The sequence below is a fragment of the Chelon labrosus genome (genome assembly GCF_963514085.1).
Source record: "Chelon labrosus genome assembly, chromosome: 9".
Taxonomy (NCBI): Eukaryota; Metazoa; Chordata; class Actinopteri; order Mugiliformes; family Mugilidae; genus Chelon; species Chelon labrosus.
The window spans coordinates 17,289,604-17,391,173 of NC_140359.1; the positions used below are offsets into that span (position 1 = coordinate 17,289,604).

The window sequence follows — 101,570 nt, forward strand, 5'->3', positions numbered from 1 at the left end:
CAGTGTGTTTGGAACATTTAGTTTTCTGTAAGAGAGACAAAAATGCCATGCCAAGGATTGCACTTTTTAATACATGTAGTGATTGAAGGGTCGGGTCCTACACATTCCCACCTGTAGAATTGGAAAATTAAACTCAAATAAAAAAATCCTTGTACAAACATGACACTCTGGGCGGGTCTGTTTCTTCATCTGTACAAAAACACAGCCTCAAAAAAAAGCCCCCCCAAAAAACTGTAACTCGCGCTAGATTCATTTCACACTGCATTTCTTTTTATTGCCACCCTATAAACCACTCCAGCATGTATGAGAGAGGGCGTGTTTGTAGAGCGTGTCTCTATTTTTGTGTCTGTCTGTGGTCTTTCTGCGTACGTTATCCCCCCATAGTCAGAGCGAACATTTAACAAAGAGTTCAATTCACATTAAGTGTTAAAAAGGCCACATTGTACATAAATCAAAGTTTCTACAAACTTAAATAGATCGCTCAAACCGCAACCCGTGGAAAAAAGCGTTAAACGTGTCACAGCTACTCAAATAAAAGTGCAATTCAGTTAATGACAAAGAAAATGACATTGGTCATGGCTGCGGGTCAAAAAAGACCAGAATAATGTTCCTTTTAGCTCGCACTGGACCAAAGCTTCCCATACTTTAACTCTCACGAAATGGCTTACAAAGACTGTAATGTACGTCTTGTGATTTTTTTGTGTTTTTTAAAAAAATTAACACAGTTTTAGAAGTGTTTTCACAGAGAGGCAGAAGATAATAAATGACAATGATCATTGCGTCTAGAAGCGTAATATAACCCAGGCTTGACTTCAAGAGCAAAGGAAGATTTATGGAGCAGGAGTAATTACACAGACTCATCTATTTGGCAACTGCTCTCCTCCGAAGACAGAGAGCATTTGTTTAAAGAAGAGTGAACGAGGACTGGCTATCAGGCGATTATCAGCTTGAAGATGTTCGGAAATATGGATAAGGTCTGGATAAGTAAGACTGAGGCTCCTGTCTGATGGAGAAGTTAGCCACTTCATGTTGGTTTATACCCTATGTTCCCAAAATAAAATTATCTGCTCTGTTACCATCAGTTTGACCTGACCCGAACAGCGAAGACAAATAACGACAAGTATGAGCATTTTTGTGAAACCCAAGCACAAATCTCAGCGCTAATATTAAAAAACCCGATGCAGACCGTGCAGATTAACCCAAGGCTGCACACACTGGCTCACTTGTAAGTCAACAACCAGTTAGTTTACAAATTGAGGGAAATCGGGCTTCGGTAGACAGTGTGTGTGTTCTGAGGTATGTGCAAAACAGAAAATGCCACTCTGGGTGTCAGTTTACAGCTCAGCCTTGAGGTATCAAAAGCAGGCGTGTCGTGGCGAGGGCCAGGCTGTGTGCCAGACAGTTGGTTGTTTCTAAAAAGGATCAGTGAGGCGGATTACTGCCTAAATCCCTTCTTTCAACGAGTTCCTACAAACTGTCATTTCACTCTCTGCTTTACAATAGGCAACGAAAACACTGACAGGTAGGGTGACTCCAGAAAAAAGATACAGCTTTCAGTGGAAGAAGCACATACGAATGTGGACGGACTCATCGTTTATCTTAAGAGCTCTGGACGTGTCGTTTTAGTTTTATTTTGTAATGGGTGAATTTACATTGCCTTCAGTATTCCAGTTTTGTGTTTTTGAAATCTTTTTTTGTACATGTGAATTTCATTTTGTTTCCTTATTCTGTTTTTGAGAAATCAAAACTCTCGCATGTACACTTCTCATCCCATTTTCTAACCGTTGCTCTCTACCTGCACAGGTACAATTTCAGCCAACTGAAGTAACAAAAACACAAAAAAAAGGGTCAATGATGAGGTTTTATCTTTCTAATAATGAAAAAATGAAATACACTGATCGGCCACAACATTAAAACCACCGACAGGAGAAGTAAATAACATTGACTATCTTGTGACAGTTCAATGTTCTGCTGGGAAACCTTTGGACCTGGCATTCATGTGGATGTTACCTAGACATGTACCACCCACCTAGACCAGACCAGGGAACCCCACCCCATAGCAATGACACTCCTTGATGTCAGCAGCCATCCCCAGCAGGATGCAGCCTGACACAGGCATACACACAAAAACGCTTTAGGAACAACTCAAAAAAACATGAAGAACACCACAAGGTGTTGACCTGGCCTCCAAATTCACTAGATCCCAAATTGTATCCGTGGTATGCACTGGGACAAGCCTGAACCACAGAGGCTCCTCCCCTCAACCCATAGGACCCAAAGGCCCCCACTAACAACATTTTGTTGCCAGACAGCACAGGACACCCTCAGAAGGCTCATGTCCATTCTCTGATGAGTCACAGCTGTTTTGGAGGCACAAGGGAGACCTACACTATATTAGGAAGGTGGTCATAATGTTATGCCTGATCGGTGAATGCTGGAAAACACGAAAGAAGCATTACTTCAAAGCACACAAGAAGTTGCTCTGATCCAGCAAATTTTCGAAGACATGCTTGGAAACTTTTCATTGGCTTTTACAGAAAACCGACATCGTCTTCAACAAATGCTGAGCCTCCACAGGGTGAAAACCTAGTTCATCTATAGGAGAGTAAACTCTTCAGCAGCAGCTCTACTCTGCTTGTTTTAGGTGGGGGTTAATCTAATTGTCTTGCTCACATAAATTCAATATATGGAGGGGAAAAAAAACACATGATACCACATTCACTCCCACTGACAAGTCACTGCGTTTAAAGTGTAGCAGTCAGTGACCGTCCAATACTAGAACTGGCCTGTACACATGCCTTATATCTCATACCATTCAGTAAGCCGACATACCACCCACCCTCCGGCATCTGAAGTGCTATCCAGCAAAACAGTGCCGCCATAGAGGTTTTAGTAAATCCTAGAAAACCATTAAAAGAAAACACATGATCAAATTCATGTGAGTCCGTATATAGCCACATGTCTGAACAGAAGATTGATTCATACTTATGGCTAATTTGGCAATCACTCAGCAAGACTGGCCTTTACTGCTCTGAGGCACTTCTGTTAGCCGGTCGCTCTCTCTGACACACACACACACACACGCACACGCTGGAACACACACACGCACACGCTGGAACACACACATGGACCCCCACCCACATTGTAGACATACACACCGCCAATCAAAAACGTATAAAGTCACCTGGCAGTGTGCACAGCAATCCAAAATTAAACCAAATTAAAACGAAGCCAGAATGAAGGGAAGGCTGTGTAGCACACCATGCAAAACAAGTTACTTTAAATTGCCTAATATGTAGCACAAGTTTTAGGTGGGGGGGATTTTATCTTTACACTCTATTAGATGCATATTTCTGGGAACATTATATTTCATATCTTGCAGCTCTTTCCTTATATTTATAGTGCCTGAATTTAATTACAGTGAAAACCAGCAACTCATTTACAAGCCAGAGAGGTATCAGAACTGAAGCTGATGCATTCAACAACTAGACATTCATATACGTAGTGTGTGGAGACAGCTCAGGGTGTAAAATGGTAAAGTTAAGTGACAGAGCAGAAGGAAGACTCGAACTTCATCGAAAGAATGTTTTTGTACTCATTTACAGAAAAGTAGAACGTGAAGAATACTGAGAAAGACAGAATGAGACTACTGAACTGAAACTAGAAAACAGATCTCACACACTCAGACAGGCTCCATTTAACTTGCATGTCAAATAAAAACTGCAAAGGGTACGCGTGCACATCCACGCTGGCAGTTCAAAGAGTGATGCAAATTGGAACACAGTGTCAAGGATGTTTTTTTTTTTTTTTTTTTAAATGAAAAATGTTCCCAGATCCATTTATGAGACAATGGTAATATCAACGGCAGCAGTACAGAACAGGGGGCTTTCATTCTCTGAGGCAAATGCATGCCAGCTCCAATAAAATCAAGGCAAACATATTTTGCATGCAGCCTGACCTCGGCTGAACCGCTCCCTTTCAAATGGTAGATGTAACTTTTTCAGTTTTAACTTTTGTTCTGGGCGGCACAGTGGCATGGTGGTTAGCACTGATGCCTCACAGCAAGAAGGTTTTGGGTTTGAGTCCGTCGGCTGACTGGCGCCTTTCTGTGTGAATGAACTTTTGTTTTCCATTGAAAGTCCTCATTTACATTTGGTCAGGTTCAACCCATACAAATACAAACCATATATTTCTTTTAGTTCTCTATTAGATGTTGTAACTCTACTTAATCGTCTACCTAATGACAGTGTCACCAAACCTGTATCCTGTCAGTCAGTGTCAAAGCGTCTGAAGACCACCCCTGCCGGCTACACCTGCCAAAAAACGTTGACTGTGTTTGGATAAGTTTGACTGACATGCTCAGGCAGGCGACTGACGTGATTTGTTTCCCCAGAAAACAACCCCAGAGGCGTGAAGTACAGTACAGAGTCGTGAACAGGTTAGAGCAGCGAGCGCGTATACGCATGTACACGCGTGAGACGGTTATTGCAGGGCGAGTTTTAGGAGGTGTCCGAGATATACAACAGCAGTTTGAAGGATATGACTCATTACAGCCTCTAAAGACCCCTCAGTGTGCGCCTTAAACATTTAAAACAAGGAACAAATCTATTTACCTGCCAGGTTACAGAATCTTTTCCGCTTGTTCTGCTCTGGAACCTTTTTTCACCTCAACGCCGCGATGATGAACTGTGCTGTTGTATGTGTAGTTTAACAGATTAAATGTGATGCAGGGCGCAAAAACAGATTTATCCAGTTCTTAAAGTATATAATGGACTCAGACAAGGTCAGTAAATGATGTTTTTGAATATTTAAAGTGTGTTTTGTTCAAGTTTAACACTCAAAGGCAGACATGTTAAATACGAAGTATCGCGTAAAAGGCTTAAAAATGTTTGATGTTTAGATTCTTACCTATGAATAAATACCATCAGAAAGCCACCTGATCATTCAGAGTCCGATTAGTAGTGAAAAAGGGCAGCACTTCCACGCAAGTTCCGCCAGGATGCTCGGAACGAGGGACACTAAAAAGGAAAACGTCCCAGTTAAAGTCTTAACCCGGTTCAAATCCCACTTTCAAATTCATGAAACCTTTTGTGAGCAGGGACTTTGGTCTAGACTGGGCCTACTGTTGACTTGATTAGTGATTTATTTATTTTTTAATAAATTAAATATAGGTTTCAGATTTGAAAGTGGGTTTTAGCACAGTAATTAGATCAAAACCAAATAAACTACTGAATCAGATGTTAATGTTTGTGACATTTTTATGGCGATTTTATCAGACCTTCAGGAACAGCACACTGCCTTCACCAATTTGACTTGATTCAGGGTGCATTCAAAAGCGCACAACTTTGTGGGTCATTTAGAGCTCTGCGGCCCACACACACACACACACACAGGTGGACAAAATTATTTTTAAGGACATCAAAAGTTTTCTTCAGTGTTTTAGGACGACTGGTCATTGATCTACACAGAGAGTAGTAGCTGTTTTGTGCACAACTAAAAAGCCGTGGGCTGTTACTCTCATAAAGAATTGGCTGATGGATGGACTTCAAGACAGTTGAAACTTGAGGCACACCATCAGTCAATTAATCAAACCTCTTTTTGTCTTCTCTCTTCTTCTTTTACCGCACTAAAACAAACACAGATACACAACACCGCAGGAAGCATACCCACCGTGAATTCACGTGCCTGCACGCGCTCTGCTTGAGTTAATACAGGGAATTCAGCTCTTTTCTCTCATACTGGTGAGGAAGTTAAATGCTTTCAAACCAAAGATTACGGTCACTGCTGGACACTGAGGAATTCAGTTGAACTCTTAAAGTCTAAGCGTGTTTTTAGGTGAGCATTATTAGATTCAAACTGTGCGAAAAAAAACGTAACCTCTTTTGATACAGGTGTGAATTCAAAACTTTAGCTTTAAATTCAAGGCTGACATTTGAATTTTAAGATGTTTTTCTGCTGATTTTAACCCACCCACTTAGCCCATCCATTTGTACGCATACATAAGGTAGCATGCAGCGCACATGGAGATTGGGCGATTGGATGCACAACTGAGGAGCACTTCAGAGATCAATGCTGAACAGAAGGCGTTGATCGTTCACTCCACACTTGCACATTTCTTCCCATCAGTCCCTCTAGTCCCAGACCCTCTTCTGACACCACTAGGCCACAGCTGACCAACAATATCAAAGCCATTTTTTTAGGATGTCTTTTTACTGGAAAACCATCTAAACATGCTGAGGACTCATCCTGCCCTCAGAGGCGTGAACTAATTTTGCAACTAATGAAATGCTCTCTTGGGGCGCTGGCTTCACTCTCCAGCCAAAATGCGTATACACTGTTCCTGCTCAGACCATTGGAGTTCACAGAAGACCGGACCGGGTCTTCAACTACTGTGCAGAAGCCCTGTACTAGCTCTTTTGTGGGAACTTCAAATTGTAAGTAGCGCACTGCTGCTGCACAGCCCCTGATTACTACCATGCAGTAGACGGACCCACCGCTGTTTTGTAACAGTTCTCTTTGCACATTAGGCTAATATGCATCTCAGTACATGCCCAAGAATGTGAAGGAGCAGAAATGGAAATTTACCTTCTAAATTGGTGTTAGATAACCGTGAATAAATATGAGGAATAAAGGGTTTTGTAAGCAACGTCCTTGCTGTAATGTCTTTGCTGCACATTCTAGATATCTTAAGGAGTAGATAATAATGTGATAATGGCCAGGGTTGCGAGTAGATGAACAAATAAAAACCAGACACACAAGCAGACAGAAAACAACACTGAGAGGTAAGGAGAGGGGCACAGTAAGCAGAAACACGCAAAACTAATTCATACGGGATGAAAACCAATCTTGAAGGAGAGCCACTTCACCTTGAGAATGCCTTGTGGCAACAAAGAGCGTCCACAGCCTCTAGATTATCCTTAATTTCCTGCAGCAGAAGGCCTGGCCATGGCACAGCTCAAACAAGTTTTCATTGCTTAATTACATACATTTGCACGGGGTCACAAAAAGGTTTGGAAGCGGCTCTTGACATCTGCATGGCACAGTAGCGTCCCTGCCAGCTGAGATATGAGGGAGGCTAACAGAGCTGACTGGGAGAAATACAGACCGTGTTTGTTCTTTTACCTACTATACAAGATGTGCAAAGTCAGATGTTAGCAAATGTCTTAATAAATCATGTGACTTTTGTCAATTAAAGTAGATTATTACAGAACGATGGAAAGTTTCCAGAAGAGAAAAAGCTGCGCAACGCAAATACACAGAATCCAACCATGACTCTTCAAACCTCTTGGAAGTTTCACAAAAACTCACAACAGTGTGGGTATATTACCACAGTCAGTCTTTTACAGTATTCATTGTTTTACCAGCTGCATGTTTAATATTCCATTTATATTTTATTTGACATCCTTCACCTACCTCTGTTGACTTTAGGTTCACAGCATTAGTCTGTGCCAGTCTGGGCTTGTTAAATCCTCAAACAGAATATGAAGGTTGGTCAAATGGATTGTTTGACTATTTATGAGTGCGTTTCTAATTTCTAAACCATTTTTGTCAAGATGTCAAACAGCATATGTGGCCGAGTTCCCAAACATGTACAGTTTTAGAGAAGAAAAACATTCCCATTGCACGAGCCGCATATAAAAAAATACTATGAATGAAATATTGTACACAAGTAAATGTTGAACTTGAAAATATATCATTAATTGAAAGTTAAGCCATATTTCCTTGTAATCTTAAACACCAACATGCAACCCACATCTGACACAGCTTAAAAGTAGATCTTAAAGGCAAATAACATTCTCTGGGCAACAGTACAACAACAAGTGCACCAACAAAACATTCATTTGTCACATAAAAATCACCCCGGCTGACCACTAATTCTTGCGCTTCCTATTTTCCATCTCACACGTTCTCAGACAACAAAGGACGGCCTCGCCGGTTGGATGCGGTGCCCCCCGCTCCCCCCTCCAGGTGGCTGCAGGCCTCGTAAACGGCTCCAGACGCAAGGACTCTGTCCGCCATCTGACAATGATTAGGACATAGCCTCGCCGAATACGAGCGGAGCCTGCACACTCAATTGCTGCAACACATCTTTATATGCGGCAAAACTAAACATGCCACCCACAGGTTTCTGGGATCAGGCTGGCGACGCCAATCAGCAGCGATGGAAGGGGAAGAGGGTGTGCATCAAAGAAAACTGAAAAAGATAAATATGCTGCAGAACAAAGGGCTGTTAGAAAGTGGAAACAATTAAAACTCATTTTTGCACACCACTGACACTACAAATTAGCAAACTACTGAATCAAAATATTATATGATGTGGAAGGTTGGATAAAAAGATTAAGCTAACTTTAAATTTCAAACTGTATAAAATTCACACTGTATAAAACCCAGAAGTGATGTGTGAGTGCATTGATTTTTATGTGTGTGACATAACTTTAATAGCAACTTTTGCCATTTCTTTCTTTGTCGGTCTCTTTTCCCTCATTTCTTTTTTTAAATCCGTCTTTCATTCTTCCTTTCTTTTCCACTTACACTCATAGTTTCTTGCTCTTTCCCCCGTCCCTCTCCTCCACCCTGACATCTGATAGTGATTATAGACCGGCCTGAAAAACACAACTCACTTAACTCTCCATTATTAAGTGACTTGGTACTACTGACATAATTTGTTCATCTACACGTAGAATTAATCGACACAAGCGCACGGATGGGCCCCTGGAGGACAAAAAGTCGGCGAGGCGCACGAACACGCACGCACGCGCACACCCACAATCACGCAATCACGCGCACTCTCTGCCTCCTTCCAACCTAATGCGCTCATTTCAAACAGGACCCTCATCCTGTCTACCCCCTCGCTCCCTCCCTCCATCTCCAGTCCCCTGGAACAGAACAGTCACGGCTGTGTGCACTGTTGATTAGCTAGAACCTGAACCCACGGGAAGCACTGCGAAGCTCAGTTTTCTTTATTGTGTTTCCCTTTTAGACAAAGAGAGTCTCTGACAACTTGGCTCTCGCTGTCCTATTACCTTATCTTTAACTAATGTAACCCCAAATTTAAGACGACTTCCACTGCTACTAAGTTACATCTTCGCAGCATCTTCTTTAACTGCCAGCAAGCTTTAATAGAGAAAGGGAGGAATGAAGAGAGGTGAAAACGGAAAACAAGCATTTAGCCGAGGCTTACGAGATTTTAAGCACCGAAGGGAACATGTGTGGATGTGTGCGGCGGTCTGTCTGGAGTTGTAATTTCGGAGTGGTTATGTGGTGACTTGTGGGCATGCAGGCAAGGGCGTGTGCATGAGGTTATTTGTTATGGCTAATTCTTTAATCCCACAACATGTGCCTGAAACCTGCAACAGATGCCTCCAAGGAGAACTTGCGCACACACAGAGGAAAACGCGGCGCACTGCTATCATTCCTATTAATCCCTGCGCGGCACGCCTGCAGCAGTTGGTCATGTAGAAACAGAAGATCTGTAGGTTTAGAGAGAGAAAGGGAGAACTATTTAGCCTCCAGGGGGTTCAGCATAGGCTTTCAAATCTAAACTGTGGAGTGTTTTATAATGTTAGTCACAAATGTTGTTTTGGTTAGGCTTAATGGAATCATAAAAAAAAAAAAAAAAAAAAGTCAACTCACACTGCTGAATAAAACCTGCTGATGTCTGTCCACCTCCTGATAAAACTAAACTAAGCTGGCAGCTGCTCAGTGATTCACACAGGAGATATGGTATCTACTTATAGCACCCATTACCCTCACCCTGAGAAGTCAAGGTAGGTGTGGCCTTTCATTTTCCAATGTTGTAAGGCCAAAATAAAATAAATAAATAAAATAAAAAATTAACTTGTCTTCTTCCCACTGTCCACAGACATACTTGTTAGGTTAACTGGTGATCCTAAATTGGCGTCCTGTCCAGGGTGTACCCTGCCTCTCTCCCGATGACAGCTGCTAAAAAATTAGCACAAGGCTAACACCTATCGAACAGTTTATCCACTTATATTGCTAGGTTAGCTAAGACTCGCTGAGACAACCAAGTACATTAGAATGTGGCTTAAGGGGGACATAGGCGGCGGAACCTACGCATGTAGCCTACGCCGGTGCGAGCCATTTATACTCGTGCGTCCATCAATCTGACTTGCTCTGCAAAAACGCCGCCCAAACGCTAGTCGCCGCTGCGTCTTTTTTGCCAGTTGGAACCTCCTCACTCAGTTAACCTTTCCTCGATGTGTTCCATCTTTAATGATCCAAAACAATCAATACGCGGAAATACTACCAAGAGACCCAATCACAGCTCTTGCGGTCTGTGACTCCACAATGCGTAGCAACATTTCTGGCTAGGTGCACATCAGGCTACGCCGTTAGGGTCTGCGTGGGATCTGGGCTGTTGCCGTAGCTACAAGCATAAACCGCGCATTAACAAGATAAAGCTAATGTATCACCCCTAAACTTTAACTGACTTTCTCAATTTTTAACAGAAAACAAATAAATCAGCTTGTAAAGAGATTATTCCTTAATAACAGACAAGATGGCAACATGAATGCTGACCTGGCTAATTGTCAAAACATCTTAAACTGCCCTGGAGAGGTGAAGGGTTGTCCTGGAGGTAGAAACCAGTACCTCACCTGGTACCTTCACGGGATGTTTCCTGAATTTGTCTTTTAAACTTCATGTCAGTCATGTCTTCTGTCATCTGTTACTAGATATAATGTGAGGGGGAAAAACATAATAACTTATAATAACAAATACGAGCAATGTGCAGTAAAACATAACAAATTTCAGCCAGGTAGGGATTTTTTTTTTCTCCAGCAGGAAGCTTAGTGGACATGGTTCAGGGGGTTCGGCTTGTAAAAACACTGCCCCCAGCATATTGCTCTGAATATAAAACTGGCAAGCATGTGAAGCAGGCTAGTGCACTAGTGCATAGTACATATGCATGGACCTCCGTTTAAAAGTGCTGACATGGTTGTGCATTATACTGTTTGAGAATATACCGTACGTGAGCAGAAATAACGTCTTGACCGAGATTCTAAAGACACAGTAAAGGTAGTTCAATGATCAGGTAGAATAAAAGGACCATATTTTCAGGGTACACACAGTTTCCAGTCACAGCGTGTGCTAGTGACCTAATATGTTGTTATCTGCTTAATGGTGTTTTGGCATAGAACCTACAGAGGCCTGTTAGGGACATCTGGTCTCTCTTGGACCCTCTTACTCTAAATTTCGTCCTCAATTTGGATCTGGCTGTCGGCCATCTGACATCTCAAGCAATCTATAAGATATACAATAGATAGTTGTACCTCATTGTTACATTTAATGTATGTCCTGCTACTAGTCTCCAGTTTAACCCCAGATAATATCTAAAGAACCTACGCATAACACGAATAGATCATAAATCTCTTGTTTAGGTTCATCTCACCAGCCGATGTCAATGAACAACAGATTCCCCCCAGCAGCTGTTATCAATAAGCCTATTCAATAAGCATTACACAGGACACAACACAAGGACCCCCGGAGGAGGCCTGCTTCGCGCTGTAATTGCCTTTTGACGTGGACATGTATAAATCCACCGGACATGTAAGTGAAGAAACAGGCCCCCGCGAGATTTGATTTCACATGCATCAGGGTCAATATCTAAGAAGTTTAATTCAGTTTGGCATCAATCAGATTTAATTTCCCCGGGAATAATGACTTTGGAAAACATATTGATGAGCCCATCATGAATTTATGTCCCATGGGAAGGTGGTGTCTGCACAGGCAACGTGGATGCAATTTCAGACAGGAGGGTATCAATGATGTGACACAGAACAGCACATCTGCGGCAGCACATTTGCTACTTATCTGCGGGGGCCAGAAATAGACGGAGAAAGACAGGAAAAGAGGCTGAAAGCAAGAGAGTAGTGAGAACCAGCGGCTTCAGAGTTTGATCACACACATTAAGCTCCGTCCTTTTGCCTAAGACACATCTGCACAAATCAAAGAAAGCCATTTATCATTCCAAACCTAAACGCATGAGTGGAGGACGAGTCAGTAAAGACGACCTGGGTTAAAGAGAGGGAGCCAGACAGAGTAAATAACACAAAGATACAGCTACATACCACAGAGAAGCACAGATAATATCTTAGACTTATAGTTTTTTTTTTTTTTTCACTTAATAATGTTCTTTCTTGGCCTTCTGCCTCTGTCAGTTTAGAAACAACTGGACGTGCGTCAACTTCTCTGCAAGCCTGTTTACATTTTAATACCGTCGCGTGGGATGCATATAAATACAAAACTAAGCGTGGCGGGATAATATATTTTGTCTATTTCGTTGTGTCTGGACATGTCGAAATATACCCAGAAGACAGAAATACTCCCGTGTTTTACACATCCTGTCTTTAAAATAGGAAGTCGGGAGTTTTCCATCGCTCAGTCTGACCTTTGACCTCTCAGACATTCTTAGAAAATTAATAACAAAGCAGCAGCTTGAAGTAATTTCTATCTTTTTTTTCCTACACATAATGAAGAACCTCCCTTCCCAGAAGACTGATACCTGATGCCACCGTCTGTCAAGAATGACTCGGCCTGAACCATTCAGTTTTCTCTATATTTTAGATGTGCAGATCCCTAATCTAGCAAGTATTGGTCCTTCATTGGTGAGGGGGTTGTCTAAACCAAGAAGTTAAGGCGCTTTCTGAAACTTTACAATGACACTTGCTTTTAGGCAAACATTTCTCCCATCACCGACAGAATGGCACCTCAAAGGAGGAACCGTGGAAATTGGAGGTCTCGGGTTTGGAGGGCAGGAGGGATGAAATTGTCCCAAAGTGGATCCAGATGGTTATCATTCTCTCCTCAGACCTCTTTTTCCCCCTCAGTCCCCCACTCATCACTCCATCATTTCTCTCTCTCTCTCTCTCTCGTTTTTCATCTAAGGCAACTACAGGGCCGGTGATTACTTCGGTTAGAATTGAGCCAAACCAAACAACAGAAGACAGAGTTGTGGTCGACAAAATAAAGAACAGCCTCGCAGTTCAAAGCCGAACTGTATGAGTTAAAACATCCTCGGGGCTGAGTCTGTTCATGTTTGGGATCGCAGCTGTTTGTACAAACAACATACTGATTTCAATTAGTCAATAAATGCCCAAGGCCATGTTTGAGAAAATCTTAAAGTCACCAAAAGTTAGTGAGGGGCTAGAGAAAATGACAGGGGTGAACAATTTAAGCAAAATGCTCATGAAATTGTGTTGATGCCAAAAAAATTGAGAAAAGAAACTAAAGGAGTGGCTGAGCCGTGAGACCTGTGTGAATTAGAGAGCAGTAAGAGCGAATAGCCAAATCATGAGATCAGAAGCTGGCTGGTAGTATGTTTTCACATCCACCCTTTGGGACACAAGCCTAAACTGATTCTGTGGGCTATTAATCAGGTTAATAAATCATAATCTAAACCCGTTTTATAGCATCAACCTATGCTGCTCTGCTATTACGGCCGGCAGCTTCATTTTAGCCACAAAGTTTGTCACAGTGACTTGCTGATTACTATGATCTCCCTTTGGATCCTGTGGCTTTCTTTAATAAACACAGGGCTGGAACATTTCAAGCAGGGCTACTAAAGGTGAAGATGCCAACTCTTCGTGAAATCATTCAAAGGGAGGCGGGAAAAAAACGGGGGGGAACGCCGGGGAGGAGTGTCTGAACTGTGGTGTCCTTTGTGAATTACAGAGCGCGGGGACAGAATAACTCCATCATCAGAGGTTGCGCGTTTAAATGTTCACCTCGAGGGAGAGAAGGGGAATAATGGAGCTGGAGGTTAGGATAATGAGACAGTGTGGGTGAATCATCAGGTTCTGAAGAGATAGCACAGACAGACGTAAATATAAAGTCACCTATACTACAGTACATACAAGCTCCATTGTTCTTACTCTTAATCCATCTCTCCTACCAGGAAGTGACATTTCACACTTGCCTATAAGTGCACACTAAATTTGTCTGCACATGCAAACAATAGTTAACACAAGCCTTATTTTGTACACCTCTCTCTCTCACACACACACACACTGACTGGCTGTGCCTATCAGCGTCCTCCTCATCATTCATCTTATAGTACAACCGGCCACATTTAACCCAGTAGGCAAATTTCCTGTCAGATCATATCTTGACTCTCATTAGCTCATTATCTGCACCAACTATTTAGGCAAATGTGAGATACACTGGTCAGAACTAATTTGAGTTTGCAATGGTGACCTACAAAGACATAACCTAGGTGGTGATCATTGGTGACAAGGGTTGAATCTGGTCATATGTGAGTGTGGAGGACCGAATCAGAAGATTTCAGTTTCACTGTCATCACATCAAATACTAAATCACAAAAAGAGGTCAAAAGCTACCTGGTATATTTCTTGGTAACAACAGACTGACAGACTGGTTCAACATATTAGAAGAAGAAATCCCGCACACCGTTCACAGATACTGCTTACTTTAATTTGATGTTTCACCCAAAGGATCAAGAACTGCATTAAGGTTGAATTGTGTTTTCACAGTACGTGAAACTTCGTGGCTTTTTAAGACACGTCTTTCTAAAAAAACTGATTTATTTGATTTTCTTTAAAGAAAATTTAAAATTCCAGACTTTCTCTTTCGTAATATTAATATAACACTTAAGAATACACTCTAACTGTATTGTTGAATTATGCCTTATGTCAGTAAGGAACACAAATGCTGTTGCCCGAAAGCCGATCGTGTGCGTTTACAAGTAGCCATTTTGTCAGGTTATAACATGCATTTTTTTCTCAAATGAAACACATGCAGCGTGAGTACTGTGTGTCACATGTAGTAAAGAGTGCCCGTCTGCCTGCGCCCATGTGTCGGCGCATACTTGTCTGAACATATCAAAGAAGCGCAGGCAATAGATCAGAGTTTCCATCTAAAAAGCGGAGCATCAAATTTTTAACTCATCCCAGCCTCACAGGACAACAGAGGAAAACCTGATGGGATCCATGTGTGTGAAGACAAAGATCACAAACACATACGCACACACTGATCTTGCTTACTCACTCCCCTACTTTTTAAATCTGACTTTAGGTCACATACTGGAATCCTTTTTATATGGGAAGAACAGGAGCAGGACATATGTTTTTAGAGTTAGAATATTTAAAATATAAATACATATATGAGGGAAATGAAACTTTAGTTTGGGTCTTTGTCAGTTTGATCATATTTCGTAACACAACTTGATTGCCGTGTTGCATATTTGTTGCATCCTGCAAGACTGGGATCTATCGTCATTGAATCTGAATAGGATCTGCTTCTGGCAGAGTTGTTGTACTGGCGGTCACCTCGAGTGCTGCTTAACAGGTAAGCATGCAGAACATAAAACAGATTAGGCTTTTTGTTCCCCTCCTAGTAAAGTATTAGCAAAGCAAACAACGCTGACAGTTATTTAAAGCTCAGCATAACTTCCGTGTATTGCATTTTCGTTAAAGTGTCCTTTCCCTTGCAAATCTACCATATAAAATACCACACAACCAACAACAAGCCACATCCAACAATAGCTGATCTAAATAACTAATAAATTCAAATTTATCTGCTTTCCTACAATTGTTTAAAAACTTTAAGATGTATTTCTTGCATCATGTATATTAGGCAGCAGCCATTATAAGCTCGGACAGCTTTTGACCAAAAAGTCAAGGTTGGACTAAAAAGCCACACTGATTAAGAAAATAACCCCAAGCCCAACCAAAATGGCCTTTAAACTGCACAGCAGAGTAAACCATTACAAGAGGGCACACGCTGTTAGCAGACGTTCAGCACTGAAAATGTCTTCTAGCAAATGCACATTTTATTGTGAAGTAGCTGCAGGGAGTCTTAAAGGGAAAGTAATTGGCCATAGTTTGGCATAGATTAGTCGGGTTTTAACTGAGGTTAAAATGTGGTCTAGATCGACATTTGGACATATTTAGCCGCATTTTTTTTTTATAGCTGGATAATTCTTATAAAGAGGTAATGGTTAGTTGAAGAGCTGCTGGAGATTAGCAGCTTGGGTGAACCTAAAACCTGGAACGTAGATAGTTAAGGTAAGCAATATTTCCCCCCCCCTCCGTGCTTGCCGTTCCATTTCTTCAGGAGGACAGAGCCAGAGATCTGAGGCACGCTGATGGATGTGACACATAATGACGATGGGCCATTTAAGGCAAGTAGGGAAACACCCGTTCATCATCTAAGCTCTGCAGGCTTTGAGGAATTTTCAAGGTCTGTGAAAAATCCAGAATTCTGAATATCTGTTTCGGAGTAGGTGCTGGAACGTTTCTATCAATCACGCTGACACCGTAATTAAAAAGAGAGTAAGATCTTCAAGAGGAAGGCCTCAGGCAAAAAAGACTCTTATCTGTTTTTGATTGTTATCAACCCTATCTCCAAGTTGAGGAAATTGGACATTAGAGAAGCTTAACACTGGCAAACTGTCCTCAGGTTCACATGGACAATCGTTTATCCTCTCCCTACCGTGTCTTATTTATTATCATTTAATGCATTTCGCTAAGTACATTTACCGCCACAAAATATTGTAGTGACTATAATCTGATTTGGGCGCGTAAGGCTTTTACATTCTTTTTTTCTCTACAGCGTGATAAATGAAGAGGCATGAAAGGCAGTGGGATCTGGCATGCAGCCATCAAGGAATCAGATGAAAAGAAAACATTAAAAACATGACATATTTCTAAAAAATCTTCTGACCTTATGACACCTGAACAAGTCCGTGTTATGAGCTGCCAGCACTGGTCATCGTTTTATCCTACTTTTCAACAACCTTCCCTATTATTACAACCGGTTTCGCTCACGGACTGTACTGTTTATGTGGTTGGAGGAACTCTCTATAACGCCACCTTTAATGCAGTTTAAACAGGTGAATTACAGAAATATTCATCCCTGTGCAGTCATGAGCGGTCAAATTAGCAATAGACACCATAACTGTCTTTTACTGTTATTTTCTCAGACGGTGAACAGGTGCCTGTTTGAGGAAGTCTTTGACCCTTCCACACTGGCTTAATTTTCAGACTCAGAGATTGCAGCTTGATTTAACTTTCTGTTCTAATGGCTATACTTAAAAATATACACCGATCAGGCATAACATTCGAAAATTTGCTGGATCAGAGCAACGTCTTGTGTTTTGTAGCAATGTTTCTTTCGTGTTTTCCAGCATGGCCTGACTTAATCCATTGTAGTTGGGCAACCAGTGTCCTGTTCTCCAATTAAGACAGAGTTGAAGAGATTGACATTTCATTGCCCCCCGCCCCTGGACATGGGCCTTCTGAGGGTGTCCTGAAGTGTCTGGCAACAGAATGTTGTTAGTGGGGGCCTCTGGGTACTATGGGTTGAGGGGAGGGACCTCTGTGGATCAGGCTTGTTCCAGTGCATCCCACATATACTTGATCAGTTTGGGATCTAGTGAATTTGGAGGACAGGTCAACACCTTGTGCTGCTTTGAGTTGTTCTAAACCATTTTTGTGTGTGTGCCTGTGTCAGCTGCATCCCGCTGCCATCGAGGAGTGTCATTGCTATGGGGTGGGAGAGCCTGGTCTGGTCTAGGTGGGTGGTACATGTCTAAGTAACATCCACATGAATGCCAGGTCCAAAAGTTGTCACAAGATGGTCAATGTTATTTACTTCTCCTGTCAGTGGTTTTAATGTTGTGGCTGATCAGGGTGTATTTCAAACAAAACTGCACACAAATCCCCTACACTGGACAAACGTGTATATTTACTTCTTGTCTTCTGATTTCGACCTCTTTAAATCAATCAGTCTTCATGTGACACTTGATCCAGTTTAGACACGTCTCAACCTCCCCATGCAAATGTACCTTTTGACTGACTTACTATATTTTTCCTCTTTGTGTGTCGCTCATATTTTCTCCAGACAGGCACAAATTCAGTTTGTTTCTGGCAAATTTGCTATTCTTGGCACACTGCTTAAGCTTCAGCAATGTGATCTGAATTTCCAGCAGTGGTTTTCAGAAAAGCTCGCCTCACATCACGAGGTGACTGAAACTGTTAAGTGTCTAAATTGCTCTCTCTCTCTCCCTATCGCCCTCCCTGCCTGTCTCTCTCACACACATGCCGCATAGGCGCACACAGGAAAAGAAAATGAGGGACACGTTCTGTTTACAGCTGCTATGTGAAACTCAATTACACAGCCAATTGAGAATGCGGCTGCTCCTCAGATTTGGGAGATGTGTTCCCGACCTAAAAACGACTGCACTTCCCAGCGAAGTCTCAACAACTGCAAACACTTAGTAGATTGACAGACAAGGAAAACAGCACACACACATACTGATACACACACACACACACACATATCAACATCTGGACCTCTGCTTCTCTCATTCATATTTGCTGAGTGTTTTCCTGCGTGGTCCCCTTTGCGTTACTGCCCCTGGACCCCTCAGATGAGGTGAGGTAAGATTTGGAGCCACAGCGTTATGCCATCTGGATAGACATTCACACATTCTTGCTCATGTGCACACATACACACACACACATACAGATATACTCTTGTCATAACCCACACTGACAAACACCTGGACCTGGTTACTGGACTCAGAGGGAGAGTTGAATACTGTGTGCATGCCTGTGTCTATAAGTGGGGTGCATGGGGAATACTGGGCTGTAGGTTATTCAGTGCTGGAGGCTGTGTTGAGGTTCATTTTAATTTTCTTTTCCCCCCCCTGCTTTTTGAACCCTTGACGACGGAGGCCCACTCTACCAAAGTCCCAAAAATTAAATTTGCGTCAGTGCCACTTCAATATGTAGACTTATTCTAGTAAATCGGTTGTGATGGTGTCACAAAATATACAAACTGCAGAGGCAAAAGCAAATTCCATCACTTTAAAAATTATGACATTTTAAGGACATCTATGTATCTACGAAAATAAATATGCACATGGATCTGTCATAGGAAAACGTCCACACACATACACACACACACACACACAAGAAGACCAGTAGACTCCTTGGCCCCAATAATTTCATATGAAAACAAATCTACACATTTTAATATACAGCACAGGGCATGCGACGTTCAATGAAAATGGGAAAATGACAAATGATGGACTCCTACAGTAGGCTGCACAATAAATTCCTATACTATTATAGATTGTTGCCAACCTTATATTACTACTGGCTGAAATATGCCTAAATGTTATAATTTACTGGACTTTTCTTTTGAAAATACAGGTAATACCTAAAAGCAAAAACCATACTGCAGGGAGAATAAACACCCCAAACCTAAATACCTGTCTTCAGCTTCAACTTTACTCTCTTCTGTTATATCCCAAGTGCCGCAAAATCTCGTGAGATCAAACCCCGGTGATAAACAAGACAATCGCACGTGCAGCACAATGTCAACAAGCTCAAACAAAAAAATAAAAAAAGAGCAGCAGCAGTGTCTGTCAAACTTTCTAAGCGAAACGCATGCAATTGCACTATATAACGGACAACGAAAATGCAAAGCTACCCGAAAAACAATAAGTGAAAAAGTCCCGTTTGTTAGTGTCACTCGATTTAACCTCAAGTTGACTCACCGTAGGACGTTTTCTTGCCTTCTTATTTCGATGGCGAGAGGAAAAGTCGCAGCACACACCGTACTCCGGCCACAGATGCAAGTCGGTCTGTTTTTCTCCCTCCCTCTTTCTTCGTACTCTCTCTCTCTCTCTCTCTCTCTCTCTCTCTCTCTCTCTCTCTCTCACACACACACACACACACACACATACACACACGCACCCACACACAAGACCTCCTCTGCTCCTCCAAAAGTCACTCAGCTGTATGGAGGGTGATTAATGCCACACAAGAAGGAGCGCATTAGCCAGAGGAAAGTGTTTTAAAGTGAAGCCCTGCTCTGAGTGAATTTCCTCAAACACTCGACTGCTTGGTGTCTAATGAATAATGAAAATGTAAAACAACTGCACCACATCTTCTCTAAGTGAAATTTAGAAGAAGAAGAAAAAAAACAAAAAACAAGAGAGGCAAAGTGAACTTGCTTGAATGTCAGAGAACAGAGGGTTCTTGCCTCTTTTTACATTAAACGTTTAATTGGATAACCCTCCATCGACCATGCAATTTCATTGTACGTTGTATAATGACAAAATAAAGCACTTTACACTTTTCTTTACACTTTTTCATTTCATTATCACTCAACTAGCCTGGAAGCCAATCTGGTCTTCCACAGCCCACATTTGTGTTTTATTTGGAGGATTGTCGGTGTGGATTTGCTCCATTGGAGTTGCCTGGCCCATTCGACTGTTTGAGTGGGCTTTCTGCGGTGATGAACAGATGAGTCACAGTGACGTCATCTGAGCACTGTTTAGTTGATTTCCTTAACAACAAAGAAATCTATATTCTGGAATTACTATGAAGTATTATTATTGAATACATATGCTGAAAACAGACAGCTCATGCGCTACATACTGTGCGTTGCAGATGTGTACAGCCTGTATAAAAACAGGCTGCAACTCAGCACCACCTATAGCATTTAACAGTACTCCACAGCATGTTGTTAGATGGGATAGTGTAGCTGGGGTCTCTCTGTTTCTGCAGGTAGTTTGGTTATGTCTTGAATTGACTGCTGTTGGTAGGATTTGTACCGTTCCTCTGCTAGCATCAGCGGATGCTTTTTCAGATGAGTGTACGTTGCAGTAGTACTTTTGTTGTATTTCAGGGCTGACTTACTGTGCATATTTTGCATGTCACGGTAGTATGGCCTTAATCTGAACCGCTGCTAGTTTGCTGCAACGACCCACTGGGCTCCTCACCTGTCTTCTCGCACGCTTCAATGTTGTTATTGTCCGTGATCGGCAACTAGTCGACATGACGCTTAAAGCGTAATGGCACAGGAGTGAAGTTGAAAAATTGACTAGTCAACTAGTCTGCACAGCCCCATACGTTGCTCTGTTTGGTATTACGATTATCCAATTATCCAATTCCAAACTATTGCACAATACATGCAGAGCAGAATGAGATCATGTTGCATCTGTAACACAAAAAAAGAAAAACACAACAAACAAAACAATGGTAGAAAATTTAAAGAGGACTACATGAATATATAAATGTACAATAACTCCATCTGGCTTTCTGCCATCTGGCTATCAATTACAGGAACTATCTGCAAAAAGCACCACAGGTAAACAAGTTTTAAGTTTCAGAAAAGTGATTATATGTTGCTGCTTTTAATATCTTACAACAAGTAGCCTTTGAAAGTAGCCTTTAATCTTGTAATTTATGCTGACAGTTTGAAATTTCCTGATGTTGCACTGTAATTTGATGACTGATAATGTAATGCAAGATAAATGTTGAGCATAATGCATCATGATACAAGTTAACCATCAACTCCAAAGATATGTAAAGTAATTGCTGTCTCAGATAGAATATGGGATATGAGCTAAACTGGTAGTGATTCAGCCTGACCTGTGCCTTAGCCCCATCTATTGGGACAAATCACTATTGTGTGTAATGGTTTGGTGTTTGTGTGTGTGTGTGTGTGTGTCTGTGAAAGTATTTTATTCGTTGATTTGTCTTCCGGGCACAAAAAAGAAAAAAAAACAATAATCAGATTTATTTTCTTGTTTTTCTTTTGCATTATGCCATTATGTTCCTCTCTGCATTAAGTAGTTTGCGTAATGCAGCCAACCAAAGTTGTGTGAAGGATGCGGGAATGAGGAGATGTGTTGTACCCTAAGAACCTCTTTATGGCTTTCAGAGATTCTACTTGCCCAAGCATCAATTACACCCTTTTATCACATCCTATACTAATGGGTTCTTTTGACCTTTCTCCGCAGCGTGGACATGTTAAAATCTGCATTTTACTCTGCTTATGTCAGAATCTTATGCAAAACCACGTGGTGTCTGAAGCAATAATGTAAGAGGTTTAGTATGGTAAGAACACTGAGAGAAAATGAAACAGACATAAAGGGTGATGCAAGATGTTTCTCTTCAGAATTTATTAAACAACTCAGTTCAATTTTAAAAGTTCCAACTGTTTTTTGAGTGAAAATTAAGCCTTCTTTTAACTCTATACCCGCGCTCTTTTGCCCCATACAATAAAAACGCACATTTTTTTAGTGTTTGGGAAACAAAACTGAACCCTTCACCACAACGATTATAAAAAGTCAGTGTCACCAAATGAGCATGATGGGATGGTTTGGGGGAAAGTAACGTACAGACCGTGCACCAGTCCTTGAAAATCACAAACCTAGTTACCCAAATAGTTAAATACGTACTAAAGGATAAGCAATTGCTAGAAAAAAATTATATATAGTACATATTTTTCCTACAGGTCAGAAATAGGAATTACTTTAATGAGAAGACATAATCAACCTGAAATGAATGCAAATACTTTTCTAAATCATGTTTAAAGTAAAATAAATAAAAATACTAAAATGATTATTAAAATATATATAGCACTGACTACGGAAACACTATTTCTGCTGGTGCTATGCAGTTGTCAAAAGTTGCCAGTCCACACAGAAAAGTGAAATATAGAAATATACAAAGATATATTGTGTTGTGCATTTTATCTAATATTGTGATATATATATTTGTGTATTATTTAAGGAGAATTCTTTCCTCCATAAAATCCAGACCGTTATCTCTTTGTCCGTCTTTCTCAAGTGCCTGATGTTATATTAGCAAATGTGTGTTTTGTTAAAAAGTTTCACTTCAGTTTCACTCAACAAATAGAAAATAAAACATAGAATTTACTTAAATTACAAAGTTCAAATAATCAATAAATTCAAAGGCAGCAGCTTTAACCATCATCCCAGGCATCCAGCCCAACTTGTATTAAAATGACTATAAGCAAATTTATAATGGAAACATTAACATTTTAATGGCTATGTGTGAAACGGGTTTACAATAAATGGACAGAAAAGAACGCAAAAACAAAACATAAACTAAGTCTGACACAGATAATTCTACGATTATCTTATTTGTAACTGTGAATTCCTGCTACTATCCAATGATAATGAGTGATCTGTAATTTAACAGGATAGAACAAAAAGTGATGATGAGGAATCAGAATTAAGAAAGAAAGACTGGGCACCTAGGCCTCCTGTGTCTACCTTTGGTGATGCCTTAAGTTTGCATATGTTCACTGCATCATTTGTTGATGAAACTGTACGTACAAAATCTGGATGAAAGTGAATCTAAACAGAAGTGTTGACAAGCACCCATAGCTCACCACAATTATCATTAACTGCAACCCTTATTGCTTCTTCTGGTAGGAGACCGTGTAGAAATGAGTACTAGTTGGAGTTCTTTTGTCACATGAGCTATTATTTCAGTAAGACGGCTTGCCATCCCACTGAAAGAGAATGTAGAGCTAAAAAAAATAGTGTGAGAAGAGTCCAAGCTTTATATCTTCAGTGAGTGAGCATGCTTCTTGCAAAGAGGTTTGTCTTTCTTGGAGAAGAAGGTCTGGCCCTCAAGTGTGGTACAGCAAACCTGGAAAAAGCCCAACACATAAACACACAAAGGTTATATAACTGAAGATGATCACAAAACTTGTTCAAAGCCTCAGGCTATTCATTTGGATAGATTGCTTGGCAGTCCAAAGATGTCCAAATGTAAAGAACTCTTTTCCAAAAGTGGACATGGATTGTGAGAAACTTCACTTACAGCACAAACGAAGCAGGTATCATGCCAGGTGTACCCAAGGGCTTCCAGAAATTTGTCTCCAGCCTCGACGGGGAACTCACAGCCATGGCAGCCAGTCCCAAACAAACTGTAGAAGTCTTTTCAGAGGCAAAGAGAGATGACATGCATCCATCAAACCAGTTAGGGTCAAAGTCATGAAGGCAAATCATAGGCATATCTTAAAGGGAAATCTGATCTGGAACGGAGGATGCAGACAATGCACCCGATAATTTCACTGGTAAAGCTTTCCACGCTGTCAGCATAGTCCGCGTGTCCACTCAGCAAAGTGCACAGCCATCTGGTGCCCACACAATGCCCACACTTGCAGCCTTGAAGTGTGCATTCACAAGTCTGCAGGTAGTGGGCAAGTGCGTCAGAAAAATGTTGACACACAGTGGAGTTAACCCACACTAATACTGTTTCCAAGTGGACTTCAATCCATTCCTCCACACCACTCCGGATGTCCTTAGATGGAGTCTGGTTGTAGGGCTTAATTAGTTATAATGAATGAAATTATCAGTCAGCCAAACCAGATGAGGCTGGGCGAGAAGACGGTCATGTCCTTCACAGGTTTCAGTCAATCACGTCATTCTCATTAACACCTGGATTGACCAAGTGGTGTGCAAACTGGTGCACCACCATGCTGCCATAACTATTAACATCTTATTAATAAAGAACTCTGCCTTTGGCTCACACTGTCAAGGTACATATTAAATATAATATCCACTTAAACATGTTAGCAAACATATCACTCAGTATATATTATTTTTATATAAAACACCTACATTAGATAACCTTGTTGGTTTATTAATTGTATTACATTATTTATTTCTGTGACCTGAGCTTGATTGTGCCGTATATAATATTTGTGTTCACGAGCGTTAAGGATCTCAAACTCTGACGTACTTGTGTACTGTGACAATTAACAGAAAAATCTCACATGTGTTATCTGGTATCATGGCAGAGGTATCATCTCTCACCTTGTTCACAGTATGGCTCTCCTTCCTCCAGGTGGAAGGTGTTGTTTCTGATTGGCTGCTGACAGGAAGCACACAGGAAGCAGTAGACGTGCCACGTCTGTTTGAGGGCGTTTATCACCTCCTACACACAAATGCAGAAAATGTGGTTTGTTAAAAAGATTATACAATTTCCCCGATCTCTAAACTCTGAAACTAAATCTGCCTTACCTGCAGGTGGAGGATATACAGTAGCTTTTGAAAGGATGTTACCATGCTACGTTTCTCGTGCGGCATTATTTGTATTTGTATTATTTGACAATGAAATTATGAGTCTATCTCAGATCAGAATGGAAAAATGCATCTGTTCTTCGTGTATGAGGAATGCATAGTCTTTCGCACACTGCCCTTTTCTCATGTCACACTTAAAAAGAAACTTCCGCGGTTGCATGACCCAGCTTAAAATAGCCACGCCGATTTCTTTCCCACCCTGTGAGAACATGGCGGCGGGACAAGGAATCAGTGGAAAGTTGGTGGGCTGGAGTGGCAATGAAGGATTCGGAGAGAAGGGAGTGAGAAAATCGGTTGATAAGAAGCTGTAAGCTGGTTGAAGAAGTGTGAGAAATAGAGGGTTGAAAGGGATTGAGGCTAAAGAGGTTAGAGCACGTGAGGGATGAATGTCACAGCGGCTAGAGAGCAGAGATTTCAGCTCCCTGACGATTCGGGTTCAGGCTACATCTGCAGGCTCGAGGCCTCTAAGCCTAATTCTACTAACACCCAAAACATATACTGCATTCCTGAGTTTCAGTGGTGGTCACAATCAATATTCTTCAACACCTACAGCTTGCTCTCACTGGTTTCTTGTGTAATTTGCCATGCATCTTTGAAGATGGAGCTATACTGCAGCCTAAACCTAAAGCTGATCCGTTGTAAAAAAAATGTACAGGACAGTGCAGATGGGAAATTTACATGTGCTTTAAACTGCTTATTCTTTCCTGAGCACAAATTAGGATGACATGGAAAAATGAGAAAAACTTTTAATTCAACTTGGCCATATACCACATGAGGAGCACTATCACCCTCGGCCTCAAAACAACTTCCTTCTCCGCATCCATCGACTCACCCCCAGTATCTTGGTCTGGCAGCGGCTGCATGTTGGAGCGAAGAACTCTTCGTAGCAGTGCTCACAGTGGACAGATCCCTGTTCTTCCACAAAGCCTGTGTCTGCCAGCGACGCATGACAGTGGGCACAGTTAAATTCCTCCTTGTGCCAAGATTTTCCCATCGCTACCAAAAATGGCCCTCTGAAAAAAAACAGAGAGAAACAGAAGGAGACTTAGAAACGCTCCAGTTAACTCAGTATTGGGAAAGAATGAACCCAAGAGACACAGACACTTAGTTGTTTCATTAAATGTCATCATAAAGTACTACACAGTCATACTGCCGCAGTAAACCAACAGTTAATGACTGAACAAACCTGAGTGCAACACTCGTTCATTCTTACAGTAATTCTGTCTAACTTCACACATTGTCTCCTGGTAACTCCACCTTTTCTTTCTACTCTAATACAGATTATATTAAAGAAATCGAGCTCATTCTGACACCCTTCTGTTTAATTAAACAGTAAACTGATATTGACTGTATACTCTTAATGACCATGTGTGCTAATGAATGTGTGAGTTGGTTTAAAGCCTAAAACTAAAAAGTAAGAGCCAATAGATTCAATTGATTATCTTTGCAACTGATTAATTCATCTCCATTTAATCTTTTGTAGTCAATTTATCATCACAAACGTTCAAATAATTACCCGACCGTCTAAATGGCTCTGTCTGTCAACTAACTGTTTCATTGTTTCCGTCTTCTACTCAAGTCACTAAAAGTTGCTTCGGATCCCACACGCCATCCTCTGCTTCCACTCAGGCAGCACATTGTCTCTGGCCACTTTGATGATTAGCTAGAGTGGGAAAACAACGGAGACTAATTTACTCCACACAATAGCTTTCCTTATCTGAGCTTACTCTGATGGTGACCCAAGCTGGCCGATGTTAGCCTGCGACGAGCCACCCTATCCTTGGTGATATGTAATGCTGGGTGACACAGGCTGGGAGATAAAGCTCAGACCAGAGCAGTCAGCTACTGATAGTCCATAGTATATCGTACATACACCGATCAGCCACAACATTAAAACCACTGACAGGAGAAGTGAATTGACCATCTTGTGACAATATACGGTGTTGACCTGACCTCCAAATTCACTACATCCCAAACTGATCAAGTATCTTTGGGATGCACTGGAACAAGTCTGATCCACAGAGGCCCCTCCCCTCAGCCCATAGGACCCAAAGGCCCCCACTAACAACATTCTGTTGCCAGACACCAAAGGACAGCCTCAGAAGGCCCATGTCCATTCTCTGATGACTCACAACTGTTTTGGAGGCACAAGGGAGACCTACACAATATTAGGAAGGTGGTCATAATGTTATGTCTAATTGGTGTATACTACATATAGTATAAAGTATATAATACAATATGTATCTTTGCAAAAAGATACATAACGTAAAAAGGCTTAAACACACTTCTGTGTGGAGCTCCCTGTGCTTTCACACTAACAGTTATTAATCTTAAACAGTACCTTTAAGTTGGACACTGAAAATCAAGAAGTGGAGTCATCTTGTGTGTTTGCATTGAGCCGATCTGTGTGTAACATCATTCTACAGTTTGATCAACAGCAGGGGAAACTTAATTCCCCTTATCCATACTACAGTCAGATCTGTTTCATTTACAGGTTGTTTACTCGAGAGGGTTTCAAGTTAATTATTTTAAGTGCCTAACTGGGTCACTGAATAATTGAGGAATAGACGGGCTTAATTTGTTTGGGTATACGTTGATGCGCGTGCAGCCAAGTTGAAGAGATCACATCTCTTGTGATTATTCTTTCTTTCACGGTAACTATGAATGATCATGACAGCCTCCTTCATTTCCCATAACAGCCCACTGATTCTCCACTCATCATATCTCTAGATTATTTAGCATTTCGTATTTTTTTTATAGATGTGAGCTTTTTCAGTCCAGGTTTATATACTCCATGTTTATACTGTGTTATCTTTTGACTAAGGTGATCTTTTAAAAGACCTGTACCAAACAAAAAATTAGTCAGTAATTACTAATCACACTCATATGCACACTATTCACAATATTTAATAGCAGAGAGCAGATGGAAAAAAATGGCATGTTTGTTGTTGAAGCAGTTCTGTTTCTGGACAACCTATAGATTTTCAGAGCACCTATCGACTTTTAAAGGTCCCGGTACCTGTCTCCCAGCTGTGGCTGAAAAAGCGGAATACCAATATTTGGATGGAGTGTGCACAACTGGGAGATCGTCTGGTCTCACAAACTGGAAACTTGGCCTGGAAAATATTACATTCAAAGGAGCAGGGTTGAGGCAGATCAGGTAACACTGTATGAATCCCTCATCAGTCCTTACTTCTCTTAGGCAGTGCTACTTGTTCATACACCGATCAGGCATAACATTATGACCACCTTCCTTATATTGTGTAGGTCTCTCTTGTTGCCTCCAAAACAGTTGTGACTCATCAGAGAATGGACATGGGCCTTCTGAGGGTGTCCTGTGGTGTCTGGTAACAGGATGTTGTTAGTGGGGGACTTTGGGTCCTATGGGTTGAGGGGAGGGGCCTCTGTGGATCATCCCAAAGATACTTGATCAGCTTGGGTCAGGCTGCATCCTGCTGGGATGGCTGCTGTCATCAAAGAGTGTCATTGCTATGGGGTGGGGGTGCCTGGTCTGGTCTAGGTGGGTGGTACATGTCTAAGTAACATCCACATGAATGCCAGGTCCAAAAGTTTCCCAGCAGAACATTGTATTGTCACAAGATCGTCAATGTTATTCACTTCTCCTGTCAGTGGTCATAATGTTGTGGCCTTTTGTGCAAAAAGTGAAGCTGTTAATTATATTCGTCCGGCATACTGTTATCAATTGTCCCCTGGCTGTTTTCGTATCCCACCTGATAACCATGTTGCAGTGGGCACACATTGGTGTTCGAGTCCCAGCAGGGATATGTTCTGCCATCTGGACCAGGGTGTCCTCATCTTTAGGGTGGGGCTGAGGAACAGGTCGGGCTGGAACAGGACCCCTCGGGACATTACCATTGCCCTTCATACCAAAAGATGGGGTGATCAAACCAGTCTGTGGACGGGGACCTGCAGGAGACAGAAGACTGTGATGATCAAACGAAAAACTAAGAAAAGGAAACAGGAATAGATGTAAGATTTTGTGTGTAGGTGTGTGTCTGTATTATCCTCCCAGGTTTGAAAGTTATTTGACCTCTACCCTCTTTGACTATACACCCAGCAGGTGTCATGGTGGTTCATGCAGCTGCCTGACTACTGTTGTCACAGCCATGGATTCACCACATCAATCTTCGGCAACACACTGAATATTTTGACTTTTAACACATTCCTACGGCGTATGTGCATGCATACACATGACCAAACGGACAACCACACATAGACCACCAAGACATTCGCCCAGCTAAAGCTCAGACACCTGGCTAAACATGTAGCGTGGCCTTTGATCCACACACTACAGATGGACACGCTGCCATTTTTAACATGTGTATTTGGATGGTGAGGGAAGGCGTGGCTTTGCCACTACATGTCACATTTAAGTGTTTTTGTTGGGCGAGGGACAGGGCTGGGTTTACATTTGATCTTGGGCTAGAAGGTATTCACTTAAGCCTTTATCAAAACAAGTTTAATCTGTGTTTGACAGTCACAGATGAAGTTAAAACACAGCTTTAAGATGTGATAGATAAGAATGGTTTTTTTTTTCCACTAGTAGATCGCATAGCCAGATTTTCATGCAGAACGTGGCAGTCATTTGCTAAAACTAGGGAAAATTTTTTAGGTCGGGCAGTTTTACAGAGTTTGAAGTTAGAGCCTGTTAGCAAAGCTGCCAGTAATCATGCTTGCATGCCTTTCATAAGGTTGCATGCTGAAGGTGAAGCTGCAGAAAGAATGAGGGCAGCAGGTCGGTGAAGGGTGCAGGTGGCTGCATCGGTGCAGTCTGTATCTGCGCTTTTAAAATTTCAACAGTGACAGTATTGTTTCACATTAGCAAAAAAGCCAGTTGTGGAAAGTTTGGCTTCTTTAACTGCAGCTCAAGATTCAAAATGGGCCAGTGGCTCATTGCTGTTGGAGCACTATATGGCCAGCAGTATATTTTCATGAGCCCAGGTCCCCTGGTAAGTGACTACATTTACGATTTTTTGCCGAGCGGCAGTTACATTAGGTCGAGAAGTTGAGGACAGGAGTAGACTTGTATTTGAAGAATGGATGGTGTGAAAGCTGAAGCTTTGGCTAGTTATGTTCAAAGACAGCACACCTGCATGCAAGTACACAGATGTGCGTAAATGTGAGCTTTACGTATGTACTTTACATGACAAACAGAGCAGACATTCACTGTCAGAATCTGTGAGCCGAGCGCTGATGTGATATTGGCATTAACCCACAGCTTTGTGCCCTCCCTTTAAAAATGTATTCATAACTCCTGACAGGTCCCTTCAATAAATATTATCTTTCTGACAGAGTAGATGTGTGACTGAGCTAGGCGCCACAGGCAGCGCTGGGCCTTCTTGGCTGCTTAATGGCCTTCCGCAGAGGAAAAACACGAGAAAGGGAAAAGAAAGTCTGCAATGACCTATTTCATAACACATGTCACGCTTCAGCCATGGAAAATAAGTCTCTTTCCTCTCGCTAACTGGCTGTAACAACATTCAGCCCAACAGCCGTAAATCAGTTTCACACTACGCCACAATTTAGAGCCCAACTTTTTTGTTTTGTTTTGTGAGAGAAGAAATAACACCTTTTTAACTGCAGGTAGGGATATATTAATCAATCAAAAAGGCACACTTAAAGGAAGATTTATCTCCATTCCTAGAAGAGATTATTTTTAGGATTTCTATTTGGGGAAGTCTGCCTTTTGGGCATGGATGCGCTCCCCATGACTTACGCTAAGAAAACAGCTCAGTCTATACTTTTCTAGTTAATTTAGTGAAGAAATACCACAAACTGCTTACAGTAAAAACAACCAGCACACAGCTACACAGCTGTAAGTTTGCTAGATTTGGCAGCCTGTTTAAATAAATGTACCGGAGATTTCATGCAGCCTAGACGAGACGAGAAAAGCGCTCATTAGCAACTGAAATTCATCTCTTATGGATTGTGTACTCTACTCTCTGAGATGTCTTCAGAATTTCAGGCAGTCGGCAGGAGAGGCGCCAACTGCGCCTCGGTCCCGGATCCATAAATCATATTTTACACCGGGGTGCAGAAATGACAGATGGCAATATTTGTAACCGCTGCTCAGTGTCAACGCGCGATTGATAGCTATCACAAGTGGACAAGAGAGAACAGACACAGATATTTACCCTGAATTGTAGCAGGTCCTTTCGTCATTGTCTTGACTACCGCAGACTCGTGGGTGTTGAGCTCAGGTTCCTCATACTCCTCGCTGCACAGTGAGAAAAAAGGGAAAGGAAAATTACACCTAAATCACTTAATGTAATTTGCAATCAAGTTCACATAATTAAACTCACTCTCCCCGCGCATATAGTGTTGCACAAAATTATTTGGCTCATACAACAGTAATGTGGCTGATTTTGTTTGTGTAGATACTGTATTCATTCATTCATTCATTCATTTTCATAAACACTTGTCCTCTGGAAGGTCAGCAAGGGCTGGAGCCTATCCCAGCTATCATTGGGCGAGAGGCGAGGTACACCCTGGACAGGTCGCCCGTCAATAACTTGCTGTGAGGCATCAGTGCTAACCACCACACCACTGTACCACACCTATATACCGTTTTGTTATTTATTATCTTATTATGTCTCACAAAATACCCTTGGTAGCTCACTGTACTTACAGCCCACAAAGAGTGAGAATTTAATTTTTTTTTTTAAATAAGACTCCACAGTCGGTTTTCTTAAGTTCCTGTCAAAATACAGTAAGACACGCTCCAGACCACCTACCTGCTGACAGAGCAGAGATGGTACGGTACCAACCAAAACACAGCGCACAGTTACAGCAAAAACAGTGCAATACCCAGCTTCATGGTGCACTTCCTCCTTATGATTACAGTACACGCAAAAATGTTGCCCGCGTGCCACATTCATAGCAGAACAGAGTCCAGGCCACGGGGCCCGATGATGGATAGGCGGCGAGGAGGTTTGCACAGCACTAATAATACAGCACACCCATTCAAACGTGATGCCAGACCGTTCATTTAAATGACTCAACCAGGAGTAACCGACTACAGAGCAGTGAAATATAGCAATGGTGTAATGCGAAACAGTGCCCCTTCCAGATGCACTGTGGACAGATGTAAGACAACCAATGTTAATGATGGAGGGGAGACAAAGATCTCATCATACAGCGCAGGATCTGACCAAATGCAGTGAATCATTTCTGCGCTTTCAACGAATGTACAGTATATACAGATAAACATGGTTTGTGTTTTAATAGACTTTCTACACAACGTATGGGTCTGGACGCTTCATTGAGGTCATGGAGAGACAAAATGAATGGGTCTCCAGGGCAACGTTGCCACTCAATTCTCAAGGGCCTCCTAGGAAATTACACTAAATTTCACATTTAAGTCAAAGGATAAGTCATTTTAAGAGACTCTGTTATAAAATTTCGTAGTGAGCTCATCAACAGTGCCAGAACGCTAATTCAAATGACGAAAAAGAGAAAATGAACCTTTCATTACACAAGTTAGTGAATCATTTGAGTTGCTGTGTCACAAGAACATTTTGTTTTCCTCTAAAGAAATGTAAACATGTCATATCTGTTACATTATTGGTGCTTGCCCAAGGTTTCAGAAGCCAAGACCTAAATTTTCTGAGGGCAACACGTTCCTCTTGAGGGTCAAACTGTCTCTCTCATCAAGTCAAAATGTTTTCTTGTGAGGCAAACATGTATCTCAGAGGAAAGACTCCCTCCTGATAAAACATTTTCTGTACTCGCTGAAGACACGGAACATTCTTGTGAGGACAAACATTGCATTGGATTTACATCTTTAGGCAACAACCTTCTGCCTTTGCATAACAAAAAGGTTTAAATTACATATTTCAGTTGGGGAAACTTTAGTTCTCTATTGATGAATTGTCCATTATTTACGATAAGGTGCCTTGAGCAATCATCTTAAACCCTCCAAACTCGAAGCAGTGGGCAGCCATGGAAGGTAGCCACTGATCCCACTTGGAAAGGTTTGCAGAGGTATGCAGAGAACAAATTCCTTGTATACACGGCAAAAAGGAGTTGATCACCAATGTTACATAAAGCACAAAGAGAAATTAAGGAATCACATATAGCATTTTAAGAAATCTTGGCTGACCATGACATATTTGGCAGGTTTAGTTGGAGCTATTTTTTTTTTTAGCTAGCTTCCTGTCTTACAGAGGGTTAGGGTTAGGGTCAAATGTGACCCCAATGCCCCAAACGATGCCAAATGAATAACCACTTAATATCAGTATAACAAGTTTTGTTGGTGTGTGTGTGAGCACCAGAGTGGCTTGGGTGGGCCAACAATCTCTCCACACATATTACAAACATAATGCATAGCTGTATCGGCAGCCAACAGTTGGATCACTGCTGTCTTCCCCTTGTGCCTGGCTGTTAGGGGACTCGCGGGAAAACAAGTGTTATGGCAACTGCAGCCATAGTTACGTCGAGTTGTGTCTGTGTGTTTGGCGCGAGTGACAGCGAAAGAGTGGACTGACGGAGAGATGCAGCTAGAGTGACAGAGATTGTAAGAGGTGCGTAGAAAGTTGGAAAGGGACAAAGAGAAAGCCAGGGGAAGAATTCACCTCAGTCGATGCCCCGTGTTGGAGCTGCCGCTGCTGTGACATTTCATTTGAACTGACGGGACACCCATTACGTTAAATGGTCCCTCCAGAGTAGGGGTCAGCTTGGTTTGCTGCACAGGGCTACTTCTAAAATCACCGACTCAAACCAGCTGAATGAGGAATGAGTACATGTGAAATATACAGTAGGTATGGGATATGTTAGATTAGAGGAGAAGAGAAGGGGAGAGGAGAGTTACCTAAAGACATAGACAGCATTGACAGGAGAGGATAAGAGAAGGCCGCCCTCTTCCGTGGCAGACTGATGCCAAGACACTCTTTGGTGTGAGAGGAAAAATATCAGCAACAATTAAGATAACGAACAAGCCAAAAGTTATACATAAACACAAAGTAACAGTTACATGGTTGTCAAAAATGCCATTTCCACCCCTGATACATTTCCATGCACAAAAAAATGCAAAAAAATGCAAAAAAAAAATGTACATCCATTTACACGAATCTAGATCTCAACTGCACAAATAAATTATTAAAAGTGTTTGTGATTAATATACACAACGGTAAGCGCTAGACACAAAGTTAGAGCGTGGTGACAGGGATTGTGATAAATGCCCCCGGTGGATGGCTGTGTTCGCATTGATTCCAGCTAATCAGTCTGTAGCTGGTACAGTCCTAATCTAAGTATTCTCTATAGGAAAGAGACTGTCAGGCTGCAGACCATCTCTCTTCATTCTCCTTATCAGCTTATCACTTTGTATATATCAGGAGCCAATGGGTATGTTCCATGATAACTTCTAGTGTCTACCCCCTGAGACAAAACTGAAGGTACTCCTGCAGAGGCGGTGGGCCGACAGCGCCAACTACTGTAGTTACATTTTTATTGCACCAATCAATTTTTTGAATATTGAGAACAATTTGCATAGATCAGCAGTGCCTTCCATCATGCGTGTAGTTTTGAATATTATTACAATATTTATTGTGTATTGATTTGCTCCAAATTAGCATAAATTGAATATTTTATAAGTGGGATTAACTTGACAAGTCTCTGTTTGATGCTCTGTGAATTTCCTCACCGACAAAACCCCCAAAGTGTTTTTTTTTCCCATTACATTTTACAGCTTTACTGTGGACACTGGCTACACAAGGTGTGCAGCACCATGGACTCTGCAACTGGATGGTAAGCCTGTCACCATGACACAGACTGTTATATATTGTAATTTCTTTTAGATTCAATCAGGTCATAACTTCCTGCATGTTTATCTTTGAGGTTTATTAAGCAAGTACATACCTTAGTTTTATGCTAATTATATCTCTAGATGGAAATAAAAACAAGACCATCAGCAGGCATCAACTAATTATCAAGCAAAATGGTCATGAAAAGAACAGGAAAGAACTCATCCTCATCATGCTATAGGGCTATTAAACTCGGTAAGATTAAAGGCTATAGTGCCATCCATCCTCATTATCTCGGCCAACGAGCTAACATCATCCACTCACATTAGCCGCGGTTGTAATTGGCTAACAACAGGTGACAAATAGAGCAGGAAATAAGATGCTCCCCAGTCCACCCTCCATTAGAACCAATTACAGTGCAGCTCGTTAATATTCTCCACCAATCAGGCCAATTACACGTGAGCTTGATTGTATTCTGGAAGACCGTGATTAGTCTCATGGAGAGATCTGCGGTTGGTTTCTGATTCAATAGTGGCCAGTTAGATTACTGACCATCTGGACGTACTGGGCTGCACATGAACCTTGTCAACTGTAAGGGATAATTAAAGAGGGATTGGAGGAAGCAGGGAGAGGAGTAGATTAGTTGTCTTTATCCGTTTTTTTTTTTTCTTTCTCGTGTTCTGTTGTGTATTCTACATTACTGTGTGTACTGTCTCGCTATCAGGGGCCTTCAATTTCTGATTAAGACTATTTTCAAAACCACACTTGGTATTTGTTGGTATCAAGCACTAATGAGGACAAATAGCGTAGATTTCTGTCCGTGTTAACATATGCAAAGTAACCCCTGGTGGACCGTAGCTCCTACAAGAACTTTCATTATGAATCGCACAAATGTGTTGGTTTCGTTAGAGCACTGAACAAATGGTCCGTTAGCATAGCTGACTGCTGTCCAGCAGCTCTCTCCGCCACACAACAGATGGTCTATAATTTAGCACTGCTGATATTCTCTGGATCAAATTCAGTTGTCACACACCATACCATTCATGCGTGTGCATTCACATGCATGGCGTGACAAAGACACCCACCCATACAGGCACCCACTCAAACTCTCACGCACACGCATACACACACACTATTCATACTTCACGGTTTAACTGTGTACAGTTGCGTCCGCTAACCAATGACTGATCTCTGTGAGATGCTGCCAAGTTGTTTCACAGTGACCACAGAATGTCATAGTTGGTATGAACTGCTGCCACAGAGACATATGGACCACTTCTTTTGGCGCTGGTACGGTCAGAATAAACATAGATTTTTTTCACTGCTATGTTGAGTGGATACAAATGCCTGGTCTACGCTGTGGGTTAAAAATACGTACACTTCTAACTACCATTAGAAAATATTCAGTATGCTGGTTATTAGTGTAAAACTAGTCGGTGAAGCAGCATGCAACACAAAATGATGAAAAAGTCTCCACTTGTTATATGTCATTATTTTTTAAAATAGAATTATTGCATCACTCTTGTGGGTTTGCAGACCTGGACAAAACTGCTTTAATTGATACTTAACAATACATGGTAACATTGTTTTTCACAATTTTCACAGAGTCACTGACATTTTACCTGCAGCCTACATTAAATGCAAGTTTTGTCTAGGTCCACTCTATCTACCTCTTGTTTTTTGGAAGGTGCAGCTCACTGACGCTACGCTGCTTCTTCTTCTTCTTCTTCAAGCGCAGCAGTGGCGCTTGAATGACAGGAGAGATGAGCAGGGCGTCCAGTAAGGACTGAGACACCGCTTTCTCAGCAGGCCAAGGATGGCTACGGTAAGATGTTTTGACAAGGTCAGGATACCAAGAAGAGAAAAGGAAGAGGGTGAGAAATCATCATGGCGGGATTAATCTCTTAAGGGCCCCAGATCAATAATTAGCTTTTGAGCCCCAACAGACTATTGGCATTGTCTTTATTTTCCCAGACATCAATAAATCTCTAGAATTGAAATCACTATTTTCTCTTCAGTACTCTTCACTTACTTTGTTTCCCAGTTTTCATGATAGTAAATGTATTTGGGGTTTTGACGGCTTTTCTTACAAAATATTCCATTTTAATATAATAAAGTTGGGCTTTGGATAATAACAATGGATTTTTTTTTTTTTTTTTTACTATTTTCTGGCATTTTGCTCATCAAACCTTTTCAGATCTCAAAACAACTGTTGGTCATAGTCTTTAATGTCTAAACGCTAGATTTAGACACTGATTATTGCCACTTACTGGGGCCAACAGATGGAAGCAGACATAGTTGACATTTGTTTTTAATTTTCTGACTAATTCATGAGTAATCAAGTAACTGTATGCATACCCAGGCCAGCAGAGGCTTTTGGGCCCCTTAGGTATTCCTGATCTACTTTAGAAATCATGCTGGAGCCAAGATGCCAAATGCCAGATATTATTGAAAAGGACAAGAAGAAAAAAAAACATTTAAGAATTCCTCAGTTGATACCATAAAGGAGGAGGTTGTTGAGAAGGAATACATTAAATTAAGTGAACCACACAAAAACTTGCACTCTCCATTTACCTTGCACGTACTGGACTACAGCACACAGTGCTTGAGTGTTGCGTGGTTGGTCTGGGGGCACTGGGGGTGAGTGAAGGTGGGCAGGGGGCTGCTCTGGGCAGGAAGTCCAGAGGACTTGAGAGCAGCGCTCTACTGTTTACAGTTACACACACACACATTCAATATGCACCCATGTAAAGTAGGACAACTGCAGAAAACTGGATATTTAACATCTTCACACTAAATATTAAAGAAGAAACCAACATTTCTCAGCAAGTGTGGCAGCTTAGAGGTACGTCCCTATTAACAAAGGACAACAGTGATTAATTTAAGCATCCTGCAACAGTCATCACATCATTGTACCTGACTGGTTTGGTAGATAGTACATGACGACGCTGTGATATATGATATGGGTCAGTACTCAGAGGGGAGCTGGGAGGACAGAAAGAGGAAAGCATCACAGATTGGAAAAAAATAAAGACATTTTTACTTAATGTGAATTATGTATCAGAACTGTTGTACAACACCTGAGTTGAGATGAAAGCTCTAACTGAGTCTGTGTTGTTGTTATACACTCTGTAGCAGGGCTATTGAATTTATGGTTGTCATTATCATGCCCAGTAATACAGCCACTGGACTGAACATTTTCTGAGTCTGTGCTGTCCTCTAGTGGTGCCAAGGGGGAACTGCAAGACGACCAGGGGGAAAAAAAATATATATATATATATATATGTATATAAAAGGAGGAAATAATCAGTTGGATTTTACCCAAAGGTTTCTTGACCTTCCTGCAGACTTTAATAAAACATTCAAGCTCAGCGTACCTTTGAGCAGTGAGCAGTTGAACGCTGGCTGGATCACCTGAAACATCTGGTCTATGAACTGGGACTGGATCAGGAGAGGCCTCCAGTGGCTGGAGGTAAGCTGGTAAAGAATCGCTACCACATGAGGAGCATACAAACACACAGGAAGCTGGAGCCCGGCCGCTGAAAGGGTTCAGCCCGACCAAAGAATGTGGCACGTTGGCCGGCACGAACAGCGCACCGGGAAAAGTGTCGTTTGGCCTTTGGGCGTTTAAAAAGCTATACTGATTGGTGTGAGATGACGGCATTTGGTTTATGGTTGAACCATTGTATGCTAAAGGTACAAGCATCTGAGTAAATGGATAGTTCACACTAGACGCCGGGTGAATTTGAGAAAACACGTCAATGGGATTTGAATAAGACTCCGGGACGGCAGCTAGGCTCAGGTGTGTTGCGAGTAATGGGTTGTTCTCTTGATTGGGTTTGTTTGAAAGGATGTCAGGATTGGAAAAGAGGACATGATTTTGGATTGTAGCATTGTTCTCTGGCCAGTGATGATTGCCAGACGAGCATGCTGGCGGCGACTGGCCAGAGAGAGCAGATGTGGAGTTTGCATCGTTCAGGCCACTGAACGTTGTGATTGAAACACCTACTTGGTCAGGAGATTGCTGTGCTGGAGATCTGTCACAAGCAGATAATAACGTCAGAGAATAGTGTTACTGTGTTCACAGTTGTGAGTTCTTGGTGTGCTCTGAATGAATTCAAACCAATGCAGGGGTTTATTTTAGTGGAGTCAGGTTTAAAATGAAATTAAGTAAACACGTGTAAAATCACACCTTGGCAAAGAAAGTGTCTTAGACTGGACTTCAGGAATTATTCAGTGTTTTACATATCAAATAAATTTATTGAGCCTTTTCTATACAACAAACTAGAAACTGCCAGTTAGTCTTGTTATTAAGTGAAACAACTATATGTGAATGTGATTGAATCAAGGGACAATTCAAGGTGAAGAAGTGATAACAGTGTCAGAGGTTTATGTGATGATCTATACCTGACCTCCCCACTGTTTGTCTCAGAGTCAGCGAGACAGCTAGAAGAGGAAATTGTGCAGGAAGCAGGAGAGAAAGAAAGGGGACACCAGAAAGAAGGACAGAAATCATAAATTTATTTGCTACAATATAATGGTTTCAAACTTAAAACACATTAAATAATATTCAGACGCTAAATTCTGGCTTTTTTTCTTCTGAAAAATGCTGGCTAAAATCTTCAAAGTAAAACTGGTCAAGCGTAGAATAATCTGCAGAAAGTAAACGCAAAACTTTACATGGCAAGGGCCTCAAAATAGTATTTATATAGTCACTTTGGGCACCATCTGCCCTGAACCACCTGCTCACTGGAAAGAGCCTTTCTTACTTTCTCATACCTTACAGCACACCAATGTCTGAAATACAACTGCGTTGTTTCATCCCCGCAGTGTGGCATATGACAAATATCATTATGTTTACTGTACATACATGCACATCCTTTCCCATTTTCCAAAGGGTGCCTTATATCGTGATACTGCATAAATTAAAATGGTTCAAATGCTATCAGATATAAGAGATGTAAACAAGCCATTACCACTGTTAGAAGTCTCTTCCCTAACATATAGTTATACAACAGTCCAAATGGCATAAAGGAACAGATATATTAGGTACAGACTCATGCAGTGGACTCCATCCTTCAAACCTCACACTATCCACATCCTAAACTACATTATAGTGATGCAGAAGGCAACAGCAGTGAAATAATGGTGTAGTGCATTTGGTACTAGTAGTTTTATCCATTGTTTATGAGGTTCTCTGTCATTAACTTTAATGCATGACTTTTAAGAATATGAAGCTGAAATTAATGCTTCATGTCTTTACTGCATTTCAATACATGTCCCGTATATTGTGTCCGTCGCAGCTAACATTGTTGCACACGCACTAGCTGTGGCTGATGCATATTTGACTGAACTGCAGCTCAGATGACTTAGGATTTTACACTTTTTAAAAGTTCTTGTCCTTATCTCTCAACTCTGTAATGTTGATACATCACCACACCAGGACTCAGCTGATCATACACCGATCAGACATCAGGCCTTTGGGTCCTATGGGTTGAGGGGAGGGGCCTCTGTGGATCAGGCTTGTTCCAGTGCATCCCACAGATACTTGATCAGTTGGGATCTAGGGAATTTGGAGGCCAGGTCAACACCTTGTGCTGTTCAGCACCTTGTGCTTTTTTGTTGTTGTTGTTGTTCCTAAACTGTTTTTGTGTGTGTGCCTGTGTCAGGCTGCATCCTGCTGGGGATATCTGCTGCTATCAAGGAGTGTCATTGCTATGAGGTGGGGGTGCCTGTGCTGGTCTAGGTGGGTGGTACATGTCTCAGTAACATCCACACAAATACCAGGTCCAAAGGTTTCCCAGCAGAACATTGAATTGTGAAAAGATGGTCAGTGTGATTTACTTCTTCTGTCAGTAGTTTTAATGTTGTGGCTGATCAGTGTTGTGGCTGATCAGTGTACACTATATTTTCCAGCAGGTTTTAATACACAGATTAAACTGCTGATCAATCAAAAAGTAGCAGTATGCAGACACACTTGAATAAAACAGTGATTTGTTTATACTGAGGTGAAAGTGGACACACTGATAATTTCTACATTTCTACATTTAGATTTGGAATCGGTGGAGTGCACAAAGCACATAAGCAACAACTGATAAAAGGACTGAAAGGGTCCAATGCAAACGGTGAAGGACAACATACACACACTCCAGTGTTCTTTCTTTTACTTCCTTTACTCCCTTTAATCTACAAGCTTTTATTCCTCCAACAGCCCATTTCATAGTCAAACACCTAACTGGTATATGTGTACACACAGGCAGTCATACCCACACACACACACCCATACAGACGCAGTCTACTGGACATTAAGGGTGCGAGCGGACACTCCGTGGTGCCAGTCCCTCAGCTCGTTGTACTTGGGGCCAATCACCAATCGAGTGGTGGTCTTGTTCACTCTGCTGCCACGAGCAAGAGGAGAGAAAGGGAAGAGAAAATGACACCAGAAAAGACAGAAAAAAAGATTTAGGAAAAGTGGAATAGTTGCCCTGCAATTCTTATTGAGATACACCATAAGCCATGCCACAAGGAACGCAAGACGGAAAGACTGGGATGATGCACGGTAAACATTTAGAGACGGTGGAGACGGACAGTTTACTGTAGTTGTCATCATCATATTGAGAAGGAAAGAGATGTAATGAACAGTCAGAGGAGTTCATAATTATCATATCCGAATGCAGCCCATAAATCAGTACAGACTGAATGTTCTGAATTAATTTAACCACGAAGCCACACACCAGCACCCACAGTCAACAGGAATGTCTGCACGTTAACATGAGTGATCACAGACGCACAGCGATCACATGTATCGCCGCAAACCACAAAGAGCGATGGGCAGCCGATGGATCGCGTCACATGAGTGTGAGACCACAGCACAGCGATGACTGACCACGCAATCACAGCAGCACAACATGCAGCACATCAAGCCGATCACTTCCACAAGCCACCACGAGGAACACCACAACTATCTCATTAACACTTTAGTAAAGATTAGTAAAGACCCATTCGACTACTGGCACGTTAAAATCAACCTCTAGCAATCTCAGAAGACACTTTAATCAAAATGAATTTCTGAGCTTCTGGAGCTATTGAGAATTGACAGACTGTTCGGCACATACACTGTCTGGCTTTTGACTTAATGGGTCAAATATGATCCTTCCTCTGCTGTCTAGACAGGATCCGCCCCCGCGCAGCATCAGTATGATTGCCAGAGTTGTGCCACAAAGAAGTAGATTCATGGTTTGCTTCATAAATGTAGATTTGTGTCGGACACATCCAACCGAGGAGGTTAAATGAAATAACAGTAGCAAAATCAACCGAAAAGGTTACATGGCCATGCACTTACTTCGCCTTCTTGGCTTCTTCAGACGCGTCATTTGGAACTGCAATGTAAAGATTGGAAATGTTAATGGATGCACGGCAAAAAGAAAAACAGTGTGCCAATTTCAGGTTTGGTTAATAGTTCATGTGCACTGTCATTACAAGATCTTATCAAAAATTGGTCATTGTGTGCACTTCTTTTAGTAACATACCATTCTCTGTGCCAGTTATCTGAGCCAGAATCCTAAAGGACCTGGACTGGGTGGTGCCCGTGCGTGGGCGCCAGTCCTCCGTGTCCTCCATTATGCGCTTTCTGCTAGCGTCACCGTGAGTGGGCACGTGGTAAAAGTGAATGTCTGTGTCCACAATGTGTTTCCTGGGAGATCTGAAGAAGCACATTGAAGAAAAGAATGGATGGCATCAGGAAATATGATATATTTCAAACTACTTAAATCAAAGTAGCGGAGATAAAATCAGATCACATCATGCCGTTAAAAGCATGTTTAGTATTTTTTTCTTTTTTATATGCTTACTTTCAATTAAAGAAGTTTAAATCAAAACACAGTACAAGCACTGACATTTCTTCACACTCATTAACTCAATGAAACGTTACATGGTTACTGGTTACAAGAGACGACAACGTAACACGCTGTATAAAATCATTAGCCTCAAGGATCACACCACACTTCGTTAAATATATTTGGTGTTATTATCTGAACCAGTCTGATACCTTGGTGCCTGGGGATTTCTTGAAAACCAGTAAAAAAAAAAACAAAAAAAAAAAAACGGAACAGACAAGAAAAGACAAATAAACAAACTGGGGAACAGTCATAACAGTCATAAAGAGAGAGAAAAAGGAGTTGTGGAAAGACTTACTTCAAAATACTGTGAGGTCCACTAAAGTGAAGGTAAAGAAAGAAAGGGAAAATAGAAATATGAAGAATAAATATTTCCTTGTAAGGAGTGAATTACATAAATGGTAGCAGTTAGAAAGTAGTGGACAGAAAATGAAAATTACAGTTGCTAGTGCATGCATAACACAGATCTAAAATATCCCCAAACATGAAGAAAACGAAATCAAAATAGGTCAATTCTATTTCCAAACACACGGTGGTGCTGTTGAGCTGCCTGAAATCCTGTAGTATTAGTATAATAGCATAGCAGCACAATTTTGGACAAGTTAGAAAAAAATCCACATTTAGATATTTGTAAATGATGTCGAGAAACGTTCACCTTTACTTTGATAAGTGTTTAGTATGATTACGATTCAACATGAATAGTTTGTATTTGCTTGAACAGTAAATGTGCACACAACTGCAGTCGTCCTTGGCAACAGGGCTCTGAAAGGCTCACTACTAATTGGTTGCCAGTAAATCAACACTAAGGACAAATACACACACACACACACACACACACACACACACACACACACACACACACACACACACACACGGAGGCATTGAAGACTTTTTAGGCACTGCTGTCAGTGAATCACTCCCCCACCTACCACCTCACCTAGCACACTGAATGGATTGATTTATTAGTGTCTATCAACACATTCTTGTTATGGCAGTAGCTACGTGGGTGTGGTGGTGTTGACAGCTCTATGTGAGTCTGGTCACACACTTACAGTTACACTGGAAGTACGTGACAGCATCGTCTGTGTATGTGAGAGAGTGTGTGTGTGCATGTGCATGTAATCAATATCTGAGATTTATAGCTGTCTTAAACATATACGGTTGCCTTGGGATACTGTATCACATTCCAATATCGGGATTGATATTAATTAACTAAAACATGTGCTGCAGTTCTTGCAGGAGCCGGCATTAAATAAATCACACTGATGAATAAGCTCATTGTTTTTAGTGATCTTGTTAAATTGTCTTACTATAGATGACTGTTTAAAACAAAGTGTAAGCTGCCAAAACACACACTGTAAACAATGAAGTATGCAACTGCATGCACAGAGAAAGGTGGACAGGTAACGGAAAACGGGCAGCCAAACAGTCGACATGCTGCAGAGACTAACTTTGTGACTGGAGGAGCGGCTCCACTCTGAAAAGCAGAAAAGAAGGGATTGAAAGAAGGGGAGATTGACAGACAGCCCTGACACATGGCACACATGTAGGAAGTCTTGAAGTGAGAACACTGAAAGATATAATTCATAACGCCCCTCTGAAACAAACCACACAGCACATTTACAGCATGCAAACAGGCAAACAAAACACAATGTTGGACACACATGCCGCCCAGTGTAGGCACCTCAGCAGCACACTAAAACAAATGGATTCATAAAGTACTTCCTGCAGACCATAACTCTTGGCAATGCCTTTGTTACATCACACGTATCTATGTATATTTGTATGTCACTATGCGCTGTGAATGATATCTGCATGGTCAATTACTGGATATATAAGCAAAGGAGTTAAAAGAAAAGCTTAAAAAACAGTCCTGTAATGGTTAAGAGAATAAAGCAAGTCATAAAACCAAATGGGAAGGTTTAAATACCAGCTATAATAAAGTAGTTAGTGTTATCTGTTATGAAATGTCATCCGCGATACTTGGGGAAGGTTATGTACCCAGCTGAAATGAAGCTTGAGTGTGTGTGTGTGTGTGTGAGTGATGGTGTAAGATAATACTGTACACAGATCACCGGTGTCTGCTGAGTCTCACAGAAAGAAAAAACCACAGGCCCTTTCCAAAAGTGCAAGGAGAGAGAGGGTATAATTGAAATGTACTGAGACGTAATGAGTCAGACGAGGAATATATTCAGTCCGTTTGGTATGTTAAGTACAATAAATCAAAAACCATCCATGCATAACCAGTTGTTTTAAAACTAATCTCGGAAAACCAAAAAGTGGAATGAAATGGGTTGATGAAGGTGTGTTAGTTTGTAAGGAGGCCACAGAGTGAGAGTCTACATGGATTTGAGTTTGAAACCCTTCCTGGCTGACTGATTTGCTGCAAGAGCACAGAGAATGCAGCACAGTTCAAGTTTCCAGTGTGGGCTATATATACACAGCTTAGTCATGTCTCCATAGCATAGTTATACTCATGCCGCCTCTGGAGGGATGAGAGTTAGCACAGAAAAAGAGAGGGGCTAGATGACGGTGGAAGTCATGTTGACAAAGACGGGAACATGCAGCATGGGTGTGAATGATCGGAGGGGAAAATTAAAAATGTATAAAATATTGGAAGAAGAAAAGGGGGTAGAACGAGAGAAGATGAATGGTTTTCACTCAGTAATTGTTTCCTTCAAGGGACCACTAACAGGACCGTCCATTATCTATTACCACTTGTCCTGCAGAGGGTCACAAATGGCTGGAGTCTATTGCAGCTGACACTGGGCGAAAGGCAGAGTACACCCTGGACAGGTCACTAGTCTATCACAGAGCTAACACAAAGGGACAAACAACCACTCACACTCTAATGTGGACAATTTAGAATAACCAGGTAACCTGACAAGCAAACCTAATATAGTGTAAATGAGGGGCTGTTAGTTGTTCCTGAAGCGTTTTTGTGTGTGTGCCTGTGGCTGCTGCCGTCAAGGAGTGTCATTGCTACGGGGTGGGGGTGCCTGGTCTGGTCCAGGTGGGTGGTACATGTCTAAGAATGCCAGGTCCAAAAGTTTCCCAGCAGAACACTGAATTGTCACAAGATGGTCAATGTTATTTACATCACCTGTGAGTGGTTTTAATGTTGTGGCTGATCGGGGTGTATTTTAAACAAAACTTTACACAAACCCCGTACACTGGACAAAAGTGTGTATTTACTTTTTGTCTTCTCATTTCAACCTCTTTAAATCAATCAGTCTTCATGTGACACTTGATCTAGTTTAGACACGTCTCAACCTCCCCATGCAAACGTACCTTTTGACTGACTTACTATATTTTTCCTCTTTGTGTGCCGCTCATATTTTCTCCAGACAGGCACAAATTGAGTTTGTTTTTGGCAAATTTGCTGTTCTTGGCATTAAGCTTCAGCAATGTGATTTGAATTTCCAGCAGTGGTTTTCAGAAAAGCTCGCCTCACATCACGAGGCGTCTGAAACTGTTAAGTGTCTAAATTGTAACAAGATGGTCAATGTTATTTTACTTCTCCTCTCAGTGGCCATAATGTTTTGCCTGATCGGTGTATGTTCTGTTTTCAGAGAACTCCAAAGCTCCTTCACAGAAACACAGTTAATATTCCTCCTTAATACCAATGGTAACCACATGGTACAATAACACACTTTGGTTTACTTGTATTATATTACTTATATATATATCAGGTAGCACATATTCAAGAGTATTTCTATTTGACAAGATTTATTTTTTCTAAAAATCCAAACCAGATTCACAGCTGAGGCTTGTGTAATAGATATAGTGATGACAGTTATAGTTTCAACTTAGTTTCTTCAACCTAATTTTTCATCACCTCCTACACCGACGCCAGCAACAGTCAAACTGGTAGACTAATATGCTCATGTGTTCAGTTGTGGACATGTACAATAATATCTGCAAAGGGGAAAAGGGCAAAAGATCTTCTCTCCTATTTGTAAGAGCCACACTGGTGAAAAATGGGGAACATGAAATAGCTGAGAGGTGGTTAATTGGTTTGATTGGTTAGCAAGGCCACCACTCACCCATTAAACTGCAGTGGAACGGCTCCGCCCTGACTCTCGATTAGGCCCCGCCTCTGCCCCATGGCCACCTCACACGCATTCTCAGTGGAGTAGAGGTTGATTGGCGTGTTATACACCGACGGCTGAGGCGGAACGAGGACAGGGGGGGAGGAGGAGGCAGAGGATGGGTAAGAGGCGGGAGGTGGAGAACGAGGCGGGGGAGGGCTGGTGTGGGAGGATGCAGGCGTAAAGGCGGAGGACGGGGAGGGGATGAAAGTGGCGAAAGGGTACTGAGAAGGGGAGCCTTCGGCCTCCGATCCGCAGCCCCCGTACGGTCTGGGGGCCTTGTTGTAGGGGACAGCGGAGTGGCCGGAGGAGTGAGGGTGAGGATGGGGTGGAGGAGGGGGATGGGTGATGGCGACTGGTTTTATGATGTCAGATCTGTCGCCCTACGAGAGCATGCAAAAATAAATCACATCAAAGCACACACTATACTGATGTTTTCCAGGCTATTATCAATAAATATGTTTTATTCATACAAGAATTGGACCAAATGATAGCGTTTGAATGAAATGTGAATTTGTAATGGGATAGGAAAGCATCAGTATATCTGACTAATTCACAATAAAAAACGTGTAGCAAATAAACCAAGACAAATACTGATATCATGCAACACAGTGGCATTGCTTCAGAAGGGTGTGATAACTAAAAAGAAGTCTTTAAAACACACAAGGCACACCAGGTGAATTTCATTTGTGTTTCATGACAAACTAAGTCACATTTATTGACATTTTAATTGAACATTTTAAGCATATATCGTGTGTAAAATACCTTAAACAGTAGCTGTCTTGAATGTTACACCTGGCACGCCTTACCTCACAGTAATTAATCAATAATATTCTGGAATTTACACTTTGGACTGAATCGTATTTAATTTTTACAGTACCTTTGGTGCCACAGGAGGGGGTTTAGGAACACTGGAGGCCCTGGAAAGGAAAGCAGAGATGGGAAAGTGCATGAGTTATGATTGCACAACAGAATCATTTTTCATTTCAGTATTCCCTTTGAAAAATGGTGTCTGTTAGCCGACATCATCAGGGTACAATTACACTAGCTCTTCCAAAGTGCTTGCTGATATTTATAGAGCAATTCAAACCGCTAAGACCATATGTCAAATTTTTAGATCTCGCAGAGGATTTTCAGAAAAAATGTGGTCACAGTGAATTACAAATGAACCTGAGCTTCAAGCGTGGAAAGCGACGAGGATGGGCGTCTGTCATCAGCTATGACAGGGTCCAAAAGAGTCTCAGTGTGTGTGTCTAACAAAGAAACTTGAGTTGCTGGAGATGAAATTTGTGGTCCATTTCAATGTACTTTAAAAGGCAGCTGTTTTTAAGTCTATAAAGGTCTGTATCAATCTGATACTCTTGGTGTTTGATACTCTTGATTCCTCTTTGAGCCACAACCTCCCATTAATGCCATTTGAGGAACGTGTCTGTATCTCCCCACACTCAGAAGTGCCATCGGATTAGCACATATTCATTTTACTGAGGATCAGTTTTCATCTGTTGACAGCGCTCTTCCTTGGCCTGCTTGGTTTAAAACAATATTGAGGCAATCGGACACCATTTATAGAAAAATGAACTGAAACAGCAGCAGTTGAGACTCAAACTGTAAAAATAATTGAATTTACTCAATATCAATGGGAAACAGTTACACACATGGAACAAATGAATGTGACTCAAATGGTTTCTCTTTATGATATCAAGGCAGAAAACACATGAGTTAACATAAATTAAAGGTTAAGTAAACTTTGCGGTAACTGAAGACATGTAAATGTCAGCAGCCACGCATTCCTTTCAGTGCAGCCCTTCTAGAAACTTCCTCAGGGAGGTTCATGTCCTTCACCTCCGTAAATTTGAACCGGGACCCCTGCAGTAGCTAGAATCACATCAGTCTCCAGATACAGATACTCGTTTGGCCTTTTAGGACTGCCTCTTGTTTCACACTCGTTTTGGTTTCCGCGTCCTGGCACCGCCACCAAGTTCCATCGACATGAGATGAGATGATCTTAAAGGGGAATTGACGTTTTTTACAACCTGGACCTTATTTCTGGCATAAAATATGATCATTTCCTCACCCATATAACTTTTGGAGAACATTTGGAGTCGTTCGGAAGATATTTAGATCCAGCGGAGCGCCGCGTATGTCCATGTAGTGGGAGTGACCGGGGCACCGAAACGCCTCTAAATAACGCATTATCTGCCGCGAAACTCGTTCATTTCAACAATATTTTGTTATGATACGCGAGTGCTATTCCCCGTTGAGTCCGGAGTTACCCGTTATCATCATCCGGGGTCTGTAGATTGACCTACTAACCTCCACCTGGATGATGTCATCCTGTTTACCTGTAATTTGCTACTGCTAGTTTTTTGCAGCATGGATGAATACTTCTCCGATTCTGAGGTTGTGGACAACGACTTTGTTTATGATGGACGTCCTTACCGTTTTGAGCCAGAGTATACGGATGAGGAGCTCGTTGAAGAGAGGATGTGGAGGCAAAGAGAGGAACAGCTCTCCAAAGAACAACAAACCGCTGCACGTCTGCGAATAGATAACAGGTAACTCTGGACTCAACGGAGAATAGCATTAGCGTATCATAACAAAATATTGGTGAAATGAACGAGTTTCGCGGCAGATGCGTTATTTAGAGGCTGTGTAATACTAAACCAAGTATTACTGATAAATGCTCTTGGATATGGATAGTTAAAGAGCCTTGATTGTGGCAATGGCTTGACTATTGCAATATGAAGCCAGCTTGAATTCAAAGGCTTAATACCGAAGAGTACAATACATTCCCGATTGCGACAATACACCTCATCTGTCTTGTTGTCTCTGTAAGACTATGTCACCTGTACCGCTGCCCTGTTGGTTTCCATGTACACACAATACTGTAAATAGTCCAAGAGCTACCCAAAGCTAATCCGAGGGCAGCAGTGATCTCACTCACACAACCAAAGGCGTGGAAATATGTCTGGCACATAGAGCAGGAAGAGGAACATCGGGGTATTGAGTAGGTATTCCAAACATGACACCGTCATCTGTGTGCTGTTGCCTCGATTACTCTGCTGCTATAACTGGAAAAGAGCGTTACTGTCATATGTTGAAAAAAGATACGCCTGCAAGAGAGTGAGTATAAACGGGACCCTAATTTAACTCACAGGCTTTCAAGCCTTTTCTCAGAGGACTTGAAAAGTCAAGTGTAATATTAGGCAGACTTATTAAAATGTGTATATGTCACAGCTTTTTAAAAATGCAGCTCTAGTGGGACTTGAACCCACAACCTTTAAATAATTTCTTCTTTGCCTCCACGTCAAACGCTCAACCCACTGCACCTAGAAGCCTCAGACTTTGCATCACCATGGAAAAACCTACCAGAGCTGTAACCATCAAGGTTGATCTTGAAACATTAGCAGCTGTCAGTGACAACACAAACTATGAATAATAAAAATTATCCGAAAATGCACCACACTGGTGCATTTTCGGATAATTTTATTTACATTTTGACTGTTGCCTTAACTAAACATATACCACCACCAAAATATTTTTATCTCTCATACCAGAGGAGCTAGAAGGCAGTATGTGAGACACAGGAATGTTTCTTCATCATAACTGAAATGTGTGAGGGTCAGAGATTAAGTTGACACAATGAACACACTGACAGTGCGACAGTGACAACCATGACAGTTGGTTTATCCACCCCCCTTCGCACTCATTGAATACATTTGCCCGCCTGCACTGTACTGTGTACTGTACGTGTGTGTTCTCATTGTTTAATTTCAGATTACAACAGCAGCTGCTATAAAACGTGTTTCTGCTCCCTGCCCTTGCATCTGCAACTCTGCATGTTCTATGTGAGCTGTCAGGTCCCATGCGCCTGCGTTTCTTTTACTCTGTTTCATGTTCATGGAAGTTTTTATATTATATGACAGAACGATCCGTCTTGTTCGAGTCTCCATTTTCCCAGGGATTCTTAGTGGTGGCAGCTGTTTTCATACCTTGCCCTATCAGAGTGAACATTCTGGTTAAAGCGGTAATGCTTCGACAAATTTCCACATTACGTAAAAACAACATTTGTAGTTATATTTAGCTTAATTCGCTTTGAACGCCTGTTCCCCTCAGTCTAATTTTGGATGGATTTTGGATCTAATTTGGATGTTTTCCTAATTAAATAGCTTGTACAAAACATCACCACTATGTTTTCATGGGCTCTTCTGTGTTTTCTTTCCACCCGCTTCGGAATTTCTTCTTTCTCTGAATTAATAGGCAGCTATGTAAAAAAGCAACAACAGTACAACAGCTGTAAGTACTTGAACTGCATGTGACTGAACTATATATTAATATCTGAGCCCATGTTCTGTGGATTTGTGTTGACCTGTATTTTACTGTTTTACTTTGTTTGTTCTTGTTTCCATTCATTGAACATCTGAACAATACTTCTTATTGTATTTTATAGTAAAAGGACATCTTACCAAAGATTTATGGACATGAGTACACATAAAAGGAACTAAACAGTCTTACATGTATGCAATAATTTACAACCGCATAAAGATGAGGATTAAGTCTTTCTTTTTCTTTGCCTCTGCAATAACGCATGTCATCATCAAGGCTGCTCTGTGTCCTCCGTCGTGCATTTGTGTTTAATCTCTTCGGCCTATTCTCATTCAAATGACATCATTGACCGATGTTTCCAGGGCCGTGACCTGACATGCCGTCAGCTTTACCAGCAACCGAGCGGCCACACTGAATCAATAAGAGGTCGTTTTACTGCGTGTGTGTGTGTATTCATATTCAAGACTGAACGAGAAGAAGTGGAAGTGACACTCACTGGGATCTGTTCGAACAAGCCAAACACAGGAAACACACTACACTGCACAAACAAAATTATGATGTACATACAAGAGGCACAGATCCACAAACAGGCACGATCTGGTGCATGAAGGAGTTTTACAAGAAGAAGGGAGTCGGTGACGTAATATTTGTGGCCTCTAAAAAGTGTTTTTACATGTTCTGCCGGCTTTTATTACTTACTTACCCAAGCACAAAACTACCCACATAAATAAAAGCGTACACAGAAACACTTACCTGTACATATATCTTCTTGCTAACATGTCTGTGTTTTTTCATGCGGCAACACATACAGCTCACTGTGATAGTATTTCAGCATAGGGCAGGTCTTTAACGGAGTGCGCTGCCATTTGGATGACAGAATCGTCGGAGGTAGTGAATGGACAAAGGCCAGTTGACGTCCATACAAATGCAAACTCATACGCACACAGTGATGTAGTGTGTAGGGTGCGGTGACAGCGATTTCAGGCATGACAGGTTGGCCCAGGAAATGTAACTGGGGTAGTGTAATAACACCGAATACAAGGACCAGTTTATTCCACAGCATCTGCACCTCATGAACGCAAACAGACACGCAAGTATGCCTGTCCAAGTTTAGTTTTTTTAGATATAATGCACCTTGGACATTTCATTTATTTATTTTTTAATTGTACTTCAGTTCCCTTTAATACAGTTAAAAACCACGATTTTAGATTCATGCATAAATGGTCTCGGTGAGGCATTTTTTTTTGTCTGCACTCCTGTGAAGGAGAACAGAAAGGAATTATCTTATCCAACGGAAGTCACATTGAACCAAAGACTGTATATAAATACGGACAATGCGTCAGCACTTCCTTACATAGGCCAAACTGGCGCTGTTTTCGAGGGAGATTCGCCATCTTGCTAGTTTGGAGCCAGAGTCTGCGCAGTATGATCCGAGAGTGGAGTCGTAGAGTCATTTAATTTATACTGTGCTCTGTTCTACCTCCACCACTTACAAGGAAATGTTGGATTATACACTGCACATGTTTATTTTTTATTGTTTTTTTACAACCCTCACAGTCCTACGGGACCACTTTACGGATCGACCCAAGTCCCATCCACTAACATGGAGGGGGTGGAGCTTATACTGTAGGGGCTGGAGCCTATACTGCAGCCAGACACCAGGGGGAGCTCTTCTTGCTTTGGCTTCACTTTTGAGGAGCAGTTCCGCCGTCCATCTTTATACTGCCTATCGTTTGAACACTTTGACTGCACATACAAATTTTTAATGCATTTCTTGAACAATTTGTATTTTCCGTTTCTTTAATCATCTTCAAGTAGTGCACAAAACAGCAGAACAATGAACAAGAGGGGATAGAAGGTATAATTTCCTACCTCACTGTGTAAATCAAGAACTTAAGCAGCTTGATAATTTATGTACAGACACAACAGAGCCCATGAGCTTTAACTTAGCGTGGTTCTTTCTTTCACAGCCAAAAAAACCCTTACCCTTATCTGCCCCCATTCTTTTCCCGTTTCTTACCTCTCTCTCTGCCTTATCCTTTCTGTGCACCTTTGCATACTTCTCTTTTCTTATTACCTCGCTTTTCCCGCACTGACTGGTCTTCCATGAGTCTTTCTCGTTCCCTGAAATGAGGTCACTCTTTCTTTTCTTTTTTTTTTGAAGGAAATTGATCATGATTAAAACAAAACACAAAGCCGTATAAAATGTATGCCGCCGTCATTGCTTTAAGTTTGGACGGGCGCTCTGAGTGCTCTTTATTTATTTTTCTGTGCCTTAATAGGTGAAAGAGGAAAGAGTAGGCTGGTTTGGTTTCACACCATTTCCCAGTTTTACCCTAAACTGAAGCAGACAGACCAACGTGACCAAGGGGAGAAAATGCCATGGCACGTATAAGAGCGCGGTGACTCAGCACTTGGCTACCTGATTAGTGAATTTATGTGTGCAGTGATTGTGAAGTAATAGAGGTAGAAGGAATCAGTCAGTAATGTAGAGTATATACTCAAAGAGAGAAAGGATGAAGGATGGTGAGTGAACATTAAACCATTTACTTGCAGAATGTGAATAAATGCAAAAGATAACTGCATTATATTATATTTCAAGACAGATGTGTTATCTAGAAACAGTCTTTAAATAGATCTGCAAGCTGATCCTCCCTGTCATTATCAGTCCTCACATTAGCAAGGCCATAGGAGAAAAGAGTCAGATCTAGTGCTGTAGTATCGCATGTACGCTTGAGGGTTTTGTGTGTGTGTGTCTGTGTGTGTTTCTGTGCGATCATCCACATTCCTTATCCACTACCGCCCACCGATATCTCCACAGAGGCCTCGACGGGCCTTTCAACCGTGCCTGACGTCATACGAGGTCGTAAAAGAAGCTCTGACACTGACCAGACCAAATGAACAAACAAAAGAAATGTCAAAAGTGCAGCAATTTGTTGATAAAGAGTTGAATGAACTAAGGTAAGAACAAACAAACCATAAACTTGAGCATGTTTTAACAGTCACATTGTTTCCATGGTTGATTTTAAGAGGGTGTTTTATGGCGTTGTTTCCATCAGTTTTTCTCGTTTAAAAAGCAAAAAACAAAAAAACAGGCATTATAATGAAAATTAGGTGTTTCATGTTTGTTATATTGTGGTTTGTCTTCTTGGACCACTGCCACAGATCAATATGGCTAGACTAAAAGCCTGGGGGTGTGTATCCAGACTGGTCATCATGAATTGTCTGTATGTCTGAATACAATGGTTTGCACCCAACAAAGACCTGACCCACTGCTAATCCAGCTACCTCACATTTAGGTCAGTATCTCTTGTGTATTTCACTATGGTAGATGAAGGTAGTCTTACTTTACTTAAAATCTTAACTCTCTTAACTGCACATTTAAGACTTTAAGGATTAATTCTAGGACGGTAATGAACTGGTGCAAACAAGCTCCAGCCTATTGTGTTAACTGTGTTTCTCGTAGTAACGCAGCAAACAATAAGAACGTTTTCTAGTAACTCTCTTTCTAACAAAGCACACAGCAGTGGACCGTTACCCCAAGGAGTCTTAAAAACAGATCATGAGAGGAAACAGACACGTTGAGTTAAACCCCGACAGTTCAAGAGAAAGGAGGCAATGTTTCCAAGAGCCGTCAGGTCAGCAGTGCTGCATCCAAACCCCTACAGAGCACAGGAGCCGGGGTGAGGAGGAGGACGAAAGGGATACGTCTATAACTAATACTTTAGCTTAAGGGGAGAATATGGGTGTGAATTACAGTGTGGATTAAAAGTAAAACACGAGAGCTGGGAGCTAGAATATACTGGTCCTACACATTTTTTAATAAGTTTGGTCAATAAAGGAGACAGTGTCCATTAAACAGTGAACATAAAGATGTAAGGAGATATATTTGAGACGAAAGGCTGTAAAATATCATGTAATGTTATACCAGGTTACTGCCGTAACATCCATCCAGTGACACATTAAACTTCATATAATTTCTGGTAATAAAGCAGATGAACAGTCTAGCTAGTTTTACTGCATGTAATTCTTTTTAGATGTTTTCCAAAGACTATAAAAGTAATTTAAAGAAACATTAGATTCTTGCAAATATACGTCCTTTAAAGGCAGCGGACAGATGTTTTCTTTTTGCGTGAAACTATAACGCAACTGTTTGGTTTAATGGCAGCGTCTATAGTGGTAAGTTAGTCTGACCACTCGCGCTGTCTATGGAGTAACGGGGCAGTAAAAACTGTCAGATGACAGGCCCGGAGTCCAGTGTTGTCTTCTCAAATCTAATTTAAACTTTTATAGCTTCGTTTCACAGCAGACTGACCGAAAAGTAAAACTGTACATGGTCACGTGGAGGTGTTAAGAAAGACACACAGGCGCAAGGACAGGAGTGTTGGTATGTGGTCACATACAAACAGTGGAACTCAAGTGTCCAATCTTTTCCACTATATTTTTTTTGCAAACACATCTAAGTATAAGTATAAGTATAAGATCTAAAGTATAACTGAATAATGAGTCATTTTACTACATTTGTAGGCAATCTGAATGTAGAGGACATTTCTGCACTTGGACCATTCAGCAGAGAGACACCAGGCCATCAAACCTAGTTAAAGCGCTCCCAGAATTTATAATAGTTTGCAAACTTAACCAAAAGCCCTCTTGTGATTTCATGAGAGACGGATAAAGATTGCGTTGTTTCAAGTGTGGGTCTTGGAATCTCTGCCTCGAAGGCAAACTCAAAAGGCTGGGGTACAAGGGGCCCAAATTGGATGAGGGCATCCACGTGATCCTAGCCCATCCACATGGATTTAGTTGAAGATTTATTGACGCAGTTTTGTAAGATCTATCCAGTACTGAACTATGGTATGCACCAACAATCCAATAATGTGTGCTTAACATGCATATTTAAAGTGAGCAAGAGAGAGAGGGTAGTTAATTTAATTTTCCTATTTCTGACCTCTCAGCTTTACATTATTTTTTCTGTCTGGCAGCTCAGTCTTATTTTTAAGGGCGACAAAAACAACACGATACGTCAAAGAGAGAAAAAAAACGACAAGCTAAAGAGACAGGACTCCAGCTCTGGTCCACTACTCAGCAACCGAGACAGTCTGCTCATCAAAATGATCCACAGCTGGACCAGGAAGTGTTTTCCATACTCAACATCTGGCCCTCAGGTCTGTTGAAAGGGTTATGGATACCGATGTGCGTCAGTATCACTCAGAGAAATTCACTCACGGAAATGTAAGACCTGCGAGATTATTTTTCTGTTCTCGTCTTGTTATGGACACGGCGATGTGTATCCAACTTTCTGCTTCTGTTTACCTGCTCCATTTGCAATTTGTCTCTCTGTTGGGCTCTTTTACTAGCACACGCACACACATAGCTTTGAGCTATTCTCTGAGTGACACTAAGTCGAATGCCTTAAAAACGCATAAACTTTTGTGACACAGAGATGACACTGATTGTAAAATGACCCTGGCTCTGACACTGAACAAATACCAGAGCTTCTTTCTTCTTTCCACTATAAAAAAAAACATAACAATTTCAGCATGAAGAAGGACTGTGGAAAATATAAGTGAGGCCTGAGACTGCATAACTTCTATGCATATTTATCCATACACTAGTATGTTGTCTAACACAGATATATACAGCATTTAACCCTGCACCTCTGGATTACACCCTGAGTCAAACAAACAGGTGTCATCTGACTGTGTAATGAAATCAGTGCAAAAATAAATACATAGTGAGAATCTCGGCTGAATTTGAATTTACCGTAGCCGGCGCGAGCCGATGACACATGCACGCCACTTAATGCGAGAGCTGCACGAGAAGAGAAGATGGTAAAGTCGTATCTGTGACACTGCGTTTCAAAACATGTTGATTGCGGTTTATTACACAGTCATCTGTTTCAACGTAAAGTTTATTTTGCCTGGAAACGAAACTGCTGAGTGTGCAGTTTACGTGCTGATTGTACCTCGCACCCCGAAATTCACTTAATTACTCAGCACTTATGAAATCTGGCTTTGTGTTTTTCTCTTTTAATCAGTCCAGATCACTCCTCACATAATTCCAGCTAGGGTATGATTAAACAATACCTTCTGGACTAAAGATGAGAGCGTTTGGCTTACAGTAAGATATATTTGGCAAAAAACAGACAGAAAAAAAAGCAGAGACAGATGAGATTAACACAATGTTCTTGGCCTAAGAATATCTGTGGGCTACCTTCCTGGACCCCTAATGTTCTTGGGATTTGTATTTTCTTTGGCGAAAACAACAGACCAGAAAAAGACAGGCAGAGACAGGTGAGTGAAGCTGTGGCCGCATTCTCTTGGTATTAGGATATTACTGGTGAACATGGCAGGCCGAGCCAAAGATGACAGCCATCGGTTTGAGATGATCTTTGGCAAATACAGCGGACCACAGACGGACAGAGACAGGTGACCCCGGTTTAGCACTCTTGGCCTCGGAACATCTTTGGCAAATATCAGAGGCGGGTAAGTGACAAAGGCAACTGCACAGAGAGAATCTATTAGTACAGAGGATTTGCATAGAGCTGAAAGCCTTTCAACTTGTAACTGATCAAGCAGTTACTATAAGTTTTATACTGGTGTGTGCTATATTGTGTATACTACAAATACTGCATATACACAGTCTGGTATAGCTATATTAAATTCTTATCAGAATATAAGTGTGGTAATGGACCATTTGGACTTCATTATGAGGCGTATGTCAACCGATACACAGAAAACAAAAATCCCTCTGCGTGCAACTGGCTAGTCCTACAACCAATCAGAGCCATGTTGTTGTAAACAAGCGTAACTCTATGGTGCTCAGATGAAGTGTCTACGTTGGTGGTACAGTCTGTACGATTTTATTGGCCTGGCAGACCTGTGCCGAAGCATAATCAGTTCCCAATAGAGCAATCCCAGACCATTTTTCCACAAAAAAAAAAATCAAAAAAAATGTGCATGAGGGGAAATTCGGGTTGGCTTTCAGGATTTTATGAACGTATTCTCATCCTCTAATTTAACAGTGGCTTTTTTTCATTATCTGCAGTATAAACTCTAATATTGCTAAAGCCATAATGACCAGCCATATCACGACCGGGATATGGCTGCAGAGTATCACTTTCGGAATATTAAATAAGCTTGTTACATACTCTGTGAGTAGCGAGAAATTTGTTCTCGCTCCTAGGGCTGCGAGAACAAGAAAAAGGTTTGTTTTGGCTAGTAATTTATACTTGATGAGAAACTCAAGTGCTGAACTCCGAAAATCCTCATGGGGTCCTCCCACTGCAGCATACGTCACACGCGCTAAGCGTATGCCAACCGCTACCCTCGAGAGATTAGCGGTCACACTGCGAATATTAGCATCTGGGAGCTCACAGAGTGGCTGCTGTGGCCGCTAGCATTTACGCTTTTCCACATTAACCACACCCTCTCCAATGTCTGACCAATCACAGAATAGTTGCAGGACATGACACGGGAAAAAAGTTCTGCCCAGTTGGTATGTCGAGACCAAGCTGCGAGAACAAAATGATTTTGTTCTTGCAGTCCACATATGAACCACAATGTTACACAATATACGACTTTGCTAAAACCCAGGACCAAACCAGGGGCCTTTAGATCTTCAGTCTAACGCTCTCCCAACTGAGCTATTTCGGCCTCCATCTTATCTGTTTTTATTCATCTGACCCGGATCTGATTCTTTCCTGTCATGTCTCCACTAAGTTTTTCTTCAAGTTAAAATCATAAAGTATTCCATGAATGTTTGTTTGTCTGTTTTCATTGGTCTGTTTTTCTTACACTTTCTGCTCCTAGGTGCCCCTTTATGGACAAAATTATGCTCTGTCTAATCTAATTACCTCTTTCAATCAAAGCCAAACTAATTCAGACTTGTTATTCTTGTTCCATGTGTTTCAGCTCCAAGTAAGCATGTCATGCATACTGGGTTTCCATTTCAGAATGAAAGCTACAAACAGGCAATGCATCATTTGATTAAAGTGACAGTGTTTCCTGCAACACATACATCCGACAAATCAAGCGAACAATTACATAACTCATGCTTCAACTCATATTTATGATTTGATAAGGGGCTCGCAGTTTGGCATGCTCGCACGCACACACACATGCAGTATATTTTTTGTCTTATTACATCAAATAGAGCAGATATGCCAGTTGTCTGTTTGTCAATTCACGTCCAAACATTTTACAGAAGAAATTACATCTAACCTAATGCTAGAAATAGCCTGTGACTTGGTACAATGCTGTGCAGCACCGGGCTATGGAAACTGACGTCACCAGCGCCCGTGCACATGTCTGTGCTTGTGTTTGCTGGACATGTGGCCGCGCGCAAGCATCACCATATCCATTGCTACCCAGGGATTGCGTTGTTTCCTTTTAGAGAACACAACATAAACAAAAATGAAAACGTATACTGTACCCCAACCCCGCGTAAAAGTCGCACCCGACCCCTTCGTCTGCACGGCGGGCCAGCTTCCACACCCAAAAATAACTCGGGCAGCTGCCGGAGTTCGATTTTATGTGAGGTCTGTGCATGTGCCTGCCAGTGTGTGCCTCTGTCTGTGGCTCTAAATGTGGCTAAAGGTGAAGCATAACTCCTGCAACAAGCGTTCATTATGTCACTGTTCTCTAGGAACAGAGTCTAAATTTATGTTTGTGACAGATCCAGAGCTGAAGTGCTAAACTTCCTTTCTAACTGATGAATGTGTTTGTGCAGGTGGAGAGGGGTCGGGGTCTGTAAATCAGTGGCACAACACTGGGCTCCAGCGCTACCGCACATGCACAAGTAAAAAAAAAATCTGATTGTGTTTATCATAGGTTTATTACGGCCTACGTGTGTGGCTTTCTACATGAATGAATGTGATTCCACTCTTCCAAATGCAAGTCAGGACTCTCTCACCATTGAGAGAAAAGATTTTGTCACACACTGTAATCACACTGTTTGAAGCCCGTTCAACAGCTGGAGATCACCATTATGATAAAAAAACAGTGGAATCAACTAAATCAGAACAACACAAACCCTTTCTTCTACTCGATCCCTTGTTTATTCAATAATCCCATAATTTACTGTGCACTGTGACGTGCCTGCGTACACGTTGGTGAGTACACCGGGTCAGCTGTGTTTCACTTTGTCCCATTTAAGACCCTCAAACACATCAGGACCTAGAGGCTGTGCCACTATTAGTGAAAACAGTTCTTCACACACACACATGCACACAGACCCATTAAAAAGTCAAATGGGCTTCAAAAAGACTTTACTGTGGGGAATAAATAATTTAGCCAGAGACTGGCAATTGAATGGCGTAACAGTGAAATACAAAGGTGGTTTTGTTGAGGTAGAGGATAATTGGTTGAAGTGAACAGTTTTATGCTTCGGTGTACCTCTACAGAGCGTAATTAGATCGCTAAAGAGGCTAATTTAAGTGTTGAAACTTTTTGATTACACTCCACTAGAGGGACCGCCTCTGGACAAAGCCATCAGCAAGGGGGAAAATGTTTCCTGAAACCTCGAACTTCATTCTCTTGGCTTTCGTATTTACTGCTTTCAAACTTAATTTCCATTTCTCTTTATCAAATTCATCATCAATGTCTGTTTCTCGGCCTCCATCACCATCTTTGTTCATTTCTTCTTTACAGACGTCTCTCCTTCCCCTACTTTCTTCTTTCCAAACACCTTCCTTCTGCCATCTTTTCTCGTTTTATCAACAACATTTCCATCAGTCAACACAGGAAAATCACTTCTGCTCAACGTCTGCGTTTTTCTGCACTCTGGCTCATTTAACCATTCAAATCATTCACACACCTTGAAGTCTTACATGCTTATTTCAAGTCCCCGTTAAATGCCTGGAGGAGTGCTATTATTTTAACATATACCGATCAGCCACAACATTAAAACCACAGGAGAAGTGCATAACATTGACCATCTCATGACAGTACAATGTTCGTGTGGATGTCACTTAGACATGTAGCGCCCACCTAGACCAGACCAGACCAGACCAGACCAGACCAGGCGCCCCCCCCCCCCCCCCCCCCCATAGCAATGACACTCCTTGATGGCAGCAGCCATCCCCAGCAGGACGCAGCCTGACACAGGCACACACACAAAAATGGTTTAGGAACAACTCAAATAACATGAAGAACAGCACAAGGTGTCGACCTGGCCTTCAACTTCCCTAGATGCCAAACTGACCAAGTATCTGTGGGATGCACTGGAACAAGTCTGATCCACAGAGGCCCCTCCCCTGAACCCACAGGGCCAAAGGCCCCCCACTAACATCATTCTGTTGGCCCATGTCCATTCTCTGATTAGTCACAACTGTTTTGGAGGGACAAGGGAGACCTACACAATATTAGGAAGGTGGTCATAATGTTACGCCTGATCGGTGCATTTTCCTGGCCACGTTTTCCTTTAATACAGAGCTACGAGAGCAAGCATTGTTGATGGTAAATGAGAGTTGCAGGGTGAGTAATGAGCAAGAAAATTCCAGACAGTATCCGACTGGATGCAAATTTAGTACATGCCTCCAAGTGGTATCAATATACAGGATTTAAATAGTTTTCCAGGAAAAAACAGACCCTAAAATACCATTAAGAACTTGCACAATATCATTGTTGAGCCATATACACAGTATTTGTACAAAACAAACATCAAATCTGATTCCATGGGGTCTTTAACGCCTCACTTTTTCCACCAGCATTCATTCTTGTTTAGAACGATTGTCCGTTTGGAAGAAAATTACATTCTGACTGACTGTAGCTCTGATGTATATGAGAACATGTAGCTTCTATCAGTTATATATAAAAGTATATGCTTTTAAATTTGAGTAAAAGTTTTAGGACTTACAGTCAAACACAGCTCAGGAAGGTTATTACAAACTTTTCACTGCATTTCTTTTCCCACAGTTCACAAAATAAACGATTAATCAAGAATACAATCACAATCACAACAGCTGCAGTCGTATAAAATCAAAGCAATGTGCCACAACCCAACCAACCATCTTTATGAAAGCCTGTCTGTGTGTGTTCATGTGTGTTCATGTGTGTCCATGCGTGCGCGCATGCGTGCGTGCGAGTATGTTACGGACACATGTGCTCCACATGTGTCTGCTATCGCTCTCATAGTAAAACAGTCCGCTTAGCAAACAAGATATTGGTTGCTTTCATAGTTTTCATCACAGGGAATTCAGTTTGACACTGAAGATAAGAATGGAAAAATGATTTACTGAAAAAAAGAAAAAAAAAAGAAATTCCCAGAAACTCAACTGCATTTTTTTTTTTTTTTTTTTTTGTCACAGCTGTGAGCAAGTACTCGTAGTAAAACTTTATGGAGATGTATGAATCTAAACACGGAGCTGTGATGTTTTAACATTCTCGCCTTGTGCCATTACTCCGTCTTCATATGTGTCTTTCTTTCACCTTTTTGCAACGCCGTCACTTTCATTTCCTTCCATTTTTCTATCCTTCCTTCTTTCCTGTTCATCCTTCTTTCAGTGTTGCTTCCTCATTTTCTTAGCAGGAGAGCTAGGGTTTAGTCTCCAAAAGGTCATTAACCAAAAGTTTGTGTTTTGACAGCTATTATTAACGTAAAAATACAAAGTGCATTCCCAGCCAGAAGAACAACTTAGCCAAAGACTGAAATATCCAGTACAGCAACAAACTCTTCAAGTCTGTAACCACTTATTGCTTCTCTCTTTTTTTTTTTTTTTTTTTTTTTTAAACTGCTTATTTTGAATGAAACTTAATTAATTCAATCTGAGAAACAGTTAAAATATTATTTTTGAGTGGAGAGCATTTGACCGAATCATTGTACGCGATACCAGTGGTACTGCTCTTTGAAATCCTACACAGCCTCTTATCCACTCCCTTGGTGATGCCGCGATAAATCAGCCGACTTACAACCATGTAATTCAATTTACACGCCACACTGGCAGACACTCGCGGCAAAATTTAAATACAGTTCAGCCCAGTACGCAGACATGCATGAGAAGTAAACTGCCAAGAGTTTCTTGCATCTTGAGAAAAAATACAACCTCAGACTACGGTTCGTCTGCAATAAAATAATTGACCGTGGATCAAAGAAACTGATAAACTTGTCTTTGATGTGTTTGACGTCTGCTCATGAAGCATAGAGCCTGTTGGCTGTGCATATTTTGTAAAAAAAGCTGCTTTTAAACTAGCAGATAGGGCGACGGCCAGTGCTCATGAGAGCAATCTTAGAGTCTGTAAAAAGACCATCCAAGACAACTTTAATCTGCTGCTCATTAAAGGAAAATCTTTCTTCTTTCACATAATTCAGATTTCTCTCTCATTTGTACTGTCACAGCTGGCTTAACTTTCTCTTTCTGTGACCTGTTAAAAGCGACTGATCTTGGATACAGTGAATGCAACGGCTACAAACCTCCACCGATAATGCCTTGGCACCTGTTGCCTGCGATTTCAGCACCGCTTGCTTTACTGTACCTGTCTTTTTCTTTTTTTTCTCCGCTGTGCAAATAAAGAAAGTCTCACAGACAGCTAAATGAACGCTGCTGTGTGATGATTACCCTGGTAACCATGGTATTTGCATTCGTGCATTTACAGTTAATAAATCCCAGTTCTGTTCCTGCTTTTTACTGGATGGAGAAGCGGGTCAGTGCCAGGATAATTTGGCGCTCCTCGCGTTATCCGTCCTTAAAAGCAACTGCAGCCAGGGCAACACTGACTTATGTCAGTTTAAAATCTTCTTATACGGACAAACTTGACTTTACAGCTTTTCCTTTCTTGTCCTTCACACATCTGCTGCCCATCTCTTCTCCGCATCGCCCCTTTATTTGGAAATGGAATAACAACCTGTCTCCTTTTAAAATACACACGTACAGGCGCCACGTGCATTGTTAACATTTCTCTGTATCTGCTCACTCGTCTCACTCCATTTTGCTATCTGACCCACTGATAAACCCAATCAAAATGTGCAGGCAAAAAGGAAAAGAGAAGTGAACGATACCCATAAAAACAGAAACACGACTAGATTGTTTTTTTCCATTGTGCATGTAAAACCATTAAATCCCAGATGCTGACCTTGGCATGACACTCTTAGAATATACAACATGTCAGTCAGAGTGCCAGTGAATGCCAAGCAACAAACAGAGACTGATTTTATTCCTCAGTGTAAATGGAGTCTAGAGAATGCATGGGGATTACTGTCAATCCTTCTGGCTCTAGAGAATCCTAGTAAACCAGAAGCCGTGGCAAGCTGCATTTGAAGCAGATGCCTGGTCACAGTCTTAATAATGTAATACTTAAACTTAATGAAGCAAGCTGCTCCGTGTGTTTTTAATGGGACGTGAAACAAAACGCGGGACAGATACTCCTCGTTACTGTTCCCCAAATAATGAACGTCCCGGCCCAAGCGTGAGGTTTGCTCAGTTGCACCGACGTGTTGTGAAAAAGACGTATCACTGCAGCAACAGTAACACAGAAAAGCAGCAAAACAACTCTCGAAGGCCAAGTCCTCATACATAAGTGACAGACTAGGCCGATAGTTAATGACTCCCAAAAATAATATTTGTGATAGTTTGCAGGAACAACCAACGGTATATAGGCGATTAATATGTGCGGTAGAGACAGTAAAAAAAAAAGTCTGTGCAGCAGTGGCGTAAATAAGGTAGATCACTTTCATCGAGGACTTTCATCAACTGAGATTCAAGGGGTTCATGTCTCGTGTCCAACCATTGTTTTTTCACATTGTTTGGTTTTTATTCTCGTTTTTTTTTTCTTTTTAAATTGTATTAGTTTTATTTTGGGCTGCTGTTTGGCTGGGTTTAGGCACCAAACTACTTGGTTTAGATTATGATTTGGGTTGCAATACACCCTTTCGCAATGTTAACCACATGTCACATAGCGTACTTGTCCAACTGGGGCCAAGTTTGAGTCCTAGCCCAGCTGGGAGATTTACAGCCGCAAGAGGGGACCCACACGAACTCTGCTTGTTCAAATCTCCTTACACAACTGACCACTGTTGTTGTTGTTTTTGTGAAATCGGGATCATTGAAGAGTAGTTAAGACAATTTGGGAAATATACGTATTTACTTTTGAGTTAAATTATTGTAAAAATTGGTGGACTACTTATTGGCTACAGGTGCAATAACTTCCTGGATTGCTAGAAATCTTTGGGCAGAAGCCGGGTAGTTGTTTCACCAGTCTCCACTGTTGTAACGACTAAGTGTGCCCAAGCTAATCGTTATAAAATAAATGAGCCAGTAAATCAAAACTAAGATCTCATTTTATCAACGCTACAACAAGATGAATTACATATATTATACATAAAGTTTTGAAGGTTTTAATAGAATGAGTTTCCTTCGGTTCTTTGCAAAAACAATTCCAGTTTCAGTGTCTGCATATCTTCCATATGGTCAGCAAAACTTGGCAAACTTCCTCAATATAAAAGCTTGGTCATACATCAGAATATGAACCTCCCTTTTGACAAATATCTCATCCATCATTGGCTTTCAGCCCAGCGTTATTCTAATGTTACCCTCACGATAAAAAAAAAAAAAAAAAAAAAAAAAAAAGAACCTGAGCATGGAGGTCTTTGACTCACAGTAGCACACAAACCCACAATAACCTTGAGCTACGAAATGCCCTGTGATTTTTCTGTACGTGTTCTCTTCCACTGGACCAAAAAGAAACATCTTCGGTCTGTCATCATTTGGACTCAAATTAGAAGACACGCTCAGTTAGATCCAAACAAGGGGGGTGGAGAACGAAAGAGATGAAAAGTCGCCGGGGGAGGACAGAATGCGAAATCCAGACAAAGAGACAGACAGAGCTGCGTCACAACCAAACAGAGAGAAAAGCAAACGGCGCATTTCATTCCTTCAACCTATTCAGATTTTGCGCATAGCAAAAATAAATTAATTAAATGTTTACCTCCCTATGTGCTGATTACTGCGATTCAGCTATTTCTTTCACAAGCTTCAACCTATAAGTACAAGAGCAGGAGCCTTGAACGTCTCACAGTGTTTAAATAAAAACACACACATGCGTACAAGTGCTGCCAAAGAACCAGACAATTCAAACCACATGAGAGCCAATATGAAGCCATACACACACAGTCTCACAGAAATGCTTCAGATAAATCAGCTCCACTGTACAGGATTCCACCAAAACGTGAGGAGTAGGCCTCGGGGAGGAGGTGGTGGTCCACGTGTGGACTCACTGTGAGTTTAGCTATTCCTCTTTCGTTCAGGGAATGGGAGTTCAGGCACAACTAATGGTGTTGATGTGTGTTAGAGCAAAGATTAACTCCTAAAACAACAGAGAACATCTGCCTGGATGCAGGATGTCCGGGGTTGAAAGGGGGGGAAGCATGAACTTTAAATCTGATGCAGAGAGGTGTTGTTTAGGAGGGTCTGAAAGTGGATCCTAGTTGTCATGGAGATAAATGACTACCCGTTCATGTTCACACACTAAATCACCGTGAAGCGATGTGGCTCGGTTTCGGTTGAACAACTACAGACGCACAGAGTGTGAGGTCATTGCTTACTTCTGCAGAGTGAGGCTGAGGTTGCCGGTGCAGTTCTTGATTTTGTTCTGGGCCTCCAGGTGGTTCATGCCCTCCGTGGCGATGCCATCAATGGAAAGAACCATGTCTCCAATGGCAATACCGCCTTTAGCCGCCTTCCCGCCATCTGTCAGCTGGGGAAACACAAAAACCACAAAGGGCTTAAATTATTACAGGCGACTTCACAGTCGGGATTACCGAGCAGGAGGGTGGGTCAAGGTGATGTGGAAAGCACACATTCATCCCTGTATTTATCGGAGGATTTATGAATCCATTCTATCACAGGAGTATTTGTGGAAAGTTAATGAAAGACCTGGTGGTCTACCACATGAAGCCGAGTCTACTGTACGTCCAGTGATGTGTGTCTAATAGCAGAAACCTTCATGTCTGAGTTACCTGGGTTTCATGATCTATAGGGGCACAGCTTGTTAGACAAAAAATGCTTAAATGATTAGAAGCGCAGAGTGCAAAAACACTTTTTCTATTACTGTCATGTTTATCATATAAGAGATAGCAAACTTGTCCAATTGGGGCCTAGTTTTGCCTTATTTTCTTGGGTTGGCTAATGAGTCCAAGCCCAGCTGGTAGATTTACAGCCACAAAGGGGATAATTATTTTTCTTTTCTTTCTTTCTTTCTTTTTTTTTTTTTTTTAATGCATGCACCAAAAATGATTTTGTTGAGTTACTATTTTGTATTAAAGAATACAGCTTGTTTTTTAATCCCAATTTTACCTTTTTGTATGTCATTAGTGGTGCATACAGGAGACAAGCAGGAAATTAATAATGCAGGTTGCTAAGTAGAGCCAAGTTTTGTATGCCTCTGAGCAAAAGCAAAAAACAAAAAAAGAAGAAGCCAATTTTGACACCTTTTTAACTGTCCAATTAAGTTCAAGTAAAGCGAATTCAGTCCCAGTAAAAAGCAATTACGCCATTATTCTCCGTAGAAAATGTTGTTTAAAAGGTGACAAACAGATAATGGTACGCTACATGCTGTAGACACATACCATTCTTTATGGGCTGTGACAAAATGGCTATTACAAGCCTGACACCTCTCACTTCAGATGCATCATTAAACGTACCTACACTACTGAGACGTTATATCTGGTTTTCAGCGTCTTCCATGGTTTTTGAGGTGCGCCTTACATATACATATAAACAGAGATTAATTAACTGTTGTTCTGCTCTGGAGGAAGTGGGCTAATCTGAAACAGATCCAAGCCACGTTGTGTAGAGCAACAGGGTTGGTATTAAATACCAGCCCTGTTGCTCAACACGGATCGCTTGAACATATACAAACACGGTTGGTTATGTCGAATTTTGATTCATAGCTGCGGTGGGGCGGAACAGTTGTAACATTTTCCACACAAATAAACAGTCACACATTTATTTGTGAGCAGTGCTGAGCAGATTTTGTAAACAAGTGTTGCGAGGAGAGTTGGGAGGTAGCTGAGCCTTTAACAGGCACGTAAATGAGAGCTCGACTCCACGCGGAAATAAAATCAAATTAGATTAAATGCCTAATTATGCTTTTAACACTTTTTGTGCTCTGTGCACAATTAAAGTATGTGTTATCTAAGTGGATGTGTACTTAGATAACACATACTACACATACAATCTCATATGGTGAGTTGATGTCCAAAAATAAAAGCTTTTCTGGCCTTAAATACCGTATTAGTAGCCTTTGCAAGTGACTATCGCCATCACAAACAAGGCACTACATGTACATTGTGTCAGCATGTGTCATATAAGCCAGAGCCCCTCTTATCAGCATGGCTGAGGGAGCGCAGTGACTGATTGGAGTTGTGCGTAGGATGAATCCCTTGTCCTTTTCCCATGACGCCAAAGCCTTTCATCCAGGCCAAGTGGGAAAGTATCATTACAACATTACAGACTAGTTTTTGTGTGTTTGCTATGTTGGTAATAAGGGCCTTGAAGAACAGAAACACCTGGCGGCTGTATAGTTCTGACCATTCTTGGTCACACAGAGGGTCCAAGTGTGTCCAAAGCGGGGGTGAGGTCATCCGTTTCTCCTGACACTATGAAAAAGGAGCACACAGACCACTTCACTGAACACACACAGACACACACACACACACACACGAACCACTTTTGTGGCGGTTCTCGCTGTGATGTGGCTCTTTCGCCTGACAATATATCACTTGAGGTGTTAGTGCTTCAACGAGAGAATGCGTTTCTGCTGAAAGAAGAATGACAGTCAAGGATGAGAGGGTGTTATGTGGGTTTAGACGTCTTTAGGTACGTTTCCTTTGCCTCTATCTTTGTCTCTCGCTCTCTCACACACACACGCAGACAGACACAAGCAGGGCTAATAAAAGAGGCTCTGCACCCGGATTAGTGTTAAGGCTCTGCGGCCCCAACCTTTTATAGTCATATTAGCCCAACACACGCAACATCACTCACCGCGGCCCTCAAGCACACAGGGCAGGAAGAAGGAAGTGTAGAAACAACAGCATAACACTGATTAGAATTGAATGGATGGAGAGGAAGGGGGAAAGAGAGGGGAGGGGGGAAAAAAATGTTTCTGGGTAGCTTGAATCTGTGGGGTTTTTACTCACTTTGACCCATTTCCAGGGGTGTGTTCATGCTAACCACGCTGGCACTGTTGAGGACTAAATGCTAACCACAAAATGTTCAATTATATGTTTTCCCCAATTAGTGCTCGGTTCCTGCTTCCTACCCACACAAATGTTACCTCTCATCTACACATGCGAACACCCTAACAAAGAACGGCTCTGTTTCCCGTTGGCGTTAAAGGAACCTGCAGCCATACAACCATACAAGAGGGTTCAAATGGTTTTGAACAGGTCATAAATAGAGTTAGGGAAAACATTTTTAATTTGTGCTGCGAGTACTTAATTAGTATGCCTTAACTCCATGTCTGAAGCATTTTTTTTTATTATTATTTTTTTGTGCTAATAAGAAATCAGGTTCCAAAAGCAAACATTTGTTTTAAATCATGATTATTAGAAAAAAAACTGTTCAGAGTCAAAGCAGTTTCATATCAAAGAGAAAATCAGAAACAGAAATTCAAATAATCTCTCCACGCAACGAGCCAAACACTTCAAGCGTCCCAGGGTATTTGATTTATGGCCCTGTTGCTTTGGCAATGACAGGAGACAGCAGCTTTAACACTACGCACACATAACACAGAAGAAACATACACATGCAATTTGTATGGAGATATTTTGCTTTTCCGAATCCGGGACATGGTACAGACAACAAAAAAGCTGGTGCGCGGCGTCAAAGAGTATTTTAAACAAATAGAGGAAACACCTCAAACATGTCAAGAACCTCAAAGACAGTCGGGAGTTTCAATTGTTGACCTCATGTTGATAACACATCATCAAAATGTTCATATCCTGAAATGCTATCTGCATTATACCAAGGCTCCAAAAACAACACTGGCGAACGCTGACATGATCTTTCTTCGCCAGATGTAGCGATAACTCATGACGCGAGTTAGGCGCACGGACTGTATATAAAGACAGACAAACCACTACATAACACATGGGATTCCTAAAGAGTGCTTTTGAAGCTCAGTCAGGTGGCCACAGCTGTTGCCATCTTGGCAGTGCCTGCCTAATTCAAAGGGGTCCAAGAGTTGGGCCATGAGTGGAGATAAAGGCGGGTGATGCTGCCGAGTTAAATGTTGATCTTGAGGGTAGTAGGTTAACGTCATTCCCTAATCTAATGACCCAATTGGTTTGACACACCAAATATGATGTCAAGTATTGATTCATTTTGATAGTAAAATGTTAAAGTTCTTTTTACGGTCCCCTTTGGTCTTAGGTGGCAAAAAGTGCTTAACTAAAGAACACACAAAGCTGCATGCTTTTTTACAACACTGGTGTTTTATTTTTTCATCATACACTTTTCACACAAATTCCGCCGCCTTATTATATATTCCTGCAAAAGCGAAAGGGTCAACACGTGTGTCATCGCTTGCTCGGAAGAATAAGAAACACACATGCGATGTATTAGGGCCTTCACAGATGAACTTGCCATTATGCTTCCAGCCATGTCAGATTTCAACACATATGCCGTCTGATTTAAGTGCCTTGACAAAAAAAAAAGATGGTTTCAACACAAGCCATAAAGACTTGCCGGAGTGCAGCAACCCTGTCTGGTTTGAACATATATCCACCAGTGTGAGTGCTTTGAACAATGCCTGCTCTCAGCACAAGGAGTGACAGAGATGACATGCAGACGGTGCACATCAGAACGTGATTGAAACGCTGAGACCTGAAGACACAAATACCGTGTAACTCAAACATACAAAGAAGTTACTACCATATGCGGCGAGCCTTATTCCAGTTCAGCTTTGCTGCTTCAGAACTGGACATGGAAGGTGATCTTCAGTAAGAACCTCTGAATAATATACACCGACCAGCCACAACATTATGACATTTTAATATTGTGTAGGTCTCCCTTGTGCCTCGAAGACAGTTGTGACTCATCAGAGAATGACACAGAATGCCAGGTCTAGGTGGGTGGTACATGTCTAAGTAACATCCACATTAATGCCTGGTCCAAATGTTGCAGAAAACTGAATTGTCACAAGATGATCAATGTTATTTTCTTCTCCTGTCAGTGGTTTTAATGCTGTAGCTGATCAGTGTATTTCTTTATAAAGTTTTACACCAACACCTTTCTAGGGTCCTTTTTTTAACCAAGATAGAGACATTAAATAAAACGTGTGCAGGAAATTGTGTGACAGCTACAGCACAATGATCTCTTAGCAACAGAAAACAGGAAAAAACAACAAAAAAAAGATGAAGCAACACTGACAGTTTGAGGAGCTGAGGTCTGACTGAGGTTTATAAAAAAAAATTTATGGAGACAAAGTGAAGCCAGCAGAAGGAATGAGGAAGATTAAGAAAGAGCAGAAGAAAGAAGGAGATATCATGGCAACCTATCACGGCTCCATCAATAACACATAGTGGTTGCTTCATTCACAAATGATGGTTCTGAATCAAGCACATCGTGGACTGAGCAGCAGAACAGTGGAAATAAATAACGGGATCTTGTGTCCCCTTTTTCAGCCGTTACAACTGATGAATTGAACTTTGAATTGTTTGGCTGCAGTCTGCTGTTGGCAGACCAACTGCTTACGGTTGCAAGTCAAGTAAAAATAATGATCAAACCAAAAGAATCTAAATCCAGTTGCATTAGTAAAATTAAGAAACGTACATCCTAATACGTTGCCAGTCATGTATCGGCAAAGACATCGAATGTATCACACATGATAAAACAATAAACAACAGAGAATTGCAAAGAGAATACAAAAAATTAGTCTGGAGATCATGTTCTTTATAGAAAAGGCAACGTTCCAGCTGACAATTTAACGGATCTCAGCCAACTATTAGTGTTCCTGTTAGAGTTTATGCATGGTGCCTGTTTGCACATGTGCATGTCTGCTATACCCATGCATGCGTACCCCGACGCTGGAATGAAAACACACACTTTAGACATTAAGAAAATATTTAAAAACAACTGTTTCTAAGGCCCTAAAGCTCTGTGTGCACCGGTGTGTCTAATAATCCCTGCCTGGCTTGTATGCTCATGCTAGCGATCTTAATAAGAAAAGGCTATATCGGATTGAGTTCCCATAGCCAGCTCACTGCTGTGCAGCTGCTGCCAATCCCACAAAAACACGCTGTACACATTAAACATAAAGCTTTGGATCCTTACAAGCAGCCTTCCCGTTCAAGCGTAATTCGACTGATTTGACACAAGCTGATGAGTATTATAACAAATTCTGAAATGGGTTTTTTAAAGTTACTGTTTTGGGGAAAATTATAAGGGTCATGTCCAGCAGTGTGTGTCTTTATCTTAATCACATGGACGAGGGGTGAAATCAAAAAGATCAAAATCGGGTGTTACTCACATAATATGTGATTGAGTGTTGAAGCGTTGAAAGCATGTTTGTTTAATTGCTAACTGATTTCTTTGAAACGTTTTCTTGTGCTTTACGACCACCTGCAACATCTTTCAGATTGTGTTACATGGAAACATTGCTGCTAAGGGTGGAAAAACTCAAGGTAGCTTCCCTGTAATTTGGGGAGAAAAACAAACAAAAAACCTACCCTTAATTGGAAGGAAGCGAGGAGTGATTGGCAGAAACAAAAACACACCAGCATTGTTAAATCCATATGACATGATGCCAACTCCACATTGTGAAAGTACAAATAACCAAGCTTTCATGGCCAGACTTAACAATGGGATTGTCATGATGCTGGAGGCAGTGATGGAATAAAGACATACAGTTACGGTAGTATGAACACACTGATTGATCAGAGATTGGGCATGGGCCTTCTGAGTGTGTCCTGTGGTGTCTGACAACAGAATGTTGTTAGTGGGGGCCTTTGGGTCCTATGGGTTGAGGGGAGGGACCTCTGTGGATCAGACTTGTTTCAGTGCATCCCACAGATACTTGATCAGTTCGGGATCTAGGGAAATTGGAGACCAGGTCAACACCTTGTGCTGTTCTTCATGTTTTTTGAGTTGTTCCTAAAGCATTTTTGTGTGTGTTCCTATGTCAGGCTGCATCCTGCTGGGGATGGCTGCTGCCATCAAGGAGTGTCATTGCTATGGGGTGGGGGTGCCTGACCTGGTGGGACCAAGATGGGTGCTACATGTCTAAGTAACATCCACATGAATGCCAGGTCCAAATGTTTCCCAGCAGAACATTGCATTGTCGCAAGATGGTCGATGTTATTTACTTCTTCTGTCAGTGGTTTTAATGTTGTGGCTGGTCAGTCTATGTTTGTAATTTAAGAGAAACCTTGGCAAAAACAATGAAGAATCACATTGATCTACACGTCAATAGGTGAGATATTAATCCGGATGTTCTGCAACAAAAGACTGCTTGATTGTTTGGTAACGTAAGAGTAAAGTAAGTAGTAGTTTCTTGTCACAGTAGCAGTTCAACAATAAAAATGCATATTTATTGGGACAGCATCTTTGTAAATACAGCAGCACATCTAAGGTAAAAGAAGATAAGAGGCAGCAGTATTGTTGTCTATCACTGCGAGTACACTTGGTGAGGTAAGCCTTTTACATCAGATGAATTAAATGGATAATGAGATTTTAATTTGATATATAAACTGTCTGAAACTTGCCCTTAGATTATTACCGTAGATTCCCTGTAAATCATCCAAGCAAAGCTTCTGAGCTAATACCAAGAAGTCAAACAGGAGAGATCGGTTCCTACTGTTACCCCAATCCCGTTTTCCTTTGCTTCTTTTGGACTGCTCAGCCAGAGCCACTTCATTTTTATTTCTCTCGGTCTTTGCAGTCAACCATTATTATTATGAACAAACACGATCCAGACAGGCAGCCAGTATCCTGAGAGGAAGGCAGAGGAGACATGACGGGATTAGCAGCTACTGTGGAAAATACATTATAGCCACATTTAACAATAGGTTATTCTTGTCTCTTCATTGCAAATTCACTGTTATGACCTGGCTGCGCCGTCCTGCCAGGCTTATAAAAGTTCTCTGGCCCCAAATACGCAACTCTGTTCATTACGCTGAAACAGTCTTCTTCGAAACCTCCCTCACAAATTAGCAAGGAGCTAATCTGCACAGGCGTGTTGCACATCTGTCACATCTTTTTAAGGATTTTTCTTTCACTTTGACATATGCAAAAGGTAAAAACTGTAATTTTGGAATAGATTACTATTTTAGAGCTGAATCATAACACACACAGTTGCCAGTCTATTAGGTAAGTGAAAATGAATGCATTCCCATATAACAGTCCTGCACTAGACCTTAGACTCATGACGTTATACATATTCAAAGATCATTTTGGAGGCTGCAGCTTGTAGAACTATTGAATTGTATTACGTCGTACTGACACATGTTTCTATTATTTTGACATTCCTGTTTAAGTCAATGGGCTAAATAATAGAAACACAGATGATTAAGTGCAGGACTGTTATATTAGATTGAGTTTGTTTTCACTGGTGTACCTAAGGAACTGGCTAGTGAGTGTATTTATCATTATGAACTTCAACTGTCAACCTCAGATAAGTCACTTGATGAATTATATTGTAAGGTATGATCATTATCCAACAACCTCTTAAGTGCTCTTAAGCAATTTTGGCATTTCAACTTAAATTATGACCGCTTGTAGTAAAATATGGCACTGTTCAAAATATTTAAGCTGTGATTTTCCTGTATCGGGATGAGAACGGAATTGTTCTGCTTAGGGCACTAGAAAAATTAATATTCCATATGGAAAGAGGCGGATGTTTCCAAAAAATAAAGTGCACCCCACTGGCACTGATATCTCAAAAAGTAAAAATAATTCTTGAAATGTCACATCAAAGATGAATTCTTCCACTGCTGTGAATATAGAAAAGTCAAGTCTGTTACAGAGTCCAGACATAACATGAGCACACACAACGCCCTGACAGATTGATTTGTGGGAGAGGAAATGACAAGTTGTTGATTCTGGCTCTGGGATTATTTCACTAAGATAGCAAGATACTCGGAGGGAACCTTGGGACTTGTTTGATTAAGATAGATTTAAGTATTATTAAGTCGAGCCGTCAACTCACTCTCGCCGTTTGCCATGAAAGGCTAAAGAACAAAGTCCGGTGTGAAGTGTCACAGGTTTAAGACCTGGTCAGTGAGTGTAAGGGAAAGTACGGCAGGAGGACAAAATAAAGGCAGAAAGGGAAAAAGAGAAAGAAAGAAAGACAGAAACTATGTATAGAACGAAACTGCCTTTGAAATAGACATCGCAGAGGACAGTTGTTATCACTGCCTGTTGAAAAGCATCTCTGGGGAAGAATGAGGGAGACATTGCTGATGCAGTTCCAGGGACTGCATTCTTCCATGAAAAGGCTTATTATGGATTAGCTGTCCGCTCATGTTGCTGTTCTCACTGTACAACTTTATCTAGCACTTCTTCAAAACCAGATTTTACAGAGATTTCTATATAGATTTCTAGCTAGATATGCACTTTTATACAGTAGACTAAGCATTCAATACTTTTGTTTTTTTACTAAATAACCATTGCTTCAAAAACCAGATATTTAGAATAATGTCTCATTGCTATCCGTCTAGACACACTGTTTATTTAATACAAACAATTACACTCAAGAAATAGACTCTCACCCACAAAGGATAGCCCGTGGAGCTTTCCAGTCTAAGTATTATTCAGCACCGGCCCAGGACAGCTCAAAATAGGGGCACAGATCTGAGACCAGAGTGCCTCTTAAGTGGGTGAGATGATGCCTCTATTCTTAGAAGCTTAATGTATTGGCTCCCCCCGGGATGCTATCTCTTAAATTATCTCCGCAGTGGATCCTGTAAATGGGCTGCCGAGGTTTAAATATTGATTCCCCATGTTATAAGTGTACCTGGAAATAGTACTGCAGGCAGGTCTTTCCTGTCTTTACACAGGGGATGTGTCAATTCTTGAAAAAAATAAAAAAAATAAAAAAAAGCCTTTCCCGATAAATAGTTTGAATGGAATTTTCCTACAAGTTATTTTCTCCAAAATCCTTTCAGGAAGATATCCATCAGAAGACAATGTTTGCTGTACGAAGAAGTTTTTTTTTATGCTTATGTAACTGTTAAATGTTACAGCTTGCGCTTGTGTTGCGCTCTTTAAAGATGAAGTATGGGAATACATAAAACGAGTTCACACAATGCTTATGTGTGCAATGTTTACTACAGCTGAAGAGGGAAATGATCGTAGCGACGGAAATGGCAGATGGAGCACCCTACAGCTACTATGAATATAGCGAAGGAAGCATCCAAAAATGTTTCTGATACTCAAGAGGAAGTATTACTGTCTAGAAAAGACAGTGACTGATGTCACAGACTAAAATTGATGTGGCTTTTCTGTTAAAGAGAACTGAAAAAAAGAGAAGGTAGTAAGGTACTAAGAGTCTGTAGGCGGCTAAAAGCATGCATCATACACACAGGTTAATAGTGTTTTAGTAATTACTCTCTCTTCCAGATGAGGGAGACAAAGGTTCTGCACTATGGCTTTGAGCCTATAAACAGATTTCTTGCCAAATCACTTTGTTTTTTGGTCCATGTTGAATAAAATCATCAGCATGTATATTACCCTAAATATAAGTTAGACTGGTACTGTCTGCTATGAAAAAAAACTTCAAAGTGGCTAGTTGAGGAAATAACTCATCCCTTTCACGTTGGCTCCTTTTCCTCAAATCTTCTCCTCTCCATCCACGTTTACGGACTATGTCAAAAAGGGAAGCCATGGTAAAATGTTTCACTGGCACTCAAGAGAAGCGGCACCATCAATCTTGGCCTTTTATAAAACTGTAAAAGAAGTGGTGAGGACAATTTGCATAAGCGCCAGTCAGTGGGCACGTACCCCGTGACGCAAATTGGGGGTTACGACTATCGCATCCCATCGTGCCGTACTGGTAAAACGTGACAGTGCCGCGCTTGCATCCAGTGCCATGAACGAAACACGCTGTATATTCACATATGTATGGAGCATAGCAACAGCAGCTGTTGGGGTAACTGTGGTTTGGCCGTGCTGCTGCATTCTCTAATAACCCCCACTCTGTGGTCTCTTCTTAGAACCAAGCCTATGGTTAGACTGGCACAAAGCAATATGTGTGTGCCGCTATTGTGCGTGCGCAAGTGTATATGGGCATACAGTATGTGATCAGCGGTCAGAAGCACTGCCCTTCTTTACCATAAACTGGATTTAATATGGTGGATAAGATTAGGGTTTGGTTTGATTTGAGACCTCACATGTCTGTGAGGAGTGAGTCATGAGTTACATAAGATCTAACGACTAAAGGCGAAACAGATCAACTTAGATACAGTATGAAAAGAATGTTACGGGAAAATGTATGATAAGAATGGAGGGGACGGAGAGGCTGATCCAGATGGATGACCTACCTTTTAAGTGACATCATATGTTCGTGTAATATATGGGCCGGCTGTCATCAGTTCCTCAAGTTTAGACTGTTTGTACAGGGTGCAGATTAATTTCCATGCAGTGCATCAGTATCACACCTTGTTCAGTTACATTCCTCTACTCGCTCTCTCCTCAAATCTACAATTCTCTAGACTTAAAGTTAAGGATATCTTCTAAGATCCAATGCTATTTTGCTGGTAATCAGATAAGACTGTCCTTTGAATACTTTTCACAAAATCTCAACAAATTTACGTTTCTTTGGATATGAGCTGTTATGTTTCCCATAACAGAAGCAATGATAAAGCATTTTAACCACAGTATAGTGACTGCCATAAATCAGGTATTTTGTGTAAGTTGTTATATTGAAATAGAAACAATATATTGCTCAGCGTGGCAGAAATTTTAGTATGTGTGCAGCCATTAATGGATTTAACTGTGAATATAAAAGCATGCCAGGTCACATCATGACTTAAAGGTGACCTATTATGTTATTTAGAGTTATATATTTTTATTCTAGGCCTCCACTCGTGCAGCTTCGCCCGATGCACAGTTCAAAATAATCCTTATTTATATCGTACTGTCTGTTTTGGGGCCCCCTCGGTTTAGCCTCTTCGTGGAAACGGGCAACAGTTAGCTCTGGGATTCTTTGAGGGACCCTTCCCAAAAACCCCACTTTCTCTGGACCTGCTTTGAAGAAGCCTTTGCCTGTAACCAAAAGCAAACTGTAACCCACTGGATATCATAATTCTCGTTTCTCTTGATTAAAAATGGCAACTGGTCAAACCCGTCTGTACATACTCCAACCCAAATCCGACACGCAATATGAGAGTGAACTGCACAAGATTACAGCACGACATCTCTGTTTGGTAAACATTACATTCGTTACATGCTGATTGCGTGACGTAACGGTGGTTAGTTTAATGCTGGAGAGAATTAAACACCTATAATGATATTATATACTGCGAGAACGTGTACATACACTTACCAAGAAGATCGTACTTTTATTTTAATGGGCGTGCTGGGCCTGGAGCAGGTAACTGTGTAAGTGCTGGAAACCTGAGATTTTGGCTCAGAGGGTTTACTTGTACATATGTTACTTCATTATTTGAGCATCTGATTATGTTTATTACAAATATGCAAAAATGAAACTTCATGTATATGCCAGAAAATAAAGAAAAGGCATAACAGGGCCCCTTAAACAAACATTTACAATGCCAAAAACTTTGGTCACATGCCTGCCAACATCCTGAAACCTCAGACCATATAAATGTGATGCTGCAGTAAAGGTTACTGTGGACCTGTTAGACAATTATGGTTTACTTTGTGCCAACTTCTCTTTGAATAAGAAAACCTTAAATGACCAACGTCAATATCACAATTCATTTCTTTTTTATCATTAGAGCATATCGGCTTCCTTGGGAATGCATTACTTGCAAAGCAACAGTGCACGGACTAGTTTTCTTATCTGTTATTTCAGATGTGAAAGTTCACAACTTAAAAAGAATTATTTCATACGGGATTATGTGCACACAGCGTGGCGCTTTATTGTATTATTATTTTAGCTTATCTCTTTATGTCATTTCTTCCTCTCAGTGTTGGAGACAGTGTTTTTGTTGACTGTGTATCCATGCCTGCTCTTCCAGACACAAACACATGCACGCACAAACACAACTGTGGTACAACTTCACATGGCTTCAGTTAGTGGGAAAAGTATCACATCCCAAAGCAATAACACAAATATGGCAACCCCAGCCGGCCCCAGTGGGGATTGGCAAGGGACGTGGCAAGCCATTTATCATCAGACTCGTGTTGCCATATGTCTGAACGTTGCCAGTTTTAGTGGCTTTTGTGTGACTGTGCGACTATACCGTGTGTGTGCGTGTGTATGCGGCCGCAGAGCATTCCCAAGCAGGACAGAACAGAAGCTTAGAAAAGGATTATCATGTTTCAGGATCGCAATATAGTTAAAGTGACGAGTTAAAGAGTTGACGAAAGCATACTCTTTGTGTGCGTGTGTGAACTTTGATGTGCGAACAAACGGCAGAGGGCAACGAGAGGTAATGCTGGGAGTAGACACTGAAAGGCATTGAAATCAAGGGACCATCAAGTTCCTCGTTCGAGCCGCAGGACTGAAGCCAAGATCTGCGTGCCAGAACTTTGATTGCTGCGCTTTCGATACGGACACTCAAAGTGAAGTGGAATGCAAAGAAAGCGAGAAAGGGTTTCCTGTGTGGTCAATGCATGACAGATGGCATATGAGTCAGTTGCGCTATCACGGGAGTTGTTGTGGGGGTCGAGTCGAGGGGACCGCAGAAGTGAATCAAGGTAGCGGAACGATGGAGAATTGTAGAAATCAGTTGTCATTTTAATCACTCAACAGCCACCGGGGCATTGCTGGAATTCCAGTCTGCAGCTGCCCCGAGATGAATGACTGCATGTGCGTGTGTGTGGAAATAAAATATGGACATGTGCTTTCATCGGACTGAAGACAACAGTTGAAGTGTGAGATGACTTAAAGACTTATCATCAGATGTTCACATCTGAGCGTGTGTTTGTGTGTGTTTCGGCCCTACCCTGGAGATGGTGAGGGGCATGTTGAAGTCCTTTCCTCCTTGCAGCCTGAAGCCCCAGGGGGCAGGGCCTGAGAGGGTGACACTGTAGTTGCCGCTCATGGTCTCCTCGAGGATGTTGGATGCGTTTCGGCGACGATGTGACTGACAGGCAATGGCAAGGAAAAAGGTTTGCAGAGCAGAATGGCGCTGACCTCACTGGTGTTTGGTGATCGGTAAGAATTTGTTCAGAGGTGCAGTAGCCCACTTTAAGATGTTGTTCCAAGATCTGGGGGGGAGATATGAAAGAAAAACACGCATTAGATTTGTTATTGTTTGGTAATATGAGACAAAAGGAAAATTGGTGGAAGGATGCTCAAGTGAGGACCGCAAAGAGAGTGTGAGGGTCAGGAGGACAATAGAAAGTGAGGATCTGAGAATCAAACACGTTTACATCATCGAAACAAACACTGTTGTTGGAGCCTTTGTCGTAAAATACATATTCTATGAGAATTTTCATATTCTAATGGCTGCACACTTACAAACAAGGGAAAATGCAAACGCTTACACGTGCAAAGTACTAAACTATTATGCTTATCTCACTATAGTTGAGCATGCTGCAGCAGTCAGTGGCAGCTTACCCTCACCAGACGACCTTTACATATCTGATGTTAATATAAGTACAGCAAAATTCCCATTATTTAGTGCTACAGTTGTATGAATAATATTAATAATAAGACTGTACCTGTGTAATGGAAACTCCAGAGAGGAAAATAATTCCTTCACAGGCAAGAGCACAATGTTATTCCCAGTTTCCTCTAGACTGTGCCCTTCCCAGCAAACACACCGTGCGTGTGTGTCAGAGAGGTAGCGAGGGATGCAACGCTCTTATATACTAGTTAATGACAGAGGGGAGGGGAAAGGTGGAGGAGGGGACAGAAGACGAGGGAGGCGAGAGGAAGAAGGGGCAGAGGTTTGGATGGGAGGAGAGAGGGAGGAGAAAGAGGAGGGGAATCGCCCATGGGTGGAGTGATGGTACACAGAAGAGGGGGAGAAATGAAGGAGATAATGTGAAGGGTGAGATTAGGGTGTGGGAGGAGGCAACACTCAAAAAAGAAAAGAGATGGGGGGCGGTCTGGGGGGGGGATTAAGAAAAAGAGTGTGGGAGCGTTGCACACAGAGAAAATGACAAGGGGAGGGAGAGGGAGTGAGGAGCAAAGGAGAGGGGAGGACAGTTTATCTTTCATCCGGATATTTTGGGAACATGGACTCAGTGCTGCATGCTGCTTCATTTAAGGTGGAACCAGCCACAGCCAGATCATGACCCGAGGACATATCCCAACGGTTCTGATTCTCAGAGATTTCTCTCAGAAGTCATTACTGGCTGATACATTTGGGTGATGGTGGATGAATAAGCTCAAGATCACCTTGTCCAACTCTGGTTGCTTCACGACTGCCAAAATACTGGTCAGACACTAAGACTCTGAGAGAGTCACACTATTAAATAATTACAATCATGACTCACCCATTTCTTAATGCTACTCTCTATCCAATTGTCTCTTGGTTCTATTAAATGATTGTATATTAATGCATGTTATCTACTGTTTTTGTAGGTGTCATGCTTCTGCCTATCCCTCTATAAAATCAATCAGTCAGCTGAGTGACATAACATTTGCTATGCAGTGTGGGTGCTGCCTGGCAAAAAGATGCAGTTTTTTTTTTTTGGATACGCATGCAATCTAGTGCCCAAGTGCAGCGCCCACATTTCCACGCTGTTTATTTATTTAGTCCCTCCATTATTTACGCCTGAACAGCTGGCAGTTCTTCTCCTTCTTGCGCTGGATCCCGTCCATTTCTCCTTTTCTAGGCCAGACAGCTCAATATTGACTTTGTATTAATACTGATAAAGTAGTGGCTGGATCACACACTCATCTCCTTCCCTTCTTGACCCTGCACACACACACACACACACGCGGTGTATCGTGCCAAGGCTGCGCTGCGTTCATTGAAGTGCTAGTTACGTCACTCTAATAAAGTCTGGAGAAAGAAGGGTTTTGCAAGTAAAGGCAACAAAATCAAGGGGGAGATGGAGAACAGAAACCTGATAAAGATGTTAGAAATAAACTCAGAGAAGAAAAACGTGGTTGGAGATGGAGTGGAAGTTGTTCAAGGCTGACAGAGAAAGTGCACAGATGTCTAGGGTGGAGGAACAAGAGGGGGCAGTGAACACTGCACCATGTATCACGATATTAATAAAATACCAACGTTGTTGACGCACAGTTTGCAATTAAAAGAACACAAAGACGCAGACATGAAGACAAGATGCTCTTTGTTATCTTGCAGTGTGTCCAACATAGACAGTGCACAAGTCTACAGCACAGTTAGGTTCAACAATAGCAGGGAATATCCTCTGCAAAAGGTTCTTCATGGGGTTAAAGCAAAACTAAGGTTTTAGAGCAAATGCCACTATAAAAGACACAAAAGATGCAGTTTCATCATACCTGTTTAAAAAAGGACTTCAACATTTTATATGTGGAGATGATATGGATAATAAGTGAGCCTTGTTCAACACTGTGGGACATAACTTTTCTCAGCTTTTCTGATGATGCTGTCAGTTTAATGCCAGCATCGCGTTTATATGATTTAGAACACTGATAGCAGACTTGTTTGTAGTTTTTGTTCATATGTTGGGTCCCGCAACAACAATTACCTTAACATGTTTCCCTCTACTATCTACATGAGATCTCCCATTTGATAATCAATGGTGTCCAAGAGAAACTGAGGTAATGAGTAGAAGGAGAGAGCCTTTTTCTTACGTGTGTACAGAGGAGGTCAAAAACTTAAGAGGATGATACTGAACTTGAGTCCTTTAAGAAGTAAATTACACTGTGAAGTTAGACAGAGAAGAATTTGGTCCTTTATGTATAATATAGTCACTAGAAACAAGGGGGAACTGCAGGTAAAAAAAAAGGTTTTGAAGTGCTCCAAGGTTAAGGCGATTTGGGCGACAGATCACAGTGTTTGCAAATATATTGGATTCATTTACTGTTCCATCCTCCACATCCTTTAAACTCTAGACTTGAGATTATTAAACTGTTTTCTGTTTGCCACTGGATATAAATATTTTTTGAGCAATGACGTTAAGATAGAAAAGCAACAGAGCACAAAAAGCACAGACAGGAGACTTAAACCCATTCATCCAGTGCCTGCGTCATTCGTTTTTTTGGGATTGACTACGGAAAATGTCACTGTAAGGACTCATGCTGATGATTTAGTCCTTCTTTTCACATGTTAAAATACTTTTCCCCCCTCATAGAGAAGTTTCTGATCAGATTCATGATCAGATAAGATGTGTTGATTTTAGAAAAACAAAAAAGGCTGAGCATTTCAAACCTTTAATGACCTTTAAAAGTAAAAACCAAAAGGGTGATTCACAATAATAAAGTAATAAATAAATAAATAAATAGACTACCCAAGTCTTGAACTGGTTTTGAGACCAACGGAGATATCATTTCTAAAATATGACCCGCCAGTCCATTTTCCCGTCTCAAGACATTTGAACAATTGGTCGTACCGTCAAAAATGGCCAGTGGGCAAAAACTGTAGCACTGAGAACAAAAGGAGATTTGTGGGCCGCAGGATAATGATATCAAACGCTAACAATAGAGAGTGCGCTACAGCACGCTCCCTCGGACACCCTGCAGTCCTTTGTTCTGTCAAATGGTCTATTCCAGTCCCCATATGCTCACCTCTCCACACGCTTAATGATCGCAGCTTAGCAGCCCGCAGCCAAACACACACACATGCTCGCCGCGAGACGAGCTCCGCCCCCGAATGGTATGATAATCTGCCCCTTTAAATGACACTTAATGCATCATCCACGTCAATGAAAGGGGGACACCTGCCCCCTGTCCTGCCATCTGCCCCGCAGGGACACGACATACATGAAACCTACGCATGTGAAAATCCTATGTTTCAGGTCAAAAGTGAAGACAACAGCAGTGGCTTGGAAACCACAAATTCTGAATTAGTTTTAAATAACTTTAGTCAAATTAAATGAAATTGAGAAAATGGGGAGAAAAATAACGCACAAATTATTCTATATGCAAACATTAATTCACTGACAGGCGTACACTTGCTTACACTCTTACATTACGTTCTATAGACAGGCAGACAAACAGGAATATGGTTGTTAATAGTGGGGAGTGTATTTGTCTGCCTCCCATCTAATCAGTCTGACCCTCCCAGACTGATATAAGCCTAACTAATCCCCCCAACCCATCTCTGTACTGTGAATCATCCACAGTTAGGGTCAGTGCAGTAGTTTTTTTCTCACACAAGTTGCTTGCAATACACTCAGCAACATATACATCTTTATTCCTTGTATAGCTATCATCATGGGCAAAGATTACATTTCCATTATTCTGGTCACAGAAGTGACCGAAATAGCCCTCTGTCTAAACACATTAAATCATGTATGTATACATAGGATCTTGGTGTAAAGGTCTAACATTTAGTGTGGTTATTTATGGTGCAAAGTGCCCCTACTCCACAAAGTCCTGTGTTATTAGCAAGATTCACAGTTTATCTCCAAATACAGAAATAGAGGCATCATGTCTGGAATCCAAAGCTTATTATCAGAAGCCCGTATCTCCCGTCTAAGCTCAGTTTCTGTTTATAACAGCTCGCTTTCACAGTGGAAAATATTCCTCACCGCTTACCAGCCAACCAGCCAACCAGACAGACAGACAGAGACAGACAGACCAACAGGCCGAGAGGCTGATAACTCAGCCCAAGCGATTGTTCATCCTAAAAACACCCCGAGCACTCTCTCTCTTCTTCCTCAGACCGCAAATGTACAAACAACTGCTTAATGCTTGGGTCACGTCTGGGTCAATCCAAGTGAGACGTTTAAAAGCCAAGTGTAATGCTGCCTGGGGGACAAATTTCAAAGAGACTATCTTCCACTTAAAATTTTTGGGATCAGCTGTTCTTCATCATTTACTCCAACTCCTGTTTGGAGGCCGAGTGATAAACCCTCAAGCCACTGACCCCTGCTTTTCTGGAGCAACCCCTCGGGAGAAAAATTCTATTTTTACTCGATTAATCAAATATAATGGGCAGACTGTTAATAGCTGCGAGGGCTACATGGCTATTGACCTTATGTTGTGTCCAGATGTGCGTGTCAGCACAATAACATCACGGCAATGCTCATGGTCAGAAGGTCTACATGTTGACAGGTGATATTCAGTGCAGACTAGTTATGTAGATTAATGGAGTTGATTTCATCCTCATCAGAAAGTTAACCACAGGCTTTTCTTAAGACAGAGGGGAACTTTTACAATCGTAGCCTCATGACTAATAAGAGAGCGCCAAATCATCAATATGCTTTTTGGTCAAATACCTTCGAATTGAAACATTAGCTGGTATTTAAAGAAATATTCTCTGTCCCAGTCCCACATTGCACCCATATACATTTCTGTATGAAAACAAATGACACAGTTAAATTACTCAAAGTTGGCAGTGTGCATGTTTGTTGCTGAGGTTTTGAGTCCAGAGAAGGTTTTCCCACAATGCAATGCGCAGAGGAAGTGGATTGGCTACTTGCGGCTGGAAAATTAAATGTGGGAAGTGTTGCGTGTTTAAAATATAAGCAAAACAAAAAAAAATAAATAATAATCTTTGGAAAAATCTTTTTCATTGCGGTTCTAAAACTGGCAGTATATAATATTGTTAGCTGTCTGTCTCTCTGTGTTGGCCCTGTGATAGACTGGCGACCTGTCCAGGGTGTACCCCGCCTCTCGCCCAGTGACAGCTGGGATAGGCTCCAGACCCCCCTCCCCATGAATGAATGAATAATATTGTTAGCGTTTTCTGTATTCAAGACAGCAACGTAAAATGCTGCAACTGCCAACCCAGCATTAGAAGTTCATGGTGGCCTGAGATATCTTCTGTAACAGGGGACGATTATAAAACAGATACTCTTGAGTGTGATGCCATCTTATCCTGCCCAGAGTCTTCTCACTGGAGAGTTTGCCATAATGCTTCATGACAGATGTGCTTTGTTCGGACATCATTCATTATATCATAGCCCCAGTGTCATGACCCGAGCTGGGTGGATAATGAATTATGCACGGATGATGAGCTCCCGACCACTTTTAGGCAAATGTGCGCCCATAAACCCAGAAGCGTGGACAAGGCATAGAAACACACATGCACTGGTGCACTGAGCAGACTGTAACTTTCCAGTCCTTCACTTCCTTCCTTTCTAGTGGACAGCAGCTGTTCTGTGTTGACTGCAGAAAAAGAGGGCAGAAATAAACACAGGATACGAGGACAAATAAGTCGAGGAGGGCAGATGGAAGCACATAATGATGGAGAGAGGAGAAGAATATGGTGCTAAACAATAAATCAGCCGAATCTAATTAAAAGGATGTGGAGGGCAGTTTAAAATTTAGAGTGTGTGTATGCACCAGCGCACGAAGTGAAAAAGAGTGTTTTGAACCTTGGGAATGATAACATTTACAGAAAAAGACAAAGAAAAAAGACACTGATGGCTGGCTCTCATTTAAGCAGAAATTTAAAAGGCTGTTTGAAAGTTTTGGAGTTGGAGTTGGAAGGAGACTGTTTTTTATTTATTTTAGTATGTGAAGGTTAAGGGTACTGCACGGGGATGTGGAGTGCGTTATGCCAGTGAGGGTCCTCACAAACGCGCGCCTGAGTGGACGCACTTGCAATCCCAGCCACGTATCGATGACCAGAGGCAGAGCTTTAGGAGCAGCAGGGTCTCAGGGGACGATCAAAGCATCTGCTCCATTCAGCACAGACTCAAGCACCACCAAACATCAATACTACACACACACACACACACACACACACGTTTTACACCTCTCTCCCTCATGCCTCCTCTTGCGTTATCACTTGCAATGATACCCACTAGGCTAGTCTACATTCTTTTCTCTTTTTTTTTTTTTTGAGATTACAACATGAGTGAGAGCCTCAATTCATGTATCTTAAACTGGATCCGGATAGTGTAGAACTTTAAGGCTGCATCTTTTACAAATGCATTTGTCTTTTTATTTCTTAAGTGGGGGGAAAAAAAACTCTAGAAAAGGCGTGTAAAACGTGACTAAATGTATACCATTAAAACGTGTATAAAAAGCACGCAAGACTCACCGTGTGCTTGCGCAGTGACTCGTCCCTGCTGCTGATCCGTGTCCTCTCCGGTGTCCCGCTACAGTTTTCCGTTTGTTTGCCATACGTCGACACTTATTGAGCACATTGCAAAAAAAAAAAAAAAAAAAAAAAAAGCAGGTCTCTAATGGAGCGACGTCATTACGCACTCAGCTGGAGAGAGGGTCCAGCACAGCGTGAAATGAATTTCCCCTGATTGCATAATGAGTCGACGCGCTTACTCCTGGGCACTGAAGGAAGGAGACTGTGCGTACAAAAATATAGTTTATTAATTGTGAATATAAGGTCAGTTTAAGAAAAAAATTAAATAAAAAACTGTGCGTCTGCACTCGAGTGTAAGACGTGGACGGGATTCGAACCCGTGACCACACGAGTTCAAGTCTGCTTTTTTAACAGCTTCTCCAGAAGCTTCCCTAGAGAAGGCTAAATTCGAGTATTATGTGAAATCTTGTTTTATGAATTCATGCTTCGTTTCTACATATTGTGGAGCAATAATTCTAATTCTTAGACCAGTGTAGCTACTCACGTGTGCAAACAGACCCTTAATGTCATGGGTTGTCATCTTAAACGTGACAGCATCCTAAAGGCAGCCATGTGAGTTACATCAGAGGCCAGGTTATGCTTGTTAACTGGTTAAAGTGTAGCTATCTCCAGTTTCAGTCCGGGGCAGTCTTGGTTTCACTGCACGTACCAGGGCTTCCCTGCATGGTGATGTCATCTCTTTATTTCTCTCTTGGAGACACAGCGTTTCACACCTACACCTGTCTCAGGCGCAAAGTTATTGATTGAGTGGAGACCATTGAGAAAAGCACGTCGTTTGATTGGGTTGAAGATGAATTCATTCATTTAAATTGTTTAATTGTAGTCTCTTGTTGCAAAATAGACTCCCAAACAGCATCTTAGCATCAGCAAAACTTTCTTGCGGGCAAAGCTTTAACAAAAACAGAATTAGTTGAACGGTATCATGATAATAACATGTTCCCAAACGCACCTAAAATGTCAGGTTCAGGTGTCTGAGTGTTTGGTGATATGTGAATTAAAGGTGTAGCTCGATTTTTTATTTTATAAAACGTTTCTTGTGTGCAAAGAAAGAAAAGAAGAAAACGATCACTGGCAGACTTCATAATAAATATGACTCTCTGCCTCCCTCTAGTGGCTATTTACTGTCATTACATACTTGATTAAAACATTTGGTGTTGCATGTTTTACCAGGAAGTATGTTTTTCTTGATATCTGTGACTTGATGGTGTTTTCTCCTTAATAAAAACAGTTGGTTTCTTGTGGCGAACATTTTTAATGGAAATTAATGGAAAATATTAGAAAGCTGGAACTGGGATCTGCACCTCTTTCCCGATGTGGTAGGTTAAAATATTAGTCAGTCAATCATCCAGATTAGGTCGTGAGTCCATCACTGATGAGAAATTACAGTACAAACCACTGCACCGCTAAGCTGCCAAATGTTGCCGTTCACAAATGCATGTAGAGGATGCCGTAACAATGCTCCAGCTCTCCCAGCAGCAAAAAAAATGGAGTGTGATCTTCCTGAACAGTCGGAACATTTCAAATCTCTGCTGAGATGAGTGTCAGTGTAGCTAAATGCATTTATTCTATCCCACGCTATGGTAACTAACCACAGACAGTCATGTGCTATAGTTTTCCACCGCACACATACATGTGAATGTGCATAATGTCTGTGTAATCTACATGTTTTCGAAAAACAGGAGAGCAAACGGTTCTATACAAGTTTATTTATTTTACGAACACAGTTTCAGTGAAAACAAACCCCAGTTTAAACACCTCAAGAGTACCATTTGGTCCTACAGGTGCCACAAATACTGACAGTACATCAATTTTTAAGATTTAGTATTACGGTAGCACAAAAGAAAAACAAAGCAGTACATGAAACATCGGCAGTGTGGCATGAACGACACGTTACACAATCAGTCCACAACATAGAAAAGCTTTGAAGAAAGGTTATTGTGGGTACAAAAATAATAAATAAATAAAATAAAAGCTCAGTCCAAAGTAGTATGAACAAACAGTGGTCTGTAGAGTATGTGTCTCCACCTGCACGTCACCTAAATACTTTGAGGTCCGATGGCAGGGTGGTCCACATGTTTTGAAAAGACATGAGACTGTTGTGTTGGCTAGGTAAAGCTGAAAATGGCGGTGTGGAAAGAATTCTGAATGATTTGTTTAAGTGTAATTTCTCCAAACTCCAGTTTTTACTGTTCTTATTCCAAAGGCTCTGAGGTGTCGTGTTACCTTTCTGCTCCAGAGTATATTTTTATACTCACTCAGCCATGGAGGTGGTCCTTTCTGGTGTTAACTGTCAAACTAATGCGACAGAAAGTGACAGATGGACATGTAGAAGAAAATATATATATATATTTTGATGAAACGAGTCAGCCTCAGTATCTCGGTGAGATATAGTCTTAAAAAAAAAATCTATTTTAAAACTATCAAAAACTCCAGTAGCACTGAAACTGAAGGAGGAGGGCGAGAGGTCAAAGGTCCCAGTGTAGACCAACACAGCAACAGTAACAGTACTCCCCTCATGTCCCTCGCTTATATGGTCAATTTAACATCATTTGAAGGTAATAATTTAAATAATGATACATTATAAGGTAGATAAAACAACAACAACAACACAGAGAACTCAATATGGTATCACACGCAAGCGAATAAACTAGTGACCTTCATGTGAGCAGTTTCGTTTTTCCTCTGCCTGTCTGTACGACGATTAAAGCCTAAAATTTGCTGCATCTGCTGCTCACTAATGACAGTTCGGTGCGCATTCATCTGGAGCCACAATTTTTTTTTTAAATACGCTTACCCACCTAAATACTCTCTAATGGAGCTTGGCGACATTATCAGAAATTCAGTTTCTCTTTTTTTTTTTTTAAACTCAGTATTCATTATTTATAAAAACATTTAAGTTTGTGTTTTTTTTGGCAGAAATGCACAAAAATGGAGGAATGAAAGTGCCAAATATTAAATATAAATACATGACTCAATTAATATATACAGTGTGTGTGCATATATATATATTTTTTATTTTTTTGAATGCACCAAATGTATATTAAAAATAAAATTAAGCATTTATGTATTTAACATTTATGTAAGTAATCATAAAGTATTAAAATAATATTTCTGTATTCATTTATTTATTTATTTATTTATTCCCCTGGTAAAAACTCTTGCTATCTGAGTCAAAAACTTAAATATTTTTGCATTTTCTTTTTCACATTTCCTTTCGTTTTTCCGCTTCATTGTGCAAATGAAGGGCAGCTGTCAGTCAAAGAGCGTCACAGTGTCATTGGTTGGTCAGAGTCAGGCTCATGGCAGAAATGGCCAGTCAGGAAATAGGTTTATTTATTTTTTTTATGATTATGGACCTCCATACACAAATATATTGCACAGCCAAAGTTAAGATATTTTAATATATACTGATGTGTAAATATGATAATTGTCAGTTTCAAGGTTGCTGAATTGTATGGTGCTTTACTTTTAAACCATGCCATGTATGTGCATATATTAATAAAAAACAACTTCTGAATATGATGACTTTTCCACTGAATCTGTCACTGATTCAGACTTTTGCAAATAGACACCCACCACACACACTTGTGTGGCTATCTTTGTGAGGACATTCATCAATAAAATGCACATCCTGAACCACCATCTCAGCAGGTGTGGCTGTGGTTCAGGTTGCGGTGCAGCCAGGCGTCTTGTTGTCTACTGATTGCAGGGTTGGTGGTTCAAGCGATGGCAGCTTGCACAGCCCCAACCTTAACCCTAATTCAAACCGAACCAACCCCAAAGCCAAGTTTTAACAAACAGCCCTTTGAAAGAACCTCGCTTTCCCTAAACGTCTTCATTGCAATGTTCCAACACTCCAACTGGTTCTCACAAAGATAGCTAGACGTACAGTACACATACAGACTGATTTCAACGGGGAATCGTTTAAGATGACAGTGGAACACTTACTACAAGGTACACAATGAGCAACGCAAGTCACCACAGAGAAAATGTTTTTGCTTCACGAGACCCTTCTTCTGTCTCTGACCAGCATAAACGGCCTCACTTTTTCATTACACCACCGTCTCTCTGCCAATGAAAAGCCGGAGAGGTCCAAACTGCCTAAAGGAACTACTACCACAAGATGAGAAATTTATCTATATATTTTTCCTTATTGAAGAATATCCTTGCAACCTAATGTTATTGCTGACTTTTCTTGTCAATATCAATTTCTTTGTGATAAAAGGACTCAAAAGGAACAAATATGTGCCTTCTTTTGGTAGTTTTTGTGCCTTTCCTCAAGCTGGAGATATCATTAGTGTTCTTGATGTGTTGTGATGTTGTCAGTTTCGTTGCATTTTCAAAGCAGAAGAATGTTATCCCTAAATAAACTTGTATAATTTCATAGTTTACAGAAGAGAACCTCCATGTACAGTATGATGGGGGTCTTAATTTACCAAAATCATTTAATTTCACCTCAAAACTTTACATCTTGGTTCACAGGACTTAAACTTAGAATCCAGGCTGTCAATCTTGAGCCTCAAGCTCATGAAAATATGTTGCTATACTTGGCATTTTTGAGGGATCTCACAAAAGCACAACTCGTATTGACCTTAGGCTGCTCCTGTCCCTGCCAAAGTCTGACAAACACTGCATACCAGAATCGGGTCCATCCGTACCTGCTTTTCTTCTGCTCTCCTGCTATGTAAGCAAGTGGCATGACTTTGATTTTCAGGATGAGTGCACAAGCTGAAAAACAGATGGGTGGATGAAAACTGTCCATGTCCAACACACCTCTGGCCCTGCAGAGAAAAGTGTGTGCTCTGTGTTATCAGTAATCAAAATAAATAGTTTAACTTACACTGAAAAAGGAGAGCACACATAGTCATAAATCCAGCTGGTCAAGAAAGCAGTTCCACTGCCTCAAAGACTTCTGATGAGAAGTTCAGGCTAACAAAAACATTGTTCTCCATCGCCTCAATGCTGTCTTCTAAGCAGACGCTGTCATGTTTGACGAGGCTGCTTTCGCTGGTGGGACTGATGACGATTATGCGTGGGACACCCTGAGGGGACCTGGAATCGGTGGATGAGATTTGTCCAAAATTCAGGGAATCAAAAGAGTCGCTCCTGTGGCTGTTCAGACTAGCACTGAAGCTGCCTTTCTTGTCACGTACATCTGAAATCTCATCGGTCAGGCTCTGGCTGCGCCTCCTGGTAAGAACTAGCAGAGGGAGAGCGGCGATGGTCAGAGAGCTGGAAACCAGCTCACGGTCATTGGTGCTCAGTGGCTCACTCATGGTAGACGGATGCTGGCGATGATTCGAAATAACACAAACATACGAAACACATACACACAAGAACAAAATCATTTCCAAAACATGAATGCAAGATGCATGACGGCATGCAGGCAAAAATAATAATGACAGACCAAACACCTTCAAGCAAAATCACAAGTTTCCCCATAGTGATCCAAAACACACTTGAGCTGATTTCACACGTTTTTGGTTTGTGGTTTCTCACCTTTTCTGCTGTGCGGGTCTTGGTTGTTTTCCGCTGTAAGTGTTTCTTATGAGACCTGCCTCTGTAAGACTGACTGTAGGATGACGTGCTCCTGAAGGAATCGTCTGACTTTCTGCCCAGATGCTCCATCTCCACATCCCTCAATACCTGCAGGAGAGAAAATAATAATAATAATAATAATAATAATAATAATAATAATAATCAGAGATCATTAAACTGACCTGTGAAGTTCAAGTTTGGGAAGATACGTGCCAAAGAGACACTTGTTTCTATTTCTACATATTTGCTAGAAATTCATCTGATTGTCAAAATACTTTTATATCAAAATCACCGATCAGCCACAACATTAAAACCACTGACAGGAGAAGTGAATGACATTGACCATCTTATGACAATACAATGTTCAGCTGGGAAATGTTTGGACCTGGCATTTGTGTGGATGTTTCTTAGGCATGTGCCACCCACCTAGACCAGACCAGGCACCCCCACCCCATAGCAATGACAGCCTGAATGCAGCCTGACTCATGCACACACACAACAACGGTTTAGGAACAACTCAAAAAACATGAAAAAAAGATCCCAAACTGATCAAGTATCTGTGGGATGATCCACAGAGACCCCTCCCTTCCACCCATAGGATCCAAAGGCCCCCCACTAAAAACATTCTGTTTCCAGACACCACAGGATACCCTCAGAAGGCCCATGTCCATTCTCTGATGAGTCACAACTGTCTTGGAGGCACAAGGGAGACCTACACAATGTTAGAAAAGTGGTCATAATGTTATGCCTGATCGGTGTATTTAAACCAAGTTATTTACTTTACACCCAAAAAGCATTTAAACTGAAAGATACCCTTAACAAGTAAATTTCGATTCCTTCAAATGGGTTGCAGGCAAAACTAGGCCGAGCAGAATTCAAAGAACTGTAACCTGCACAGTTACCATGTCGGTATGGCTGGAGGAGGCGGCAAAGAAGTGAGTCCTCGACGCTGTGGACTGCCTGCTGATGATGGAGTCCCTAAAAGAGGACTCGCTGATGGAGGAGGAGATGCATTCCTTTCGAGGAGTGGGAGACAGAAACCTCAAGCAGGGAACTTTCTCTGCCAGAGTCATTCTGTTGAGTACATAATGATACAGTAGTAAGTTTGTTGAAGACATTTACTTTGTACTTGACAGTGCAAGAGGACAGAAAGTGATAGAAAGAAGAAAAACACAACTACCCTGCTTCATTATTTACCTGTATTTGTTGTGTATGATAGCATAGATGATAGGATTGTATATAGCGGAGGCTTTTGCTATGATTGCAGGGACGGCCTTGGAGTACGGTGATAAGATGTTGGAATGGCTGGATGAGACACAATAACAGATTCAATATGTAGTTTCAACAATTATTTTTTCAGCGCGTTTCCCTACAAACTCCCCTTTTTCGCTCGGTGTTTTGTAACCTAATGGCAGGGTATATTTGGTCGGGGATTAGTTAACATGTGCCAGCTGCTAAAGTGGGTTGTTTAAGTACATCTGATGGTGTTAGCTGGTGCCTGTGTGTGTGTGTGTGTGTGTGTGTGTGTGTGTGTGTGAGGCCACCTTTCCCCTTTGAATGAGCAAGGAAAAAAAGATGCGATTTCAAAGTTACATAACCACATCCCAACCTACTGTAAGCCCCAGGAGAGACCTGTGGTTTAGTGAATGTTGTGATAAGTTGGATAAGCAGAGGACAAATGAGCAACTTTAGCGTCTGTTGCATGTCACTCAAGGGTGACATATAACATGGGCATTTGCCCTCTTGCTGAGACAACATTATATAATGACATATTCTACACTGTTTTGGGGAGAATTTTACACTCCACTGCAACTGAATGTAGTGAAGCAAACATATAATACTGGGAAGATACGCAAGTAGAGGAGAGTGGTAAAATGTGACGGAGTTAATCTCGCTTTTCGTGTGACTGGTGAGTCTTTTCTACCTTTCAAGGGAGGTCATTGCATCATTGCATGGTGAGAGTTTTGAATATGCGATGAAAAAGTCTAATTGTGCACACACAGAAGAAAATAAAAATAAAATCTTACCCAGACCAGGAAATCAGCGTGACACAGGCATATGGTGACCAGGACAGGACATAGACCACAATGACAACGAAGGCGATTTTTGCCAATTTCCACTCACTCCTGATAGACTTCTGCTGGATCAGAGTGGATTTCCTCACCTGAGTGCCCAGACGCTCTACCTCCCTGCAGGAGGACCAGGATGGAGGAAGCAGTTAAAGAGAGAGAGAGAGAGCTACATCCTAACACCACATTTAGGTTATTCCTGTGATACTGGACCGCCTTTTCCAGATATGTAACAGTGTTGGCAGTAGCTGAGGATTTGTTTGTGAGTGTGCATGTGCTTTTCAATTGTATTCATGTATCTATGCACGGGAATGCTGACTTTCTAAATCAGTTACTCCCCTTAGGCAAGCAGACACTCTGCATTTCCTGACATATATAGCATAGCTTTGTTGCACTTGCTTTGAGCTACCTACAGTACCTGTGTACCAAACACGAATATAATCAGAGTTGTGTAAGGGAATAACAGAAACCAGCTGATCTTTGGATTTTTCTCTGCAGCAGCATTTTTGGATCCAAACCCATATACTGTGTGGCATTTACCTCCACCTCATTTTATGAACATGCAAGCACATCATACTTTGAAATATACTCTTCAATGTAAGCATTACAGCACCTGCTAGTCTTCCGTATGGACTGAAACATTCGTAGATAGCAGTAGAAGATGATTCCCAGTGGGATAAAGAAGACAAAACAGCACAGCATCATCGTGTAGCTCCGATTGGCCGCTGTGTATGTAACGTAATCCCAAGTACAAGATGTCATCAGGCCCTCTGGGATATAGGAGCCTGGAGAAGGAAATAAATACATTAAATAAAGCACATCGATTTTTAAATTACAGGCAGCAAGATGGCAAGCGAAACACTGCTGACATTGTGTAGTGCTAGACCAGGGACTATGCTCTTGTTTAGATGTAATGTCTGAGAGGCAGTAGATTAATCTGATTGTGCTGCTGCAGGTGGACGATCGAAGATTAGTTTCATTAATCCCCACATTAGATTTTCTACAGCAGGGAAGCAGTCAGTGTGTCAGGTTCTGGTAGAATCTCACTGAAGCCGTGTGCAGTATCATTTAGCTTCAGTACTGTGGCATGTGATGTAGAAAAAAGGCAAAAAAAAAAAACATCAGCATCATGATGCAACTCACTCCAGCCAACCAGAGGAGCCAGACTCCAAGCCAAGGAGTAAAGCCAGACCATGAGGATGGCAAGAGTGGTTCTTCGTTTGGAGCTCCAGTGTATGGTCTGCAGGGGCTTGGTGATAACCAGATAGCGGTCAATCGAGATGGCCAGTAGGTTTATCATGGAGGAAATGCCAAACAAGGCGCCGCAGAATGCATACATCTTACACCCTGCATGAAAGGAACACACACAAACAACAGCTCAGCAGCAGAATACCGTTTTATCTATAGAATTAAGTTATTAGAACTTAAGTTCAGGAACTAGACTATGCCCCATATCATTCTATTCATCGCGCTTACTTATAAAAGTGTGTCCTAACCCACTCGCTCTCTCTGTTCGTCTCAGTTCTTAACCCCCACTTTACCCATCCCTCTCTTTTCTTTTTTTTCCTCTTCCACCTTTCATTACAGGAACCAGGGGTACAAGGATCCGAAGCTTCCGGAGATATGCCCCCACCTTCAGTCTCACTCCCTGGGTTTCTCTACTATCATCAGTCTACAAATTCCTCCCTCTTTTCAGCCCATCTCCTCGACCCTTTTTATCCAATTTTCATCCCACCCCCTTGACTCCTTTTCACATCTTTTCAACCCATCACCTCAACCCCTTCTTATCCCATTTCATCCCATGCCCTTTGACCTCTTGTCTTCCCTTTCCCCTCAACCCTTTTCATCCCATCTCATTTTCTCCATCCCCTCAACCCATTTTCATCCCATACCCTTCAACCCTTCTCGTCCATCCATCCTATTGTCTCACGACCTGTCTAGCAATTAACGTATATGCATCAACTAAGGTTAGTGAATTATAGACCAGACAACAGGCCAGACGTAAGCATAGTTTACTGTGTTAGAAAAGAAAGAATTACCCATCTCTCCAAACATCCATCCCTTGTAGAGGCAGTTGATGAAGAATATGGGAGACTGTGTAAAAGCCATGAGGAAGTCACTGACCGCCAAGTTCACAATGAAGTAGTTAGGCAGGTTACGAAGCTTCTTGTTGCTACACACATGGGGAAAAGATAAAACCATGAGTTCAAACATACTCACATACAACACAATGACCATGTTAAGTTCATGACAATTTCTCAATTATCAGAGAATGTGTTCTGAGGAGATTTTGAATGTGATCTCAAAGGGCTAAGAGCTGTGTGATATCTATGGCTGTCTATAACGGAGGTCCTCTTCATTACTCTCTGGATTTAGTAAAATCCAGAGGGAGCATTGCGTAAGAAATATCTGCAAAAACACTGAGATTGAATGCCTTTATCTATTGCTGATTTACTATTGTGCGCTCTGTTCTATTTTAGCCCCTCGGCTGGTGCAGATGAAGGGCTGTTCTGCAAAAAAAGGTTCTTGGAGACACCAAGCATTCGGTGGGGGAAGCATATGTTCAAATTCCAAGCAGGAGATAATTCTTGAATGTGGTGGATATGGCAGTTTTCTTTTTTATTTTGTTTATCAAGGTTAACAATTTGTTGGTGAATGTTGATGAGTCTTCTTGTGGAAGTTAATAGCCTAGCAAGTACAGCATCAGGCGTAACATTATGACGACTGACAGGAGAAGCAAGTGACATTGACAATCTTGTAACAATACAATGTTCAGCTGGGAAACTTTTGAACCTGACATTTGCGTTGATGTTACTTAAACATGTATCTATGGTACACCCATAGCAATGATGGCAGCAGCCATCCCCAGCAGGATACAACAAAAATGGTTTAGGAACAACTCAAAAAAACATGAAAAACAGTACAAGGTGTTGACCTGGCCTCCAAATTCCCTAGATGCCAAACTGAACAAGTATCTGTGGGATGCAATGGAACAAGCCTGATCCCCAGAGGCCCCTCCCCTCAACTCATAGGACCCAAAGGCCCCCACTAACAATATTCTGTTGTCAGACACCACAGGACACCCTCAGAAGGCCCATGTCCATTCTCTGATGAGTCCAGATTGTTTTGGAGGCACAAGGAGACCAACACAATATTAGGTCATAGTGTTATGGCTGTTCAGTGTAAGTTTAGAGGAAAAGCAGAAGTTTCTATTTTTTGTTTCTTTAAGCGGCTAACTCAATTGTGCAGAAGGCTGCTGTTTAATTGTCAGCATTAATCAGATTGAAGCTCTTTGTTGAACTAAGTCAACTCTATTTGAACCTGCATGCGTACAGCTTGATTACGCAACATATTGACCTGCTGTCTTCCTCCACGGCTCTCTATTGATTACACTTTGTTTCTGTGTACCCTGAATTAAAAGTAGCCACTGCCCATGTCTGACTGAACACCATCAGTTTTGGTGAGCTGATGCGGATAACGTTCTGTGTGCGTGCTTTAGTACGTGTTTGCTTCTTGTTATATCACTGCCGATGCCTGTTCGTGTGGGTGCATATTAGTGCTGCAATCCCTTTTCCTAGAAAATCATTATATCAGGCAACATCTCAGGAAGGCAGCTATCTCCCTGTGAATTTACTTGGAGGCCATGACACCATGTGCACTTGTGATTCAATAAACACAAACTATCAGCGCAACCCGATGCAGGGCCCATCTAATCTATGATGACGGACAGATGGAATATGAAAGCTTCTGACAATCCCACACATCATGCACACACACACACACACACACACACACACTGACCCAGTTTCTGTGCAACAGTTAGCGCCATGCCATAACACACATAGCACGCAAACTCCCTTGCTCAACACCGATGTAGAATATTAACAAAAAGGTTGTCCATGATTTTTGTTGCATATTGCTGTGCAGAGATTTATAGTAATGTGAGTCTTTATGCAGCCATTAGTCTTGTTTCCGTAGTTTTTTTTTTTTTTTTGGCATGAATCATATTATTGTATGGATATTTCAGAGTAATGCAGTGTCTTATAAGAGAGTGTCATCATACAGATTCTTTATTGCATACTAATATTTGCACTGGGATAAAAGAAGTATAGTTTCATGGAAGGTTTACTAATAATAATCATGCCAAAGGCTGCCTACTGGTTTTCACATTTTTTTCAACAGTACCGTTCAGATTTGCTCCTATGGACCCCACATTTCACTTTTTTGACATGCTGCTAAAATTACCTTTCAGCCTGGAAGGACACGAACATGTAAAGCTCATTCCTTTTTTACAGACAATCACTAGCTTTTTGAAAACCAATTTGATCCTCTGGAGAGTAAAAGACAAACACTGACATTCGCTCTGCAGTCAACTGACAGCAACAAACTGACAACAAAAACCTCTGGACCGTTACTGTTGTGTTGTTTCCTGAATCAAAATGTATTTATTTATTTATTTATTTACTACAATTAAAGCCACAAGGAGAATTCAGACTTAACACACACTGCATTTTGGCACACATATGCCACATATGCCTCGTCCACACAACTCAGATATTCTGTCCCCCCGGTCTGCCTAGCTCTCATTGAGATCATCACATCTGAGTGATAATAACACCTCTGTGGGGATCACACACACACACACACACACACACATACATAATGATTCATTCAAAGTGAAAATCAGAAATGGAAAAAAAATAAATCAAGCCTGTCACATAAACTTACCTATAGAAGGCAAACATGACCAGGGCATTCCCTGTGATGCCCAGCGCCCCAATGACAAAGACGAACACCGCGATAATGTAGTGAACATGGTCAGGCACATCCACTTTGTGGTAGAAGGTGCTCTGGGTGTGTGCTTTCTCCGGCTCCATGCTCTCAGTGGACCACATGGTTCAAACACCTTATCAGGACTGACAACCTGGCAGGATGTAACAGATCTACCAGTTTGTAATCCACTTCATTCTGCTTGCTTCTCACTTCCATAGTTGTGTCATCTGCACAAAAGACGCAACGGATGTGTCTAGAAGTACGGATCTGTTCTGTGCAACACTTGTCCCTCCCTGTCTAAACTATCCCTCTGGTGCTACACAGCAAATACGGAGGACCACGTGATTTTCACTTCGTGAAGATGTGAAATGTCAAATCTAATCAGGTCCATGTTTCCATAACTTCTGGGCAAATAGCTGGAAGAATAAAACTGGCAATGTGAGCGAACAATACGCCACACGTTAATAACTATCAGTCAGAGAATGTAGAGCATGAAAAATAACGGCTCCTCCAGTGTCCAGTGATGTTAGATGCGGGGTGACGTCCACACCCTGCCTAGTGTTAGCTATCTCCAAAGTACTTCAAAGCAACATCCAATCTGCCGTTCCCCTCTGGTCAGCAGTTCCAAAATGTGTCCTCCACCTGTAGTGTCCAAGTATTCCCTGTTTGGTAGTTGGGTTATTGAGCTGATCATATTCTCCAGTGTATTAAATCCAACACTCATAGCACATTGTCACTGTCGTTCCACTCTGTGTTAGCCTGCAGCCTCTTCGCCCATCACACCAGCTGTGCACCAAGCTCTGAATCAGTGGCCTGTCTCTGATTATCTTGTGAACTAGCAACTCCTAACCTCTCATCTCTCTCTCTCGCTCTCTCTCTCTCTCTCTCTCTCTCTCTGCCTCTCCCCTCACTGTCCCATGTTGCTTTGTGTTTCTCTCAACCCTGCCCCCTTGTCACACTCCCCCTCTCTCTCTCCCTCCCCTCATACGCACTGCCTTTCTCGCCTCTGTCTCTCTCTGTCTTTCAATCTCTGTCTCCCACACCCTACCCACCCTTCATGTAATACGGCCCAGCCCTGAGCTCCAACCCTTTAACTACCAGATTCTTACGTAACAGACATGCTCACTAACACTACTAGTGTCAGCAGACGTTTCAACGGCTCAGAAATTACAGCGAAAACTAGACATGCACACAGTGAAGCCTGTAAGTCACCTTGTCAATCGAGACAACCTGCCAGTTTGTAAGTCGTTACACGTTGCTGCTACATCTTGAACCCACGCAGGCACTCGTGCGTGCTGCACGAAGAAATGCGGGTTTTGTTTTTTCCTCCACCAAGTGGTGCACGTGCCGCTGCGACACCATTGTGCACGGACAGACTATTTAAGATAACCCATAAAGCCACGGAACTAACTGGGCTTGTCACTCCCTGATTGATTCGCCACAGCACTGACTTGCAAGGCACGATACAGAGTACACTTAATCATGTCTCCAATATTTCATACCATCCCTTGAGCTGCAATGTGAAGGAGGCCCGTTTTTTTTTATTACCGTGGATTAATGCGACACCTGCATTTAACCAGCAGTATGTTGCCTAATTAATTACACATGGTGTTTATTTCCTTGGGATCAATATCAGGTAACAAATGGGGACCCTGCTTTGGATTAGATTCCCAGGACACAGGCCAGAGGAGCCCATCAGATCGTCATTACTTTTTATGGTGCTGGACTTTCTGATAAAAGGAGATGAAGGGAATAGACGAAGGCAAAGAATGCAGAGCTTAGACAGAGATGTCAACTAAGCCCCTACAGCAAGGGATAGCCTTAATCTGCACACTGTGCATGCATGTGGATCCGTGTTTGATCTGTGTGGAATAAGAACCTTATATGATTGTGTGTGTGTGCGTGTGAGGGGGAGAGAGTGCCTGTGGGTGCGCATGCATGCC

General features: G+C 41.5%; 2 protein-coding genes across 2 annotated transcripts; both read right to left on the reverse strand.

Moving 5' to 3' along the window:
- Positions 1-21,604: 21,604 nt before the first annotated feature.
- pdlim5a (PDZ and LIM domain 5a) lies at positions 21,605-87,212 on the reverse strand. Its single transcript, XM_084550703.1, has 13 exons — positions 87,188-87,212; positions 80,036-80,300; positions 66,509-66,660; positions 47,526-47,565; positions 46,601-47,028; positions 42,189-42,361; positions 42,002-42,038; positions 31,054-31,136; positions 28,630-28,825; positions 25,731-25,911; positions 24,632-24,752; positions 23,634-23,749; positions 21,605-23,459 (listed from the first exon to the last, which is right to left on the reverse strand). Exons 2-13 carry the CDS (start codon positions 80,132-80,134, stop codon positions 23,370-23,372), a joined length of 1,716 nt encoding a protein of 571 aa, XP_084406829.1. The 5' UTR covers positions 80,135-80,300; positions 87,188-87,212; the 3' UTR covers positions 21,605-23,369.
- A 4,915-nt stretch (positions 87,213-92,127) lies between these two features.
- On the reverse strand, positions 92,128-99,749 carry opn4xb (opsin 4xb; the record flags this gene model as incomplete). The annotated part of the gene is made up of 9 exons (XM_084550985.1): positions 92,128-92,535; positions 92,747-92,893; positions 93,688-93,859; positions 93,983-94,090; positions 94,813-94,974; positions 95,468-95,639; positions 95,998-96,201; positions 96,894-97,027; positions 99,583-99,749. The coding sequence occupies 9 exons, from the start codon at positions 99,747-99,749 to the stop codon at positions 92,128-92,130; spliced, it is 1,674 nt and encodes a 557-aa protein (XP_084407111.1).
- Positions 99,750-101,570: the final 1,821 nt, after the last annotated feature.

What these genes read in the sequence shown, in the direction of transcription:
- pdlim5a (XM_084550703.1), bottom strand. Translation starts at nt 80,134, where the DNA reads ATGAGCGGCAACTACAGTGTCACCCTCTCAGGCCCTGCCCCCTGGGGC. An exon ending in CTCAGCCTCACTCTGCAGAA is followed by an intron (nt 47,566 to 66,508) that starts GTAAGCAATGAC and finishes TTTCCTTTCCAG; the next exon opens with GGCCTCCAGTGTTCCTAAAC. An exon ending in GTTCCACTGCAGTTTAATGG is followed by an intron (nt 42,362 to 46,600) that starts GTGAGTGGTGGC and finishes GTGCTTCTTCAG; the next exon opens with ATCTCCCAGGAAACACATTG.